This window comes from Schistocerca piceifrons, chromosome 4, assembly GCF_021461385.2.
Source record: "Schistocerca piceifrons isolate TAMUIC-IGC-003096 chromosome 4, iqSchPice1.1, whole genome shotgun sequence".
Lineage (NCBI taxonomy): Eukaryota > Metazoa > Arthropoda > Insecta > Orthoptera > Acrididae > Schistocerca > Schistocerca piceifrons.
The window spans coordinates 665,999,398-666,143,576 of record NC_060141.1 but is presented as its reverse complement, the minus strand read 5'-3'; positions in this window follow the sequence as shown (position 1 = coordinate 666,143,576).

The window sequence follows — 144,179 nt, the reverse complement described above, 5'->3', positions numbered from 1 at the left end:
GTGAGAAAACCGGTACGGAGGAGAATCGAAGCATCTAAGCTGTGGTAGTCCAGATGAATGCCGAAAATTTGCTAGACTTATAAGATAAGGAATGAACAGTTCTCCGCAGAATCGGAGAGGAAAACACAAACAAGAGGAAGGAGCAGCATGATAGGACACCTGTTCAGACGTCAGGAATCACTTTCATGGTACTAAAGGGAGCTGTAGAGGGTAAAAACTGTAGAGGAAGACAGAGATTGGAATAAATCCAACAAAAAATTGACATAGATTGCAAGAGCTAATCTGAGATGATGAGATTTGGACAGGAGAGGAATTCGTGATGGGCAGCGTCAAACTAGTCAGAAGACTGACGACTTAAAAAAATTATTCAAATTTAAAAAGAAAGCATCACAATAGTAAAGTTAAACTGAGCCTCCCTGAAACGGTGAGCTCTTTAGCTTTCAGATCCCGCCCAGTTCTTGGGCAGAAGTTCCAAAATTACAACTACCCACACTTTATAAACAAACGGTAATTTCCGTTGAAAGTGTCATGCGGAAATGGACTGAGAACGCGGCCAGAACCAAGCCAAATCAGAAAACCGTTACGCCGACATGCTATAGGAGAACCCACTGTATTGCCGGCTGGGCAACTTTAAGAGCAACAACAAATCCTGAGAACCGGAGAATAACTTCCAAAACACAAAGCGTGTCACCAACAAAGACAGCAACCAGCAGCGCAGCTGACACGGACTCAGTACTGCAAGCAGTTCCGTGAGACGGTCCTCGGTACCCAGGCGAAAAAACTTCTGCCATATGACGCACTGCTCCTGTGAAGCGTTCCGGCAACAACCAGCAGCTCCAAAGTCACCACCCCCGCCAGTCCGCCCGCCTTGACCGCACGTCCCGCCAATGCACTCAGCTGATTCTCGCACGCGACTGTTCCGCTTGAAAGCGGCACTGCCCTCCATGTCGCTTGCTAACACCCGCTGTTCGCCAGCTCCCTTTCCCGACTATCCCTACAATTCAGCGAAGTCCCCATAACACCCCACTACACCAGACAGCCCCCTGACAGGTATATGACAGAGAGGTAGATCATCTTGTCAGTCAAACGAGAACTTCATGCTCGGAATGCACGTATCGGACACCTGGGACAAACACGCACCCTCGGCTGAAGTCACTTCTTACCATTACGCCGGATCAACATTTGGTAATTTGAAAGTGAAATACCAGGATTGGTGCTTCCTTGATTCTAAGCATCAGGAAACTATCAACTGGCATTCAAACTCCTGTATAGCTACCTACAGACAGCTAAGTAAAGCAAAGGCAATTGTTCACTACACATTCCATAATTGCATTGCCACATACTAGGAGAAACTTTGTACATTATACATTAGTGTGTCGACGCCTGAAACATCGGCGAAGTATATTCGAATAACAAAATTGTCACTGGGATGACTCCTAAAAAGATCACCTAACTTAAGGAGATCAATGGAACAGTCATTACAAATTATCTTTACGATTGCAACAATGTGTGGAACGCTACTCCAAACTCTACTCACATCCCGTCAACATCATTCCAAAAGAAATAGGGTAAATATCTTAGTTGCCAACTTACCACGAATGGGAGGCCATGCCTACTGAGGTGGAGCTTCAGAGAGCTGTTTTGCAGCTTAAATGTAGTAAATGCATTGGTAAAGACAACATTCACACAGGACTTATGGGAATGACTCAGCTTCTCCCAGTGGTGCAAAACGTTTGATTCAAATGTTTGGCTAGGGGTACTGTGCCATAGGATATGAGCAAAGCCATCGTCATTCGGTGCATTGTATATATATGTATATATACTGAGGGATCGTAGGAAAATCGTTTACTCGTGTGTTACAGGGCAGACTGGAAAAACAGGGCAGTCGTACATAATTCTTGAAGATGAACAGGACTTTCCACGAAAATATGGAGGGTGTGGTGATGTTTGGAGTAAGCACACCAGATCCTTTTCTTGTTTGGTATATACTTCTCGTCACTCCTCATTGTTGCTTTCGTTGGCACAGACCTTAGCATCCATCTACATGACAGGGCGGACGGAAACTTTACATCACGTTATCGTGATCCAAACGCTGTCTTCAGGAATTATTGATAAATAACGTTTTATTCCCTGACGACGCAACACCCGAGACGACTTCAGAAAGACTTATGGACAAATTTGCTATTGAATGCAAGCTCTTCTTCGTGTCTGTTAACGTGAACAAGACAGCACTTTTGGCACAAGGATACACAGTTAGATCTGACTTAATATTAGATGGCTCCTTGTTGAATGTAGTCGACAAATCCTGCTATCTTGGTTGGCTGGAGTCAGAACCTCTTTCTCTAGACGTCGAAACAAACTTGAGAATTGGCACAGCAGCGAACACTTCCGGGTAGCTCCACACCAGAATACGGGACAGAAGACACTTTACAGTGACCACAAAAATGCTCGTGTACGAAGCGTGCGTGCTGAGCACCCGCTTGTATGCAGATGAGTCCTGGACATCACGTGCCAAACATGAACAGCTTTCATGGGCGGTGCTTATGGAACATTCTAGACATAACTTGACGAGCCCATGTTACAAATCATAAGTTTCTGAATGCTGCGAATCTACCGAGTAACGTCGCCTGCAGAGGCTGAAACACATCGTATGGACCTCTCCCGTGTACACCAACACACACTACTTAGTAAGATGACACGTGCCAAGAGACCTCCCTGGAAGACCTGATTTGCAATTTAGAGATTGCATCAGGAGCGCAATATTACCGCGTTTAATATCGCCTGTGACAAAGGGAGCGAACTCGCGGAAGACAAAAGCTGATGCAGGGAACTTGTCAAGTAGGGCAGAAAGTTCAGCGTCGGCGTCTTGCGCAGTAACTTAACAGCTGAAGGAGCGTGTAGACAAGCGCCTCCGACGAACCACTCTCTTTGTTGTGGTATATCCTTGCCCCACCTGTGGACACCAAGAGCCTTCTCGCATTGGAATCCTCAGCACCAAAAAAATAAATAAATAAATAAAAAATAAATAAATTGCCTGCGTAATGATACTTGAATCTTCCTCTCGGAAGTATAGCCCATTGATTGATGTTCGTAACATTGCTTGTATCCCTGTAACAGGGAAACGTAGACTGTGTGAAATCCAGACCAATGTTTTTATCGTTGTGAGGCCGCCTAGGCTTGTCAAACTTGCAATGGTGACGATCCACAACTGTTGGAATAACTGATAATTCCTTGGCGTGAACTGTGTTAGATATAAACATATAAGTGACATACAGAAACATAGAGTGATACATAAGAATGTGGACAGTGTGGTACATCGACCCTCTGGAATGACAGGACTCCAACTGACAAAATAGAAGAGACATAGCTGTTCTTCTTTACTGTTTCTGTTGTGTTCATAATAAATAATAACGGATGGAAATAATGATTGGGCAGCTGAATTATAAGAAGATTTCGGCAGATCATTCAATCCGGAAAATGCGTTTGCTGAAAGTATTGCTTGTTGCTCGACTGAATCACAAAGATGAGCGCTTGAAGCAGCAGTCTGTTCCTGTGCTTTTCTCTGACCTGCAGAATTGATCTCCAAGAGCGGAAGTTAATACATTTGTTTTTAGAAGAGAAAATTAAATTTATGTAGTATAACAGCTCATTATTCAGGCAGTAGAACTGTGTATTGTGCTTTGCGGGCAGAAGCATTGTCTGACAAATCCGGGAAGACTCACTCTAGACAAGGTAAAGGTGAACATGGTTTTACCGAGTTGTTAACATGGAGCGATTACTCTCAATCGCATTCTTTTATTTCGCTATTTTAAATTTCCCCAATGAAAATCCTCATGTGAATAAAATTAAAGTGTTTTAGTTAGTGCTTAGACATTAATGCACTCAGGAGGTTGATAATTCAGACAGTGCCATTGAAAAAGCTACGGTAAAAAAAAATTCTTCTGCCCTGTTGGATTCTTAAGATTATTAAGATTACCCATAAAGTCCTCTTCAACCGATGTAGCTCTGTAATTCAAATTTTTATGACTTACAATAGATACAAAAGGATTTTAATTTTCAGTTTATCTCATTTTCCCAAGTGACATAATTGAAATTTGACTCAAAACATGGCACATATTTCATACCAAACATCATTCACTCAAAACGCTGCAGGAAGCCACAAAATGAAATCTAGCCCAGGAGCGACATGTTCAAAGGGCACAACTGTCACTTGTGAAGATAATGAATGTGCAGAAATGAATGGACAGTTAATTCACCAAAAAAATTGAATAACATTAAACCATTATTACAGAAGGTAAGAAGAAAGATATCAGTGACATATTCTGAAGATAATGAATGTACTGAATTTAATCAACAGTTAATTAAACCAAAACGGTGAATAGTGTTAAATCATTACCAACAGAAGATAAGGAGAGAGATGTCAATGACATCCTTGTCCTGTTCCGGTAAACTGAGCGACATTCATTAAACTCATCAGAGGATAAGAACAAAGGTCCATGACTGGAGAAAAATCTATTAGTGGTACTTCAAGATAGTATTCCTAGATAATGCGAGCATTCTCGTTTGTTTTGCTGTAAGTGTTATTTTACAGAGTACACTTGTTTTCCCTACTTTACTTCCACCATTAAAGAAAAGTCACCAACGTCTGAAGAGTTTCCTCTATGTACTATGGATTAATACCCCTTCTCAAAGCTGCCAAAGTAGTGTTTGAATATTTAAGCGATTTATATTCATCTGTGTACTGCGACTTGTATTTCCCGCTTTACTCAGCATGTAATTGCTAGAAAGTAATATCGTTTTCGAGTAGCATGTTTATTTCCTTCTGATCGGCAGTGGCTTTGAGCAAACGCAACGTCGTAATCGATTTAGAGATGATGGATTGCTAAATAATATTATTTGCAGTAGGTGGCGTAATAAGCAATACAAAATTCACGGTTCAGTGACAACGTAACTCAGTTAATATGCGAAACTGTGTGACAGAGGAAACACATTTACTCTGTTCGTTACTGATAATTACTACTCGCAGGAAATTGTTTGGAAATATACAGTACATAGTGAATTAGAAGTACAAATTGACATATTCCTCACAACTGTATCTGCTTGGCAGTGAATGATGTTTGCATCTTTTCTTTTTCCTCCATCACATTGAACACGGTGTTTCAACGAAATCGCAACTTTGGTGACTAATAGGAAACAAATCACATCACCAGTAGAAATTTCATTTCCTAATACCATGAACGATTTCCTTCACCAAGGCCGTTTTCAAGTGTATACAAACGTAGCGTAGTTGGAGTGCACAGATACGCGTGATAAATCCAGAAATGAACTTTACGAGAGAGGGCCAATGTCGAAAATAGCTATGAAGTATTATAAATGTGCACGTACTAAAGGAGACTTATATTTGCTCCGATGAAACCCAAAAATGAAGAAAGTAACAGCAGCTTACATCAGTACTACTTGAACAGTAATTCGGACGTATTCTGTAAAAGAAAGCACTTTAACTGATAACAAAAAAAAAGAAAAATATTTTTCCGTAACGTACATAAACTACCGTTGTCAGTGTTTGTTTGTTGTCAATTCTGATGAAAACAGTCCTACGACTGAACTGTTTACAGTAGATCACTCCCTGTCAAACTTTAGTACTGATGGCGAATCCGACTCCGGTTATTACATTTGCTGCTGCTGTTGATATTATCGTATATTCGACTTGCCAGAAATCCTTATTTTCTTTTCATTTCACTTCACTGACCCCCAAAAATGTGTATAGTGATCCTATCTTTCCTGCCATGTTCAAACTTATGAGACTCCATATGCCGGCTCATAATATGTTATCTTTTCGTCGGTTGTGTATCTCTCAAGCCACCCGGTTTAGTAAAAATATGGAGAAATGAGAATATCTTACCGTAACGAACATTTTTCCGCTACTGTACGTATATTCATCTTATAATTAGACCTATTGATCTCACAATACTCTCTCAAGAGCGTAAAAAATCTCCCCAGTGACTATGAAGGTTGCAAATGTAAAGGTATTTTTTTTCTTTTTTTAAGTGTTTCTTTTTGGGAAGGGGCGGGGGGGAGGCAGTGGCGTCGTTGTTGTACTACTGTAGAATCACGTGGCGGATTGGGTTGTCAATGGTCTAGATCTGTTATTAAATTAAAACTGCATTCGCTCGAATCCTTTATCAAACTGGTGAGTTTATAAGGAACCATTGAAAGGAACGGCGCACAGCGATAGCAGTTACCGAATCATAAGTTGATTTGAGTTTCCATCATATTTCTGGCAAAGTACTGGGATGTAATAATTGGCTAGAAACAAAGATTTGAAGTCTTGCTTAATTGTTTACTCAAAAGAAATGGCAAGGCGTGTACAGTTAAAATGTACTGAACGGATAAATTTATGAAAGTTTTGAACTAGGTTTTTGTTTTCTTGATAAATAGATAATACAGAACTAAGTGAAACAAAATTACGTTTTCCGATATATCAGCGACGAATTTGAAAGAGGTGAGCATTCTCACACACATTATACCTCTGACCAACAAGTTGGTAGATCTATGTTGTCTCAGTTAATGTGGTAAAATAAAAATGGCAGTCACAGATTTTGAACTGTCAGACAGATATAAGGAAGATGACTTCGAAGAAAGATGATTTGTATCTTTTCTTTTTCCTCCATCGCGTTGAACACGGTGTTTCAACGAAATCGCAACTTTGGTGACCAACAGGAAACAAATCACATCACCAGTAACAATTTCATTTACTAATACCACGAGCGAAGCGAATGGTATCAGATGATCTACGAAAGGAGGATGTGCAAAAATTTTCAGTGAAAGAAGGGAATACTGTTATAAAATCACTTAAGAATTAAATAATTATAATGTGCAGGTTTAAATGCCTGCAGAAAAAATACGAAAGGATCAAAAAGCTATGATGGTCGGGAGGACTAAGTCAGCGTACAGAAAAGTGAAAATTTAAAGCAAAGGTGGTAACATTAAAAAGCAACCGGAATTCCACTGTTAAGAGTCGAAGAAATACCAGATGGATGGGAAGAGAAAAAATGGTTCAAATGGCTCTGAGCACTATGGGACTTAACTTCTGAGGTCATCTGGCCCCTAGAACTTAAAACTACTTAAACCTAACTAACCTAAGGACATCACACACATCCATGCCCGAGGCAGGATTCGAACCTGCGACCGTAGCGGTAGCGCGGTTCCTGACTGTAGCGCCTAGAACCGCTCGGCCAGCCCGGCCGGCAATGGGAAGAGAACACAGGAAGCCTCCGTTACGGGGACGACTTGTGTGTTGACTTTACAGAAGAGGCATCTGGATAGGACATCCTGAGTTAGAGTTGGAATTTAAAAGGGCTCAGAAAGACTTGGGATAAAATGAGGCAGAGGGGATAGATAACATTTCATCGGAATCTCTAACACTACTGTTCAACTTTGTGTGTAGAATTTGTGAGAGTGGCTACGTAGCACCAGATTTTCGGAATGAAATCATCCACACAGTTCCGAAAATAGCAAGGACATACAAGTGCGAGATTTACGGCACAGTCAGTTTAATATCTTAGGTACCAAGAACTTAGAAGAACACTGGGCTTTGGAAACCATTGATTCTGTTATTTAAGGCCTTACCAGCACATAGGTAATTGGTGTATCTTTAAGAGTAATACGTACCAAGAAATAACAGGCGTCAAGCTTTATTTTCTTATTTATTTTAGGTCTTAGAGAGTTTAAAATTTTTAAAATAATGATGAAAGGAAGAATAATTATCCTTCCAAAAATTACTAGATGAGTTATTCAGCCATTTCTTCCTCCTGAGTTTCCAAAATTTCTTACTCACTTAACAAACATGGCGTATTTGCAGTAGAATTACAGCATACAATGAAATATAACGGGTACGCGCTCTAAGTTACGTCAGTGCGATAATATTGGCTTAGCAATTCGCGGCAGCAGCTGTTACGTTTGCTACTGTTTCTTTTGAAATAATTCTAAAAGTTCATAACAGAAGGTACCACAACAGAAGATAGCATCTGTCAAGGGACAGAGGGCGAGACGTCTGTGCATTGTTCTCATACGAAATGAGCCTAGTCTTCGAGCGACAAGCGGCACGCGCGTCGACAAAAACGCGGTCCAGCCTACACTCGTCCGTGGCCTTTTTAACACAAAGTCCGCCGCCGGTTGCTGAGTGGTCAGTGCGACAGAATGTCTATCGTACGGTCCCGGGTTCGATTCCAGGCTGGGCCGGAGATTTTCTCCGCTCAGGGACTGGGTGTATTGTTGTACTAGTCATCATTTCATCCCCATCGACGCACGAGTCGCCGAAGTGGCGTCAAATCGAAAGACTTGCACCCGGCGAACGGTCTACCGGACGGAGGGAGGCCCTGGTCACACGACATTTACATTTTTTTGTAACACAAAGTTGGATCCCGATCTATGCATGGCACTGGCCTCAAACGTATTAACACCTCATGTATCCTAGCTATTGACAAGTATGATTTACAGAAGAACGGAACAGGAAATTGAAGATCTGTCAGAAGAGGATCAGTTTTGCAGTAGGTACGGTGTAGGTAACAGAAAGGTAGTTCAGACTTAGCGCTCCTGAGTGGAAGCGTGGCTGAACAAAATTAAGATACGGTCACAGGATACGTCGATCTAGACTAAGCGTTCGACAATGGCGCAAAAGTACAATGTTTTACACATTGACAATGCTGTCACTGGCCGAAAAGAATTTTATTGACTGTGACAATGGCCACGAAGCCTTCGCATACCAGGTGCAAGCTCTTTGAAATTCTCAGGAAAATAGGAATGCGCTACAGGAAGAGACGGTATGGAAGAGAATCGTACAATTAGAGATACAGAACAATGGTTAAATCAAGTGAACTGATAAAATAAGGAATAAGGAGGATTTCCGCAGAGTCAGTGAAATAAGGAAAATATGGAAATGGTCAAGATGAAGGGATAGGATGGTAGGACATATGTTAAGGCATCAGGGAATAACGTCCGTGGTTTAAAGGTAATTGTAGAGGGTGATAATGTAGAGGAAAACAGCGGTTGGAATGCATAAAGCAAAAGAGGTTGGCGTTGGTGAGGATTTCGTGATGGGCCACATCAAACTGTCTGAAGGCAGCAGAATCAAAACGAAACAGAAGGTAGATTGCTTATCTCACGTATACGAAAACTGCGTACAGTTAAGACCAAAAACCTTACTAAAATGTGCCGACATATAACACGGACCAGTAGAGAGGAGCGGAAGTGGGGTCGTTTATGACCTTTTACTGCTACGACGGCAGCGATGACTGACACTTATTTGTATCATCGGCCACTTGGAATGCCAAATGTGAAATTTGATGTTTATTGTGGAGTCCAAGGTAACGTAGTCATGTAGCATTCATTTCAGTTAACTAAGATGGGCAGTAGTTGGCAGTCAAATGTATCTCACTTCGATTTTGATGGGTAATTACTTGTAATATCTTTAACAAAAATAATGTAATTATTTTTACACATCACATGATTTATTCCTGTTAAAATATTCGTGTTCTTCATAAAATTATATTCCTGATATAGAATTCGAAAATATTTTTCTAAAACTCAATAGATGTAAGGAAGTCCGACGAACAGAAAATGAAAAATTACGAGGTACCATGTCATCTAAAGTCACTTGAGTAGATGCTGCTTTCTTGTGTACAAAAATATATCGACAGTGATTTTGAGGTCTGCTTTCAAATCAAGAAAATTTCTATTCAGTGCAACAAATGTAAGGGCCATAGTGAAATTTTGCAGCGATGAAATACGAAACACTTTAAGATTAAATTTTGCTAAGTACATTAGGATTTCCAAACGTAGCACATGAGTTGGGAGTCACGTATAAGAATACCTTTCACTGAGGTATGTATGTCCTGGGTTATTATATCTGTAGCGCACCTACTCACGGTCGTCCAATGTGGGCAATAATTATCCTATGGATGCAAAACTTGGTAAATATGCTAATACGTTATTGCGGAAGCGATTTACACGAAAAAAAATATAGTTTCAATTTTGCCCACCAAGAGCAAATATGGCGTTGCAAGGCATCTCGTCCTCGTCTTCGGTTTTCATACTGAAAAAAACTGAAAGAACCAGTTAATCATAAAATCAATATTATGTCTTCTTCATTTGTCTGACCTATTCTGCCCACGTCCTGTTCCTAATCCATTACATACGGAAAAATTTCTAAACGTCTTCTTCAATTGAGAGCGTCAGATATGCACCTGGTAGCCAATATTGGAAATAATTTTCTTACAGTGCAAATTGATTCTGTATTAGCATACTATAATAGCATCCAAGTTTCGCTGTCATACGATGATAACAATCCGCACTGGAACTCTGTGAGTAGTGCACATTAGTTATAACCACGCAGTACATGCATGTATTTATCAGCCAATGGTGATCATGTACATGGCTCCCAACACAAGGGTATACATAACACTGATCGTACAGTAAAATCTCTTTGTCCCAGGTTCAGCCTAGCGTCACTGGAAACTGTCACTAAACATTCCGTCTATAGCAAAAGTTGTACCTCATTTTGTGATCTGCAGCCCTAGACATTTGTAGCTAAAATATTTTACCGTCACACCATTCTACATATACAAGGTGCTCCATTGATAATGACCGGGCCAAATATCTCACAAAATAAGCGCGAAACGATAAAACTGTAAAGAACAAAACTCGTCTTGCTTTTAGGGGAAAACCAGTTGGCTTAATGGTTGGCCCGCTAGATGGAGCTTCAATAGGTCAAACGGATATCAACTGCGTTTTTTTAAAAAAAGGAGCCCAATTTTTTTATTACATATTAGTGTCGTACGTAAAGAAATATGAATGTTTTAGTTGGACCACTTTTTTCGCTTTGTGATAGATGACGCTGTAATAGTCACAAACGTGTAAGTACGTGGTATCACGTAACGTTCCGCCGGTGCGGACGGTATTATCATCGTGATACATTACCCGTGTTAAAATGGACCGTTTAGTAGTTGCGGAAAAGGTCGATATCGGGTTGATGTTTTGCTATTGTGATCAAAATGCCCAACGGGCGTGTGCTATGTATGCTGCTCGGTATCCTGGACGACATCATCCAAGTGTCTGGACCGTTCGCCGGATAGTTACGTTATTTAAGGAAACAGGAAGTGTTCAGCCACATGTGAAACGTCAACCACGACCTGCAACAAAGGATGCTGCCCAAGTTGGTGTTTTAGCTGGTATGGCGGATAATCCGCACATCAATAGCAGACAAGTTGGGCGAGAATCGGGAATCTCAAAAACGTCGGTTTTGAGAAAGCTATATCAACATCGATTGCACCCGTACCATATTTCTATGCACCAGGAATTGCATGGCCACTGGGGACAAGAGAAATTACAGGACGATGACAGATCTTTTTCACGCGTTCTATTTAGCGACGAAGCGTCATTCACCAACAGCGGTAACGTAAACCGGCATAATATGCGCTATTTGGCAACGGGAAATCCACGATGGCAGTGATAAATGGAACATCAGCGACCTTGGCGGGTTAATGTATGGTGCGGAAATATGGGAGGAAGGATAATTGGCCCCCATTTTGTCGAAGGCACTCTAAATGGCGTAATGAATGCTGATTTTAAACGTAATGTCCTACCGATGTTACTACATTATGTTTCACTGCATGACAGAATGGCGAAGTACTTCCAACATGTTGGATGTCCGGCATGTAGCACGCGTTCGGTTGAAGCGGTATTGAATAGCATATTTTATGACAGGTGGATTGGTAGGATATTTGCTGTCGAGATCCACCGACAACGCCTGACAACATGCGTCAGCGCATTGTCAATGCATGTGCCAACATTACGGAATGCGAACTACTCGCTGTTGAGAGGAATGTCGTTACACGTATTGCGAAATGTATTGAGGTTGACGGACATCATTTTGAGCATTTATTGCATTAATGTGTTATTTACAGGTAACCACGCTGTAACAGCATGCGTTCTCTGAAATGGTAAGTTCACAAAGGTACATGTATCACACTGGAACAACCGAAATAAAATGTTCAAACGTACTAAGTTCTGTATTTTAATTTAAAAAACCTACCTGTTACCAACTGTTCATCTAAAATTGTGAGCCATATGTTTGTGACTATTACACCGCCATCTATCACAAAGCGATAAAAGTGGTCCAATTAAAACACACATATTTCTTTAAGTAATACACGAATATGTAATAAAAATGGGGGTTCCCATTTAAAAAAGAAACGCAGTTACTATCCGTTTGACCTCTGGCAGCGCCATCTAGTGGGCCAACCATAGCGCCATCTGGTTTCCCCCTTCAAGCTAGACAAGTTTCGTTATTTGTAGCTTTTTCGTTTGACGCTTATTTCGCGAGATATTTGGCCCGGTCACGATCAATGGACCACCCTGTATATGATGTTTCATAGCCTTTGTAACAAATGTGTGTAGATGTTGGACGACATTTACACGCGGAGCCTAAGAAACTGGTACACCTGCCTAATATCGTGTAGGGCCCACCGAGCTGGTAGAAGTGCCGCAACACGACGCGGCATGGGCTAAACTAAAGTCTGCAGTAGTGCTTGAAGTAACTGACACCATGAATCCTGCAGGGCTGTCCATAAATCATTAAGAGTGCGGGGGTTGGTGATCTCATTGTACCGCTGAGAGGTAGCAAGGCTGAGGCACTCTGCCCAATTCATATGCAATGGGTGTTGTCTTCCATCCAGTCTAGTGAATGAATGTTGATGGACATGGAAAAGTGAATTTCCTGATTTACTTTTAAAGCAGCATTTTCCGTTTGTAGACACTCAGTCTTATGTTTTACTTGCTGAAAAACAACCTATTGATCTACAAAGGTAGGTAGACAGGTAGGCAGACTGCCACACACCTCTTTAGCAGACGCTGCTTGTTCAGTAAAATCTTGCCCCGTCAGGTCCAGCGAATACTAAAGGATGTCTAGTGTCACTGTAATACGTTACCGAAAAGTCTTTCTTGTAAAAAATCGTTAATAATCTGTTTCTTTTTTTTTTTTTTTGTGAAACTGAAATTTATTCGAATAGGCCATTAACAATTCCCATATTTCATGTAAAATAATGAATTCTTGTCTTAAACCAGAAAAATTTATTAAATGAATACTAAGAGCCAATGGAATAGTGAATTATATGCAAACTAGCATGGGGTTTTATTCAAAGAGTTTCTAATTAAAGGCCCTTTTGTTTCATAACTACTATATAAACACAATGCACTTATTGTTAACGTCTTCCGCGTCTGTTAATCTCTAGCGTTTCTGAGTCTTTAGCATCTTCGAGTCTTTCTGTTGGAGATTATTGTGTCCGAGCTTTTAGCGTTGTAGTTCTGAATATTCTCGACTCTTAAGGCGATGCGCGACTGCAGTGCATTAGTTAATCTTACTAGAAGCCGGCATAATTAAAAGTAAATTTATTTGACTTTCAATTGTGAACATTTATTATCAGGCTCAAGGATGAATTCCCTTCATAGCAAATCATGTGAAACGAACTGTATTAAATGAGTCGTATGACTTTCGAAGGAATTAATTCGGTGTACATGTGCTGCGCAAGATCAAAGATATCATCTCATTTTGAAACACGAATCGTCCGGCTAGTAACTGTTGATAATGAATACCCTTCGTAGCAGATCATATGAAATAGACTGTTTTAATTGAATCCTGTGACGTTTGATGGAATTAATTTGGTTTACATATGCTGCGCCAGATCAAAGTTATCAATTCATTTTGAAACTCGAATCGGACGCCTAGTAACTGTTAATAAGATTCATTGGCGGCAACCGCTAAGCAACGAGGCCAGCTGATGGCAATAATTTGGGCCAACTGAAGAACGGGATACAATACGTCGGCTTCGACCAATGACGTCATAGTTTATTCGTAGATATTAATACCTTTATTTTAGAGGCGTAGACCATAAATCGGTTATCTACTGTCTCGAGGCGTCAGCGTTGTAAATTGAAATGAGTGAATGTGTTTTTAAAGGACAGTGCTTGACAATAAAGTGTCGAAATTTTCATTACGTCTGTATTTTCGCCTTCGATGGTACTACTATCGAGTGAAAGTCCCTTGTATTAATTTAAATCATTTCTTCATTCTAATTCGTTCGTTATTTATTTTAATTCTTAATGAGGCTGAGAAATTTTGGAACATGTGTTTTTCGTTATGGACAATTTTTACTTTTCGATTTTCGTTTGTAGGTATGGATTTATCTATTCCTATGAACATGTAAGACTAGAAGCCGGATTCGTCAACAATACGGAATACAAACTGTTCAGTTGCAGCTTTTCTCTCCTTCACCAGCGGTAGTATTGCTATAATATGTTTCACTCGATACTAGAATCATCTAAGGCGAAAAAACCGACGCATGAAAATTTTGCATCACATACTTCTGTTCACATATAGGTCAACTGAAATACCGGATACTAGTACTATCAAAGACGAAAAAATCGACATACTGTACGTAACATTGGCATCCTGCACCTCAGTTGAAATACGAAGGTTATATCGTGTTCTTCAGTTGACATAAATAGGTGAACTGAAGCACGGGATACAAATCATATGTATGTTGCTGTTATTCACCTGCGCTATTACTAGTATCCTATTCTTCAGTTGACCAATATAGTTCAATTGAAATTCAGGATAAAAAATTATACGCATGTCGAGTTTCTCGCCTTCGTTAACACTAGTATCCTGTTGTTCAGCTGACCTACATAGGTCAACCCAAGTTTGGGATACAGATTTTACTGTTGTAGTTTCTTCACTATCCCTAGTGGTTACTACGATAACTTTCTGTCGATATAACTAGTATCTAAGACGAAAAAAATTGTGTCCCATCTTCGCTGACATTATTAGTATCCTATTCTTCTTCTGACCTATATAGGTCATCTAAAGAATGCGCTACAAAATGAAATTTTCGCTCTGCACCGGAGTGTGCGCTGTTATGAAACTTCCTGGCAGATTAAAACGGTGTTCCGGACCGAGAGTCGAGCTCAGGACCTTTGCAGTCCGCTGGCATGTGCTCTACCAACTGAGCTTTCTGCAGCTTTCCCATATTCAACAGAAGAGATACGACTTACGCACCGTTTTTATGGGATACAAGTTTTACGTATACCGTTCTTTTCACCTTCGCTAGTACTAGTATCGGTTGAAGAATAGGATACTAGTACTAGCGGAAGCGAGAAAAGAAACACCTGTAATATTTGTATCGTGTACTTCAGTTGACTTACATTGGTCAACTAAAGAGTAAGATACTAGTGCTGGCGAAGGCGAAAATGTCGACATACGCTCAATTTGTATCCCTTTTCCAGTTAACCTATGATCAACTGATGTGCCGGTTACAACTCATACATATCAACTGCGGTATTCAGTGCTAACTTCTATCCCTGTTTTTCGTTTTTTGCACTAGTATCCCATTCTTCACTTGAGCTATACAGGTCAACTGAAGAATAGCATGTTGTTGTTGTTGTGGTCTTCAGTCCTGAGACTGGTTTGATGCAGCTTTCCATGCTATTCTATCCTGTGCAAGCTTCTTCAACTCCCAGTACCTACTGCAGCCTACATCCTTCTGAATCTGCTAAGTATATTCATCTCTTGGTCTCCTTCTACGATTTTTTCGCTCCACGCTGCCCTCCAATACTAAATGGGTGATCCCTCGATGCCTCAGAACATGTCCTACCAACCGATCCCTTCTTCTAGTCAAGTTCTGCCACAAGCTCCTCTTCTCCCCAATTCTTTTCAATACCTCCTCATTAGTTATGTGATCTACCCATCCAATCTTCAGCATTCTTCTGTAGCACCACATTTCGAAAGCTTCTGTTCTCTTCTTGTCTAAACTACTTATCATCCACGTTTCACTTCCATGCATGGCTACACTCCATACAAATAATTTAAGAAACGACTTCCGGACATTTAAATCTATACTCGATGTTAACAAACTTTTCTTCTTCAGAAACGCTTTCCTTGCCATTGCCAGTCTACATTTTATATCCTCTCTACTTCGACAATCATCAGTTATTTTGCTCCACAAATAGCAAAATTCCTTTACAACTTTAAGTGTCTCACTTCCTAAACAAATTCTCTCAGCATCACCCGATTTAATTCGACTACATTCCATTATCCTCGTTTTGTTTTTGTTGATGATCATCTTATACCCTCCTTTCAAGACATAGTCCATTCCGTTCAACTGCTCTTCCAAGTCCCTTGCTGTCTCTGACGGAATTACAATGTCATCAACGAACTTCACAGTTTTTATTTCTTCTCCATGGATTTGAATACCTACTCCGAACTTTTCTTTTGTTTCCTTTATTGATTGCTCAATATACAGATTGAATAGCATTGGGTAGAGGCTACCACCCTGCCTCACTCCATTCCCAACCACTGCTTCCCTTTGATGTCCTTCGACTCTTATAACTGCCATCTGCTTTCTGTACAAATTGTAAATAGCCTTTCGCTCCCTGTATTTTACCCCTGAGACCTTCAGAATTTGAAAGAGAGTATTCCAATCAACATTGTCAAAAGCTTTCTCTAAGTCTACACATGCTAGAAACGTAGGTTTGCCTTTCCTGAATCTTTCTTCTAAGATAAGTCGTAGGGTCAGTATTGCCTCACGTGTTCCAACATTTCTATGCAATCCAAACTGATCTTCCCTGAGGTCGGTTTCTACCAGTTTTTCCATTCGTTTGCAAAGAATTCGCGTCAGCATTTTGCAGCTGTGACTTATTAAACTGATAGTTCGGTAATTTCCACATCTGTCAACACCTGCTTTCTTTGGGATTGGAATTATTATATTCTTCTTGAAGTCTGAGGGTATTTCGCCTGTCTCGTACATCTTGCTCACCAGATGGTAGAGTTTTGTCAGGACTGGCTCTCCCAAGGCTGTCAGTAGTTCTAATGGAATGTTGTCTTCTCGGGGGGCCTTGTTTCGTCTGAGGTCTTTCAGTGCTCTGTCAAACTTTTCACGCAGTATAGTATCTCCCATTTCATCTTCATCTACATCCTCTTCCATTTCCATAATATTGTCCTCAAGTACACCGCCTTTGTATAGACCCTCTATATACTCCTTCCACCTTTCTGCTTTCCCTTCTTTGCTTAGAACTGGGTTTCCATATGAGCCCTTGATATTCATACAAGTGGTTCTCTTTTCTCCAAAGATCTCTTTAATTTTCCTGTAGGCAGTATTATCTTACCCCTAGCCATCCCTGCTTAGCCATTTTGGACTTCTTGTCTATCTCATTTTTGAGATGTTTGTATTCCTTTTTGTCTGCTTCATATACTGCATTTTTATATTTTCTCCTTTCGTCAGTTCAATATTTCTTCTGTAACCCAAGGGTTTCTACTAGCCCTCCTCTTTTTATCTATTTGATCCTCTGCTGCCTTCACTATTTCATCCCTCAAAGCTACCTATTCTTCTTCTACTGTATTTCTTTCCCCTATTCCTGTAAATTGTTCCCTTATGGTCTCCCTGAAACTCTGTACAACCTTTGGTTCTTGCAGTTTATCCAGGTCCCATCTCCTTAAATTCCCACCTTTTTGCAGTTTCTTCAGTTTTAATCTACAGTTCATAACCAATAGATTGTGGTCAGAGTCCACATATGTACCTGGATATGTCTTACAATTTAAAACCTGGTTCCTAAATCTCTGTCTTACCATTATATAATCTACTTGATACTTTTTAGTTTCTCCAGGGTTCTTCCATGTATACAACCATCTTTCACGATTCTTGAACCAAGTGTTAGCTATGATTTCACGTTTCTCGTAGAGCTGTAGAATACTGGCTAGGCATATAAAAAGGACATTACATCTCCGCTGATCGTGGAAGCGGCAGTAGGCATCAATAGGAAACGTCACAGCCAGTAACAAATGTCATTCCTCACGGTATGATCTGGCACCTCTAGAGACATCTGTATTCAAACACACAAACACACATACCCACCCACGCTCACACACACACACCAAACAGACATAGAGTATGAACCCCGAATTCGGTTGCCGAGCTGGCCGTTGTGGCCGAGCGGTTCTAGGCGCGTAAGTCCGGAACCGCGCTGCTGCTACGGTCGCAGGTTCGAATCGTGCCTCGGGCAAGGATGTGTGCGATGTCCTTAGGTTTAAATAATTCTAAGTCTAGGGGACTGATGAACTCAGTCCCGTAGTGCTTAGAGCCATTCGAACATCTTTTTTCGGTTTACGTAATTACACTTCTGTTGTTTGAAACTGATAAACAATATTTTGTTCAAAATGATCTCCATTTCTATTTACACATATCTTCCACCTCTCCGGCAGGTTATGAATGCCACGCCAAAAAATCGGTTATTCTTTTCAAGCGAATTAGTCAGCGAGCCATTTTCGTACGAATTGAAGCGTTGTTCAGCGAGAACGTTTCCAAGTGATGCAAATAGATGACAATCAGATGGTGGCAAGTCCGTAGAATAAGCCGCATGCCCTAGTATTCACCAACTGAACATCTCTAGCATTTCCCTTACCCGTTTTGGTGTGTGTGATGGGGCGTTATCATGAAGCAATATGACTTTGTGCTGTCTTTTTCCATATTCCAGACGTTTTTCATGTAATGCTTGATTTAAATCGATCATTTGCTGTTGGTAGCGATCAGTGTTAACGGTTTCACCAGGTTTCAGCAGCTCATAATAGTTGACACCCTTATGATCCTACCAGAGACAGCGCATTGTCTTGTTTCAGAAAGCAAATTGGTCTTGCAGTGGATGTCGATGGTTTGCTTGGATTCACCCATGACTCACGACGCTTAGGATCCATTTTCCATCACTTGTCACTATTAGATGGAGAAAAGATTTTCTTTTGTATATGGCGGGCACCATTTCACAAGTGGTCTTTCGATCTGCTTGCTGTCTTTCATTTGGTTCATACGGAACCCATTTTCCCGGTTTCTGTAGCTTTCCCATAGCTTTCAACCTAAGAGATAAGGCTTTCTGCGTAAAATTCAGTTGTTCCGCGAGTGCCTGTTGAGTGTGAGTATCATCTTCATGCAATAAGGCATTCTATTCGTTATCTTCAAACTTATCGGTCGTTTCCTGCACTCGTCGTTTCTCACGTCAGAATTACAACTTTTAAATATTTTGAACCACTCGAAACACTGTGTTTTCTCAAGAGCGTGTTCGCCGGAAGCTTCGACAATTCGGCAGCAGTTTTTTTCAGATGATAGAAGAAAAACAATGCCGTCCGCAAATCGTAGTGCGTGGGCATAGAACTCAATATGCTTACGGGTTTGAAACAGATACCGACGTATGGAACTTGGGTTACTGTGTGTTGGCATTCGTCGTCAGCCGTTACAGGAAAGGGATGGCGCTGCAGTCGCGGTCTCACTGGCCCTACACTACCGGCAAGCACCATCTATAGGGAAATTCCGGTTATGTGTGTGTGTGTGTGTGTGTGTGTGTGTGTGTGTGTGTTTTGCGTTTAAAAGCCGTATGACGAATGCCTCCGACTTTTGTTAGAGATTTTATTGAAATAGCAGGACCTATTCGAGAAGTATGTGGCATACTACCTACCCCAGTAAATTGATAGATCTATTTTCAACAAGAAAAACGTAAAAATGACTGTCCGAAAATGGTGAAAACTATTTTAGAAGTAAAGCAAGAATTTCACTTTTGCCAAGTCTACCAAAATTCATGCAGTAGAGATGAGATGATTGTAGGCAACAAACGTTACCTAGGAGTGTTGCAGAGTGCCTGTGCCCTGCTACCTCACGGGCATAATCAGTTTTAAATGATCTCCTGTATGTGTAGAAGCCATGTTTTAACATTTTGTTTGTAATATACATATGTATAAAGCAAACCGTGAGCGGCACCGAGACTCGAACTCGGGACCCTTGCCTTCCACGAACAAGTGCTCTATCAATTTTTTTTTTTTTATAATCTCATTTTGTTCGTTTTCGTTCGCTTCATCTGCTCGGTGCGGACGTCGCAAGACGCCCGTTTCAGTTCGTTTTTGATCCATTAACTCAGTTTTTTTTTATTACAGAAGGCAGTTAACACTCTGACCGAACACGCTGAGATACCGTGCCGGCAATCAACTGAGCTACCAGAACACGACTCAGGTCCCGCTCTCACAGCTTCATTTCTACCAGTACCTCGTCTTTTACCTACCAAACTGCACGGATGTTCTTCTATGAAATTTGGAAGGTAGGAGACGGGTTACTGGAAGAATTGAAGCTGTGAGGTCAGGTGGTGAGTCGTGCGTGGGTAGCTCAGTTCCCTTTCAGCCGCGCTAGCGAGTGGACGTTTTTACTGCTGCGCTGCACTTCCATGTTTACACACTATACTTGTGCTTCGCCGAGTGCTGTCCATCCGTTCATCTCCGTGTTCGTTCATATTCCTTTTGATCTGATCACTCCTTCTGGTCGTTCTGCGGTTCATTGTAATTTCGGTTTTTTTAACCGAAATTTCGTCGCTGGAATAAACCATGGCTACAAACCTCAGGAAGAATACTCTGGTATTTGCTTTTGACAAGGAATCCCGTCCTCTTCAGCCGACATCCCTGGAAATAGATGACTGGATTACACATGTAACTGGTCTCAATTCTGAAACCGTCCATACCTGGCAACTGGATCAGGAAAAATACTGTGTTTTTGTCAAGTTATTCAGTGCTGCGACTGTTGATAAAGTGATACGAAAGTGGGGCTATGAAGTCGATTTTGTACATAGAAATGGTTATAAAAGTAAGATTTCCATCTATAGAGCTGACACTGATTACAAAACCGTTCCTGTCTTGAATTTTAACATTGAAATTGAAAGAGATATGATTAAGGAAGCTCTTTCAAACTACGAGGACGTTAAATCAATTGCAAATGAAACTTCAGTTACCAAAGAATAGTCTGGATCAACTGCTTGAGGATGTTAAAGCAGCGGGCCAAGCTGACGTCCCTCTTCACGATAACAGTCACTTTCCCCCGTTAATAAGAAAGGGAACCCCTGTTACCACTACTCGTGAAACTGAAATGCAACCGAAAGAACGACCTCTTGAGACAACTGATAGTCGTTCAGAGGACGAGCTGTCCAGCACAACTCCGTCAGTTCACAAGCAAAAACAGTGCGATGAGGAGCCAGAGGAACCGCTAGGCAGAATGCGAATGGGAACTAATGAACAGAAAGATAATTACCATACGGTACCAGAAAATGAAGGGGTTGTGGTCAGTATTAATTTGCAAGAAACGACAGGTGAAGTAGCTGATTGCAATGATCAGCAACTATTTGTTAGTAAACAAATTCAAGGAGATGGTGCAAAACTGACTTCTCCATTTGTTTCCCTCGGTCAGGAAGTGAAATGTCCAACTTAACCCGCAGGACAGAACAGATAGAATAATGTGTGGAAAGGGGCCAAAACAAGGGGCAGTCAGTTACACTCGAACATACAACTTTATTATCTGATCAAACAGTACAAGAGCCCAAAACACTTTTTAAACACACAGTTTTAAGCTTTGGGATTTAATTACCGGCTGAAAGCCACTTTCATTTACAAACGGCTGAAGGCCAATAAATTAAAACGCAAGCATAATCAGAAATTTAAAAGGCAAGCCTGATCTTAAAACAGTTCTTTAATTAGGCTGAAGCAAACAAGTTAAATTCAAATCAGCTGAAGGCCGAACACTTAAAACTCCAAAACTTTATTATTTTTTTAAGCACTGAAGTCAGTGCTTGGAACAGTTCTTTAATTTAGGCTGAATGCCTTAAGAACAAACAACTGAAGCTCAAACTGGCTGAAGGCCTAAGACTTAAAAATTCAATAGGTTGAAGTAAATAAGTTAAATTCAAATCGGCTGAAGGCTGGAGACTTAAAGTTTTCAATTTTTTTAAAAAAAATGCCATAGTGTTACGTGAAACAGTACTTTAAACAAGGCTGAAGGCCTTAAGAATAAAACAACTGTAATTTAAAACATAAAACTGGCTAGAAATCATACAAGTACCAACAACAAGAACAAATTAAAAAAGTACACAGAATGGAGCCCAGATGTTCGAGGGTTAGCCTGTAATTCTAACACTAATGCTCACTTAGGTGAGACAGGCAGTCGGGCCAACCATTCACGATTCGACGACAACCCAAGCGACAATAATCAGTGGACCCATCGGCAAGATAACTTCCACTTCACCCGACCAGGGCACAACAAGGAGTTCAACGGAAGAACGTAGAAGATATTGGCGCCAACAACCAATCATACACGGAGCTGTCAAACTACACACGGTGCTGGACCCCAAAAACACGATGAGGAAACTGCACTGCCTGAAATTTACGTCAACGGCCAGGGCAGGTAACCGGAACGTTAACGGCCACAAGGCAGAAGATTACGCTGGTGCACTTCAATTCAAATAACCAAATACAGTGAAACTCCACCGGAGGGTGGGTACAATTTTCCAACTTGAAAACCACGTTGTTGCTCGCGGGAATCTCCTAACATCCGACAATGAACTCGAAACTACACGATGTGAACAGTCTTGACTTGCTGGTAGGTTAAATTAAAACTCAGCTTTCGTGCCCAGGATCAGTGAGCCACGGACCTCGTTGCAATGGGAACACGCCACACTCTCCGACACCTTATCGAGATCGCCAGCGAGCCCCGGCCAAACTACGCCTCGCCGAGAATTTCTCACTGCACCACGCCAACCATCCGACTCCTAAGAGGCAGTACGCCGACAACATTTAAAAAACTTGTCAATCAAAATTACATAAACTACACACAGTTTCACAAACACTTGCACGAAGAACCACACAACGCTAACGACAGTGACTGTACAATAACAGGGACGAATCACAAGTCAGCGCACACAGCCAACCCATAAGCGATCGCCGTTCAAATACACGTCGTCCGGCAAGACGATCGATTGGCGACCAACCAAAGTCGTCCCCACTCCCATCATGTGTGCCGGCAACTTTCGGGCGTGTCATAGCGGTCCGGACCTCACTGCTGCGGCGCCCCGACTGAATTTGTGCCGCATGCCAACTCAAGCACTGTCAGGTCCGAACTAACTACTGGCTTGTTCCAACTGACTCCTCGACACACGACGACCGGGAAGTAATAGCAGTCCAGCAAAGATAATACGGCAGGGCTTATATCGATAAGCGCTGCTCGTGCCCCTTACGGGTAGGCAAAGCAGCAACTCAGTGACACAAGTACTCGAAATTAACATAACGAGATGGCAATATGGCAAAAACAGGATGTTAAATAAGAGATGGCACAAGAGGAGTTACTCACGGCTCAGGAAGTAAGCGATACTAATAAAGAACAAGGAAGTAGAGGCCAAAATGAAATTGCGCTCAACACCGCAGGACAGGTGCCGGCAACAGAAATTGCGTAAGCGTCTGCTGCTGCTCCAGATGAGCCACGAAGTAAACCAAAAACGCAACCAAATGTGAATGTAGCCCGTAACCAAGGGAAGGGAAAATCCGGAAAGGGTGACTCGGGCCCAAAAAAAGATTTTTCAGCTTGAACAATGGGTATTTTATGTCATTGCCGATACGCTGATGACATTTTGAATATTTACAAAGGCTCTGAGTCTGGTATTGACCATCTGTTTAATATCTTTAATAAACTGCACGAAAAGATTACATTCACATATGAGCGCGAAAATGAACATCGTCAGTTAGCCTACTTGGTTTTAACATTAACGTTAACTGACGACAGTAAAGCCTTTAACATTTTTCGCAAAGAAACATACACTGACCAGATTATATAAGCCTCTTCAATGCATCCTGAATCCCACAAAAAAGCCATTTTTCACTCAGCTATCCATAGAGCTGTTTCCACAACACTGTCGGCCGAAAATCTAGCAACTGAGATAAATCAGTTGAAAACCATTGCAGTTAATAACGAATATAAACCGACTATAGCAGATAAAATTTTCAGAAATAAGACCAAAGCCAGAATTACAACTCTCAGCACTTCTCTTAATAATGACGTTGACGAGAAGAAAAAAATATTTTTCCATTCCGTATCTAGGGCCAGGACCTTATAGGATTCAGCGATTACTCAGGAACAAATATAACTGCAGTGTAGCCTTTTCTACTAACAACAGCTTACATAGTAACCTTATATGTAATTTAAAATCAGAACGGTCTCCCCTCCAGAATTTAGGAATTTATAAAATCAGTTGTGACACATTTAAAGCCTATTACAGAGGCCAAACAGGTCGCGATTTCTCTCCCAGATACTAGGAGCATTTTTTTAGGGAAAAATGGTTCTAACATTCATAACTCAACCTTTGCCAACCACCTGTTGATAACAGGCCACAAACCTATGGAAATTCATGACATCGGAATTTTGCACTGCGAATGAAAAGGTCTTAGACTAAATACTTTGGAAGAGTTACAGATCTTCAACCATTTTTCTCTGAAGGATGACCTTATATTAAATGAACAAATTCAGTCACGTAATTTTTTTTTCAGTTGCTTAAAGCAGCTAGTAAAAGATGTTTGACAGCTAAAGTTGCTCATCCGTTTCCCTGTAAACCCTTAAATACTGTTTTCCTCTCCCTTGCTTGTAAATTCACATCTTATTAATCTGTTAACCATTATTATATCAATCTCGTGTAGATGTTTTCAGCTTTTATAAATTCTGCTACCTGATGGCGCGATCTGTATCATGTGCACGTCGTTATTTGGCACGGCGTGCTCGCAGAGTTGCTGTTGTTTACTCGTGGCCTACAACACTGTAGTGCCCTTCGAGGCATTTCTAATTGTTTTAAAATTTTGAATATATATGTTATGAATCCAGATGAAAAATGTTTTAGTTGTGGTTTTAACGTCTTGACTAGAGCGATGTCGCTCGTATTTTCTGTTTAACCACATATGAGTATTTTTATGCAATTTAACGTGTAAAAATTAAGTGTTTGTTCTATGCCTACCTGCTATTAATGTGCCTTCCTGTGATATTGTTAGGTAAGGTAACAGTTTCTTGTGAAGAAGGTGCCTCTACTTGGCATTGAAAACTAGTTAAAGAATTTTAAATTCTGTTTGCAACCAGTTGGCTGGAAGTTTATAACATTGTAATTAATTACGGTCGCTGAGCACAGCCATGTTCAAAACATTAATCTTTATCGATTGGTTAAAAGGATAAGAATTAATCTGATATAACGTAGCATTTAATGGCTGGAAAATTGCCCTGTTCATATTGGCTCTGTGATGTGTAAGCCAGCTTTCCAGTGAAAGATCTGTTATATAGGTCTGATCGCTTGAGATAATTAACATTCCATTCATGTCCAGAAAGTGTAGTTGTAAGACTAGTCAACTCTATAACATCTCTATTCTGCCATTCTCAGTTATTTAAGAGACTGTCTGATTATAAAATAGTTTTTATGTGCGATGGGCACAACTCTTCCATATTCTATATAAGTTTTAGTGACTTCCACACAACTGTGTGAAAGTCTCATAGCTAGTCTGAATGACCTGAGAAGGTTAAAGATCGGTTTCTTTCCTTAACCTGTCTCTCACGGAGACGATTTACTTGTGTACATTAATATATTAAAAATTATCCCAAAAACTTTCTGATATCCTTCATAAAGTGCTATTTATGCTTCTGTAAAGTTGGGAGCACATGTAATTCAAAGTGTGTTTTTTATTTATTCATGTTTGAAGAAGTTTGAATGTCTTTAAAAAACTTTTCTTGATTTTCAAATTAATTCTTTCTGGTAATTAACTAAGTAACACAATCTTCTGTCGTATTTCAATAACATCAACATTATTGCAATGATCAAACTGTTTTCGTTTAAATCATTTCATGTATAACATGTGTGCATGGTTAGAACACGTACTTAGAATGAATTTAGAATGTGTAACATTCTTCCTTAAATAAAAGTTTTAAAAAAAGTTGGTACATCACTTGCCCGTGAAAGGCAAAGGTCTGGGGTTCATGTATCAGTCCGGCACACAGTTTCAATCTGTCATGAGGTTTCATATCAGCGCACACACCGCAGCGGAGTGAAAATTTCATTTTGTATAAAGCAGTTTGCGTGTAGTAAACTACAGCATCTCCTCCAAAAACCATGGATCGTTTTCAGGTAGATTTGGTATACACTAAACCAATCTTCACTAGTATTAGTGCTGGTTGGAACCTCCTAGCTTCCGTAAGAGCAGATATACAGGCATAAGCTTGTTTTTTCTGTACATGACTTCCACGCTGCCTTGTGTGACAGGTGTGTTGTTTGGGAATAGTGTTTACCTGCCTTATTCAAACACTTATCGAGGCTGCCTACATGTCAGAGACACAAAACTATATTCTGGGCCAGACATGTAAGCTACCATGCACGACCGGAGCGTTATTTATTACTATTATTGACATGCTTTAGCGACAGCCTACATGTTAGGGGCAAGCAATAGATTTCAATCCCCTAATGTGTAAGCCTCCCTTTAATAATATGTTTAGTGGAAGTAGGCCTCCTTCGTCATCCATTTTTCAAGGGCTGCAATTGTGTATAGACATGGCTGGGAGGAGATTGTGATGTGTAGATGAGAGATGAGAGTGGGTGCAGAGAGCGTTAGACAGGACGGAATTTAGGGCAGGAGAGGACTGGCAATGAGATGAGTGTGGAGTGGATGAAGGGGAAGTGTGGAAGGGGGAGATGAATGGAAATGGTCGCAGGAAGAAATGGATTGCGAGATGTGGCAGGTGCAGATGGACAATGATCCTGGGAAGGAGGCGATAGAAAGAGGTCAGGGGAAGGAAGAGATGGGTAGGGAGAACCAAAAAGTGTTGGAGGAACAGGAGATGAAGACTGAAGATGGACACAGGTAAGGAGGAGGAGGGGAAGGTGCGGGAGGCAAATGGAAAATGGAGTAGGATAGTAGTCAGGTGAAGAAGGGAGATGATGAGGAAATGCAAGTGGAAGAGATCGAGGGTCTGGCTGCTGTGGCCGAGCGGTTCTAGGCGCTTTAGTCCGGAACCGCGCTGCTGCTACGGTCGCAGGTTCGAATCCTGCCCCGTGCGTGGATGTGTGTGATGTCCTTAGGTTAGTTAGGTTTAAGTATATCTAAGTCTGGGGGACTGATGCCCTCAAATGTTAAGTCCCATAGTGCTCAGAGTTATTTGAACCATTTGAATAGATCGAAGGTTGTGGTGGGAGACAAAGAGTGCTTGGACAGCAGAAGGAGATGAACAGAGAGTGAGGGGAGGATGAGACTGAGAGAGAGGCGGTTGAGAGGAAATGTGCAGAGAGGCTATGGGCTGGAATAGGGGAGGAAGTGTTGGGCAGAGAGGCAAGTGAGGAGGAAAAGGGCAAGGGAGCTAGGGATGGTACTGTTTGTATTTGAGCTAACTCGTCCATAAATTCTGTACAGAATACGAGAGGAATTACATCGGGCCCTAGAACACTGTTTAATTTTATCAATTTTAGCCACTTGCTAACGTTACTGGCATTAAAGTCTACATCATAAAATACAGAGATGTCTCTGTTCCCTCCTTAGCAAGGTAAGGTTTGAAAACGGAATACAGAGTTTATATTTTACTTCCTTTGTCATACATGAGTTTCTGGACACTTAGTTTAATAATTTCGTCAATTTATTTGATACCTGTGAGAGAGAATTCGCAAATATTTGCGTACGGCAGTCACTGAAAGCTTCATGCATTGCCATTGCCCTGCAGACAGCCAAATGCGTTTCATTCAGCATTTCTCAGTCAGCAGCCCTACGAGCTATTTACGACTACTATGCTCGATGCTGTTCAGTTAGCCACATACCTATCCACTGTGTGGCCAACTATTCTTTAAAACGTCGCCTACAGTTCTCCTACGGACTTGTGTAGGGATGAAAATGTCTTTAGTTCCTCTTTGAGATGTGATTCGACTGCCCCTTTTGATTAAATCTGTAGATATTTTTGTGCTTTCGTAACCACAATTGCTACAACTGCCTTATTGCTAATGAAACCAATTTCAAAACTGACAGCCTTAGACAGTTGAGATTGCAGAGTTTAAATTACTAGCGTTCACTGCCTCGAACTCTTCTCTGCATTTAAGAGAAAATTCCAACTCCAGTAGATTACTTCTAAGAAAATCGTTTAATACGACAAAATTTTAAGCACTATGATTTTATCTCTTTTCTACCTCAGTTTCTACAATCAGTCACATTTGTGTCTGCAGTAATCTGTGTAGCTTCACAAACTGTGTTACTCTTCTTTCACATCACTAGACGGGGAGAGATACTGTACATGGAACAATCCCACACTGTGTGCCTCTACACATTCAGAGGTTGCTCCCCTGACCTACTTTTAGCGTATTACTGAAAATTCTCGTGGTATCCCAGATATCTAACCGTCTGTGGGTAGATGGTCGGATGACGTTACATGGTAGTTCCCAAATTACTGATACGTCTACCAGTTTTAAACATGGCTGCCAGCGGCAACGGTAAATAAATTTTCAATATATAAAGTCAATCGGTTGCATAAGTTTAATGAAAAATTCTTCACCAGGTTTTGATACGCTAAAGGTATCTTCTTCAGAATGAAATCACCTACAACGCTAGAGACCTGTGAAAGTAAGCTCATTATTATAATAGTCTTCTTTCAGAAGTCAGACTTATAAGCATAACAGATCAGAAAATCACTTTGAAGAATGTATTCAGTGAGCGTAGATGTAAAACTAGAAATTAGTAACATTAGGCGGCCAATTGCCGCCCTTCTCTGTATTCTGTGTTTGTTGGTAATTTATGCAGCAGTAGTCAGTTATGTTTCGTTAATCACCCGCATTCAGTTATCAAGTGCATGGCAACTCATTACGTACTGTGAGATAGCTCGTACAGCGCAAATTGTTTCAAATTACATTTTGTAACCCATCAGACACGGTCAGTGTTTCCCAGAGTTTAACTGCCGACTGAAGAGCAACTGTGAAAACATAACGCTGGAAGGTAATCAAGAGAATGTGGATAACGTAGTGTAAAATGTAGAACAAACTGAATAATGTTCACAAAACTATTTTTTTACGCGATATGGGCCTCCTAGAAACGTCGTAAATAATGATTTCTGATGGAACTTACCGTTTTACCAATGATTTTTTATTCTATCACTTTTTTCCAGATTTCTTCTTTGGTTTTCCCTGCGTGTGTGTACCTAAAACTATCTCTCGAAATGTATCTCTGTTCAGAATTCTATGTTCTTCAATCTCTTTCGTGTCACTTCTCATTTCTAGGAGATACTTACACCGAATAGATTTCTTCTGGCTGACACGTGCAGTAATTCTGTTCCGGTTTTCGTTTTGATTCATCCGAACCAGATGGCCCTAAAATACCGTTCTGTTTCCTCGTAGTTACATTCAGTTGTTCAATTTTCTGGTACAGATCTCCATTGCTCCTATTTCTTTATTTACCGTTGTGTTATATTAGTTCCAATACTTTCTTAGGATTTTAATCTCTTTCTTTACTATTTTCTCTTTCTTCCGTCTCAGACAAGAAGTGGATATGGGCTGCATATAAACATTCTGGTCCTTGCCCTGAGTTTATTGGCCTCCCATTCATGGTCACCAAATGCACAGTTCCTTTCCTTTCGCTGTCAGCTCCTCCTTTTCAACGACAGCATTGGACGAAGTGGGGGATAGATCATGACCTTGTGTAAGACCTATCCGCATCTAGAAAGCTTAGGATACCTCTCCTTAAAATTTAACTTTAGGTGTTGTGATCACCAATATGCGCCGAATTATGTTTTTTTTTTTGTTTTATCATTCACACTAATCTCTTCCAATATCGAAAACAGAGAAGTTTTATCAGCGGATTACTATGCCTTTCTGAAGTCCACTTACCCCTTGATACTGCAAGATCTTGTCTATTTGCCTTTCTGGCGTAAGGAGTACCGTTTGTGGAAGCATTTTGTACATAATTGTAAGATGATATTCTTCGATAATTGTTAGCATTCGCTTTAGATCCTTTCTGGATAAGGAATGAATTAATAGGGGGTCCAATCTCATTCGTTGACCATATGTTGCCTAATATTCGTTTTAACGTTTACATTAGATTTCCATCAGTCAATTTCCACACTTCTCTGACGATTCCATCTTCAATTGTTCCTTTGTTGTTTTCATGTCTTCAATGACTTCAAGGGCTCTGTCTCATCCAGTGTTAGAATTTTTTTTCTTATTCCTATTCTGTGGAAGATATAACACTTTAAACACAACTTTTCCTGCTTGCACAGTCACAACTTTACACACTGGTAGTTTTACTACATATATATCTCCTATGCTACCCAATGGAAAAATACTCACTAAGTTATAACATTTCTCGCCGAAACTCTCGATACATTCCAAAGATGTAGGTGTACATACCAATAAAATACGATATATCACAAAAATTGACATAAGCCAATAAACAATACTGATGCTAATAATCACGGTGAATCCCTAAACCATCAAGTACATACCAGAATAAGTAAATTGGGTCAGTATTATTAACATAGCAAAACATAGAAGTCATTTACTAACATGATATAAGTATATGGTCTACATATCTGTGTGCATCACTGCTGTTTTTTGTCTCTCACACTAATCTGCCCGTTTTTTTACATTGTCTTAAGTAATATGTCCATGTAAAGCAAAGATTTTTCTCTAAGCTACCACAACACGTGGTCATTTACTAACATAAAATAAAGATAAGGTCTACATATCTGTGTACATCACCTTTGTTTCTTATCTCCCTCACTAATTTGCCCGTTTTTTACACTGTCTTAACTAATGTGTCCATGTACAGCAAACACTTTTCTCTAAGCTAGCAAACGTGTGCAGAGGAAACGACTGGGTTCATGTTCAGTTCCCTGACACAGTGAGACTAAGTAAATAAAATGTAATTTACATTTCCAGTCGCTGATTCGGATTGTCCATGAAATAATGAATCGATTGACACAGGACACTGGTTGATCCGATTACTATTTCGAAAGTCGGTTGAATTTATTTTGAAGTAAATGCTATCAAGGTAGTTTTTCGTCGCAGTTACACATCATCGCAGGCTTGTCTAACTAGGACACTGTCGTATCGTGGGGTCGAAGAAATTTTACGTATAGCGGATTGATTGTTCTCGATATTTTGCAAGATGACGAAGATTCGCAAAGGCTGGACGAACAGTTAGTTTGAAATTCATAGCACGGCTACTTCGTGGCAGAGAGACATAATACCCAGTCCATCGGAGAATTTCCACCATCCCAGAATCCCAAAACCTCTGAGCTAGAAGGTATGACACCGCTGGCCGAAGTAAATCGTAATGGCCCACCTGCGTTGGTTCGCCGCGGGGTCCCCTTGCTGCTGGTGGATGCTTACTGTACTGCGGCGTCCCCTAGAACTTAGAACTACTTAAACCTAACTAACCTAAGGACATCACACACATCCACGCCCGAGACAAGATTCGAACCTGCGACAGTAGTGGTCGCGTGGTTCCAGACTGAAGAGCCTAGACCCCTCGTCCACAGCAGCCGGCTCGAGGTAGGTAATCCTAGCTTAATCGCAGATCTTGTGGAGCAGTTTGGTACCTTATTAACACGAATGTTGCCGCAATTTTTATTTCTGTAAGTACGCCTCCTGTCTCGGTAGTAGCCATGGATCACGCAGCTCGTGTTTGAGCAGCTTAGATCAGAAGTATCGCCTCATGTACCTCAGTTTGGACGCCATAGTGATGCAAACGTTAGTATCCTGATTGGTAGGAGTAATAAGGCAATAAAGCTGAACATGCTTTCAGTGCAGGTAATTTATGCTGTCCCTGCTTAGACTTTACTCATCTCATTTCTCTTGTCATTTTAACGTGACTGTTAGAGTACTCTCTCTCTAAGCAGGTTCTGGACGCGTTATTCATAGACTCCTTTATGTTTCAGTTACTTGTTTTATCTGTCTGAGCTACAGCAAGTAAGTTTCATGTAAGTTAATTTAATTATGGGTAGAGTAATCGTTCTTGTATTGTAACAGTGTACCAACGTTTTCGTTGTATTTGTGGAACAACATATTTAATTTTTGCAAATTTTTCTGTCTTCTGTTATGTAGAATTCAATTTAGGCATCAGCCATGGTCAAAATAACAGCATATTAAAATAAGACACCATATGTTCCAGTTATCATGGGCAGGCAGCTTCAACGGTTCTTCATTCTCATTGCCATGCTCAGCTAACGAACCAGCAGCATCTACATTGTGCGGCGACACTTTCATCACATTCCCATAACTGTACACAATCCATACAATCGTACTGTCCCAGTTTACAGCGAATCCCTCTCTTAAATGAAACGTCACATAAAAATTGCATAATTTTTACGGACGTAATTTACATTCTAGCTTAATGTAACTGACAGGTCGAAATTGAGAATTCTCTTATCTGAATCAAACATTTTAAACACCCAGCGACATTTACTACCTTACAACTATATCCTTTACAGTTAAACTGAAACAGTTTTACATTATTTTTTTATCCCAGTGTTGAAACCCAATTTGTGTTTAACAACTTAGATGCAACTGTTTCACTTACCTCTGAGATACAATGATATTTAAAAATAGTAAAGTTTATTATCCGTCCAACAGCATCATCTGGTCCACTCAGAACACTAGCGTATTCTACAAATTAACTGAATCACCTACATCGTCATCAATCCAACTACATCAGCCACACCAAGATCTTTACAATTATCAGTATTTACTTTCGATTTTTGTAACACTTTGATTTACAGCTTTTGGATTTGCTTCATCAATGATTATATGTTATACAGATAATTTACTGTGAAAGTTATTCCACACACACTTCACGCACTGTCAAAATTTGATTTCTCAGTTGGTTTTAAATTAGTTTCTTTCCGCACTAACTTTCCGTTTATTTTATCTATTTATCTCTCCAGTTAACACTGAAGTTCGTTTTCTGATTCTCCAAGCTTGAAATTTGTTTTTTCCGCCTTTTCATTTGTTTCAGATGACAACGGAGTTCAAATTACGTCTATATTTGGGTATATAGTTCATATTTTGGCCCTGACCTTTTTTTTCTTATTTTCCATTGTTTGACAAGTCAGTTCATATTTTAGTCTTTTGACAGGTCTAAGTTCTTTACCTTCCACAGCACAGTTTCAAGAAAATAATGCCTACCCAAAAATGAATTTCTGTCACATTGATCTATGCCTGATTCATCACCCATGACTGTTTCCTAGCCTATTTTTTATTTCTGTATTCCGTCTTACGTATTTTCGGTGTCAAGGATAAAACAACTACGCAGTAATTCCTCAAAATCAAAAATTTACTCAGAACAAAGCAAAAAATATGTAGTACTTATTAATACTTATATTTTCAGCTTCGTGTGTACTGGAATACGGTGCAGTCCCCTACACCGAGCTCAATCAGTAGTATGTCGTGGATGTTGTTGTTAAAATATTTCTGTGAATAGGTTATTTATTAATTTAAGTGAACGCTTAAAAATTGGACGCAATTACAGGAAATATATATGAGGTCCCAGTACAGCTACACTAATTGTAACACTCCTATCATTATTGTCGACGACTGACTTCGTTAAGGTGGAGCTGTAGTTCCAGTTTACTGGCAAATTACGAGTTAATTGCAATCTATTTCAAATAATTCAAGAGCAGGAAGTGAAAATTAACTAAGTATCCGGAGGAGCAGATAGAGGTTCAGGGCACTCTATTGTCCTAGGGGTGGGAAATTGCTCCTAAAGGCGGAAGAATCTGTAATGAACAACGACATGAGGATGCAGAAGGCAATGGAAACCACTGCATTAAAGACACGTAACGTGTATCCCCAGGACATGTGGCCTGTAATTGAAGAAGTGTCATGATGATCTCTCCATTGGCAAAAGATTCCGGAATAGTCCCCCATTCGGATCTCCGGGAGGGAACTGCCAAGGGGGAGGTTACCATGAGAAAAAGATTGAATAATCAACGAAAGGATAACGTTCTACGAGATGGGGCGTGGAATGTCAGAAGCTTGAACGTAGTAGGTAAACTAGAAAATGTGAAAAGGGAAACGCAAAGCCTCAATCTAGATATACACTCCTGGAAATTGAAATAAGAACACCGTGAATTCATTGTCCCAGGAAGGGGAAACTTTATTGACACATTCCTGGGGTCAGATACATCACATGATCACACTGACAGAACCACAGGCACATAGACACAGGCAACAGAGCATGCACAATGTCGGCACTAGTACAGTGTATATCCACCTTTCGCAGCAATGCAGGCTGCTATTCTCTCATGGAGACGATCGTAGAGATGCTGGATGTAGTCCTGTGGAACGGCTTGCCATGCCATTTCCACCTGGCGCCTCAGTTGGACCAGCGTTCGTGCTGGACGTGCAGACCGCGTGAGACGACGCTTCATCCAGTCCCAAACATGCTCAATGGGGGACAGATCCGGAGATCTTGCTGGCCAGGGTAGTTGACTTACTCCTTCTAGAGCACGTTGGGTGGCACGGGATACATGCGGACGTGCATTTTCCTGTTGGAACAGCAAGTTCCCTTGCCGGTATAGGAATGGTAGAACGATGGGTTCGATGACGGTTTGGATGTACCGTGCACTATTCAGTGTCCCCTCGACGATCACCAGTGGTGTATGGCCAGTGTAGGAGATCGCTCCCCACACCATGATGCCGGGTGTTGGCCCTGTGTGCCTCGGTCGTATGCAGTCCTGATTGTGGCGCTCACCTGCACGGCGCCAAACACGCATACGACCATCATTGGCACCAAGGCAGAAGCGACTCTCATCGCTGAAGACGACACGTCTCCATTCGTCCCTCCATTCACGCCTGTCGCGACACCACTGGAGGCGGGCTGCACGATGTTGGGGCGTGAGCGGAAGACGGCCTAACGGTGTGCGGGACCGTAGCCCAGCTTCATGGAGACGGTTGCGAATGGTCCTCGCCGATACCCCAGGAGCAACAGTGTCCCTAATTTGCTGGGAAGTGGCGGTGCGGTCCCCTACGGCACTGCGTAGGATCCTACGGTCTTGGCGTGCATCCGTGCGTCGCTGCGGTCCGGTCCCAGGTCGACGGGCACGTGCACCTTCCGCCGACCACTGGCGACAACATCGATGTACTGTGGAGACCTCACGCCCCACGTGTTGAGCAATTCGGCGGTACGTCCATCCGGCCTCCCGCATGCCCACTATACGCCCTCGCTCAAAGTCCGTCAACTGCACATACGGTTCACGTTCACGCTGTCGCGGCATGCTACCAGTGTTAAAGACTGCGATGGAGCTCCGTATGCCACGGCAAACTGGCTGACACTGACGGCGGCGGTGCACAAATGCTGCGCAGCTAGCGCCATTCGACTGCCATCACCGCGGTTCCTGGTGTGTCCGCTGTGCCGTGCGTGTGATCATTGCTTGTACAGCCCTCTCGCAGTGTCCGGAGCAAGTATGGTGGGTCTGACACACCGGTGTCAATGTGTTCTTTTTTCCATTTCCAGGAGTGTAGTAGGGGTCAGTGAAGTGAAGTGGAAGGAAGACAAGGATTTCTGGCTAATGGTTCAAATGGCTCTGAGCACTATGGGACTCAACATCTGTGGTCATCAGTCCCCTAGAACTTAGAACTACTTAAACCTAACTAACCTAAGGACATCACACACATCCATGCCCGAGGCAGAATTCGAACCTGCGACCGTAGCAGCCGCGCGGTTCCGGACTGCGCGCCTAGAACCGCTATACAACCGCGGCCGGCAAGGATTTCTGGTCAGATGAGTATCGGGTAATATCAACAGCAGCAAAAAATGGTATAATAAGTGTAGGATTCGTTGTGAATAGGAAGGTAGGGCAGAGGGTGTGTTACTGTGAACAGTTCAGTGACCGGGTTGTTCTAATCAGAATCGACAGCAGACCAACAGCGACAACGATAGTTCAGGTATACATGCCGACGTCGCAAGCTGAAGATGAACAGATAGAGAAAGAGTATGAGGATATTGAAAGGGTAATGCAGTATGTAAAGGGGGACGAAAATCTAATAGTCATGGGCGACTGGAATGCAGTTGTAGGGGAAGGAGTAGAAGAAAAGGTTACAGGAGAATATGGGCTTGGGACAAGGAATGAAAGAGGAGAAAGACTAATTGAGTTCTGTAACAAGTTTCAGCTAGTAATAGCGAATACCCTGTTCAAGAATCACAAGAGGAGGAGGTATACTTGGAAAAGGCCGGGAGATACGGGAAGATTTCAATTAGATTACATCATGGTCAGACAGAGATTCCGTAATCAGATACTGGATTGTAAGGCGTACCCAGGAGCAGATATAGACTCAGATCACAATATAGTAGTGATGAAGAGTAGGCTGAAGTTCAAGACATTAGTCAGGAAGAATCAATACGCAAAGAAGTCGGATACGGAAGTACTAAGGAATTTCGAGATACGATTGAAGTTCTCTAACGTTATAGATACAGCAAAAAGGAATAGCGCAGTTGGCAGTACAGTTGAAGAGGAATGGACATCTCTAAAAAGGGCCATCACAGAAGTTGGGAAGGAAAACATAGGTACAAAGAAGGTAGCTGCGAAGAAACCATGGGTAACAGAAGAAATACTTCAGTTGATTGATGAATGAAGGAACTACAAACATGTTCCGGGAAAATCAGGAATACAGAAATACAAGTCGCTGAGGAATGAAATAAATAGGAAGTGCAGGGAAGCTAAGACGAAATGGCTGCAGGAAAAATGTGAAGACATCGAAAAAGATATGATTGTCGGAAGGACAGACTCAGCATACAGGAAAGTCAAAACAACCTTTAGTGACATTAAAAGCAACGGTGGTAACATTAAGAGTGCAACGGGAATTCCACTGTTAAATGCAGAGGAGAGAGCAGATAGGTGGAAAGAATACATTGAAAGCCTCTATGAGGGTGAAGATTTGGCGGATGTGACAGAAGAAGAAACAGGAGTCGATTTAGAAGAGTTAGGGGATCCAGTATTAGAATCGGAATTTAAAAGAGCTTTGGAGGACTTACGGTCAAATAAGACAGAAGGGATAGATAACATTCCATCAGATTTTCTAAAATCATTGGGGGAAAGTCAAAACAACCTTTAGTGACATTAAAAGCAACGGTGGTAACATCATTGGGGGAAAGTCAAAACAACCTTTAGTGACATTAAAAGCAACGGTGGTAACATTAAGAGTGCAACGGGAATTCCACTGTTAAATGCAGAGGAGAGAGCAGATAGGTGGAAAGAATACATTGAAAGCCTCTAGGAGGGTGAAGATTTGGCGGATGTGATAGAAGAAGAAACAGGAGTCGATTTAGAAGAGTTACTGGATCCAGTATTAGAATCGGAATTTAAAAGAGCTTAGGAGGACTTACGGTCAAATAAGACAGAAGGGATGGATAACATTCCATCAGATTTTCTAAAATCATTGGGGGAAGTGGCAACAAAACGACTATTCACGTTGGTGTGTAGAATATATGAGTCGGCGACATACCATCTGACTTTCGGAAAAGCATCATCCACAAAATTCCGAAGACGGCAAGAGCTGACAAGTGCGAGAATTATCGCACTATCAGCTTAACAGCTCATGCATCGAAGCTGCTTACAAGTATAATATACAGAAGAATGGAAAAGAAAATTGAGAATGCGCTAGGTGACGATCAGTTTGGCTTTAGGAAAAGTAAAGGGACGAGAGAGGCAATTCTGGCATTACGGCCAATAATGGAAGCAAGGCTAAAGAAAAATCATGACACTTTCATAGGATATGTCGACCTGGAAAAAGCGTTCGGCAATATAAAATGGTGCAAGCTGTTCGAGATTCTGAAAAAAGTAGGGGTAAGCTATAGGGAGAGACGGGTCATATGCAATATGTACAACAACCAAGAGGGAATAATAAGAGTGGACGATCAAGAACGAAGTGCTCGTAATAAGAAGGGTGTAAGACAAGGCTGTAGCCTTTCGCCCCTACTATTCGATCTGTACATCGAGGAAGCAATGATGGAAATAAAAGAAAGGTTCAGGAGTGGAATTAAAATACAAGGCGAAAGGATATCAGTGATACGATTCGCTGATGACATTGCTATCCTGAGTGAAAGTGAAGAAGAATTAAATGAGCTGCTGAACGGAATGAACAGTCTAATGAGTGCACAGTATGACTTGAGAGTAAATCGGAGAAAGACGAAGGTAATAAGAAGTAGTAGAAATGAGAACAGCGAGAAAGTTAACATCAGGATTGATGGTCACGAAGTCAATGAAGTTAAGGAATTCTGCTACCTAGGCAGTACAATAACCAATGACGGACGGAGCAAGGAGACATCAAAAGCAGACTCGCTATGCCAAAATAGGCATTTCTGGCCAAGAGCAGTCTACTAATATCAAATACCAGCCTCAATTTGAGGAAGAAATTTCAGAGGATGTACGTCTGGAGTACAGCATTGTATGGTAGTGAAACATGGACTGTGGGAAAACCGGAACAGATGAGAATCGAAGCATTTGAGATGTGGTGCTATAGACGAATGTTGAAAATTAGGTGGACTGATAAGGTAAGGAATGAGGAGGTTCTACGCAGAATCGGAGAGGAAAGGAATATGTGGAAAACACCGATAAGGAGAAGGTACAGGATCATAGGACATCTGCTAAGACATGAGGGAATGACTTCCATGGTACTAGAGGGAGCTGTAGAGGGCAAAAACTGTAGAGGAAGACAGAGATTGGAATACTCAAGCAAATAATTGAGGATGTAGGTTGCATGCGCTACTCTGAGATGAAGATGTTAGCACAGGAAAGAAATTTGTGGCGGGCTGCATCAAACTAGTCAGTAGACTGATGACCAAAAAAAACTTATTACAAAGCCTAATTTTAATTACATTCCTGCATTATATTATTATTTTCAAGTATTTTAATTTTCATTGAACCTTTTCGCACCGTATGTAAGATATGTCCTGGACTGGTAGTGACTGATCCTAAGTAATCACACCAAAAGAGACGTTAGTCACCCTACAATTGCAACTTGGTCGACTGGGCACTGAAGGGTCACGTGACCCTACTCCACTCATATAATTGATGACATTTAGTGGTGTGCAACTGCAAGTCGGTTGTATGGAATCTCAACTTTAAGATCAGTCTACGTAGGTGCATGGAAATGGTAGCAAGGATATAACGTGTTTGCACATGCACATGAAAGAACCAGGAATGGAGTTGCCCAATAAGTATGAACCATCCATCGTGCCTGCCAGTAATAGCGTGCCATTCGAAGTCATGTAGAATGCCTTACGAAACGTGGCCACGTTAAGATCGTAATTAAGAGAGTCAGCAGTCATGATTTGTCACTAACAGTCCGTTTGGAGCGCGATAGGAATTTCTTATGTCTGCGAATAGAAGTCTATCGCAAACAATTTCTGCGGGAACTTATCGAAGAAAACTGCATGAAATGCATAGTTGCGGTCGGGTATCATCCAAAGCGCCGTAGCTCACTGCAGCATATAGATTTGCACGTCAGTGGACCAGGCAATTCGGACTTGTGTAAGTGGAAGAAAATAACTTGTGGAAAGTCCAATTGTGGAGCTGCTAGCAAACCGTTAAACATATTCTTGAAGATTGGCAGCTTACACTGATAATTCACTCTCAGTTCCTGCACACTACCGAAAAAGCGATAGAGTATTTCGACAGTTTTTTGTATTTGGTGGGGCATATAGCTTTTATTTTCTATATCATTTGTTTTCGATATCTATTATTTTCTTTTCGTATGGTCTATATGTTTTATATGCTTATTGAATATTCGTATCTCGTAGACTTTTCGTATTTTATTAATTATTTTGCTGTATAATGGAGACGAAAAAGTCTCTATGTGAGGGCGTTGCTGCAGCATTTATGCAGTGTAGGATGACTACGATGCTGGTATATAAGCACCGACATGTTATCTAGGGATAAGTTTGGCGTCCGTGGCTTTCCGACATGCATACAGTCAATGAGGAAACGTGAATTGGCTCTGAGCACTATGGAACTTAACTTCGGAGGTCATCAGTCCCCTAGAACTTAGAAATTCTTAAATCTAACTAATCTAAGGACACCACACACATCCATACCCGAGGCAGGATTCGAACCTGTGACCGTAGCGGTCGGCGGTTCCACACTGAAGCACCTAGAACCGCTCGGCCATATCGGCCGGCAAACGTGAATTAAATTGATGCTTACACCACATACGTCTGAACAGGACCAAAGTATTGTTATTCTTTCCTTGGTTGCTGAACGGGTAGACGTCAATCGGAGAATGAATGAGGTCTACGGGGCAGAAAGTCTATCGAAAATCAACCTTGTGGAATGGTGCGCCAAGTTTTGTGCTATTACCGATTCGAAACAAGACGTCGGTAGATTACGGAGGCCAGCCTCGTCCATATGGAAGACAACAAGTGGGCTGTTAATGATACGATTAGGGCCCACGGGCACACAACCATTCGCGTGCTAGCAAAGGGGCTCGACTTAAGTTTCGGTATCGTTCTACATATTTCCGTCAGGAAATAGGCTACCGTAAGGTGTGCAGTCCGTGGATATACCGGGTGTTGAATGCCGAACGAAGAGCAAAACGGATGGATGTTTGAAGTACCTGATGCATTTCAATGATGAAGGCTACACGTTGCTTGAGCGAACTGTTGCAGGCGAAGAAGGCTGGTGCCGCCATTACGAACTGGAATCAGAAGCACCGACGATACAGTAGCGCCATACATCGTCCCTTAGTCTCAAGAAGTTCAAAAACCAGGCATCTGCTAGAGGGTGATGCTCGCTCTGTTCGTTGATTAATGAGGGCAATTGCACATTGATTTCAAAGGAGATGGCGTATCTGTCGGTGGTGTGTGGTACTGTGCATCGCTGGAAATTACTGTGAATATTTAAGGTGAAACATGGGAAATATATTAAAATTGTACTTTGAAAAAGTTTTAATAATGGTCTGCTTTTTGGGAAACTTTTTAAAATCAAAATGGTCGTAAGTACCTCTGTAATATAACTAAAAACGTAAAACGATGTGCTTCATGCACGTGCACTATGAAAACTGAGTGTTAGAATTTCATGGCTCTGGGACAATTCGTTCAAGAAAGTTATACATTGGGTTAGAAAAAGAAACAAAATTTTCGCGAAATTGAGATTGATGTTTTATGGCATATATAGTGTCTTCAATACTTCCTGCTCTGCTCTCATAATTTAAATTCACATCTTCCTACACTGCTTGTGTCATAAATAACTCTGTACTGGTTTTCAAGTACAATTCAGTAAAAAAATTACGTTTCTCAACTTTTGTATAAGATCTTGGTGCGTTCGTAAGGACAGATGAGGTTTTTCCCACTATTAAACCATTTCCAATAGTACGCATGCTGTAAACAAACCTAATATTGTTTTCATTACGTTCGCAGTTTTATTTCATCCTGGTTCTAGAGACTTTAGTTTGACGAGTTTGGAGGTCAGTCTGGGTACTTCTTTGCGTTTACGTTATTACTATAGAAAAATGCTGACTGCAAGGCAACAGACTGTTTACCCAATAGCTGAAAACTCAGCCGGCCGCGGTGGTCTCGCGGTTCTAGGCGCGCAGTCCGGAACTGCGCGACTGCTACGGTCGCAGGTTCGAATCCTGCCTCGGGCATGGGTGTGTGATCTCCTCAGGTTAGTTAGATTTAAGTAGTTCTAAGTTCTAGGGGACTTATGACCTAAGATGTTGAGTCCCATAGAGCTCAGAGCCATTTGAACCATTTGAAGCTGAAAACTCAAATCAACAGAAAAAATGAATTCAAAGAAGAGAAGTCCAGAGTGACAGGTGGGCATGTCTAACACTGGAATCTGCTATTTAAACTGACATTTCGAACATTTAAATAAGGATTTGGTCCAAAATACTTTTACATTAGGATGAAGCATGCTCCAAACCAACATAATTACAAATAAAAAGAACTTTAATATTTTCTTCCTTTTTAAGGTACCTTCTGATTGATATAATTTAAACAATGCTAATACTTAAGTACACCTGATTAACGTTGGTATCTGCGCTCGTCTCACTCAGGCTGATTATTTAAGCGCACACTGTAACCAACTAAAATAACCGTAAGTGTGTAGGCAGTATGAGAGAACATTCTTACTTCGTAAGAGCCGCATAAATTGTAGCCTCAGTATTCACTACGTGGCATGACAAAGACTACGTGCTGAACGCAACCATGTAGAATATAAACACTCGAATATACCTCGCCTTTCGTTGTTACAAATTACTGAACAGTTACAAAATATACGGCAATGAAGCTACCACAGAAAGAGCATGTGAATTCGCAGCAAGGAATATGGCAATAAAAACCATGTCTTGATAATTTACGAAAGACTATATGCACAAAACCAATAATAAAACAGCGTAAACCAATGCGTCTACGTAACGGATGAACAATGTAGCATTAAAACTGAGGAGCTGTGTGAGGATCACATTGGCTCTGTAGAAGACCCCTGAAGTCTAAATTTTATTTATCAGCTTCATGAACGACATTCCGAAATATAACTGAAATAATTAAACATGGACGACACAAGTAAACCATAGCACTCCAGTAAAAATGGCGGAAAGGTTTACCGCAGGCTGAATCACCACCATATCTATTTCAACGACTGTGTTATTTTTTTTTTTTTACTGTGAGTGCGAGCGGACCTTCGTTCACGCGTTTCGACGATGTCGTTAACCTGAAAAGGTAATGCCTCAGTGCAGCAGCCATTTACTTTACTGAATCACAGTTACGGTGATACCTTTGATCAACACGAAAGCCATACCACGTGCGAGAACTGTTTACGCTTCACAGAGAGCTTGTTACTGCTCGCAGGTGCCTCATACATGTGCGACTTGTATTAAAATAGATGCGAATTCTAAATTATCACATATAAATCTAATTATACAGCGTAACTGAGTCAGCCTAACGAAACAGGAGTCTTGTTGATGTTACTGGAGTCTATGGCTTTAGCATTCTTAATGATTTTTCTTTCATGGACTTTAGGCCATGGTCCAAGGCATATTTCTCTACTTAACGTTTCGTACTGGACACATCATCGAAGATTATAAAGACATAGACAGAAGTACAAACTTAAATAAGCTCTGCAAATCTAGCAGATCAAGTACCCACGCAGCAGTGGTTTTTGACCTCACCAGACAATTCTCCAAAATCTCAGAGTCACGTTAACATGTGTTACGGAGCTTGCAGTGGATAACAGTTGACACTGTTTGCTTCATTTAGCACTATTCCACAAATTGTCTAATAACAGTCCTCCTTCTTTCCTGTTGAAGATGTTTTTGTGCTTTTGATTTTCTATGGCTTCCCTCCATATCCTAACGTAGTAGTGACTATAGTACCTGACAAAATAGTTTTATAATTCCCAATAAACGTTCCGCTATTGCCGAGTTATTCGTGTATTTACGAATGGGAGGGAATCTTTACCACTACTTGGTTTTTTCAGCAGAAACTCCAGATCTTCTGCGATGTAGTCTCTGATTCATTTCTCTGTCAGTCTAGCCGTTTCTTCTGAAAACAGTTCTTAAATGATCGACCTCATATTAAAATTTATTCCACTCCACTGTAGCGCCGTAGTGCCGAAGCCTTATGTTGTGATTAACAATAAAAAACAGTCCAAGGTTGCACAATCTTCTTCATTGGTTCAAATACGACGCATTTTACCCTGGTAAGGTATCATCATTTTTTCTCGTGCAATTTATCTATAAGTCACAGCTGTATAGAATAACATCATGCTGATAAATTGTAAAGGTGACACCATCGCTCTGGGGACAAGTTTATTGTTTATCAGTGCTATCTTATTCTACTCCAAAATAACTGATGACACACATTGCAGGAGATAATATAAAGATGCCCTACCCGGGTGATAGGTGATATTTTCGAATCGGTAAAGAACATTATGCAATCTAGAACTGTTTTTAATATTAATCGCATCATAAAAGTGTTATTGTTCACGAATTCTATTATTTTTTTCCAGCAATGTCTTGATGACTTCTCTTTTGTGCTTGGAGTCTGCCTCCTTAGCTGAATGGTCAGCTGCGAAGCAGTGGGATTGGGTTCAATTACTGGCTGCTCGGGAATATTCTGCACTTTTGGACTGGGTGTAATGTTGTGCTCATGATCGTTTCATCATCATCAATACGCAAGTCGCTCACTGTATCGTTAACTGAGAAGGCTTGTGACTTTTTCTTTATTTTGTATCTGTTCGGTGCGGACTTCGAAAGACACTCGTTTCAGTTCGTCGTTGATCCATTAATTCAGTTTTTTTCATTACAGACGGCAGCTAATCCTCCGACCGAACACGCTCAGTTACCGTGCCGGCTGCGACTCGGAGGTCGAACTTCTCCAAGTGGGGACACCCAGCCATCAATTCAATACGATTATTTCATTCTCCTTGGGGTGGTGATTATAAATACTATGGAGGTATGTAACTGTCTGTGAATGGGCTTAGTACGGATGATGTGTCCTAAATTTTTGCTGTTTTTCAAATGCCCGTAAGTTGAAAACAGAAATTTTGTATTCTTTCTCTCTACCTTTTCCCATAGTAAACCTCATCTGAGAATCATTCAGAAAATTTAAAATTCGGGGAGTTCTCTTTTCTATGTGGCAATACAACAAAAGTATCAATAACATACCGAACCGTACACGAGGGTTTTTTCTTCATCATCTGCATTTGCAGTTTGCTCCATACAGAACTTTGTTCCATGGAATTTTTTGCTGAGCTGAAGGTACGTTGATGTGAGACAATTTTTCAAGAGAGTTCGAATATCGGTCGCAAAATTGCTATGGAACTGTAACATCGCCTCACGAGAAACCAAAGTAACGTACAATAAAACATCAAATCTGACAAAAATATTTATGTGAAAAACCTTGAAGTAATTTAATGTTCGATAAAATGACAAGACTCTTTAATGTAAGTACCATTTTTTCGCTATAAATGCCTGTAGGAGAGCGTTTAAGGTTAGACGTTGGATAGCGCTGACAGAAGATGTTTGATCTCCCTCGCTGTATCTTCGGAAGCCTGCGTTGTTTGATGGTACTGACTCACGCAGGTGTTACAAAAAGGTACCGTCAAACTTTCAGGAAACATTCCTCACATACAAATAAAGAAAAGATGTTATGTGGACATGTGTCCGGAAACGCTTAATTTCCATGTTAGAACTCATTTTAGTTTCGCCAGTATGTACTGTACTTCCTCCATTCACCACCAGATGGCCCAATTGAAGGAAGGTAATGTTGACTTCGGTGCTTGTGTTGACATGCGACTCATTGCTCTACAGTACTAGCATCAAGCACATCAGTACGTAGCATCAACAGGTTAGTGTTCATCACGAACGTGGTTTGCAGTCAGTGCAATGTTTACAAATGCGGAGTTGGCAGATGCCCATTTGATGTATGGATTAGCACGGGGCAATAGCCGTGGCGCGGTACGTTTGTATCGAGACAAGATTTTCAGAGCGAAGGTGTCCCGACAGGAAGACGTTCGAAGCTATTGATCGGCGTCTTAGCGAGCACGGAACCTTCCAGCCTATGACTTGCAACTGGGGAAGACCTAGAACGACGAGGACACCTGCAATGGACGGGGCAATTCCTCGTGCAGGTGACGATAACCCTAATGTCAGCGTCAGAGAAGTTGCTGCTGTACAAGGTAACGTTGACCACGTCACAGTATGGACAGTGCTACGGGAGAACCAGATGTTTCCGTACCATGTACAGTGTGTGCAGACACTATCAGCATCTGATTGGCCTCCACGGATACACTTCTGCGAATGGTTCATCCAACAATGTGTCAATCCTCATTTCAGTGCAAATGTTCTCTTTACGGATGAGGCTTCATTCCAACGTGATCAGATTGTAAATTTTCACAATCAACATGTGTGGGCTGACGAGAATCCACACGCAATTGTGCAATCACGTCATCAACACAGATTTTCTGTGAACGTTTGGGCAGGCTATGTTGGTGATGTCTTGATTGGGCCCCATGTTCTTCCACCTACGCTCTATGGAGGACGTTATCATGATTTCATACGGGATACTCTACCTGTGCTGCTAGAACATGTGCCTTTACAAGTACGACACAACATGTGGTTCATGCACGATGGAGCTACTGCACATTTCAGTGGAAGTGTTGGTACGCTTCTCAACAACAGAATCGGTAACCGATGGATTGATTGGTAGAGGCGGACCAATTCCATGGCCTCCACGATCTCCTGACCTCAACCCTCTTGACTTTTATTTATGGGGGCATTTGAAAGCTCTTGTCTACGCAACACTGGTACCAAATGTAGAGTCTCTTCGTGCACGTGTTGTTGACGGCTGTGATACAATACGCCATTCTCCAGGGCTGCGTCAGCGCATCAGGGATTCCATGCGCGTCCGCAGCTCGTGGTCGTGCGGTAGTGTTTTCGTTTCCCACGCCCGGGTTCCCGGTTCGATTCCTGGCGGGGTCAGGGATTTTCTCAGCCTCGTGATGACAGGGTGTTGTGTGATGTCCTTAGGTTAGTTAGGTTTAAATAGCTCTAAGTTCTAGGGGCTAATGACCACAGATGTTAAGTCCCATAGTGCTCAGAGCCATTTGAACCATTTGATTCCATGCGACGGAGGGTGGATGCGTGTATCCTCGCTATCAGAGGACATTTTGAACATTTCCTGTAACAAAGTGTTTTAATTCACGCTGGTACGTTCTGTTGTTGTGTGTTTCCATTCCATGATTAATATGATTTGAAGAGAAGTAATAAAATGAGCACTAACATGGAAAGTAAGTGTTTCCGGACACACGTCCACATAACGTATTTTCTTTCTTCGTGTGTGAGGAATGTTTCCTGAAAGTTTGGCCGTACCTTTTAGTAACACCGTGTAGACATACTCGTAATGGTTCAAATAAGGTATGGATTGTAGGTGTTTGACGTGTATTTCGCTAACCTGTATGTATTTAGTTCAGTGCCTATCGGAACTGTAGTATCTCCAGCCTGCTTTCAGCCCTGGCGGCCACGACTGTTGTGCTGGCACGCTCCGCCCATCTCTGCGCTATGCTCTGCTGAGGGCAGCCGACCGGAGACGGCCGTCTAACGAGATTAGGCCGCTGGCGCTGCTGCCGGACGCTTTGAGGCCCCATCCAGGCCGCCCAGGCGCGCTTTACATATAAAGAGACTGCTTAGCGGGAGCCCTGCCCTGCCCCGCCTTGCCCGCGTGAAAGCAAAGTGTTTTCTAAGTAGCATTCCTCCTCCTCTGCAGCGGCAGCTATTTGCGATCATTCTTGGCCTCGTCGCTGCCCCGCTATATCCGCTGCACGGTGATAATGTTCCGTAATGAAAAGTCAGGGACATTTCAACTCGTCTAAAAGGCCAGTTAAATGTTGTTAACCCCTTAGAACAGCCTATTTTATAGCAGTGGCACTACCGAATGTAAACAGCGCTGAATGCTCTGGTGACGAGGGTAAAACCAACACCGACTCAAAGGAAGGCCTCGGCGCTTGTTCGTGACGTCACCTCAGCTAGGCACGGCGAACGCCAGGTGTGCTGCAGGCATAGTCATAATGGTGGTGTCTCCCTCTCTGACATAGGAAAATGTGAAACTATTGGCGGTAGTTGACCAACACACATTGTCCTGAGAGATTTCTGCAATCAATTAATTGTACAGTTCATTATACTTCTTAACAAATAGCTTACCTCTGAACTTAAATTTCCACCTGTTTTAAGAATTGACATACAGAAACAAATTCATGGTCCAGCAGCAACAGAATTCGTGCTTCTTTACCTTATTTGTAAATCTGAGGAAGTTACGTTTGTACTGGGTTACTTTTACAAGGAACTGTGACCATATTGGTGCTCTTCTTTAGGTATCTTGGTTGACTATGGGGTGAGGAGCACTGAATGTTAATGAAATATCTTCCGATGGTACAAGTTGGCGGAGGGGGTGGGGGACAGACGAAGAGGCAAAAGAGAGATACTTTTTTCATAAAATAAATCTTTTTATCTTGTAAAGTTTCTCCTTTCAGTTGCAAGAGGGGACTATTTATCTTTTCTAATGTGCATGTTTAAAAAAGTTTAAGCTCAGCAGTATTTTCGATGTATGAAGCTATGTTGTGTCCTGTTTAGAATTCCTTCCGTTGAAAACGACTGTAATCTAATGACTGGCAACAGTTGGACGTTTACACATGTAAATTAATTCACATTTCCAGTAACGACGTCAAATGATAATAAATAAATAAATAAAAGAAACAAGTTAATTGTAAGGAGGTTGGGGTAACAAAATGGATCAAGTAAATATAGTTACTGGAATGTAAAATTTCCGAAGCTTGCAATGGGGCAAAGCATCTTCTCATGTTGATCTACGTTTGTTTCGACAGGATTCAATAATACAGAACTATGATCTTCATTTGTAGCTTTACGATAGTAAGAAAATCTTTCATCTAAATAAAACTGTAGAATCCAAAACAGTGCCAAACATTCTGTCCAAAAATAAGAGATTTATAGTGATAAGCACGCCCAGGCATTTCTGCCTGCAATAGACCTGGCGTTCGCCGTGCCTAGCTGACGTGACGTCACCAACAAGCGCCGTCGCCTTCCTTTGACTCGGTGTTGGTAAAACGCAGCTCCTGTTTTCATTTGGTGCGCCGGACCTTACCGCCTTGCGCAACCTAAATGAAAATGAGGGACCACTGCATCTTGACAGGGGGAAAAAATTCTTAAAAACTGCGTCTTTTGAGATATGTGATGGTTGTGAGAAAGGTTGAAGATGTAACACAGATGTGGCACAACAGTTAAAGCATAAAACAATAATTGTGGAGCAGTAATGAAATTTCGGGTATACATGTGTCAAGCCTCATATTTAAGTGATAAAAATTGCAAGATCATAGGTTAATGAAAGCTCCGAGACAAGCCACTGCAACTGTGAAATCCTCGTACATTAATAACCAGTGTAACCGACAGTCTTGAATGCAAGGGTGCGAACCTGCAAGCACTATGCCTTACAGGTGCCGGATGTCAGTTTGTGCGATATTTCCATGACTGTTGCACTTGGTCGGTCGGTTCAGGGACGGTTAATGTTGTTCGTGGACGACGCTGGAATTGTCTTCCGATGATGTCTCATATGTGCTCGACGGTAGACAGATCTGGCGATTCAGCAGGATAAGGCAGGATGTCGACACACTGTAGAGCATGCTTGATTACAGTAGCGGTCTGTGGTCGAATGTCAGCGTTTTGGAAGAGAAGCCGTTGAATACTACTCATAAATGATGCAGGGTCATTACAGTTTTCTGGCTCCTCCATTCGGGCTATGTGAGGACGGGAAACCTAGGAAAACTGCGCCGGAGCCATGGTGATCTCGCTTGGTTTGCAGTAAAACGCAGTATGATTGTTCATCATATAAGGTTGGCATTTATCAAATGATCATAGATAAAGTGCCACACACGAAATTTATTTATGACAAAATGTTAAAATTTTAGTCTCCATGTTGAAAACGTACCTTCTACACTCTTCCACATCCTTAGTAGTGATTGAGTTTATGTTCAGTGTAACATATAAAGTCAATCATTAAATAGTTTTACAGTCGTATAATTACTTGTCTTTACAATTATTCACTATAGCCGGCCGGGGTGGCAGAGCGGTTCTAGGCGCTACAGTCTGGAACCGCGCGACCACTACGGTCACAGGTACGAATCCTGCCTCGGGCAGGGATGTGTGTGATGTCCTTAGGTTAGTTAGGTTTGTGTAGTTCTAAGTTCTAGGGGACTAATGAACTCAGAAGGTAAGTGCCATAGTGCTCAGAGCCATTTGCACCATTTATTATTCACTACAAATGTCCTACCATGGTGTGCCGTTCATGTCAGTTTCCTTCGCGAATGTGAGGAAAACATATAATATATATCATCTAACAAATTAATATTTTGATTTTATACTCAGTAAACTAAAGAAAAAACGTTTGTCACGTATTTCCGTGTGCAATAAATGATTTTCATGTCAGTACATTAACAGCGTAGTTAGTAATGATCGGTTGAATGTCGACAATGTCGTACGGAGCTGGCGGTGCGAAGCAATTGTTGCGTGGCGTCGTCTGGAACGCGGCATGACAACAACCGCTGGGGTCGACGTCCTGCTCGCCGTAACAGGGTCGGCGTGTTGGGGTGGCGCCCACGCAGTCGCGAACTGCGTCGAACCATTCACCAATGTCGGCGTGCTACAGTTGTTTCCCGCGACCGGCTGGCGGGCGGCACGTCACCCGTCTCTACTTCTCCGCATGGCTTCCCGTCAAAATGCATGAAACAAATATTGCACAATGGTGTACTGTCTTTAAGGGTACAGGTTATTAGCTGTGGAAGAAAATGCAACTTGGTTAAAGGAGTTTGTTGTTCAGTAAGCCGTCGTTTCGCTGGTCTGCACAGAATGTTTTGGCGTGATAATGGGTTTCTTGCGGTTTCACAGTGGAATCGCACTGTGACACTGATATTTAGGGTTCGTCACACGCACGTTGTACTACACACTTTCATTTGTTCTCACGGTCGATGCGCTGCCAGAGCGTCTCTCAACACGCGAAAATGTTTCGGATCGCACACACTTAATGTTTCCGTCGAGCGACGTTTCTTTTAATCGACTCGGAGCGGATCATTATCCACCATTTTTACACTCAGTAAATTTACTATTCGTTGAACACTGCACTCTCACAGTCGCTCAACACTTGACTTTTCCCGACTTATATATTGGTGCAGATGCAATAGCCATTTTCTGTCCCTACTACAGAGGTAGGCTCATCCCATTCATTTGCCACTGCGGAATATCCTCACTGAGTATTCGTTTGATGGGTTGCACGTCGTTCTGTACTTGACTATTTTCTACGGTACTCAACAATTCGGAATCTGTATCTGACATGGGTGCTTGTACCTTAGAATCAATATTTTTTGTCGATCTCGCACTTCTTCGCTTCTAGCCATAAGTTGAATTCGGCTTCAATTTTAGTTGCTTGTTCATTCAACTTCTGCTCTGTAGGCTGTGTGGAATCTATTTCTAGCTTTTCTAATCGGTTAGCCAAAACACCCATCTCGTCTACAATGTTTGTGTTTGCTACTTGCAGGTTGTTAACCAGTACAGTCAACTCCTGCACGGCCTTAGGTATAGACTCATAATTCTGTTTCATAGAGGCAATCTCTCTTTTCATAATTTCTAACGATTCCATAAGTTGCTGGTCAGGCTCAGTTTGCTGTAGATCTCGATCAGCTTGCTACGCAAGGAAATTTTCCGCTAGCTGGCGATCTCGCTCAGCTTGCTGTGCGAGAAAGCTCTCAATTCATTCGTCCTTTTCAGCTTGTTGTTGCGCAAATTGTAATCCAGCACGCGCTCTAATACTGGCTGAAGGGAACACCCACCAGGCGGATTACCACTCTCTGGTTCCTGCTTTTCTGGGGGTGGTACAATTTCTTTATCTACATCTCCTTGAGCACTGGTGTGCGGTGGCACCACTTTCTGTTCTCCCGCCCCCACATTTTCACATGGTATATCCTCAAAGAGTGTACTTGTACTGCTTAATGCACCCGTTTCTACATATCCTGCACTAACTAATGGCTGTCCCTCAGTATCACAACGAATGCAGGGCGAATGGGAAACGGCAAACGCTTTAAATTGAAGAGCATTTTTAAATCGCCAGGTGACAACGTAATGCCAGTAATGAAGGCGTCTTCCCATTTTGAAGATCGTGGTCGCTATTACGTTAGGCAACTGGTTCTTCGCCACCATCCTCGTTCCAGTGCATAACTAACAACGACAATTAACCCGTAAATAAGAGTTTTCAGTCACATTTCTGTTAATTTATAAGGCTTTCGCTCGTCCCATGTTCTAGTGACTCTGATGGTACTATCTCCAAGACAGGTACTGCCGCCAAGATTCATTCGCGTAATAGGAATTACAGTTAGTTTCTTAAGATATATTTCATCTGTTAGGAATTTAATTTGTCATTAATCTTCTTCATTGTTTCATCTGAATATAGAAATTAAATCAGGCAAAATTTGGGGATCTTTGGTAACAAACTTGTCTGTGACCACCCAAATTTTGAGAAGGCGATCGTGAGGAAATTTGAAGTTAATCGGGAAAGAACTCTTAGAGATGTTTGGTAACAATTCCCCTTTGTAAGTTACATACATATGTGTTTCAAGTCAGATTAAGAAGTCATGTGTATCTCGTGTTGAAGGTAAAGTGTGGAAATTTTCATCAAGTCCGGGATAATACTGTAGATTTGTGTGAATCACAAACAATCTACAAGCTGTATCAGTTGAGTGTCTGTAATGTGAGAAAGCGCTTTCTTATAGTATGCCTAAATGTGTATACAGGAGGAGAACACCTTCCGTTAACCGCCTAGTAACGCAATCAACATAATATCATCGAAATATACACTTGAAAATGTATACGCGCTGCCTGAAGTACTGTAAAAACACTGGCAGCCGGAATAAAATAATAATTGCACCTTTTTACCGACCTTTCAATTCCGATGACAGAGTTGCTGAAAGGTTAAAAAAAAATTGAGTTTGATTTCAAACCCATACCCGACTCATGCGATTATAGTTGCTGGTGACTTTAATTTACCCTCGAAATGTTGGCGATAAACATGTTTAATTCCGGAGGTGTGCGTAAAACATTATCCGAAGTTGTGTTAAACGCATTCTCTGAAAATTATTTCGAGCAGTTAGTTCATGAGCCCACGCGAATAGTAAACGGTTGTAAAAATACACTTGACCTCTTGGCAACAAATAATGCAGAGTTAATAACGAGCATCAAAACGGATACAGGGATTAGTGAACACACGGTTACCTTAGCGAGACTGAATATTGTACTCCATAAATCCTACAAAAATAAACGAAAAGCAGATAAATATTCACCTGACGCCTTACTGAGACTCAATCTCCACTCCTTCCAAATTAATGATATAAGTGCAGTCCAGATGTGACTTGAATTTAGCCGGCCGAAGTGGCCGTGCGTTTCTAGGCGCTGCAGTCTGGAACCGCGAGATGGCTATGGTCGCAGGTCCGAATCCTGCCTCGGGCATGGATGTGTCCTTAGGTTAGTTAGGTTTAACTAGTTCCATGTTCTAGGGGACTAATGACCTCAGAAGTTGAGTCCCATAGTGCTCAGAGCCATTTGAACCATTTTGAACTTGAATTTAGGGAAATAGTATTGACATCAATTGAGAGATTTATACCAAATTAATTAACAAACGACGGAGCTGATCCTCCTTTGTACACAAAACGCGTCAGAACATTGTTGCAGATACAACGAAACAAACATGCCATATTTAAACAGACGCAAAATCCCCAACATTGGCCATCTTTTCCAGAAACTCGAAATTTAGCGCGGACTTCAAATGCGAGATGCTTGTAACAGTTTCTACAACGAAACTTTGTCTCGAAGCCTGGCAGAATATCCAAAGTGATTCTGTTTGTATGTGAAGTATGTTAGCGGCAAGGAATAATCAATACCTTCTCTGCCCGATAGCAATGGAGATACTATCGTATACAGTGCTGCCAAAGCAGAGTTACTAAACACAGCCTTCCGAAATGCTTTCACAAAAGAAGACAAAGTAAATATTCCAGAATTCGAATCAAGAACAGCTGCCTGCATGAGTAACGTGGAAGAAAATATCCTCGTAGTTGTGAAACAACTTAAATCACTCAATATAAGCAAGTTTTCTTGCCCAGCCTGTATACCAATTAAGTTCCGTTCAGAATGTGCTGATGCATTAGCTCTATACTTCACAATCATATACAATCGCTCACTAGATGAAAGATCCGTACCCAAAGACTGGAAAGTTGCACAGGTCACACTTATATTCAAGAAATGTAGTAGGAGTAATCCACTACATTACAGGCCCATATCATTAACGTCGATATGCAGCAGGATTATGGAACATATATTGTGTTCAAACATTATGAATTACCTCGAAGAAAACGGTCTGTTGACAGACAGTCAAATGGTTCAAATGGCTCTCAGCACTATGGGACTTAACTTCTGAGGTCATCAGTCCCCTAGAACTTAGAACTACTTAAACCTAACTAACCTAAAAACATCACACACATCCATATCCGAGGCAGCTTTGGACCTGCGACCGTAGCGGTAGTGCGGTTCCAGACTGAAGCGCCTAGAGCCGCTCGGCCACACCGGCCGGCAGTGCTATAGGCCCTTAGCCGTTCCTTATCTATATAAACGATTTAGGAGGCATGAGGGCAGCTGTCTTAGGTTGTTTGTAGATGATGCTGTCGTCTGTCGACTAATGACGTCATCAGAAGATCAAAACAAATTGCAAAACTAGTTAGAGAGTATATCTGAATGGTGCGAAAATTGGCAGTAGACCCTAAATGACGATACGTTTGAGGTCAACCACATGAGTGATAAAAGGAGTCCGTTAAACTTCGCTTACACGATAAATCACTCAAGTACAAAGGCCGTAAATTCAAATAAATACCCAGGATTTACAATTACGAACAACTGAAATTGGAAGGAACACATAGAAAAATGTGGTGGGAAAGTATAACCAAAGACTGCGTTTTATTGGCAGAACACTTAGAAAATGTAACAGATGTACTAAGGAGACTGCCTACCCTACCCCGGCCGAAGTGGCCGTGCTGTTAAAGGCGCGGCAGTCTGGAACCGCAAGACCGCTACGGTCGCAGGTTCGAATCCTGCCTCGGGCATGGATGTTTGTGATGTCCTTAGGTTAGTTAGGTTTAACTAGTTCTAAGTTCTAGGGGACTAATGACCTCAGCAGTTGAGTCCCATAGTGCTCAGAGCCATTTGAACCATTTTTTTGCCTACCCTACGCATGTCCGTCCTCTTTTGGAATACTGCTGCGCGGTGTGGTTTCCCTACGAGATGGTACTGACGGAGGACATCGAAAGAATTCAAAGGAGGGCAGCACGTTTTGTATTATCGTGAAATATGGGATAGAGTGTAACTGAAATGATACATCGTTTGGGATGCACATCATTACAAGTAAAGGCGTTTTTCGTTGCGATGGAATCTTCTCACGAAATTCCAATAATCAACTTTCTCCTCCGAATTCGAAAATATTTTGTTGACACCAACCTACATAGGAAGAAACGATCACCACCATAAAATATGGCAAATCAGAGCTCTTACGGAAAGATATAGGTGTTCGTTCTTTCAGCACTAGACGGAATTAGAATGTGAATGTGGTTCGATGAACCATCTGCCAGACACTTAAATGTGATTTGCAGTGTATCCATGTAGATGTAGATGTAGATCTGGATAACGTCGCAAAAGTGGACATTGTCAGTACAACGATATCTGGAAACCGGGAAAACTTGTGTAAGAGGGGCTGTTTAGGTTTTTGTGTTGGTAACGCCACGTAGTGCTCTGTATGAAAATCACTGACAGAGCTTTGTGCAGTCTGCGGCTGATGGGACTCATTATTGGAATATTCGCTTGTGTAGTGTTGGGCAGTTGGATGTGAACAGCGCGTAGCGTTCTGTAACTGGTGAGCCTCCAGCACTGGTGGACGTGGAGAGAGAGAGATGCCACAGTTTTGAGCGGACGGTATGGACGTATCTCCGTAAGAAAAAGGAAATTTGTTTCATTGGATGTCACAAAATTATATACAGGGTATTACAAAAAGGTACGGCCAAACTTTCAGGAAACATTCCTCACACACAAAGAAAGAAAATACGTTATGTGGACATATGTCCGGAAGCGCTTACTTTCCATGTTAGAGCGTGTGAACACTTCGACTGAAATGTGCAGGAGCTCCATCGAGCATGAAACACATGTTGTGTCGTACTTGTAAAGGCACATGTTCTAGCAGCACAGGTAGAGTATCCCGTATGAAATCATGATAACGTGCTCCATTGCGTAGGTGGAAGAACATGGGGCCCAATTAAGACATCACCAACAATGCCTGCCCAAACGTTCACAGAAAATCTGTGTTGATGACGTGGTGGCACAACTGCGTGCGGATTCTCGTCAATCCACACATGTTGATTGTCAAAATTTACAATTTGATCACGTTGGAATGAAGCCTCATCCGTAAAGATAACATTTGCACTGAATTGAGGTTTGACACATTGTTGGATGAACCATTCGCAGAAGTGTACCCGTAGAGGCCAATCAGATGCTGATAGTGTCTGCACACACTGTACATGGTACGGAAACAACTGGTTCTCCAGTAGCACTCTCCATACAGTGACGTGGTCAACGTTACCTTGTACAGCAGCAACTTCTCTGACGCTGACATTATGGTTATCGTCAACTGCACGAAGAATTGCCTCGTCCATTGCAGGTGTTCTCGTCGCTCTAGGTCTTCCCTAGTCGCGAGTCATAGGCTAGAATGTTGCTTGCTCCCTAAGACGCCAATCAATGGCTGCGAACGTCTTCCTGTCGGGACACCTTCGTTCTGGAAATCTTTCTCGATACAAATGTTCCGCGCCACGGCTATTGCCCCGTGCTAATCCTTACATCACGCTTGATGCTAGTACTGTAGAGCAATGAGTCGCATGTCAACACAAACACCGAAGTCAACATTACCTTCCTTCAATTGGTCCACCTGGCGGTGAATGGAGGAAGTACAGCACATATTGACTAAACTAAAATGAGCTCTAACATGGAAATTAAGCGTTTCCGGACACATGTCCACATAACATCTTTTCTTTTTACTATTGAACGCTATTAAGGTGAATACATTGTTTGTTCTCTATCAAAATGTTTCATTTCCTAACTATGCCTACCAGTAGTTATTGCCTTCAGTAGTTAGAATCTTTTGTTTAGCTTGCAGTATTGGCGCTCGTTGTATTGCAGTAGTTCGAGTAACGAAGATTTTTGTGAAGTAAGTGATTTGTGAAAGGGATAGAGTATCGTTAGTCAGGACCACTCTTATGTGGGGACTACTGAAAGTCAGATTACGTTACGCTAAAAAAAAAAATATTGTGTGTCAGTTTAGTTATGATCAGAATAAGTACGTTCAGTTTTATTCTGCTGTCTTTGTATCAAATGACGTATAAGTTTACCAGCACAGTAATCTTAAATATTTCTGAGGGGACGTTTCACTTGTTACATTGCGTACTATGTCTGATTTGGTAATAGAGAGGGGATTGAAGTATTAGTGTTTTTGAAAGAGATTAAGGATTGAATACATCAAGGAAGTAAAAATGGATTTCGGCTGCAGTACTAATTCACAATCATAGTGACTTGTACATTATCGACATGTGTGGTCAGATGAATAAAAACTGACTGAAGACTAAAATTTCTTAACCATGAAATGTGAACTTCCACGTATCCTTGAGCATTAACTCCCTCCGACTCGAGTCTTTGCTTCTACATATGCAATAAAAAACTAGAAGTCATTTACATTAAGTAAAAATAAGAGCGAAAAAGTATATAATCATTGATCTCAGCCTTCAAACAATAAGTAAATTTGCTCAGGAAAGAAATTCACGCGAAGAGACGCCAAAAAGGTCTAATAGGTACTTCCATAAAGCCTCCCAGTCCACTTGCCGTTGTCAACAGCCCACAAACTAATTCATTTTGGTCACACATTCATATCTTCCTTGGCCACCTATTGTCACACATACGTTGTAACTGACCGCACCGTAGTAACATCTTCCTGCCAATAATTTCCTTGATGTTCCCTTCCCCTAAAATGTACCCAAGACGTCAGGATACAGTTTTCCAAAATATGTAATTGATCTAGGAAATTACACAAATCCAGTTTAGAGCACAAATGAAAGTTTATAATATGTGCGTGACGGTAACTTTTATTTCTTAATTTTTTTCGATAAGAACGCAGGTTCGTATATGTTAAAAATATAAGGAGTTTATCCGTAGCCTCGAGTTATCCCATTAAACATTCCTTCTCAGTTCTGTGCAAAATTATTATTCCTAATGTAGCAAGATGACGACCATTCGCAGAAGACTTACTGCTTTCGTTGCCGTTAAGGTGCTCCCTCAATATTATACTGAAGTTTCACCGCGAATGTCATGTGTGAAATTTTCCAATAGCGTTACAGTCAATTTTGTAATCTCCGGCTTGTGTTAACAGTTGGATATTATGCATAGTATGTCGTTCCTTCTGTTCTACAATCTTACAGCCACGGATGGGAAGCGACTGATATGAAACGTTTTGCTTTGTGATTAAAAGTTTTGGGAAGCCGCAGTGAACCGACGAAACGAAAGGAAACACCACTGAAGAGAGAATTCTAGTTATGTTTATATTTTTGGATATAGTCACATGAGCATTACATAATGTCATTACCGGTATCGATGAGCCAATGCAAATCTTCAGACAGCCGATAGATGAAAAGAGGATACAAAGAATCATTGTGTAATACACTGAAGCGCCAAAGAAAGTGACACAGGCATGCTGATTGTGTTGTGGTTGGCAAAGAGGGCCAACACCGTTTTACTAAAATGCACGCATTTTAGCTCACGCAGGCTGGCGTGAGGTCTGGAACATGACAAGGAAATTAGAATTTAGAAACGTAGCTGGTGGAATACTTAACTTTTATCCATTCATGATGAACGTCGGTCTTGACGGTACATGATTCACAATATGAACAGTAACTGATAATGGCGCCTTGCTAGGTCGTAGCAAATGACGTAGCTGAAAGCTATGCTAAACTATCGTCTCGGCAAATGAGAACATAAGTAGGCAGTGAACCATCGCTAGCAAAGTCGACTGTACAACTGGGGCGAGTGCCTAGATCTGACGTGTGGCGTCGCTCGGTCTGCAATAACTGATAGTGGCGACACGCGAGTCCGACATATACTAACGGACCGTGGACGATTTAAAGGCTACCACCTAGCAAGTGTGGTGTCTGGCGGTGACACCACATTCCTCCCCCGCAAATCGGGGTACGGTTGTGGCATAAAGCTTCCGCTCGCCATGGGGAGGACCCCATGTTGACGTATGCGACGAGGTGGGGAGCCTAACAACAGGCGAGGCTGTGCCACCCGCACCCTGCCATTCGGACCGCGGGGAGCTAGGAAACGCCTGAAACCTGCTCCATGGTGCACGCCAACATGCGGTGTATGCGCCCGCAGAGGAACAGAAGGGGCCGAAGGGTTGACCTCCATCGGGCCGGGGCATGTGACGGGCGAAGACGACATATGGTCCGGAGCGGGCAAGAGTTCCATGTCGGAGGACAACTGGTCACGGGAAGCGATCGGCGGCGCGAGACCCAGGGAGGCGCCCGGCGGTTGCAGCGACGCGTCCACTTCGGGCGTCACCGGCGGGAGAACAGGCGGCGGCGGCGGCGGCGGCGGCGGCGTGTCGCCATGGGGCAAAATGGAAGGCAGCGTCGGTAACACCTGGGGCTGAGGCGAGCCAGTAGATGGGGCCCCAGGGCGCTGAACGGACGGCACCGTCGCTGAAAGCAGACGGGGAGCGGCAGATCCCGTGCGACGACAGAGGCGCAGCTGATTGAGATGCCGACGCACCTCACCAGAGGCCCCCAAACCAGATACATAGCGCGTCCGAGGCAGCGAAGAATGCGCCCTTCGAGCCAACGCCGTGAACCTCGGTAGTGCCGGTAGTAGGCAACGTCGGCTGGGGCAAAAGCAGGTGTCTGCCGCTGCAGAGGTACCTGATGCGGCGGATGTAGCAAAGATATCAAGGATCGATGAGGGCGACCGTGGAGCAACTCAGCCGGCGAGCGACCACCTCGGGGTTGAGAGCAATACGAGGACAAAAAGAGCAATAACGCGTCCTCCCGAGAATGCGACTCTTTTAACTTCAACAAGTGTGTCTTGAAAGTCCTGACCAATCGTTCAGCGGCACCGTCTGACTGTGGCGAAAACGGCGCGGACATCAGATGTTGAATACCATTGGCCTTGCAGAATGACTGAAATTCTGCGGACGTGAATTGTGGGCCAATGTCTGAAACAATAGTCTGTGGAAGACCTTCAATGCAAAAGATAGCAGTTAACGCTTAGATGGTGGCAGATGACGTCGTGGAAGACATCCGGCCAACAAAAGGAAAATTACTGAATGAATCTACCACAACCAACCATCGAGCATACCAGAATGGACCAGCAAAATCGATGTGTAATCGTTGCCAATGGGAAGTGGCTTTTGGCCATGAAAAGAATTTCCATGGTGGTGCTGACTGTTTTTCGGCACACGCCATGCAAGAAGATCACATATTCGTAATCGCGGCATCGATTCCGAACCAAGTACAGTGCTGACGGGCAAGTTGTTTCGGTCTCACTATACCCCAATGTCCTTGGTGGAGAGGTCGTATAACAGAGGACTGTAATGAACGTGGGACCACGACCCTGGACTGATCATTATCAGAACGCAACAGCAAAACACCACGTCGTACAAAAAGTCTCTCCTTGTGAGCAAAAAATCGGCGAACCAACGGGTCCCCGATCCGTGACTTTGACAAGGGCCATTGCGTTGCAACAAAACGCAGAACGGTAGCAAGGACAGGGTCGGGAGCTGTGGCTGTAGCTACACGACGAAAATCAATCGGAAACGAGTCGACCACGTCATCGGTTTCCGCATCAATGAACATGCAAGCAAGTTCGGAGGACTAGAATGCCCTATCCTCAGCAGCAGGCAAGCGGGACAACGCATCGACGTTTCCGTGCTTAACAGTGGACCGATACAAGATATCGCAGCGGTACTGCGAGAGGAAAATAGACCAGCGAATGAATTTCTGCGCTGTACGTGGAGGTACAGGCTTGGTCTGTTGAAAAAGCGATGTCAAAGGTTTGTGGTCTGTGATTATGGAAAAGTGACGACCATATAAGAAATCATGAAACTTTGTAACACCAAATACGAGAGCCAATGCATCTTTCTCGATCTGTGAATAATTTCTTTGCGCAGACGAGGGCAATTTGGACGCAAAGGCAATAGGGCGATTGTGCGATCCATCTTTGTGTGCAAGCACAGCACCGATCCCGAAAGCCGATGCATCCACCATCAACAAAAGGGGTTCTGGAGATCGAATAGCGTAAGGCAAGTATTGGAAAGCAACGCCGATTTCAACTGGCGAAAGGCGCGTTCGCATTCCGTCGTCCAGACGAACGGAACACCTTTACGGCGTAGGCGATGAAGCGGAGCTGAAATGGAAGAGGCATGTGGCACATATCTGTTAAAGTAATTTATTTTTCCCAGCACACTCTGTAGCTGCTCCAAATTCTGCGGCGAAGGCAAGTCTTGTATGGCACGAAGGTGCGTGGTACTGGGATGTATGCCTTGGTCATTGAGTACATGTCCCAGGTATGGCAAATCACGAGCAAAAAACACACATTTGTCCTTCCGCAAGCGAAGACCATTTTGTCGCAAGACCTGAAACAATGTTCTGAGATTGGCTAAATGTTCTTCTTCCGTCTTTCCGGAGATCACAATATCGTCCAGATAATTTGCTGCAGTAGGGACCGACGCACAAACAGTTTGTAGATATTGCTGAAACAACACAGGGGCGGATGCACACCCGAATGGCAGTCGTTTGAATTGATACAACCCAAGATGCGTGTTAACCACCAAAACGCGCTGGGATTCTACGTCCACCGGTATTTGCAAGTACGCATCTGCGATGTTAAACTTCGAAAAATATTTACCCGGGCACAGTTTGTCAAAAAGATCTTGCGGGCGGGGTAACGGAAAAGTTGCAATCACTAGTTGTGGATTCACTGTTGCCTTGAAGTCCACACAAAGTCTCAATTTTCCGGAAGGTTTTGGCAAAATGACTAAGGGTGATGCCCAGAGAGAAGCCTGCACCCGTTCAATTACACCTTGTGATTCCAAATCGTGTAATGTTTTTGCGACCTCATCACGCAATGCGTGGGGAACATTGCGCGCTCTGAAAAATTTCGGTTGCGCGTTTACTTTCAGTTCCAAATGTGCTTTATAGTTCTTAGCGCAACCAAGGCCCGGTGCAAAAATGTCTGCAAATTCTTCACATAGACGAGAAACACTGTCGGAAGGCACAGTCTGGTTCACTGATAGGACCTGATTTACTACAGACAAGCTAAACAACTGAAATAAATCGAAACCAAAAAATTTCACTGCAGAAGAAGAATGAAGGACGTAAAATGACACTAGTTTTGTTTGTCCTTTGTATGCTGCAAGAAGGCTGCACTGTCCTAACAAAGGGATCCGTTGACCTGAATAGGTAGTTAACATTTGCGGCACGCAACGAAGGTGTGCCCAGCAGTTTGTGACTTGATTGATCTGTGAAACTGCCGCCCCGGTATCGAGCTGGAATAGTATCACTTTGCCGTTTATGTCCAAGCTGCCATTGCCCGGAATATAAAATAGTTTGCTTCTATTGCCTTGTCAACAACACTGAAGGCCTATAGGTAAATTTCGAGGTTTTATAGGCGGAGCAAAATCTTCCATTTGTCTCCATTCGGAGAAGAAATATCTACTTCGCCAGATGGCGTCGTTACACTCATTATCCCAGTATCGTACAATTCCTTAAAAACTGTTAAAGACAAAAAAAATTGAAAGCATTGGTTGAATTTCAACGAAGTTATGTAAATAAATAGAAAAGTAATTGGTTGCGTTTTTGTACATGATCCCTTTCAGACCCCAATTTTTTCTGAAGGAAGGAATATTTATATTTATACCCAACTGCTCGGAGGTGATTTTTTAAAATGGTTTCAGGCGTAAGATTTGTACACACATTTGTATATGTTTGCAAAACATGCTTTGTACACTTGGCTCCTTTTTTATGGACTAAAGTAATTGATTTTGAAATATTCAGTGACGTAATAAATAAACTGATGGTTTAATAATTACCATTCAAATTAACACTAATAATATTCATTTATACAGTGGAATATAACTTCGGTGTGTTCTGTCGACCACAAGCTTCTACATACGACTTCATTCATTTGTTGATATTTTTATAGTTATGCCCAACAGGCGGCAGCACTTGTGTCCATGGTAAAAAGGGTGAACAATCACAAATGTGTATATGATGTGTCAATTGAGGAAAAATATTTCTGTAGCAGCTGATACACCGCAAACGGTAATGTACACAACTGTAGCCAAAGGGTTTGACACAATGAGTAGAAATTAATCTGACGTGTACACCTACGCCTAGTTGGAGGTCCGTTAGGTCATCATTTCTTAGCAGCATCTCGGGTTGCTGAGAATGGTCCACAGTAGTCAGATATTACAACTGAGAACTAGGCACTATAGAGGAGAATTTAAAGATAATGTCACATTTTGCTATGCCAGATGGTATTGATAAAAACTAGATAAAAACACCCTACAATAATAAGTCTGGAAAACAATATCTGATAAGACAGGGGCCAATCTGTCCTTTCATCCACTGCAGAAGTAGGAGCATGTGGTTACCACGTATCCTGACACAACCTTCAGCCCTCCTTCGCAGAGAATCATGCACTCTTTCGTATACGCCTGCCGCCATTTGTACTGCGTCACACGCATTCGCCACACGTTCCGGGAACTTCTGCATGTTGTGGATGGGCTGGTATGGTCATTGTGTCCAAAAATTTTAAAATAGGGAACTCACCTCGGAGACACGTTCTTTCGCAAGCAAGGAGAGTTTCCACTCTAGGTTCCCAGGAGGAACAGGAGGAGATGAAGGAGGAGGAGGAGGAGGACAACCTTGACTTTATAAACACTGTTCTAGGTCGCTGCGTCCTTTAGACAGGTGTAGATCGATAAGGGGCGACGTTGGCAGCAGCGGGTTGTACCTGACCGTGCGTGAGTGTGTGTGCGTGTGTGTGTGTGTGTGTGTGCGTGTAGTGTGTCAGTGCATGCACGTGAATCAGTGTCTGCACAGGCGCCAGGCGAAAGACGTGTCCACACTGCCCAAGGTCCTGGCCATTGGCGGCCGCCTGCGGTTTGTCTCAGTGGTTATCTTCGTCCACATGCACCAACAACCATCATGCAGTTGCCTCCCTCAGTGGCGGAGGAATGGAAAACCCAGCCACAAAAACTCCTTACCAACATTATAGCCTGTATGGGAGCACGTTTCAGAACATGGGTTACCGTCATTGCTGATCACACATTTTATTGAACTCCCTCCTTTTTTAAATATATATTCAGATAGCCATCATGAACTGTGGTGTCTTTCATGTAATTATGTTGGTTGAAGAAATGTGTCAGTTCTGTTCGTTTCGTTGCGTATCTCCTTCGGTTACCTTCTCTACTACTCTGTAGGAGCCTTTTCTATATATGGTCTTTACTTTCGTCTTTAAGTTTGAAATGCCTGCGTATAACAGAGTTTTTCTTTGTACGAGGCAGTAAATTGCGCTCTTGATGTACTTGGTTGAGAAGCTCAATTTAAATAACGTGTTATGGACAGTATAAATTTAAAAAATACCTCAAATATTTTCTTTCAGACTTCATAGTATTTTATTTTGATAAACTTCGAATATAAACGTGGACATTGGGTTTTACTTTATTGCATTGCTGTCTTCTTCTTGAAGTGACAAACACGTGCTTAGGGTGATAACGTGTGAAAAAGAGCCTTAATCAGCTGCTCAACTAAAGTGGATTAGTGTTCTGCGAACTAAATAAAATAATTACCAAGGTATTAAAATGATAACTGACTTACAACGATACAGACCAGATACGGTAGCATTAAACCTGTTCAGATCAAGACACGGAGGAAAATGAATTTTAATTTAGGGAAACCATGTGGAACTCAGTCCCATTACCATTTTGTAAAAACGTCGGTGGCACATCAGAAACCAGTGTACTAGCGGATAATAAAGGTAAACCAGGTATGTTAAATCATTGCTATCGCCACTAATAGTAGACAGTGGAGTTGTTGATACTACGGTAACATCGTAGTATGTGTCGGCAAGTATCAGTAAATAATTCTGTTTCAAAGTCACGTCGTTGGAGATCATCTTAGCATTACAGCACAAAGCTGTTGCTCTCTCTCCTTCGCCGAACACGTATATCTCGTGATCAGACAGCTAACGCCAATGTGTACATTTCCCGCAAATGAAGCCGCACAGAAAATGTTGGATAAATACGTGTAGTTCACCGAATGACCTACAATTAAATTTTGAATGAACTTGCTGCCCTGACTGTGGTACGTCTAGTTGATAGTTTGGTGAGTAGGTACGCCACAGAATTGCTGATCAGTGAAATTGAATCCAATGTGTATCACCTGTGTACGTATCCCTCGCTGTAAATAGCAGATCAGCGAGAAATCTGTTTAGGCCTTCTTTCTAGTACTTGGCAACTCATTTTGAAAAGTACTGCTCTACATATTCGATAAGACGTGGATCCCTTTCTTTTTTCTTGAAACGTCTCGCTCATCTGTTTTATGTACCATTTAAATGATTTATACCTCCAGGCATTCCTGATATAAGGGTTCTTCAAAGAAAGGACGGGGAATAAATGTTTGTAAAACTCGATCTTTCACTTCTAATAGTTCATATCTAATTCTAGTGGGGAGTCAATATTTCAGTGCGACAGGAGTCCATTTACGAAGATTTACAGTATGACATTAAAAATATGCTACTTCGTAAATATACTAAGACTTACCATCTACAAAACATTACTGGAGACTTTCTTACTCTGACTGAAAACTACATGTAACGTTAAAACAAAATTCTTTGGAAATATAACACGATTTTCTAATTTTGGAAACGTTGTTATTAAAATAGATTGTGCAACTAATAGCGGATTTGAAAACTGATGGTCATTAAATGATACTGATGGTCTTTTAACACAACCATGTTCAGTACCATCTGTACCAAATTCACTCGCGAACGAGCAATGGTATAGCATAAGCAAACCAGGTTATTAATCGATTTCCATGAAGGTTAATTTGCAGTCTGTTTCTTCAATAGGTCGTAGTGAAAGCTGATGCTATTCATTTTCAAAGTGTGGTACCGTAATTAAATCTCTCTGCGTTTAACCGAACTGGGCTATACCTGAATGAGAATGACGACGTGAATGACGACTAGCTGTCACACGGCAGAGACAATAGCAACAAGTTATCTCAATCAGCACTTGGCAGTGCCTGCTGTTGTGTTCATAGTCACCACGTGGTTTTCCTTCCTCCGCTGTCAGCTACAAAATAAGATGACAGCAACTTTCATTTACATTTTTGTAGTAGCTGTGATTCGCTTTCGTTGCGTACTTTGTTCTTATGTTCAGAGTGTTTATTTTACATAAAGAAAATGAAGAAGTTACCACCGATGGTGTTACGATCCTGCAAAGTTAATCGTCTACTGAAAGGGGAAGTGGAAACTGTCAATGAATGGAGTACGGATTCGCACAGCTGTATATGACGCCTCTTTAAGGGACATGTTCTCAAACGCTAACCGACAGCTTTACCCCTTGCGTTAAGCACTTTGTTTTAGGAATAGTGGTTTGACGTTAACGATCATGACGTTGATTGAATTGTAATGCTGGCCGCGTTTCCATTCCAATGAAATAATGTGTGGTGCACTGTCAGACACACTCAGTTAACGTCTGGTTCCTGAAGTCTTACTTATATATTTTCTGTGATGCAGCATTCATCTTTATTGTTATTATTCATGTAACTGAGCCAATTCTAAATTTTTGATTGATTTAACTGTGTGAATGTACACCGACGAAAAGACATCGCAATACCAAAAAATAGTTGAAGTACAACAATGAAATTTCGGAAATATATTATGAAACGTCACCATTTGAAAATTATAAATTACTGTGCTGGAAAACCTCTTACGTTATTTGATTTTCAAACAGCTGAGCAAAACTGAACGTGGTCAAACATTTCTCTCTTTACTTATCCTGATCATCGATAAACTGTCACACAATATTTTTAGCGCAACACAGTCTGACTTTCGATAATACCTACAGAAGAATGGCCCTGACTAACAATAACCTATACCTTTCATGAATCACTTACCACAAAAAAATCTTCGTTACTCGAACTACTGTAATACAGCGAACGCCAATACTGCCAGTTAAATAAAAGATTCTAACTACTTAAGGCACTAACTACTGATAGGCACAGTCAGCAAATGAAAGATTTTGATGAATTTCGTTTTTCTGACGGACACACGTCCAGATCGTCCGCTCTCAAAACTCCGCCATCTCACTCCCCACACCCACCACAGCTGGCGGCTCGCCTCCAACTGCCAACGCTACGCGCTGTTAACAGCCAACTGCCCAACACTACAATAGCAAATATTCCAACAATGGAAACCAGCCACAGACTGATCACGGCAGATTCAGTGATTTTCATACAGAGCGCTACGTGGCGTTACCAACATAAAAACCTAAACAGTCTACTTACAATATTAGTTCACGAGTCATAATTAAGCGATTAAGATTACAACATCACAGGTTCATGTAAGAGTGTGATAAGTCATTGTAAATGTGAACCACTGGTACAGTAATAACCATTGCATCCTCTACAATGTTGTCTGCAAGCACGTAAACATGCATTCATTGTGTTGCACAGGTGCCAGATGACAGTTTGTAGGATGGAATTACATGACTACTGCACTCGGTCGGTCAATATACGGACGGTTAATGCTGTTTGTAGGTGACGTTGGAGTTTTCGTCCGATGATGTCCCAAATGTGATCTATTCGAAAGAGTTCTGGTGATCGAGCAAACCAAATCGGTATGTTGGCGAGCGTTATCCTGTTGGAAAACACAACCTGCACCGATGTTGGACTGGCAGTATAACGGGCCGAATTACCACACTGACGTACAAGTTGGCAGTTAGGGTGCGTGAGACAACCAAGAGAGTGCTCCTGCTGTCGTACGAAATCGCAAGCCAGACCATAACTCCAGGTGTAGGTCCAGTGCGTCCAGCAAGCAGACAGGTGGTTTTCAGGCTCTTAACTGGTCCCCCTGTAGCCAACACACGGCCAACAACAAACCTCCACCCTGCTCTCCAACGAATTCTCACTTGACACCACACCACTGAAGTCGCAGACTATGATGGTTTTGAGTCAGTGAAACACTCGCTGCTCGGCGTCTGGCCCGGAGCCGCCCTTGAAGTAACAGAGTAACAGATTTGTAACAGTGTCTCTGTACAGTATGTAACAGTGTCTCTGTACTGCCAACTGGTGAAATTGCTGTTATAGATGCAGTACGACGCGGCAGAGCCGCACGCCGAATACGATAATCGTCTCTGTCGGTAGTGCCCCGTGGTCGTCCGGAATCCGGTCTTCTTGCGATCGTACATTCTCGTGACCACCGCTGTCAGCAAACATGTACTGTGGCTACTTTCCTGCCAAGTCTTTCCGCCTATCTCAGAAGGACCGTCCAGCTTCACGTAGCCGTATTACATGACATCTTAGAAACTCTGTGAGGTGTTGATAATGGTGTCTTCCTTAAGGGGGGATGTAATGGATTGTCGTCCAAAAAATCGATTTTTCAAAAATATTATTTTCTTCCCCCCATGAACCATGGACCTTGCCGTTGGTGGGGAGGCTTGCGTGCCTCAGCGATACAGATAGCCGTACCGTAGGTGCAACCACAACGAAGGGGTATCTGTTGAGAGGCCAGACAAACGTGTGGTTCCTGAAGAGAGGCAGCAGCCTTTTCAGTAGTTGCAAGGGCAACAGTCTTGATGATTGACTGATCTGGCCTTGTAACAATAACCAAAACGGCCTTGCTGTGCTGGTACTGTGAACGGCTGAAAGCAAGGGGAAACTACAGCCGTAACTTTTCCCCAGGGCATGCAGTTTTACTGTATGATTAAATGATAATGGCGTCCTCTTGGGTAAAATATTCCGGAGGTAAAATAGTCCCCCATTCGGATCTCCGGGCGGGGACTACTCAAGAGGATGTCGTTATCAGGAGAAAGAAAACTGGCGTTCTACGGATCGGAGCGTGGAATGTCAGATCCCTTAACCGGGCAGGTAGGTTAGAAAATTTAAAAAGGGAAATGGATAGGTTGAAGTTAGATATAGTGGGAATTAGTGAAGTTCGGTGGCAGGAGGGACAAGACTTCTGGTCAGGTGACTACAGGGTTATAAATACAAAATCAAATAGGGGTAATACAGGAGTAGGTTTAATAATGGTTCAAATGGCTCTGAGCACTATGGGACTCAACTGCTGAGGTCATTAGTCCCCTAGAACTTAGAACTAGTTAAACCTAACTAAGGACATCACAAACACCCATGCCCGAGGCAGTATTCGAACCTGCAAACGTAGCGGCCTCGCGGTTCCAGACTGCAGCGCCTTTAACCGCACGGCCACTTCGGCCGGCTTGTTTAATAATGAATAGGAAAATAGGAATGCGGGTAAGCTACTACAAACAGCATAGGGAACGCATTATTGTGGCCAAGATAGATACGAAGCCCACACCTAGTACATTAGTACAAGTTTATATGCCACCTAGCTCTGCAGATGACGAAGAAATTGAAGAAATGTATGATGAAATAAAAGAAATTATTCAGATTGTGAAGGGAGACGAAAATTTAATAGTCATGGGTGACTGGAATTCGAGTGTAGGAAAAGGGAGAGAAGGAAACATAGTAGGTGAATATGGATTGGGGCTAAGAAATGAAAGAGGAAGCCGCCTGGCAGAATTTTGCACAGAGCACAACATAATCATAGCTAACACTTGGTTTAAGAATCATGAAATAAGGTTGTATACATGGAAGAACCCTGGAGATACTAAAAGGTATCAGATAGATTATGTAATGGTAAGACAGAGATTTAGGAACCAGGTTTTAAATTGTAGGACATTTCCTGAGGCAAATGTGGACTCTGACCACAATCTATTGGTTATGACCTGTAGATTAAAACTGAAGAAACTGCAAAAAGGTGGGAATTTAAGGAGATGGGACCTGGATAAACTGAAAGAACCAGAGGTTGTACAGAGTTTCAGGGAGAGCATAAGGGAACACCTGACAGGAATGGGGGAAAGAAATACAGTAGAAGAAGAATGAGTAGCTTTGAGGGATGAAGTAGTGAAGGCAGCAGAGGATCAAGTAGGTAAAAAGACGAGGGCTAGTAGAAATCCTTGGGTAACAGAAGAAATATTGAATTTAATTGATGAAAGGAGAAAATATAAAAATGCAGTAAATGAAGCAGGCAAAAAGGAATACAAACGTCTCAAAAATGAGATCGACAGTAAGTGCAAAATGGCTAAGCAGGGATGGCTAGAGGACAAATGTAAGGATGTAGAGGCCTATCTCACTAGGGGTAAGATAGATACTGCCTACAGGAAAATTAGAGAGACCTTTGGAGATAAGAAACGACTAGTATGAATATCAAGAGCTCAGATGGAAACCCAGTTCTAAGCAAAGAAGGGAAAGCAGAAAGGTGGAAGGAGTATATAGAGGGTCTATACACGGGCGATGTACTTGAAGACAATATTATGGAAATGGAAGAGGATGTAGATGAAGATGAAATGGGAGATATGATACTGCGTGAAGAGTTTGACAGAGCACTGAAAGACCTGACTCGAAACAAGGCCCCGGAGTAGACAACATTCCATTGGAACTACTGACGGTCTTAGGAGAGCCAGTCCTGACAAATCTCTACCATCTGGTGAGCAAGATGTATGAAACAGACGAAATGCCCTCAGACTTCAAGAAGAATATAATAATTCCAATCCCAAAGAAAGCAGGTGTTGACAGATGTGAAAATTACCGAACTATCGGTTTAATAAGTCACAGCTGCAAAATACTAACACGAATTCTTTACAGACGAATGGAAAAACTAGTAGAAGCCGACCTCGGGGAAGATCAGTTTGGTTTCCGTTGAAATGTTGGAACACGTGAGGCAATACTAACCTTACGACTTATCTTAGAAGAAAGATTAAGAAAAGGCAAACCTACGTTTCTAGCATTTGTAGACTTAGAGAAAGCTTTTGACAATGTTAACTGGAATACTCTCTTTCAAATTCTGAAGGTGGCAGGTATAAAATACAGGGAGCGAAAGGCTATTTACAATTTGTACAGAAATCAGATGGCAGTTATAAGAGTCTAGGGGCATGAAAGGGAAGCAGTGGTTGCGAAGGGAGTAAGACAGGGTTGTAGCCTCTCCCCGATGTTGTTCAATCTGTATATTGAGCAAGCAGTAAAGGAAACAAAAAAAACATTTGGAGTAGGTATTAAAATTCATGGAGAAGAAATAAAAACTTTGAGGTTCGCCGATGACATTGTAATTCTGCCAGAGACAGCAAAGGACTTGGAAGAGCAGTTGAATGGAATGGACAGTGTCTTGAAAGGAGGATATAAGATGAACATCAACAAAAGCAAAACAAGGATAATGGAATGTAATCTAATTAAGTCGGGTGATGCTGAGGGAATTAGATTAGGAAATGAGACACTTAAAGTCGTAAAGGAGTTTTGCTATTTGGGGAGCAAAATAACTGATGATGGTCGAAGTAGAGAGGATATAAAATGTAGACTGGCAATGGCAAGGAAAGCGTTTCTGAAGAAGAGAAATTTGTTAACATCGAGTATTGATTTAAGTGTCAGGAAGTCGTTTCTGAAAGTATTTGTATGGAGTGTAGCCATGTATGGAAGTGAAACATGGACGATAAATAGTTTGGACAAGAAGAGAATAGAAGCTTTCGAAATGTGGTGCTACAGAAGAATGCTGAAGATTAGATGGGTAGATCACATAACTAATGAGGAAGTATTGAATAGGATTGGGGAGAAGAGAAGTTTGTGGCACGACTTGGCCAGAAGGAGGGATCGGTTGGCAGGACATGTTCTGAGGCATCGAGGGATCACCAATTTAGTATTGGAGGGCAGCGTGGAGAGTAAAAATCGTAGAGGGAGACCAAGAGATGAATACACTAAGCAGATTCAGAAGGATGTAGGTTGCAGTAGGTCCTGCGAAATGAAAAAGCGTGCACAGGTTAGAGTAGCATGGAGAGCTGCATCAAACCAGTCTCAGGACTGAAGACCACAACAACAACAACAACAACAACACATTATTTTCTTAATCTACACAGTTTAATCTATGTTTTGTGTGAATTTTATCGTGATACCAGCTTTAGAAATGACTTTGAATAGTTAAACTGATTAACTATGCACTGGCGGCCACTCCCACCTTTGCCGACATTTGGGAAACTGCTTCCTTGAGCGGAATCTTTATCAGTGTGAAGGCTAATTTCTTTCGATATCTTTGGCTGCCATCTATGTCTCTGGCTGCTATCTATATCTTTGCCTGAAAACTTTGATGCATGTGGTTTATTTATGTTTTGACAATACTAACACAAATTAGTGGGTGGAAGGTTGAATTCGCAAACCCTTACATGGAAGTCAAGATTTATGCGTAATGGGTGGTAAAAAAACTATGTTTAGGAAACGAAGGTTTCCTGGAAATTTATTTACCAAGAAAAAAGGGGAAGCAGCTCTAAATGAAGAACATTATCTCTCAGCTTCTGCATCGAAACCTGGGACAGGAGAATTGTACGCGTGCGTGAATGATTTTGATATGGATTCTACTCGATTCATACTTATTGATTTAGAGTTTCTCTGTCAGGTTATAAAGTTCTCATGTTAATGTGTTAGCTTTAAAAATACGGAATGCTTGATTGTTGTTGAAGAAAGAAGAGTGGGAATAGTTTGGGATTTTAAATTAATTTGTAATTCGTGTGCCCGTGAATTTTCATTTTGATTCTCTTCAGTTATTTCATGGCAGAGCTACGACGCAACCCACACATAGGCCTAATTTAAAAGGTATGAGGTATGTGGGAAATTTTTTTCACAAACCATCCACTGACCAAACGCCCACGCACAGTCTGTGTCCGAAAGACGATTGGTGTAAGTTCAACAACAGAAATCAGACGTATTCACATAAACAGTCATTACGAGAACCTGTTGCTAATGAACTTAAGCCTACATCCAGGTTTCTTGTAAACCCTGAATTAATGAGGAAGTATCTTCACGGAAAGACACAAAATGCAAATGAAAGCCTCTATAATTTAATTTGGATTAAATGCTCAAAGAGGATATTCTGTGGATTTGAAGTACTCGTATTCAAAGTAGGTGTTTATGAAGCTGTTTTATGTTACAATAACAGAAATAATGGCAGAACTGAACTACTGAAGAGAGTTGGTATAGATCATCGTGTGTTTACAACAAAGTATTTCACACCATCGACGAGAACAGAGTCAAGAAAGCTAACAGATCAGTGTCTTGCCTGTATATACAGGCCAGGCAGATGCGTAAGGGAGAGAAGAGAAACCTGGAGGATTAGGAGTATCAGTATGGAGGATTTTAAAATAGAGGTAATCTTATTACATGTAGAAGTATGAGATAAAAATCTTTGAACCTCATTTTCTCTGTTTTACATTTTTTACGTTATTAGTAGCCTTTTCTCAAAAGGTATATGCGCTAATGCTATAAAATATTCAGGAACTGTTCGCAACGTGCGTTTCCCTGGAACTAAAACATAGGAGGTCCTGCAATGACATTCGGATTTTTAAATGATTGTATCTAGAAAAAAGTTAGTTTTGGATGCGCAAAATTAAAAACTCTGGTAATAACAATTTGGGCCATAAATAGATAACTGTAGTTCAGTGGTCTTACTACCTTCTCAGGACACTACTATAAAATTTTCATATTAATTGCATGATTAGATTTAAGATACGACTTTTTATAAAAGAAAGACAATAAGAATTTAAAAATTCAAATTTCTGGCAAAATCCTGCGTATTTTATTATATTTTTTCCGTTAAAACTCAGATCTTTTGCTTTAAAACACGCAAAATTTTAGATTTGTATATTTGTAAATATGGCTGTAATAATTTTTTAAGTAAATGTTTATATTTTCCGTTACATCCCTCCTTAAAGGCATTTCTAGCTAACATCAACTTATCACGTCCAATCTCAAAGGTAACTATTGCTCACAACCCTTACCGCGTATATTTGAGGCAAAGCACATTTGCTTCCTCATAGTGGTGCTACTAACGTCGCTCCTAAGCGACTGGCGTGAAATTTGAATAGGCATCATTTTTCAGACGCAGAAATTCTCGTACTAACTTTCTTTTATATCGCACAACTCCTTCATGGTGTTTCGATTTTTTTCCGTCTATGTGTTATTTCATCTTCGTACACTAGGAACAGTACGTTGAACTACTCCTTGTAGATGAAGAACTTACGTGAACCTCTTTTTTCCACTTTCTCGCAATTCTTTGGAGTTTGGATTAGCGTAACAAGTGCCGAATTTGCACAAAAGGCGGTCATAAAGTTTAGTTATAGTACGTACCAACTAAAATTTCATCAAGCTGTACTAAAGAGTTTCAACACAATTAGTTTGCGTCATGCTTAAAACGACCTAAAGATAATATTTTAGATGATAATTGTTTTGTAGACACTAGTGTCAGTCCGAAAGTTAAATATGACAGATATTTATGAACCTGAAGTATTGGGACTTTACGCCGGTGAGAAAAGAGGGCTACAAACAGTTCTTGTGAGAATACTCAGAAAAATGTGAAGTAACAATATAATTGAGTACAAGGTTTTACGGAAATACAGTAGATGTCTTAAAACGCAAAATCGAAGTCATTTCATAAATTCACATTTAAAATATAACCAGTAGAGAAGGAACTGCTTTGTGTAATTTATATGGTACCACCTAGATTACGACTACAGTACAAACGTAGAGTGTATTTAATAGCACCATTTCATAGCGTTTATTTGCGGCTTTAAGGTGATACTGTATCTATACTGATTGTAAGGGTTCTTCTTGTCGATAGCTGAAAACACACTTGTTTCAAATAGCGAAAAGTTTAATGCTTTCACATTTCATCTGCTAGCAATTTCAAACAATGTACAAAAAAATGGTTCAAATGGCTCTGAGCAGTATGGGACTTAACATCTGAGGTCATCACTCCCCTAGAACTTAGAACTACTTAAACCTAAGTAACCTAAGGACATCACACACATCCATGCCCGAGGCAGGATTCGAACCTGCGACCGTAGCGGTCACGCGGTTCCAGACTGAAACGACTAGAACCGCACGGGCCACCCCGGCCGGCAAACAATGTACAAATTTATCTATTTGCTGTTTAATAATGATAATGAGTTGTACGGTTGAAAACTGTTCTCACACATACAAGTTTTATATTTTAGTTTCTCCAATTTTTGATCACACGCTTTGTCCCACGTTTAATTACCAAAACCTGACGACGCTGATTCTTACTTGGTCTGATTAACTTTTATAACTCATATTCTATTTGTCTGATGTTCCACAGTGGCCTCACACATTTAGATATTGTGTATTGGGGAAATGAATTCCATACAACTCCTATTTGACTTCACCTTAGATGTTGGGTACTCCATTATTCTCGCCACACATATGGATATGAAACAGTGCTTTTATTGACGGTTCTTCTGTATACACTCACTAAGATACCCTTTATTAAGTTACTGAGTTGTAACACTACATCCGTTGTAACACTATATCCCTTGTACGTTTTCTTATATCCATGCTGATATGGCTTCTCAGTAATATAGTGTGGGCCATAATCTTAATTATTTCTTCCTGTGTGCATGTCTGTTGGGACATGTGATACATTGAATTATAAATTGTATTTAGAGTTTGGATATCTTGTTTTACTTATATTTTAACTCTTTTTGCCACAGGTTACATTACTGATACGTAATGCTTATTAAACAGACAGATAAAAGACTGATTTTGTTAATGGGTGCTTCTGATTTTTGTACATTTTTTACTGACGACCGTACTATATTTGTTGCAATTATGGTTGTCTTTTATCTTAAGATTATCTTTGTGCGTTATTATTCATATTGATTTAACATCTTCTTGGTGTCGTCTTTGAGATCACAAGTGCTTTCGTTACTCATGTATTATTCTGTGTGATGACGCCCAGTCACCTGTTCTGTGTGCGTGAGGAAGATTGATGATGTGTGAATATTGTACGGTTCAACAGGATTGACATGTGACTTAAACCAACCAATCTTCCACAAGTTAAGTTTTTGTATTTCGTATCGTTAAAGGTTTTGTACATTGAGGTTGTCATTTCCTCTTGTATACTTTCATTCAGGTTGCCAAGATGATAATCGTTGGCCGAAACCGGTAGCAAATTAATAAATTGTTCTAATGGAGCTAGATGTCATGAAATTCCTGAAATACGTATCAGCTGCTGACAGTTGCCTGAAGAAAACATTTGACTTTAAAAAGATTTTCAACATCGATTTAGTTCAAATAACATTTTAACGTCACACCGCTCCGTTGTAAGTGGCCTTTTTTTTTTTTTTTTAGTTGGAACAGTGCGTCAAGCATCATACAGTAGCAGTCATTTCATATTGCATTATTACTTCCATGATTTTAATAACGTCGCACGGATTCTGTCACTTAGATCGATCCATGGCTCCGGGAAACGAAGCGCTATATTAGAGTATTACCTGTGCGAAATGAGGGCCACATTCTGTTCGACGTTTTTCATATCACGTCTCCCGTCTTTCCCTCTGCTGACTGCGTCCTCTGTGGGGCCGGATCGCCGCCCACCCATCGCTAGGCTGATCCCCGGAGACGTCAGCGGCTGTCAGTTCGCTTCGCTGCATTACCTGCCGCGACCCTCGTGCGGTCGATGACCCGTGGACAGGACTGGGGTCCCGCCGAGTCTTCGCTCTCTCCGGGCTTCAGCAACATTTATTTAATCGCCTCTAAGAATGGGCAATTCGTGGAGTAATTTAATGCTTTAGTATTATTTCTCGATAACTATAACAATGATAAGACTAAAAAAGGGAGGTAGCGTTGCTCACGTCCGTAGGTTTAACCTTAAAATACCCTACACGTGCCTCCTGGGTGGTGCTAATTGAGCAACAGTGATTACAGGCAGCCAGACTATCCATAGGATCTCCTGGCAATGACATATCAACTAAATAGCAGAAACAGTTCTTTTCAGAGCTCATTAACAAGAAACATTGGACCAACTATCAGACTCCTTCAACTGAATATCGAAAGCATTAGCAGGGCAAAGTGTGACTACCTGTCAAAATTTTTGCTGGACAACAATATCGATGTCGTCGCCATTCAAGAAACTCGTGTTTCCAGCGAAGAAATATTCCGAAGCCGAGGTCGAATTCCTGGATATTCTGCACTTGGTGTAACTTACCACGAGGTGTATGGAATTGCTACGTATGTCCGTAACAACATAAACGAAGCTTCGCTGATTTCTGTAAGTGTGGAGGCAGATATACATACAGTTGTCATACAATTGCACGGCATTACTATTACAAATGTTTACAAACCACCCAAAACAACATGGCCCGATTTTGTCCTACACACAGCAGAACATCCTGCAATTTACATAGGAGACTTCAATAGTCACCATGAACTTTGGAAGTACTCTCAAAATGATGAAAATGGGAGCATGCTTGCAGAATGGATCGAAGAGAATAATCTTCATCTAGTGTTTGATGCCAAAGATCAAGGCACTTTCAGGTCAGCTGCTTGGGACAAGGATTCAAATCCTGACTTATGCTTTGTTAGCTGCAACGAAACTGGCTTTCCCATCAACACCACAAGGAAAGTGATAGATGCCTTTCCTCACAGCCAACACAGACCTGTAATAATACAAATTGGCTGCACTGTTCCTGTCATACGATCAACTCTGCATGCTCGATGGAATTTCCAGAAAGCCGACTGGATGAAGTTTTCAACGGAACTGGATAAGACCATTCGATGGATACCTCCATCACATAATAACTATCAACGCTTCATTGGTGCAGTAACAGCAACAGCTAAAAAGTGTATGCCAAGAGGATACCGAAAAGAATATGTTCCAGGATGGAATGAGGAAAGTGAAAAACTGTACCAATACTTTCAGCAAAGTGGTGACCCAGAGATAGCTACGGAACTATTGTCCAGCTTGGACATGTCTCGGAGGCAGAAATGAGCAGAAACAGTCAAAACTATGGACTTTACCCACTCGAGCAGGAAAGCATGGAGTCTTCTGAGAAAACTGGGAGGAAGTGCACCAGCATGCAGAAAAAATTCCGAAGTAACACCAGACCAAATTGCTTCCCACATCATTACCACCTCAAGAGTACCTCCTGACAAGAAACATACAAGACATATCAGACGACAGCTTCGTGACCTTAAAAAGAAGGCATCTCCCTCATCTGAGTATACCCATCCCTTCACAGTTTCAGACATTGACTCTGGACTGAAGGACCTCAAACCTCTTAAGGCACCTGGATTCGATGGTATCCACCCAGAATTCCTGATCCATATGGGAGGAAAAGCTAAGAAATGGCTGGCAGAATTCTTCACTGACATCCTGCTGACTGGTCAACTTCCATCTGAGTTTAAAAAGGTGAAGATAATATCTGTTCTGAAACCTGGCAAACCCAGCAACAGGGTAGAAAACTATCGCCCCATTTCCCTACTCAGCTGCTGCTACAAGCTTTTTGAAAGGCTAATATATAACAGAATAAGTAGCGCTATCTTAGAGAACGTTCCAGTTGATCAGGCAGGCTTCAGACCAGGGCGTAGCTGCTGCGACCAAGTATTGTCTCTCACATCCTTCATAGAGTCAGGATACCAAATGAAGCAGAAAACATCTGTGGCATTTGTTGATCTAACTGCCGCCTTCGACACTGTGTGGAGGGAAGGCCTTATCTACAAATTTCTCCGCATCATACCCTGCAGAACAATGGCTCGACTGATTAACAGCATGCTAAGTGATCGGAAGTTCCAGGTAATCACTGGAAGCAACATAAGTAAGGAGAGGAAGCTGAACAACGGATTGCCTCAAGGATCAGTTCTCTCACCCTTACTGTTCAACCTATATCTATCTGATCTACCTTACACTTCGTCCAGAAAATACTGCTATGCCGATGATCTGGCTCTAGCCGTCAAACACCAGGAAATGAAGACAACAGAAGAGATTTTAGCCAATGACCTGTCTGCATTAGACAATTACTTCAAAATCTGGAGACTCCAACCCAGTGTGAGTAAAACAGAAGTGTGTTGCTTCCATCTAAATAACCAGTTGGCGAACGTAAAACTGGAGGTAAGTTTCAGAGGCAGAATTCTTCATCACAACTGGAACCCAAAATATCTTGGTGTCACCCTGGATCGTACACTATGCTTCAAACAACACCTTCTTAACTTAGCTCAAAAGCTGAGGACTCGAAACAACATCCTCCATAAGCTATGCGGAACTACCTGGGGATCTTCAGCAACCACCCTGCGAACTTCAGCTCTGGGCTTGGTATACTCAAGTGCTGAGTATTGTGCACCTGTTTGGATGAATAGTCATCATACAAGGCTTGTTGATACCCAGCTGAATACGACAATGCGCATAATATCTGGCACAATCAGATCTATTCCAGTTTATTGGCTTCCACTGTTAACTGGTATAATGCCTCCTGATCTACGCAGATGTACTGCCCTTATGAGAGAATTCCACAAGATCTCCAGGAATTCTAACCTACCCGTGCATAGCGACCTGCCACTTTTAAATCGCAAGAGACTGAAATCACGTCATCCAACTCTGTGCGATGCTGCTGACATGGTGGCTAAGAACTTCAAACCTCTTGAAGAATGGAAAGGTCGGTGGGAAGCAGTGACAGATGTGCACCTGCATAACATCTTCTCAGGTGCTAAACTTCCAAGTGGATTCGACTTACCACGCAAGACGTGGTCTACTCTCAACAGAATCCGTACCAGCCATGGGCGATGCAGGGATGCTCTCTTTAAGTGGAACAAGCTGCCTGATCCAGCTTGTGACTGCGGGGCTCCATACCAGAATGTTCACCACATCGTCAGTGAATGCAGGATTCGAGCCTATCACGGCGCCAAAGAGGACTTCCTGCTAGCAACTCCAGATGCAGTGCGCTGGATTGAAGGACTGGATATTCAGTTGTAAAAACAAACTTAAGTTTCTTGTGTGCCAATATGTACATATATATATATGTAATTTCATGATATGTCTGTATTAGCCATACGCTAAATAAAAAATAAAAGACTAAAAAAATTTAATTATGCATTTATTTTTGTTTGCTCTACTTATGCAACTAAATGAAAGTCAGTTTCTTCTGCGACGCACGCTTTCCGCCTATTATTATTTGTGAACAACCTTGAGTGGACTCTAATGCATGTTTGAGTTATACGTATGATAAATGTGTTACATAACTTTTCCGCACATGTTATTAGATCACAGTTATTGTTATTTTCTTGTTGTCATGTAAGAAACAACTTTTCAGGGCGCACGTTTCGTGAGACAAATTTGTTACTTGGTTCTACTTTCGATTCTGTGATCTCTTTATTTTTATGTGTGGTATTGGAACTCTACTTTGCCTGCCTGTGTACATATATTTCACCTGGACCTTTCCCGTTCCCGTCGTTGACAGTGTGTGCAGCCAAGTGTCACTGTTTGTTTTTCGTTCGTCTTTTTTCTGGGCTGTTGAGATTAGTTAGCCACTAAAACAATAATAGAAATGTAAAACTTAACCAGGCTAAATAATGATTTACTGTCCCACCACAAGTACTTAAAACAATTTATTGGGGACTGCCTCCACCCACGATTCCTCTCTCCCGCAATGCAGGTTCCACCATTTGCAACAACGCACGCATAGAGATAACAAACAGACGAATATAAAACTACATACAGACATCACACCAAAAAAAATCGACATACCGAAAATACACAGCAGCGGTTCTTGACAGTACTCTATACACAGTAAACACACGAAACCAACGCACAGTGAAGGTTAACTGTCCTCGAAGATCCTGGTATAAGCAGGCCAACTAAGTACAGAAAAGTAAGATTACAATCTTGGGAACCGTTACGTCCTCCTACGCTGGGCAGAAGCTATCTTATGAAACGGTTCGGTGTCCACAATTGCATAATCAGCAACTGCGGTCGTTGGACAAAGCTGATACCACCGGATGAATTCAGAAGGCATCACGGCTGATGGAACTGCATTGCTGCGCCATCTATAGACGCCAATCGAGCGCCAGAGGATATCTCGCTACGTGGACAGCGAATGAGCAAGCAGCCTGACATCACCATCTGCTCTAGCCTACCACGCAGATCGAATGTACCAATAAGCGTGATAATACGCTAACGGAAAAAAGTTAGTAACTGGAAAGACGAATTCACTTTACATTCGCTGACGGCGTATGCCACATGGGGATAGTAGATGTAATAATGGTTTCAGTGTCGTCCGATAACAAATAGCGTAGTGGCATAGCTACCATATCGCCATCTGTGTCCACTTGTTAACGGAAAAGACTCAGTGTGAAGTAAATGTTTGAAGTGTAACTGGTGGACCTCTTTTGATGCTAATTAATTGTCACGATGAGTATTACTGCAAGGGAATTTGATTCTGAAAGCACTATGTCAGGGTGAAAAACACTAAATACATTGCTTTTTCTCTCTTAACAACATGTGGGCAGGGTGGGTTCGGCCTTGGCTCGGGAATGAGGTAGAATGAAACAACATTTTTACATCACTTTTATTGAAAGTTTTGTACAACGGTTTCCTTACGGGATTGTTCTGGCTGGGAGAGCGGCAGCTGTGTTGTTTGCGAAGCCTTCTGCTTGCGTGAGCGGCGGCGTCTGATTACGCGTGGTGGTGTGTATCTCGTGTCGCCGTCTCGCCCAGTTGACTGGAGACGCGCCTCGTGAGGTGGCCCGTTTAATTATTCAGAACGAAGTCGTGAATCGGATAGTGATACCTTGGATGTGGCGTCCCAGTGTTTCTCTCTCTATGCGGCCGCATGTGACAGTGTTGTGCTTCGGCCAGCAGGGCGGCGCGGCGGGGGAAGGCGAGTGTCCCGGACTCGAACAACGGACTCCAGCTTGCCAGTCTTCGGCTGTCAGATCTTCATCCCAGCTCACAGGTGACTGCTGATGTGAGGTCGTCTCCTTGCCCTCCTCACGAGTCACCCGGGTACGTAAAAATCAGTCTTCAAATACCTTCTAGCTTCTGTCCTCTGGCGGCGAGGTTGCTGCTTGCTATTTCATTACAGCGGCGGACTTAGTGCTTCTGTGTACGATGTAGTCTCTTCCTGCATGACGTTCTTCAGCACCGACTGAACTGTGCTGGAACTGAAAACTACTCCTGTCGGGCCCACTGCGTCTTGCGTATATATTCACTTCAGTTCACTGGAGGTGAACGACTTCACGGTCATTATCTCTACTGTCAAGTTGAAAAGCTTCTCGAAGATTCATCTTAACGTCGGTCATTGGCTCTTGGAATGTAGGCGAGGGTCTTTGATCACATGTGACAACTGAGAAACACGTGAGCCGGTCGAGCGATGCCCTGACGGCTGAATCGACAGCGTCCGCTTATGTGGGGAGGGCGATGGCTTCTCCTGAACGTGCTGCCTTCATGGTCATTGCGTCTTCTGCTCTGTCCGCTGTTCGCCAGTGTGTAATTCTTCTAAACTAAACAAGTATTTCATTTATTTTCTAATTTCTACTTCGCTTCCCATTGATTTCATTAATTTATTTGCCTATCTTAAGTACCACTCAACAAAAGCAAGCAGGCAACAGTCTCACCAGAGACTCACTCGTGCTTTACACAGTCAAGTGAGTGAGGTTGAAAATGGTCAGAGAACGCCCTTTCTACTGGCGGGCTGCTCATTTGAGAGAACTGCCACAGAAGCTGGACGTGATGCATCAGTTCTGCAATGATGCTGGTATCAGTGGTCACATGAATATACTCAAAACCGTAGGCGAGGTTCTCAGCATCCATCAGCAGAGATGCCTGCCAGAATCATCGTATTGTAGGAGCACTAGGCCGATCGTAGAGCCCAGACATTGAAACATGGACTGATACGAACCGGTTATTGACAGTGAGACTACGGGAACGCACACCTCTTGTCAGTCTACCACTGACACACCAGTATCGACGTGCACGGCTCGATTGAGGATCAATAGGAAGATGGAATGACGCCCCATTGTCTTCAGCGATGAAAGCACATTCTGCCTGCACGCAAGTGATGAGCATTTGCACATACGACGTAGATCTGGCGAGTGCTGTAGAGTCTAGTCGTTCAAGACACATTGGCCGGACCCAGGCCTTATAGTGGAAGATGCCTCTATTTGTGAGTCTTTGCTCCGACCGCAGGCAAGTTCGCGGAAGTCGACTACTGGAACAGTATACAATGCAATCGTTGTTGACTTTGTCGTTGTCAGTGAAGCACTCCGTCTTCAGGCCACGAGTGGCCTAGCGGGACCATCCGACCGCCGTGTCATTCTCAGAGGAGGATGCCGATACGAAGGGCGTGGGGTCAGCACACCACTCTCCCGGTCGTTATGACGGTATTCTTGACCGAAGCCGCTACTATTCGGTCGAGTAGCTTGTCAATTGTCATCACGATCCTGAGTAAACCCCGAAATTGAGTCAGTATGATAACATTTAAAGGTCAACTACAGCGCAGCTTAGCCGTATGCTCCGAAATACTGGTATCTACAGCAACAGTTAAATCAGGAATGATAATCTGCCACAGTGAGCCGCAGCCTGTCCTGATGTACAGGGAGCTAAATCAGTCGACCTTCACTTCCTACCACGTGGTGTGGACGCCCAACATATTTTCACAAACACATGGTCTCACTGATCTACGAACACTTTCAATAGATGCTCACGACACAAGCATGCAAACAGTCGGTCAGCTATTCTCTTTCCGTGATGCCTGTTTCCTGCTGCCAGTACATAACAATCCGTCCTTTGTCAAAATGCTCAAGTGTTAGCGGATTTCCCCATTTGCGGCCTGTATCGTCACTGGAATTATTCTCCATCCGTCCGTGCTCCGGGGATATTAATGTATCCAAAAGGTACTGGAAGCTGAAAAACTTGTGCCTTATGACCATTACTAACGAGCGCAACTGGTGGTAAAGGTTTTTAGTACTTAAGTACTCCAATTTTGGCATTTACTGAACATTCGTATAGGTAATTAATAAATCTAATAAATTCCTGAGTTAGCAGACACTATGATATTTTTTTACGATGTTTAATAATCCATCTACGTAGACCCCCCATTCAAGAAATCCTTTTGCAGAAATGCATTCTAGGATACATCGCCTGAGACTCATTGAGTCATAACAATGAAAACTATACTGCAGTCGAATGAGAACAATTCTGTCGAGGGAGTGGCGTAGTATAACGGGAAAACAGTTTATCCCCCTCCTTCGCTTCCGCCTCGTAGTTGCCATGTGTCTGTCTTTTTAAGTGACACAAAAATATTACCTTACTGCTAGACGTCATTGTCAGCCTTGTTGTGTTTCGTTGCTCACCGTTTTTGATCTCCCATTGTCTTTCTAAACCATGTATTGTGACGGAAAACAACACCTCACTAGCTGCATACATAATGTCAGCGACAAAGAAATTACACTGCTTTGCAGCACGTAATGACGAGATGTGTCAAGTAACATAACACATTAACTACTCTGTGGAAACGAATCAAGTTCTGGAACATTTTGGAAGAGGTTGGTCGTGCACAGAATGTTGGACGTCACATGATATGAGGACAGCGTGACTACAGAGACAAATGGGAGTGGTCCGCGTAACGAGGCAGCTGAAGGAACGGAAATAGACAGTGTGAGTCGATCAGCGAGCAGTTACGGTGCACTGTGGTGTGTTTCTTCAGTACAACACTGCCCGTAGACAACACTGGATGCCTTCACACGGCGAAGAGTTATCGGAAAACTGCAAGAAGATCGAATTTGAGACCAGATGCGCAATTAAGACTTGATAGATTAGGCGGCTCCCTAGGTGGCTGATTTTAAGAGGCTGCTTACAAACCGCGCCCACATTGGCCGACCTTGCTGCGGCGCGCCTAGCAAAACCAGGATATGAACTGCGGCGCAGCGTGGTGTGGCGCCTGACGACGTCAAAGCGCGCCGCTTTCCGCAACATCGAACAAGGTCCGCGCCGTACGGTACATCAAAAGGAAATAGCTGGTTCGTGTGCAGCTCCGGACGGCGTTTCTCGTTTCCCGTTTTTACTGATGGGTGTGCGGACACACTGGAGTATTGTTGAGCATCTGCGAACACTCGGCTCCATTTTATGTAGCTCTGCACTCCTCCGCGACGTACTGCGCTGCTTTGCGCTGCGCGGAGCGGTGTGGACGTGGCTTAAGGTGTCACTGTTTTGTAAAGCATTTTGTTCACAGCTCTTCGAAAGAGAATGGTAACTTGTCTCACGATGAAACGGATATGAATGACGGTGGTAACCATCACCCCAAATTTCGTCAACGGTATTGTATTAGTAATGACGTTACGTCGTGACAGTGTGACAACTATTCACTATATTCAGTATCGCGCCATCTCATTTGATATACGATAGGAACCCAAGTCTTGATGCTCACAATGAAGTTTGTGATGGGAGACCCCGTAACACTGCCATCGGAGTACCCAATTTCATCACCCAACAATTCCCCTTAAAAAATCAAAGGTATTCCGCCAGTTATTCGAGTAGAAGGCCGCTTGCCGTGTAGTTCAGTTTAATTTGAAACTGTAAAGAGTGCAAAAAATAGTTGAAATGGCTCTGAGCACTATAGGAATCTGAGGTCATCAGCTCCCCTAGAACTTAGAACTATTTAAACCTAACTAACCTAAGGACATCACACAGAGCCATGCCACGGGCAGGATTCGAACCTGTGACCGTAGCGGTCGCGCGGTTCCAGACTTAAGCAACTAGAACCGCTCGGCCACACCGGCCGGCTAAAGAGTGCTGTCCTTCAGTGGTTAGACTGTGATTTATATTTCAGTATTAATTAAAATGAGGCACAGTTGAAAATGATTAAGTGGATCTCAATAACGGAAGACCAATTACATGATATGTTGAATGGAATGAGTACAGAATACTGATTGAGAGTAAATCGAAGAAAGACGAAAGAAATGACAAGTAGCATAAATGAGATCAGCGAGGAAATGAATATCAGAATCATAAAGTAGGCAAAGTTAAGGAAATCTCCTACCTTGGCAGCATAATGACCAATTACGGACGGAGCAAGGATGATATAAAAAGCAGATTAGCACTTGCAAGAAGAGCATTCCTGAACCAGAGAAGTCTAGTAGTAACAAACATAGGTCTTAATTTGAGGAAGAAATTTCAGAAAACGTACGTTTGGAGCCCAGCATTGTCTACTGATGAAACATGGAGTTAATGAAAACCGAAACGGAAGAGAATTGAAGCATTTGAGGTTTGGTGCTACAGGAGAATGTTGAATATTAGGTGGACTGATAAGGTAACGAATGAGCCGATTCTGCGCAGAATCGGCAAGGAAAGGAAAAAAATGAAAAACAGTGACCAGAAAAAGGGACACGATGATAGAATATCTGTCAAGACTTCCGGGAATAACTTCCATGGTAGTAGAAGGAGCAATACAGTGCAAAAAGGTTTGAGGTAGAAAAGATTGGAATTCATGCAGCAAATAATTCAGGAAATAGGTTCCAATTGCTACTCTGATATGAAAAGTTACAAACAGGAGAGGAATTCGTCGCCAACCGCATCATACCAGTCAGAAGACTGATGGCTAAAAAAAAAAAAAAAAAAAAAAAAAAAAAAAAAACTACGGGGAACTCACGTAAGATAAGGCAAGAGGAAATGGTTTGTATGAGTCGAAAAATCGATGTGCTGTTTAAAAATCAAATACAGCGAGATAGTTTCATCTCGAGCTCGAGTCTAGAAACATGTAAGTGTAAAATGTGATGTACAGTATCGAAAACAGTGCTTCGCATGGTGTATCTGATTCAAGCGTTTCCAAGATTAAGATGAACAATAACGACACGGAAATAATAATTGCAGCGGACGCAAATTAGGCATATAAGTTGACCGATGATGGTGATTCAATTTCTAACGATCCTGCGGACTGGAAATTAAATAAATTCCTTCGGGATCATACTGCTACGCAGCATAAACTGCTGACATCTTTAGAATACAGAGCAAATTTCCTATCACTGCAGCCGAATAACATCATCAGCACCAGCCAAGTAGCGTTATCACTGGCACATCTGAACTACACGTCTATTCTTTTCTGTTCATGTATCTCCAGCATGTTTGGGCTGAGCAGGTCTGTTACTTTTCTATAACTGCAGTAACTGCTAAAGGAACTGTCTTAAATTGCGTAGGAAGTCTTATTCATCTGATGACAAGTTTCAGATAGCTCATCCATTTTCAAATCATCCAGAAGAATAAACTACAGGTGATGTTACAATACACACCAATAAAGCAATAACAAAATTCCAATACTGTCCGCCGGTAGGTAACAGACCATGTTCATAGGACTTGCATTACAACTGGACATACATTACAGGCCACAAAAAATGTAAACCTGGCACTATACAACGTATCATCGTACATGTGTATCACTGAATGCTAAGAGGCAAACTTTACATTTGTTTCTATCAGGAACAGCATGTTTCATGACTGCATTAGTGAGATTCCCGATAAGAAGAAGGGCAGTATCAGGTGTAAATTATTAATCATTTCTTGAAGATCTATTTCAGCTGCTATGTCGATACCTTCAGTGCTACTTGAATACATGAACATAATGGGAATACGGCATTAAAATGCAATTGAATACGTATCAGCTTGTAAAATGTAAATGTGTGTACCTTATATACAAGCCATAATGACTTATAGTAAATGTAATAGCACGTGGTACCACTTCACGTTACAGACAACGAACATCAGTTATACTGGGCTTGCTGACGACATATCTATGCTGCCACACGCCATAATGAGTCATAATAATTAGCGCCCTCTCTATTGCTGTTATTTGTGCTCTACACTTTTTATAAAGTTTCTTAGGACGTTAAGTCTAATGAAAATACATGAAATTACAATATTATTCTTAAATACAAAATTACATTCAGTAACACATCAGAAGAAGGACTTATAACACCTCGTAAGTACGCCACTACGTACTTAGTTCCAGTGGCTCACTAAGCGAAAACGAAGATCACAGCTCATGAACCGAGCCGCGTTTCCAGCCGCAGACAACATGTGTCTGTATTATTTTTGATGCCAAACTAAGTTATATACGTTTCTATAAAAAACAGCGATAGTATTGTACAATTCATGTGTATGTTGTATTTGAGGTAATTATGCACGCAGGGTGCGACATATATTCATTAAGTGTAAATTGTTTTTTAGTATTGTTATTAGCTATATTTTTTAAAAAAATATTTTTATTTTAATTTGCACCATTTATATGTTCATTCTTCCTTCTTTTTATAACAGAATTACTGATACTGAATGTAATTTAGTATTTAAGAATACCATTGTAACTTTAAGTATTTTTATTACAATTCAAGTTTTCAATTATTTTGTATGAAAGTCACATATGATAGAATAGAAGAGGACGGTAGTTATTATCGACGGCAAATGCCAAGGTTAGCTGCATTTAACTGTAAGCACTGTGCTCAGTTCAAGTGATGTTTGTTATCTGTGATTTCCAGTCATCTGTAATTATATTTAGGATGAGTCATTACCACTTGGACATAATGCTATGTAAATTTTCGTTTTGCAAGTTGGTATATTGGTGATACGGTTTTGATTGGCATTTTAATGCCTGATTCTCATTATTTCCTCGTATTTATGTAGCACTCAAAATAGTTACATACTAGCTAAATCGGATCTGCAATAAAAAGATTAAAAATATACAACCTATGCTGCCCTTCCTCCTACTGCGAAAACATAAACTGATACTGAAGGGTATCTGAGTGTATCCTGTGACCATACGAGCCAGCCCCAGAAGCCATCAGTGGCGACGTGTGTAAAAGGATTGGGGCTGTTTATTTTAATACAAAATCAGTTTATTAAATCATTATTAAAACAGAATCTTAACAAGTTACACACAGTCTAGACTGATGGTACATTATATAAAAGTAGATGCTTTAAAATTATCTTCCAGGGGGAAAATGAAAAGCTATATAGCAGATTATCTACAATTCAAATTGATTAACAAAACATAGCTTGATATAATGTGTCTGTAAAGTGTGGACATGATGTCCCATGTTATACAAAAGGGCATACTGTAGTTGTAGTTATGTTCTTCTTCTACATTACGTGCAAGTGAACCAACAAACCATTCTAAATCAGAAGTAGATACACCAAATGACAAAACTGAAGGCTTATGGTAACCCTTGTACAACTGTGTCTGTTCGTTTGCAAGTTTTCAAAGACTACAAGTCACCTTGGTGGAAGTGTTGTGCTAACACTACAAAGCATAGAGACATAAAATTGCCGAACTACTGTTGTAGCAAAACTGCAAAAATTAGTGGGAGTTGCAAAGGAATATAACTCCAGACTATGACATTCTCATATTTTATAAAATTCTACATAATAGAATGGTATATGTTACATAGTGTAAAACTTCTGTGTGTCCACTCATATGTAGAGAGTTAATATCATGCTGGAAGGGACGTAATGACGATATTCATTAACAACACATACTGATGAAAGAAAGTGACACACAGTCAGAAAATGGAGCTGCAAATGTGTAACCATAGCAATATCTCGGTTTCGAGCTATTACAACATTTCAGGTAACAATCCGTGTACATACCCATGGAGTATAATTATTGACAGATACACATTATATCAAGGAAATAGCGGAGGAAATAAAGAATGGAGAGTCTCAATGTTATTTTTGGAAGTACACCAGATCACTAACCATGTGACATTCATGCCTACAACACATTATGTCTGTAAAATATTAGGTAAAGTCTAAATATTCAATACACTAGATGGGTTAGGGAAGGGGTAGAGAGGGATAATGTTCAGGTTAGGTTCGGGTTAGGGGAAGAATGTGAGGCGAGGTGGCAAGTGAAAGGGGGTGGGGGAGAAAAGGGCATATGAGAGATATTTATGTCTAGAATCTGAGGCGAGGTGGCAAGTGAAAGGGGGGGGGGGAGAAGAGGGCACATGAGAGATACTTATGTCTAGATTCCTCAATGCTACGAAGTGGTCTAAAGATGTGAATAGTTCCATGCCGTACACAACCTGTCTAGCGCAAAAGAATGTGAGGTTTTCATACCAAGTTATGAGTAGTGTAAAATATTCACGAACATTATAGAGACATAACAAGAGAGTGGGTAATTTTTATCGGAGAAACGAGATAATGTGGATCTGTTATCAAAAAAATTGGGGTGAGAGGGGAGGGAGGGAAACGGTAATCGGGGAGATGGGAAGAGAATAGGTAAACTCTTTACAGCGGAACATGAACGTAGAGGTAACTAAGGAGACTCTCTACACCTAAACCTATACGTGTTATATAAACTTCCCATATGTGCAAAATCTGTAAGTCATGCAGTTCCGGATATCCTACAGTACAGTGGATTTTATGGATTATAGTACTTGCCTGAACAAAGAAAATACCTTAATAAATCTGAAATCAAATTGTTCTTTAAGTATTTTGTCGGGCCCTTTATCTTTCATTTTTAAAATATTTAGTTCTTCGAAGATAATGAACAGTAGTTCCTTTGATGCAACATGTAGTACATCCAATATATCATTTAAGTTACCCACTAAATGTCCCTACCGATGCACATGTTGGCTGGAAGCTGTTTTATTTGCCAGGCTTATATTTTCCTTGCACTGGGTGAGAAATGACCTGTCCGTTTGTCCTGTATACTATTTGTCACATGATCGGCATCGCAGTTGTATAAACATGAGGTGTCAAACTTTTTTGGCTCTTGCACTATGTCCCCATTCTCAGCCTTTGCCTAAATTAGTACTTAAAATAGCCTCCTGTACAGAAGTTCGTGCTGAATCATTTCGGAAAGCTTGTCACTAAGTTTCTTCCCATGCAACCATGATGTTGCAAAGTTAAGAATTTTCTGTCATTATCAGTTCGTGTGCGTCTACCCTGTCTATGTTTTTGGTATATTTGTGAGACCAGACCACTCTCGTAGCCACTTGCTACCGCACTCCAAATATATCTAATTCCCTACCAATTTCCACTTTAACGAAGGGGAGTTTATTAATCTCTGTAACCATAGGGTTCCTATGTTGTACAGGGTGACTGGAGTCGTTGCTGATAATAACATGTGTATGTGTTGGTTTGTAAAAGAATGAAAACTTCAGCCTATTGCCTTTACATGTCAACAGTAATAGCTTGATCTCCGTTCCTCCTAAAATTAGAGAGTATACTTAAGGTTCGAGTGTTGTCGGATAAATAAACAATATGCTCGTACATCATTTATCTGTTCAACTTTTAATTTGACCAATTAAAGAGCATGGTATACATAGCGCTTATAAAAGACAATCTCATCCAGGAATTCTGGGCTATTGTTGAAGATCATAGATTGCAAATCATTAATTAAAATGTGAGCTAGTTGCTTCATACTCAGTTTCCCATTGACAACCACTTCGGCTGCTGGGGCAATTCTCTTCGAATTGAAAATAAGTCTAGCGAACACTGAGCTGTAACAAGTCAAGAAGTTCCATAAGCTGACCTTTATCTGTTCGTTGCTGTTAATGAGTTTCTTTTTTATGATTTGGAGCCTATTCTCAATCGAGATGCTTGTGTAAGGCCGATGTGAAAGATGCCATCGCCATACTGCCAGCGAGCTGCTTTTCTTTGACCTCATTCGTGAATATGACGCTCTTTGCTACACAATAATCTGTGATGTGGCTGAAGTGTCCTCTCCAATGGACGCAACCGGAGCTGGTGCGTTGAGACAATTTCCGACTGGCGCCATGGGCGACGCTTTGATGCTCGGCACTAACCACAAGCGCGGCCCAATGAGATGGACTTCCGCGCTGTGATAAGCGGCCGCCACAGACAGCAACGGACAGTTCATGTTGGGCATTGGTGTGCGACAGTTCTAGTATGGATTTCCAGAATTGCTGTTTGTAGCTACACATCGTAGTGCAAGTCAGCATGTGAGACATAGTCTACAAGTGGGATCGCCTACGGCCTTCGCATAGGGGTAAGTGTTTACTACAGCGCTTGACAGTGTAATGCCCATTACAGACATAGTCTTGTTGACATGCTGTTCAGTAACGTACTCCATGATAGGCCAGTGCTTACTTGTTTCTGTCCGCAAGCACATCCAACGGGTTGTTGTGCAATTGAAGTAAAATATCGCAGCACAATAAAGTGTATTTTTATGTGACACTAATTTGTTCGCACTGTCACACTTCACCCATCCACCTCGAAGCACGTAAACCAAAGACGAACTGTGTGAGCCATTCTACCCATATGACCTGTACACATCATTGGCAGTACTTTGCACCTTACAATAATTCGATCTCCACACCTTGTCATAAAAGATCAGTCTGAAATTAGGAAATATTCGATAGTTTCTGTGTAGTTATGAGGACATTTGAATGTGTCTGACATCGCCAGGTACACATTCTCCACTAATTCTTAGTGTTCATTGCCTGATGGATGTTTGATTTTTGTTACCAAAGGCTATAAGTTCAGTGTAATAAGAGACAGAAACGGGATGTAGGTCTCTAGGTGTGTGTGCGGGCAGCCCACAGGGGACAGGGGGGGAGGGGGCTCAGGGACCTTGGGTCAGCGACCTCACAGATTGTATCGCGAAATCGCGGACATAGTGTGTTCTCGAAGTCGGTTGGCGTCTTGCAGTCGCACCCGGAAATCTTGTAGAACAGGAGAGAGGATATTTGTAATGTGCTAAGCAACACGGCGGTGCCAGCAGCCATTTGATCGGCAGTCACATAAGCCAGGCTGTATCCCGCAAATTATCACTGAGTCGTCTCCAATAGCTGAAACTTTGTTTAGACAGCAAAATAGTGATAAATTCTAGAAGTTTCGATGCCAAAAACGAGAAATTTAATTTGGTGGCTGGTCGTTGTTCAGAAGAAAGAGCAGAGAAGGAGAATGTGCTGGGAATTGTGTGATTGCGATTGAGAGGTTTGCGGGAGAGAGAGAGAGAGTGACTGAGAGAAGGTCTTTCATCTCGCCACCCGTGAGGAACCGATGTATATCGTGTCATTTCTTGTTGACAGGGGTGGGATTTATTTTTTGTTCACAGGTGATACTACATTTTAGCAAACGATTAGGTCATTGTAGTTATTGTAAAATTAGACGATTCTGAAAACCGTTTTTATTGCTGGTTGTTCTCGTCTATTACGCAGCATATGGAGACTCTGAGAGGACTTCTTTTGTTGGACTCTGAAGTCGAGATGTTTCTGAATTTCGCAGGTCAGGTTGGAAGTTCATGTCTCTCGTCTGTTGAGTGCAGAGGAGCTTAAATACCGTATTTATTTTTTGAACATCAGTGACAAAAATACTGCAATCAACATAGTAAAGACAAGGGCTAAATGTTGGAAAGACATAAAACTGAAGTTACGTAGAACAGAATTTCACAATTTTATAATATACCTCCTCAATGTAGTTCAGTTGAGAATAATAATGATTGACTAATAAAAGGTAACGTTACAGTCTATGAATATTGGCTACTTGCAACATGCAGAATAAAATGATTTGCTTTTAAGTACAGACATGATTTTCAGAAGCAAAAGTATTATCATCACATACCAATATCACATGGATGTTCAGCCCCATGATATTCACTGCCAGAATACATACTCTATTCTATGGAACAAGTGAGTGGTGGTTATTTGCGAATTATGTCAAATGTGCGAGTTTAGCACTAGATGCAACGGCAGTAAACAAAATTTTTTCCATGTGAATTAGACCAGATAATTTAGATACACAGTTGCAGAAGTTTGATGGAATTAAATACCTTACCATCAACGGTTTGAGATATTCCTATTGTCAGAAAAGCCTGTCAAAATAATCCGGAAAATATACTTCCATCTTTGGAGGAAGGAGTTACCAATTTCATCTATTACCATTTCGATTAAATGTAAGTTCATATGTATTTATTACCGCTGTCGACACAGAGTTAGAGCCTGATTTAATTTATGATCTATTAACCCGTGCTCCCCAATGGGAAGAGCGTTTAGATTTATTAGAAAGAATATTAAACCAATTTTCAGGAACAAGGTATACAGCTAATCTATGGAACTCTAAACATAAAATTTGTAGGCTGTATCATTACTTCCACAAAGTTAACACCAGACCCAGAAAAAATCAATGATATAAATAAGTTTCCTTAGCCAAGTGGGAATTAACACATTTTTTGTGTTAATTTCATTTTTAAAACGATTTATACGTAATAAAATTTGAATAGTGTAGCTTTGTTGAACATGTTGAATAAAAATACGGACACGCGACCTCTACAAACATTTTCATTGAACAATGCATCCTTCAATTAACTCTGATCTTTTACATTATACAAATATGTCCACAGATGTTTGTGTTGTTACTGATGGCTCATTCGCTGCTTTTGGAGCATGTTTATTTCAAAAATGAAGAAGATGGTAATCATGATGTTCGTGTTAAAAGTGTCGCTAGGTGTCAACTGAAGGAATGTGAGTAGGCTCATTCTGCTAATGTTTGGGACCTCTAGCTGTATTTTACGCTTAAAAAGTTCTGTTACTTTGTTTTTTGCAAAAAATACCAGTGATTCATCAGGCACTGATCCTCAGACATTAAGCTTTCTTATGGCATGCAAATTACTCCACACACACTTGGTGCACTGGCAACAATTTTTACAGAAGTATAGTTTTGAACCCAGGCATATTTCTGGAAAAGATAATATAGTGGCATATGACTTGTGTTGTCTACCACAAAGTTTACCTGAGCACACCAAAATTATAGAACAAACCACTGATTACCATGCACAGTTACCGAAGGACAGTAATTACAGGCAAGGTGTTCAAGGCATTTGTAAAAATATGGCAGATACGCAAAATTATGGTGAGCACTGGTGTAACGTTAAAACTCTACTTTCACAAGATCTTATCAAAAAAGTAAAACAATATTACAAAATATCTAATGATGGTCTAATCTGTAGAAATGATGTATGATCTGACACATGGTGTGTTTGCATTCTAGCTGCATGTTAGGACGCCTTAATTTGGTGCACACACCATACACGGGAGAACTGTGATGCAACAAAACCTAGAAGAAAGGTTAATTCGTTCTGCTATTTTGATAATATGAAGGGACCAATACAACATCTCTTATTTGAGAAAACAAAGCCTGTGAACAAAAGTTTGCATAAGGAATTACATCCCACGGAGCCAACTAATCCGCTAGAAACCTTTTCAATTGATATTTCAGAACTTTTGCAGTCAGCAAGAGGCAGAGTTAAATATGTAGGTGTGGTTTATGATGCTCTAAAGGCGACTTCCGCCACCGAATGTATCAGAATGACCAAATGTATCGGGAAGACACAAAATATAGTGGGTGGGTGCCAGGAGGTGCCATATTAAAACTCGGCAAGAACTTTCCAAGTGATCTGTTGTTTTTCAGCTACAGTGCCCCTTTCACCTTGGTCCAGGACACAGGGTCCTGCAATACTGAGGTCACTGCCGCAGCGACACAGTGCAACATGCTGCTGTGTTGAGCCGGCCTTCTACAGCCCGCTGAGTTCGAATGATGTCAGGAGCGCTGTGCCAGCAGCCGACTCAGTGGCCACCGTTCTTGATGTCTCCACACTTCTCCGCCAGGAGCCGTCACAGGGCCAGCTAATAACTGCAAGATGCCTGTGCCATATGCCCATCCCAGTGTGGGCTGAGTCGCGGCGCCAACAAGTGCCCGTGATCCAGCGTCCAAACCTGTGGCCCTCGCCTCAGGATGTCTCCAGCGTGTGTCTGGAGCCGAGACAACTGCCCTCAGTAGTGAGCCAAAGAGTGTCCCACAGCTGGCTGGCTGCAGACCCTGCATTGACCTCAGAGGGTCGAACCAAAGACTCGTCGAGGACTGGGATGCTGGCTCCCCATTAGTTGCTGCTTGTAGCCCGATGGTGTCATACGCACCGCCGTCCAGAAGAGCTGTCACACTTTAATGAATCTCGTTAGAAAACAGCACTTATTTATATGTGGCTGTGCACCCCTGATTTGCTAACGCACTGCTCCATGTCACGTACTCACCACATCCTGGTTGCGCCAGTGAGCCCCTTCTGCCTTTGTATTGTGCTATGCGAACTGCTGCATTTATGCTTTTCAGTGGTTTGACGGTTCTGTGGCCTCCATTCTACTTCGCAAAACTATGAGGTTAACCACACAAGGTCCAGTTACTACAATAATTTTGGTTGATTATATACCTACAACTGACAAACCTGCTATAGCCTTGCTCTCTGACAACACACCAGTCTTCACTAGCAAAGCATAGAAAACGTTTCTGCTTTATCACCGAATTGAAACTAATACTAATACCACCCAGAAAGTAATCTCATGATGAGAATTTTCCATGAATTCAGTGTGTTCATAGATACATGAATACTAGATCAGTGAACACAGTGGACAGAATAACTAGATTTATTCGAACAAATCGTAAATTACTTCCCAGTGTATACAACACCATACACTCTGGCTGAACTAGTATGCAAGACAAGGGAGAAGAATAAATGAAAAGATCCTATTCCATGTCTCCAGAGGGGTGAATGTTCCCAGAAGGAAAAGATAAGGACAACATTATTTTGACCAACAGAACAGGACACTTCAGGAAGGTATATTACGACAAGAAATGTGGATGGAAGCTGAACTGCTCGAATTGCTAAAATCTCATCCGAAATGTTCCGCTCTAGTTCTTCAAGACTATGAAGGTTGTTGTGGTACACGTCAGACTTAAGGGTTCCCCACTCAGAGTAGTCGCACAGTGACAGATCAGGTGAACTAAGTGGCCAGCTAGGGCCGGAACCAGATTGACCTCTATTAACAACATTTTCAGGAGAGAAGATTGTGTAAATAAGCTTCAAGATTTGGCCGGCTGTATGGGCAGTTGCTCCTTCTGTTGAAAGTACCTGTCGTCAGGGCCACTAATAAGAGTGGCCTGCACGAATGGATGCGATTGGAAGTGAATTTGTTGCATCATTAATGCCCTAACCTGTGTAATATTTAAGATTAGTATGATTGTGTACTATGAAAAAAGGGGAAGCAACTGTAAAGACGTGTAAGTACAGACTCTTCACTGTCTGAATGTTTTATTATATCGTTTGAAAACTATGCATTCAACAGTAAGGAAGATTTATTTCAATATTTCTTCAATATTATTGGACCAAATAATATGAAACACTAGTACACGAAATACATGCCCTCATTATCAACTGTTTGCAATTAAACAACACGTCGCTTTACTATATTTTAAGAATGGAACGTTGATTTAGTATTAATATAGCTCAAAACCATGTAAATAATATTACTTGCAGTATAAACCGGCTTTGAATGATTAGATTTGCTCTTGAACCTCGCAAGTTCTAAATGAATGTTCTACTGAGATTTGAGTGTGTTTTTTGTTCATTCTCTTTGTTTTGCCAATAAATTGCGTGTGAGTTTGACTTGATCCACATACTAAAAACATAATTCTGTCCCACCAATAGACGATGTAGCCCTGGGCGACATGAATTTTAAGACGCTGAGACTCTCAATGTTTTGAAATCAGGTCAGGGTCAAAAAACCAAAACAGTTTTATTGACTATTATCTCATTTCTGTAATGGCGTATGGATGTAATTCCTACAGAAAAGTGTGCATCATTTCCTATACAAGCATTTTACCTGTGTTTTGCTTTACTAAAAATTTTGAGATCCTTGGGGGTGACACAAAAGCAGGTACTGTAAATAATATTTACTGATGTACTCTGATGTAATTAACTCACTTTCTAAAACGTCATTGCGTTAGCGAGTACGCTACGAAAGTATAGAACGCTTATGGACACGTATGGTGTGAAGTTAAGGCAAAGACATGCTTACACTGTGTTGGGATGGGTTAAACTGGACAACAAAAACTGAAGCGTCGATGTAGCTTTATGATGAATTTGCCTGAGATGAAATCAGGAATCAGCTATTCGCTTCTGGGGTAGTGCAAGATGATGTTTACTTTGTGCGGTGTGGGTCAACTTTATCGGCACTTTCACACCCGTTAAGGAAGTCAGGTGTTCGAAGCACAACCAGGATAGCGAATCGTTGGCATGACTAACTGTTCTGCATACATGCACTTCTCGATGTGAAATGTTGTGTGTGCCATTAAATTGCATATTAAAAATAGTGATAAACTGCGCTGCAGAGACACTTACAACAGAATGTTATGGACATTAATTACAAAATTGATTTCGACATTATGAACTCGTTCATTACACACTTTAGAGGTTTACGGAATCGTGTACTGGACAGTGTGCGATGCTCTATAACTGAAAAAATAAATCCTGCCACACTAGAACAGATCCATTGGATGTATTTAGTTTATTCTTAGATATTCGTATCTGCGTAACAATTTTACTTGTAAGTTAACACAGTACTTTATTTCAGTAGAATCTATTTAGTTAATAGCTTACGTAGTAGTTATTCTGTCGTAAAACTGTTTCACGTAACCTGATAACGATGGACTATCTGATGGCATCAAGAGGTAATGCCTCAGATATGACCGTATTTTACTCTTGGTGTTGTCAGCCTGGGGGCGATATGCGATTTGTGATAACTGAAGAAAACTTCAAAGGCCAAGCATTTTATTGGATGACTTGCCATAAGAATAAGAGCCGATGATGTGGATGTGAATGTGTGTATGTGTGTTATGTCCGGGTGTATGTTAATCAACTGAAAGTTTATTCTGACGATTCTGATTTGTCTGAGCAGAGGTTGTAGAATGCATACTAATCGACAATGTTTCTTAACATTACATTCCGATAAAATGTTTTATCAGGAAGCTTTCTTAACTAAATCAGCATCCGTAATTCCTTTAAGTTATTCTTTCATGAAATCTTATCTGTAACTTCGCAATGTGTCTGCGATTGAAGGACCCGTCACAGTTTTTTCATGCTTTCTGTTGACTACGTCTAAATTGTGGGGGGGGGGGGGGGGGCGAGGGGGCGGAGGGGCAGGAATATTTATTCACATAATTCACATTTAGTGCAAACTTTTGAGGAATTTGTTATGATGAAACGTCTTACCTGAATGTCAAGACAAAGAGATAAATCAGACGCTTGTTTATCTAAGGAACTTCATAGTTCATCAACTATTACTATGTAATTTCTACTAGCATATCTCAATGATGAGCGTTGAGTGCATCAAGATTGAACCTCGGTCCCAAAATCTGTGACTGACACTGTCTCCACCGTTCTAGGGGGCAATATAATGAACTGCTAGATTTCGTTAAAACAGCTATAAAACTTTGTACTTCAAAGTGAGCTTGTATCTATGTAACAAACTAGAATATTTTGAACCTTTTGCTTGTAGTTTTTCAAAAAATGTGAGCGACGAGTTGTTGTCTCCTTCACATTTCTAGCCGCAACCGCTGGTCGATCAGGACATATAATTAGTGAATTCTTTACTGAAAAATTATTAATTCTGACTTACTTGCATTTCATTCGAATGTGCAACATATATAATCCTACGATTCTCTAAATGTTAAAATCTCTCGTGTAATTTTTCAGAATAATAAACTATTTGGAAGAGATACACTACTGGCCATTAAAATTGCTACACCACGTAGATGACGTGCTACAGATACGAAATTTAACCAACAGGAAGAAGATGCTGTGATATGCAAATGATTAGCTTTTCAGAGCATTCACACAAGGTTGGCGCCGGTGGCGACAACTACAACGTGCTGACGCGAGGAAAGTTTCCAACCGATTTCTCATACACAAACAGCAGTTGGCCGGCGTTGCCTGGTGAAACATTGTTGTGATGCCTTGTGTAAAGAGGAGAAACGCGTACCATCACGTTTCCGGCTTTGATAAAGGTCGGATTGTAGCCTACTGCGATTGCGGTTTATCGTATCGCGACATTGCTGCTCGCATTGGTCGAGATCCAATGACTGTTACCAGAATATGGAATCGGTGGGTTCAGGAGGGTAATACGGAACGCCGTGCTGGATCCCAATGGCCTCGTATCACTAGTATTCGAGATGACAGGCATCTTATCCGCATGGCTGTAACGGATCGTGCAGCCACGTCTCGATCCCTGAGTCAACAGATGGGGACGTTTGTAAGACAACAACCATCTGCACGAACAGTTCGACGACGTTTGCAGCAGCATGGACTATCAGCTCGGAGACAAGGCTGCAGTTACCCTTGACGCTGCATCACAGACAGGAGCGCCTGCGATGGTGTACTCAACGACGAACCTGGCTGATCGAATGGCATAACGTTATTTTTTCGGATGAATCCAGGTTCTGTTTACAGCATCATGATGGTCGCATCCGTGTTTGGCGACAGCGCGGAGAACGCACAATGGAAGCGTGTATTCGTTATCGCCATACTGGTGTATAACCGGACATGATAGTATGGGGCGCCATTGGTTACACGTCTTGGTCACCTCTTGTTCGCATTGACGGCACTTTGAACAGCGGACGTTACATTTCAGATGTGTTACGACGCATGGCCCTACCCTTCATTAGATCCCAGCGAAACCCTACATTTCAGCATGATAATGCACGACCGCATGTTGCAGGTCCTGTACGAGCCTTTCCGGATACTGAAAATGTTGGACTGCTGTCTGGCCAGCATATTCTCCAGATCTCTCACCAATTGCAAGCGTCTGGTCAATGGTGGCTGAGCAACTACCACGTCACAATATGCCAGTCACTACTCTTGATGAACTGAGGTATCGTGTTGAAGCTGTATAGGCAGCTGTAACTGTACACGCCATCCAAGCTCTGTTTGACTCAATGCCCTTGTGTATCAAGGCCGTTAGTATACGGCCCGAGGTGGTTGTTCTGGGTACTGATTTCTCAGGATGTATGCACCCAAATTGCGCGAAAATGAAATCACATGTCAGTTCTGGTATATTATATTTGTCCAATGAAAACCCAGTAGTGTAGTTTGGCAAAGCAACGATTGTGCTACATATCATACGTCACCTCCAGCGATCGCAGGCCCTGCTTGTTACGCACTGCTTCCACAAACTGCTTCTGTTTCTTTTTCTGTTTTGTGCTCGATTCCTTCACGTGTGTACAATCCCCATGGCTGCCAGGTCCTTCGCCAGGTCGTCCATCCATCGCTGTCTTGGTCGTCTTATGAAGGGGGTCTACGGTTTACTTCCTCTAAAGAGCTTTTTTGCCTGTCTTTCTTTTCGTATACGGTTTAAATGACCCGCCCACTCGATTATTTTGCTCTTTAGGTTTAGTACGACTTTTTGTTGTTACATCAAGTGTTACATTTCCTCGTTCTTCCTCCTGTTCTATTCACCTTTATCTATCTTAGCTCCCCATATCTTCCTCATTACTTTCCTTTCAAACGTTAAGAGCTCTTCCTTATTTTCTGTAGTCATCATCCAGGTTTCTGAACATTACGTGACTGATGGGTATTACAACTTTTCATCTTAGTATTTGATGATCTTGATTTTACACTGAGGGATCCCTGAGAGAATAGACGCATTTCATTCCCACTGCATTTCCTGGTGATCCAGCCGTAAACAAAGACCGTAAGCATTTGAACCGGTGAACTTATATGAACCTCATGCGATCTGTCTCAACAAATTCCTCCTCCCCTTATCTTCTTCCTAACTGCATGAACTCCACTGTGTCTTGTTTCAACTTTAGCCCAAGCTTCTGCGCATGGCTAGCCATTTTCTGATACATTTTATTGAACTTAAATCATTGTTGTTGTTTATATGCAAAGCTGACTTTGTACATTAATGGTAGCAATTAACGGTCAGGCGTTACGAACCTTATTATTTGCCAGCTACAACCCATGGCAAATAGAGAAAGCTGGCCGGTGTGGCCGTGCGGTTCTAGGCGCTTCAGTCTGGAACCGCGTGACTGCTACGGTCGCAGGTTCGAATCCTGCCTCGGGCATGGATGTGTGTGATGTCCTTAGGTTAGTTAGGTTTAAGTAGTTCTAAGTTCTAGGGGACTGATGACCTAAGATGTTAAGTCCCATTGTGCTCAGAGCCATTTGAACCATTTGAGGTTTAACATGATTTCACACATATTAAGACAACACATACGTGAGGTGCATGAAAATAGTAGTTCTAAATTCTAGGGGACGGATGACCACAGATGTTAATTCCCATAGTGCTCAGAGCCATTTGAACCATTTGAAGTAAAGATATCTCAACGTTCTTACGAGAAAAGGTCTGATAACACCACAGATAAACTTCTGCCACATCAATAAATTTATTGTTCTTTTCTCGTGTGTTTCCTAAAAGTACACTTCTCTTTTTCACATCTTTTTACCAAATCCGTAGTGTTACACCTACTACCCAAGGGTTACACACAGTGTCTGGGAGAGGCTCATTCGCCTCGGCCCATAGCTGTACCTGTGAGCAGCTACCGGAATCTTCGACCTTCTTACCGGCAGCCCTGAGCATACTTACATCTACATCTACATCTACATCTACATCTACATCTACATTGATACTCCGCAAGCCACCCAACGGTGTGTGGCGGAGGGCACTTTACGTGCCACTGTCATTACCTCCCTTTCCTGTTCCAGTCGCGTATGGTTCGCGGGAAGAACGACTGCCTGAAAGCCTCCGTGCGCGCTCTAATCTCTCTAATTTTACATTCGTGATCTCCTCGGGAAGTATAAGTAGGGGGAAGCAATATATTCGATACCTCATCCAGAAACGCACCCTCTCGAAACCTGGCGAGCAAGCTACACCGCGATGCAGAGCGCCTGTCTTGCAGAGTCTGCCACTTGAGTTTATTAAACATCTCCGTAACGCTATCACGGTTACCAAATAACCCGGTGACGAAACGCGCCGCTCTTCTTTGGATCTTCTCTATCTCCTCCGTCAACCCGACCTGGTACGGATCCCACACTGATGAGCAATACTCAAGTATAGGTCGAACGAGTGTTTTGTAAGCCACCTCCTTTGTTGATGGACTACATTTTCTAAGCACTCTCCCAATGAATCTCAACCTGGTACCCGCCTCACCAACAATTAATTTTATATGATCATTCCACTTCAAATCGTTCCGTACGCATACTCCCAGATATTTTACAGAAGTAACTGCTACCAGTGTTTGTTCCGCTATCATATAATCATACAATAAAGGATCCTTCTTTCTATGTATTCGCAATACATTACATTTGTCTATGTTAAGGGTCAGTTGCCACTCCCTGCACCAAGTGCCTATCCGCTGCAGATCTTCCTGTATTTCGCTACAATTTTCTAATGCAGCAACTTCTCTGTATACTACAGCATCATCCGCGAAAAGCCGCATGGAACTTCCGACACTATCTACTAAGTCATTTATATATATTGTGAAAAGCAATGGTCCCATAACACTCCCCTGTGGCACGCCAGAGGTTACTTTAACGTCTGTAGACGTCTCTCCGTTGATAACAACATGCTGTGTTCTGTTTGCTAAAAACTCTTCAATCCAGCCACACAGCTGGTCTGATATTCCGTAGGCTCTTACTTTGTTTATCAGGCGACAGTGCGGAACTGTATCGAACGCCTTCCGGAAGTCAAGAAAAATAGCATCTACCTGGGAGCCTGTATCTAATATTTTCTGGGTGTCATGAACAAATAAGGCGAGTTGGGTCTCACACGATCGCTGTTTCCGGAATCCATGTTGATTCCTACATAGTAGATTCTGGGTTTCCAGAAATGACATGATACGCGAGCAAAAAACATGTTCTAAAATTCTACAAGAGATCGACGTAAGAGATATAGGTCTATAGTTTTGCGCATCTGCTCGACGAACCTTCTTGAAGACTGGGACTATCTGTGCTCTTTTCCAATCATTTGGAACCCTCCGTTCCTCTAGAGACTTGCGGTACACGGCTGTTAGAAGGGGGGCAAGTTCTTTCGCGTACTCTGTGTAGAATCGAATTGGTATCCCGTCAGGTCCAGTGGACTTTCCTTTATTGATTGATTCCAGTTGCTTTTCTATTCCTTGGACACTTATTTCGATGTCAGCCATTTTTTCGTTTGTGCGAGGATTTAGAGAAGGAACTGCAGTGCGGTCTTCCTCTGTGAAACAGCTTTGGAAAAAGGTGTTTAGTATTTCAGCTTTACGCGTGTCATCCTCTGTTTCAATGCCATCATCATCCCGTAGTGTCTGGATATGCTGTTTCGAGCCATTTACTGATTTAACGTAAGACCAGAACTTCCTAGGATTTTCTGTCAAGTCGGTACATAGAATTTTACTTTCGAATTCAATGAACGCTTCACGCATAGCCCTCCTTACGCTAACTTTGACATCGTTTAGCTTCTGTTTGTCTGAGAGGTTTTGGCTGCGTTTAAACTTGGAGTGGAGCTCTCTTTGCTTTCGCAGTAGTTTCCTAACTTTGTTGTTGTACCACGGTGGGTTTTTCCTGCCCCTCACAGTTTTACTCGGCACGTACCTGTCTAAAACGCATTTTACGATTGCCTTGAACTTTTTCCATAAACACTCAACATTGTCAGTGTCGGAACAGAAATTTTCGTTTTGATCTGTTAGGTAGTCTGAAATCTGCCTTCTATTACTCTTGCTAAACAGATAAACCTTCCTCCCTTTTTTTATATTCCTATTAACTTCCATATTCAGGGATGCTGCAACGGCCTTATGATCACTGATTCCCTGTTCTGTACATACAGAGTCGAAAAGTTCGGGTCTGTTTGTTATCAGTAGGTCCAATATGTTATCTCCACGAGTCGGTTCTCTGTTTAATAGCTCGAGGTAATTTTCGGATAGTGCACTCAGTATAATGTCACTCGATGCTCTGTCCCTACCACCCGTCCTAAACATCTGAGTGTCCCAGTCTATATCTGGTAAATTGAAATCTCCACCTAAGACTATAACATGCTGAGAAAATTTATGTGCAATGTATTCCAAATTTTCTCTCAGTTGTTCTGCCACTAATGCTGCTGAGTCGGGAGGTCGGTAAAAGGAGCCAATTATTAACCTAGTTCGGTTGTTTAGTGTAACCTCCACCCATAATAATTCACAGGAACTATCCACTTCTACTTCACTACAGGATAAACTACTACTAACAGCGATGAACACTCCACCACCGGTTGCATGCAATCTATCCTTTCTAAACACCGTCTGTACCTTTGTAAAAATTTCGGCAGAATTTATCTCTGGCTTAAGCCAGCTTTCTGTACCTATAACGATTTCAGCTTCGGTGCTTTCTATCAGCGCTTGAAGTTCCGGTACTTTACCAACGCAGCTTCGACAGTTGACAATTACAATACCGATTGCTGCTTGGTCCCCGCATGTCCTGACTTTGCCCCGCACCCGTTGAGGCTGTTGCCCTTTCTGTACTTGCCCAAGGCCATCTAACCTAAAAAACCGCCCAGCCCACGCCACACAACCCCTGCTACCCGTGTAGCCGCTTGTTGCGTGTAGTGGACTCCTGACCTATCCAGCGGAACCCGAAACCCCACCACCCTATGGCGCAAGTCGAGGAATCTGCAGCCCACACGGTCGCAGAACCGTCTCAGCCTCTGATTCAGACCCTCCACTCGGCTCTGTACCAAAGGTCCGCAGTCAGTCCTGTCGACGATGCTGCAGATGGTGAGCTCTGCTTTCATCCCGCTAGCGAGACTGGCAGTCTTCACCAAATCAGATAGCCGTCGGAAGCCAGAGAGGATTTCCTCCGATCCATAGCGGCACACATCATTGGTGCCGACATGAGCGACCACCCGCAGATGGGTGCACCCTGTACCCTTCATGGCATCCGGAAGGACCCTTTCCACATCTGGAATGACTCCCCCCGGTATGCACACGGAGTGCACATTGGTTTTCTTCCCCTCTCTTGCTGCCATTTCCCTAAGGGGCCCCATTACGCGCCTGACGTTGGAGCTCCCAACTACCAGTAAGCCCACCCTCTGCGACTGCCCGGATCTTGCAGACTGAGGGGCAACCTCTGGAACAGGACAAGCAGCCATGTCAGGCCGAAGATCAGTATCAGCCTGAGACAGAGCCTGAAACCGGTTCGTCAGACAAACTGGAGAGGCTTTCCGTTCAGCCCTCCGGAATGTCTTTCGCCCCCTGCCACACCTTGAAACGACCTCCCACTCTACCACAGGTGAGGGATCAGCCTCAATGCGGGCAGTATCCCGGGCAACCACAGTCTTAGTCCGATCAGGGGATGCGTGGGACGAGCTGGCCGTCCCCGACAAACCCCCATCCGGACCCCCACAGTGATGCCCATTGGCAACAGCCTCAAGCTGTGTGACCGAAGCCAACACTGCCTGAAGCTGGGAGCGAAGGGATGCCAACTCAGCCTGCCTCCGAACACAGCAGTTGCAGTCCCTATCCATGCTAAAAACTGTTTTGCAAAGAACGTCTGAACTAATCTACAGAGAGCGCAAACAAATCGACAAAATTTAAACGGTTATTAAAATACAAGATTGCCTAGTAAATGCAGTAATGCTGCTACTTGCGCACTGCTGACACTGCTCAGCGGCGGAAGGAGACTAAGCGAAATTACACTATTCAGGTACTAAAACACGATGCTACACTCTCAAATACTATAATACGCCCGAAATTTATGAATTAAACAATGCAAGTACCAAAAACACGCAAAGAAATTAAGAATTAAACTATGTAACAAACGAGTGAGCTAGGAGTATACGACTTGCTGCTCAGCTGCTTATCCAACGGCGGCAGGGCTCCTATCATTGTATGAAGAGCTGTTGTCCGCTGACCTGGGAGCGAACTCCGATGTTTTCGAGAGTACTTTGGTAAGGCAGCGCGTCACGCTGCCGGCGTCCCGGCTGGGCGAACAACGTGTGCAAACCTCCGGTTCCGCATCCTGCACGACGCCACCGCTGCTGGAGGTGCAGATTTCAAACAATGTTCCAATGCGTGTGAAATCTTATTGGACTTAACTGCTAAGGTCATCAGTCCCTAAGCTTACACACTACTTAACCTAAATTATCCTAAGGACAAACACACACACCCATTCCCGAGGGAAGACTCGAACCTCCACCAGGACCAGCCGCACAGTCCATGACTGCAGCGCCTTAGACCTCTTGGCTAATCCCGCGCGGCGGTACAGATTTCGACCTCCGGCATGCAACTCAGATGCCGCTGTCCTGAACGGTTAAGAAACCCCTGACTGCATGCTCCACTCCGCCGCCTTCTGTCAACGCCACGACGTATAATTCCTGAAAATAAATGTATTTAGAGCCCGCACTGTATCACCGACACTCTCTAGATTTTACTGGACCGCATTTCTGTATTCCGAGCTCTCTGAGTCGCCACAGTACACACAGAAGGCAACACGACACAATATACTTCGGGGCACATTGCTCAAACTTCTAACCAGACATTATTTTGATATAACCTCATACGCGCGTATGTTTCTAGAGCGGCGCATACTGTTCTGCTCTACAGCATGTCGTAAAGCATACTCAGCTTGCTGCCGTATTCCTGCTGCAAGCCTTCTTCTCATCTGTGGCACCTGTAACAACATTATTAGTGGTAATTAAGCATATTTCCTATGTATTTCTAGATAATTACAGATTTTAAAAGGGAATTGTATCTGATTCCGTAATCGCAAATTTTCAGTAGAAAATGTGGCAAAACTCAGTGCCTACATAATGTCAAGAAGCACCAGATACCATCTACAGTACCCTAAGGAGGCCAACCAAGATTTTAGACCCTTTCCGGCCGCGGTGACCAAGCGGTTCTAGGCGCGTCAGTCCGGAACCCCGCGACTGTTACGGTCGCAGGTTCGAATCCTGCGTCGAGCATGGATGTGTGTGATGTCGTTAGGTTGGTTAGGTTTAAGTAGTTCTAAGTTCTAGGGGACTGATGACCTCAGATGTTAAGTCCGATAGTGCTCAGAGCCATTTAAACCATTTGTATGCCCTTGTCTCCGACAAGTCTTCAGCGTGAGAACGCTCTGCAAGGCAATTAAGAAGAAGGGACGATTTGTACACCAAAATCGATCCACAAAATCATCAAGCAGGCAGCACGTAACTCCTGTAGTAAATGGGAATGAACTGCTAATGGCAACTTAAGACATTTCTGACTGACCTATGAAAGTGGGGAACTGATTCTTCAATCGATATGAAAAAGGATTCAAAGACATGCAAGGTAACGGGGCAGGAGGATGAGAGGAGGGGGTAGGGGTAGCCGATTTGTGACAGGAGAGCGCTCCTTTGCGGAATCGTATCCAGGCAGGGAAGCGCATTATATCCAAGAGCATATTCGAGAAAGAGACTTGCTTCTCTAACGTGGACGCAACAAAGATGATACTAACAAACTGGTAGCCCTTATTTGTAACAGAGTACCGCGGAGGGGAATTTAAGCACGGTAACAACCCATGCATTCACTTCAGTGTCAAATGGTTAAAATGGCTCTGAGCACTATGCGACTTAACTTCTGAGGTCATCAGTCGCCTAGAACTTAGAACTAATTAAACCTAACTAACCTAAGAAGATCACACACTTCAGTGTCAATTGCCTTAGTTAGTTATAGCTATTTCTCACGCTTCCTTCACCAGGTAATATTAAAGAAAACGTGTCGTCCTCACTCAAGTTCAAAACTGGTGCCAGTACGTTTCCTTCACAGAACCAGTAACAATTTACGATGCTCAGGGCGTTGGCTGTAGCAACTCGTGTATTTAATTCACGTTTTGCCTTTATTTAACACGTGTATAGTAACGCATTTGTGCAATTTTCAGCTGATTCAATCCTACTGTGTAGCGATTCGTTGCGAACAGTGGCCTCACAGTTCTGCAGAAGATTAATACACCGAAATATTACTGGTGTCCAACGTGTTGCATATAATTAGTGTCATATTATTAATCGCCGGCCGGTGTGGCCGAGCGGTTCTAGGCGCTTCAGCTGGATCCACGCTACCGCTACTGTCGCAGGTTCGAATCCTGCCTCGGGCGTGGATGTGTGTGATGTCCGTAGGTTAGTTAGGTTTAAGTAGTTCTAAGTTCTAGGGGACTGATGACCTCAGATGTTAGGTCCCATAGTGCTCAGAGCCATTTGAACCATATTGTTAATCGCACATAATAGAGAGATTACTCGCATATACTTGCTCCACAATAATAATTAATACTGCAGATTTAAAGTTTTCTCCTGCTCTCTTAGAAACGCATTGTAATTCTGGAACCACGTCCAAATAAGGAAAACATATTGCTGCCGTTTTCCTAAAAAATACTACACATATGCTACTCGTGACTCAAAGAGATAATTTATCAAGAACCAACTTCAGTAATAAGTGTAAATAAGGTTATATTTAGACATATTTAGACATCATATAATTACGGAACGGAAACGACTAGAAAGACTTATTTTTCTGTTTAAACTGTGATCAACGTCACTGGCGATGTAGAAGAAATATTAGCTGTAGGCGTGGAGCAGCGCTGTGTACGAAATCGCTCGCAAACGGAAATGTTTACTGTATTCGCTGCTCAGAGCAATTAATAAAAATTATGTACTCTGCCCGTAAAATTGTTTACAATCGTCGAAAGTGTAGCCACACGTTGCGACCTCGTTTGCTAAAATTTGACAAATTAGCTGGATCTGCCAAATAGGCAGATGAAATGATGTATCACGTTATTGCTAAATAAATGACGCTGAGTACTGTTGGTTTTACTGCCGCATTTACTCGTATTTAAACAGGCTCAATAATTTCGTGTTAATATAAATGTGAATCACCATCAGGCAAGGTATACGAAGAGATGGGATTACACGTAACAGCACTGTAAGAGATACAGGAGAGAAAAAGATGGTCAGCAGCTCATAGAAAAATTACGGAGAATCTCAGCAACACAGCAGGAAATTACTGTCAGTAATATTTAAGTGCTACAGAATCTTTTCGTTTTGCCCTAAGTGTTTTTTCCTAAAAGCTGCGTGCATACTGTGTCATAATAAAGGATGAGAAGCTACTCGCAATTGCAATGAACTATAATAGTGACGTCTTAGTACGGGACTGTATGTCAACATCGAATCTCAAGATTGAACAAACCATCCGCGTCAGTAGCAGTGCATAAGCAAACTAGTGCGGATGTGATCAGACGCTCAGTAAGTGGAAGCATGGATGAGCTCCATCTGAGGCAAGAATGAATGCAGATGCGTGGAAATGGAAGCTGTCTCGACTGTCAAACTTATTTGGCAAGTACAAATATTGTGAAGATTCCCTCTAGTTTCTGTTGCCTCAATTATCATATGCAAAGAAATTTTGATAATTGTTAAAACTGTGCATACCTTGAAAGTTATTTCAAAACGCAAATTATACAGGATTTACGGGAATTCCCGCCACAAACTGGTAGGACTTGTAGAGGAAAGTGAGCTTATAATTTTTTGAATAGCAATCCACGTCCCCAAACGTACCGTTATACTACGGTGTCAGTTCAGGTGCATAGCTCATCCATTTCTGCTTGAGGAGCTGAATTACAGGTGACGCAGTAGAGTTGTGAGAGGACAATTCGAAAGGAATCCAAACGTACATCGATTTATTACTTGAGCACATTTGTTTGTAGAAACACTTAAATGTTACATGTTTACATTGATCGGAAAAGAACTCCGCATACTGTCCGTACAGAGAAGTACTAATACATTACAATAGCGACCCCATGTGACGACCACCAACGAGATTGTATTTGAAGGCTGTAGTCAGTGAGAAAGAATGCTAAATATGGTCTATACACTGAGCTGAGGCCTTACTTCTGGAATGTTAATGGAGAGAAAATATGGTTACGCGAGATTCTGGATGGAAAGGGGTTTGGATGGATGAGTTGTTTTGTTAAGAGACGCCTTAGAGCAATTTTGTAATTGTCAACGTACTCTCCGAACTGTGGACGAGATTGAATATTAATGTTAGAATTTGTAGTAAGAAAAAGTGTTTTAGACCTATGACAATAAAATTCACATGTGTTAAAAGATAATTTCAACGTGTTATTCTTGTGTATTCATGATTCTGTATTCAGCCACATCATCGGCGGTTTGTGGATAGAAAGAAACGGTGGACAGTGAACTCGTGGAACGAACCTGCACTTCGGAACTAGCATTTTTGGAGATACTTTCAGATTGACGTTGACGTACGATACGAGAGCTACGATCTGTTAGCTACTGAGATTGCTAGTCTTCATAACATGTGGATATCCTTCCGTCCATCAATTTTTAAAGAGCCATCAAAGTAACATGTACTTAGCTAAAGAAGTGACTTTAACTACGAAATGTTGTTACAGCTTGGAAGGAATCCACCTTTGTCTGATAGCATTCCGAGAGAACACGTTAGATAACATTTATAATGCTTAGCACGTTTAATCATATTCAAGCCGTATTAGCAACGAGCAATAAACTCCATTAAACAGAATTCCTAACTAAATAATATTGCCTTTGATGTTTAATCAAATTCCAATACTAATTCAACAGTACTCAGTTCTCTCTGATTTGTCTATTCAGTGATTTTAAAACTGTAAAGGTAAAATAATTACCCACTAGTCTCTGATGTGTCCATCATGGAGTTTACTAGTGTTTGCGGTTCGCGACCTGGTTCAAATGGCTCTGAGCGCTGTGGGACTTAACATCTGATGTCATCAATCCCCTAGATCTTATAACTACTTAAACCTAACTAACCTAAGGACATCACACACATCCACGCCCGAGGCAGGATTCGAACCTGCGACCGTAGCGGTCGTGCGGTTCCAGACTGGAGCGCCTAGAACCGCTCGTCCACAGCGGCCTACCTCATGACCTGGATGATTTAGTATTACTCGCAAAAGAGGAATTGCGGACTTGCGTTTGACGTACAGTGCTGTAGGTTTTAGTGCCCGGAAAGTCTAACGAATGAACATTGACAAGAAATTAATTGTGTTGGATGTACACTAACTAGCCATAGATCTCAACAGAAAGACTGTTGGCAAAACAGGATTTGAGGCGATGAGACACGATCCTGTGGGAGATGGTTTATCATCAAGCACCTGTCAATTTATCCGCGAAGTGTGTAACACGAAAATACTGTGTCATTTTAATGGTGGGCAGCAATTACATCCCTATCATAGATAATTCACTGGGCACAAAACTCTGAACTCGGTGTTTTCAAAATGAATTATGTGCTAGTGCTTGCAATATTGTTTGTAGGCAGCTGCTTGGAAAGTCTACATAGGTTAAATTGTTGCTCTAAGGAGCAAATTATTCGTCCCAGTAACTCACTAAACATTTAGTTAATACGACGGGTACTGGATCTCAAGGCAACCGGGCAACAGTGAAATTGTAAGTAGTATGAAACTATGTAATCCTTATCAGCTCCATTTTGCTGGAAATGAAATCACAAATAAAAATGAAACATAGCCCCAGTTTTTGCTTTACTAAGATTTTCACCCATACACGAAAATAGCAGAATTTTTTTTCCAATGTGGGTATAATAGTTACATATGATAAGAATGAAATAATGTAATTTATGTTGCATTCACGGTTCAGATCGTAGCCATTCAGTACCTTGATTAAGTTTGTGTAGTAGGTGGCAATGTTTGTAACTTGTCATTACGATTGAATCGAAAGGGATTTTTATATAACTCATGATAAGACTTGTGAAGAAAATATCCCTGAAATACATTTCCTTCATGCCTGTGTGAATTTGCACCCTGGAAATTTTGGGTCAGCTTTTGAGGAACTAGGCGAGAGATTTAATTAAAATATGGCAGCCATAGAAAAGAGGTACGCAGGGAAGTCGTCTTTCAATTTGGCTGACTACTGCTGCACTATTGATACGGATGGTTGAGATGTAGGGTATGTTCATGTGATCAGCACCTATGTTCAATGTCAACGTGCAGAAGCCCCTGACAGACAAAAGGTGGTAGCAGTAGCAGAGAAGGACATGTAAGGTGGAAACAGTGCAGCCGTTGTCGTAATGTGGTAACGGCGCGATTTATGTGCGACCAAAAGGGAAAAGTATTGGCTGTCGGGCCAAGGGTGGACAGATTTCCGAGAGGGCAGTGTCTGTAGGCGGTTTGCGTTGTGAAGGTACGTCACATAAATGGACATTTGGAGAAAGGGAAAGGAAGTTTTTGTTATGAAACGTGTGAATTATAAATTATGTCAATATTGTGTACGTGTGCACGATGTATAAAAAATAGTAAAGAACGTAATTTATTATTATCAAAACACAAATATCGATGTAATCAACAAAACACAGTTTTTTTGGTATAATCTCTGTGTAACACAGGCCATGAAGATCAGAGACAATGTTTTCATTGAACGAGCTATCCTGATTTGTTTCGTCTAGCAGTAGGCCGCCATTGTAGTGCTGTCTTATAATTAACGTATGTTTTATCTGTAGTAGAAACTGTCATTAGAAAGTGTGTATAATTGACTTAGTTGTCACCTCTCATGATTGCAACCATTAGTTACTATTAACAAAATTTTTACAGAACTTCGTAGTTCATCTCCCCTAGCAGGATTTAGTCGGCCATTACGCTGACTGTACTATTTAATTAAAATATCATGTCACAATATTAAAAGTAAATGCGAGAGACTTCTCAATTTCGATCTTTCATTAATTTCAAAGTTAAAAAGAGTCAAAATAGATTTGGTTTATCAATATTTAGAATACTGAGTCAGTTCAATACGTTTCATTTTGGCCGCCTAACGGCAGAACCTCTCCAGTTTTGCCTTGCAAATAAATGAACAAAAATATTGAAAATCATTACATTCCGCAATATCTCAGTTAATCTTTGTGTAAATTGGTACATGAATAACCAGTAGCCCTGAGACCCATATTAATAATTACAGTTTGCGTATGAACACGCATTTTTTTTTTCTAAATACCAGCGCTCACGCAAACTATTTATTAGAAGGCGGTGAGTAGCGCGCTGTATTTAAAAAATATTATATCGTGCGTACTTCGGGGCAGTCGATGTCCGTACGAGTGTTATCGCGGTGTAACTTAATTAAAAGTCTCATGCTAGCCCACAATATTTAAAGCCACCCTAACCAAAATCATAAAATATATAATTACAAAAATAAAAATATATACCCTTATACCGTGATAGCTTGCCGCCGCGGTTAAAGTATACGGCGCATGGCAACATGGTGCTATCCAAGACTGGCACTGACCAAGCTATTGTGCACCACGAACCGTAGATGAAAGGGTGAGCGACGGATGCGAATACGCGTAGGAGCGAATAGAGGTGCAACTGTTGAGCAACTGACCATCCAAATGAACCAAGGGGCTACCACCAGTGTCCCCTCAACGTACGTTCAGTGAACGTTGCCTCGAATGGTCCTCCGCAACAGGCGCCTGTTTTATGCACCCATGGTAGCTGCTGTTCATCGGCGACAAAGGCTTGAATTTATACGCCCGCAACTCGACGTGGTGCGACAGATGGTATTTTTAGGTGAGTCATGTTTTTCGCTCAATCGGGCAGGTGGCAGCTGGCATGTACTGCGTGAAGCTTCTGAAGGCAAACATCCTGGAAGAATCATCGGAAGTGTGCAAGCTGAAAGAGGAAGCGTTTTGGTCTGGGCTTTCCCTAGGTGATCTCGTTATTCTTAAAGCCACAATCGATCAGCACAAGCATGCATTTACCTTGGGGACCACGTGCACTCTTACATGCAATTTTGTTCTTCCTTTGCACGATGATTTGTGTTGATCTTGTAATCAAACTATAGCGTGTCTTCTCGTCCACCTATGAGGAGTAGGTTGCATTTGCTTATCAAGAAGTTCATTTGACATTCCCTTCCTACAAGCATTTAGTTTTACGTGAAATTGATTCATTGAATCTGAGATTCGTCAAGAGCCTGCAATATTGTTTTACATTTTCGAATTCCCCTGTGAACCGCTCTAATTTGGAAAAGAAAGCCCGTCCTTAGGGTTCCGTACCATAATCGGGAAAAAAAAGAAACCTATAGTATCACTTAGTTGTCCATCTGTCTGTATAGCTATCTGTCTGTCCGACAGTTCAAAACCGTTTCCTGAAGAACAGGCAGACGTCTCAATACTTGTGGTATAAGGACCGATCAAAAAGTTCCCGTTCCAAAGCCGTTCAGTCCGAATCGGTATCCAAATCAGGCATCCTCGCTGTGAGCATTGAGGAGATCATCCCATCGCACAGGTTAAAGAAAGCCATTTGGGAATACATCTTGTCTGCTGCGTGAAGCCTGCAATTGCCTGATTCACCTCCTCATCCGAACGACCCTTTTTAAAGGACCGAAGGCGTAATAATCCCATGGGGAGATACTAGGACTACAGATTGGGTTTGGACTATCGCCCACAAGGCGCACCATTCACAACGGTTATCGACAAACGTGATGCCCCATACACATTCATTAATCTCAGGTGGATGTCTGCCGGTTTTCGTCGTTCGGCATCCAATAAAACAACAAGATGTTGGTCATGTTTAGTCTCATGCCGTAATAACGTCGCCATAGTTCACATTTCCTTATTTAGAGCATACTCGTAGATAATACACGAATTGTAAACTAATATCTTGCCTAAATATCGGTACTTATACACCCACAGAAGAGTCCGCTAAGTTGCATATCAGCTGCAGCAGCGCTTTAAAAATGAAACTTTTTGACCGGCCCATATATACACACATCAAAAGAAGTTTTGCATCACCCAGGTTTCCTGAACTCCTGAAGACAGACGCTGACTGTGAATAATGTATCACAGATGCAGTAACTTTCACTGTTCAGGGGTGTCTCTAAACCCGCCCAAAGATGTAAACAACCACGCATGAGCAGCTCCTATTAGACGGATGGGGTCCGACAGCCGATCAGTTCCAGTCCTTCCACTAGGATGGAGGTACACGGCTTGTGTTGTCTGTAGTTCAACCATGCCTAGATGGTCAGTAACGCGGTTCGATCGCGTCCGCATTGTTACTCGAAATGGCTCTAAGCACTATGGGACTAAACATCTGAGGGCATGAGTCCTCTGTGCATTGTTACTTTGTGTTAGAAAGGGCTCTCAACAAGGGAAGTGTCCAGGCGTCTCGGAGTGAACCAAAGCGATGTTGTTCGGACATGGAGGAGATACAGAGAGAAAGGAATTCTCGACAACATGTCTCACTTAGGCAGCCTAAGGGCTACTACTGCAGTGAATGATCAATACCTATACTGATTATGGCTCGATGGAACCCTGACAGCAACACCATCATATTGAATAATGCTTTTCGTGCAGCCACAGTTCGTCGTGTTACGACTCAAACTGTGCGCGATATGCTGCATGATGGGCACATTCACACCCGACGTCGATGGCGAGGTCCATCTTTGCAATCACGGCCCCATGCAGCGCGCTACAGATTGTGACGGTAATTTATGCATTTGTAGTTTTAGCTTGACGATGTCCACTATGGACAAACGGTAGGTACTGTTATTCTGGAGAAAGTTGCGTTATCCCGAATGAAACCTAGGTAATTTCTAGGTAAACGGTGAAACTGAGGCTGCTCATTATTAAAATTAAAATTAATATTTATACAGTTGCTGACAGGACCGCGAAATGTTGATAATATTTAAGTTTAAGGTTCCCTGCTGTGGGGTGGCATTATGTGGGGCTTACGTACGCCGGTGTTGGTCATGGTAAGCGCCGCAACGGCTGTACGATACGTGAATGCCAACATCCGACTGATAGTGCAACCATATCGGCAGCGTATAGGGGACGCATTCGTCTTCATGGACGACAATTTGCAACCCAATTTGGCACATTTTGTGAATGACTTCCTTCAGGATAACGACATCGCTCGACAAGAATGGCCAGCATATTCTCCAACATGAACCCTATGGAACATGCCTGCGATTGATTGAAAAGGGCTGTTTAAAGACGACGTGACCCACCAACCATTCTGAGGGATCCACGCCGAATCGGAGTTGAGGAGTGGACAATCTGGACCAACAGTTCCTTAATGAACTTGTGGATAGTATGCCACGACGATTGCAGGTATGCGTCAGTGCAAGAGGACGTGCTACTGGATATTAGTGTACCGGCGTGTACAGCAATCTGGACCACCAGCTCTGAAGGTCTCGCTGTATGGAAGTACAACATGCAATGTGTGGTTTTCATGAGCAATAAAAAGTGCGGAAATGATTATGTTGATTTCTATTCCAATTTTCTGTACTGCTTCCAGAGCTCTCGGAACAGAGGTGAAAATCTTTTTTGATGTGTGTATATAAACGCCGGACGGTTGGTGAAACATGCATCTAGAAGAGTGAGTTGAGTCAGAGCCTAGTAAGTAAAGACTGTCCGTAATTGTAGTGGGTGTGCCCAGGTAAGTCCTATAGCAGCCCTGCCCGCCGAATGCTGAGTATCTTAGATCTTTACTGAGAATATGTAGAATAACAGTTCCAAGCATAACTGAGCTTCAGTCGTTGTGAGACTGAATGAATTATAAAAGTGATTTTATTTACATTTCATTCAACTCATTAACTCGATTGTGAGTCAATAAGTGGATCTAAGATTACTATTGGTAGATAGATTTACCCTTGTCTATCGTCCCTAAAAGTTTCTAACATCATTATGGAATCTTCATGTATATTTCCTCTACTGCTGGACGATTGAGACTGCGTTTGTTGACGTCCTCAAACCATTCCCAGAATGCAAATAGAGGTATCATGTCGTTTGGCCTATTGTAGGACAGCGGTGCGATGCTGAATCTATAATAAATACCAACATGTAACGCTCTTTCTGCCAACAATTATACATTTCGTCGAGAGACTAGGGGCTGACTCAACGCAGTATCAGCAGTAATGGATGGTGAGCAGTTCAGCTTCATACAGCGAACTATCAACATTATTATTTCCTGAAGTATTGTGCAGCACTTACGTCTAGATTAGATACAAGTATCAATACTGGTTGGTAATATAGTTGATACTTTCCCCACCACAAACAACTTAGGGCATTTTCATCGATTAATATCAAATGCAATGACAAATGTGTATCTTTTGTATATCTTTCATTCCTTTTTAGCTTTTTTGTAGTTAATCGTCAATGAAATTTAATGTAGCATACAAATTTGTTTTGATCTTTCATGTACCTGTAATTTCATGCAATTTGTATGTAAAGAACATTCTTTGACCTGATAGGCAAAGCTTTAGTTGAAGTCGATGTGTGTGAGGAATATGTTTTGATACGGTAGGAAAGTTTTATCTGAGCTAAATTTAGTTGCCGAGGATGTGACAAGTGAAAAGAGGTAGTTGGTATGCTGACTTGGTGATGTTATTAATAGACAGACGGGAACAGAGAGGTAGTTACGAGGAAGAGGAGGTAACTGCTTTTGTCTTGGAAGTCAGAAGGTTGAATGAGCTAGGGGAAACTCTTTGCATACACACAAACGAGAGGACTGCTGCAGTTTCCAACAGACTATTATAGCAGTAATGTTGCAGTGAATGGCGAAGTTTCGAGAACGAAAATGATTTTAATACTTTCAACGAATAAGAGGAGTCGCAAAAGGGGAAGATTACCAGAAAACAGGACGCAAGAGACAAAATTGCTAGAATGCACAATATGGCAGTGTAAGGATGCAGAAGATCATAGGATTACCACATTTCGCATGTACGAGAAAAAACAGTCGTTATAAAAAAAATGGAAGAATACGTCGAATCCTCTGAGATAGTGTATTGAATACTTACCGGCTTATGTCTGGTTCACAAGAGACTGTGAACTACAGCACTAGTACTGACCGCGACTGCTGTCGATTACCCATTACGAGAAAAAGTGGACTGTCAACAGGTTTGTTATCCACGATAATGATAGAATCTGAAAAAAATGAATTAAAATTCATTGCTTCAGCTTATGTCATTATCATAGATAGAGACTCATATGTCTCAGGGAAAATTTATCTATATCAGATATGTAGACTTGCTATCGTTAAGTTATCTGAAGTGACGACCAAAAAGTGAAATATTGGTAACAAGTACTGATGTGGGCATAAAACAATGACCATATTTCAATCCCAGCACATCAATGGCCCACACTCTTTCATACAAGAATTCAGAAGGTTTACATTATTGAACTGTACACAGCGAGACGATGGGCCAAAGTGGCGGTGGTAATTTTTTTTTGTAATTTTCTAAAATATTTCATCAATGACAAGACATCCCCTCACCATCTTATCCTTCCAAGAGCACCGCAGAACGTCTTTTATACAACGATTGCAGGGATGATCAGCTACAGCTGCAGCAACCCAGGTGAGCCGATAAAAAATTACAGACACCCCTGGGGACGGATTTCGTTTTCTGAATTTCAATACATTTCTTGTAGAACACTTGTCAAATGTGCAGTGCAATACATGTAAACCTGACTACTTCAAAGAGTCATAACATTTGAACCCGAAATAGGACACATTTGCAATTGGAACATTACGTATATACACACAAAGTCCTCACAGAAGTGCCATCCACCACCATCGATACACAACTGTACTTAATTCACCGTATTCCGCGACGTTCTGTGAAGTGTATACTCGCCAATGTTGCTTATTTCGTTTGTAATGGCCGCACGAAGTTTGGCAGTTGTCCGTAGTTTATTCTTGTTCAGTCGTCTATTGAAATACGCCTACAAGAAAATATCCAGAGGCCTTTTTGAGATTATTCTGTCACCAGGGAAACTGGTTGCAAGTTACATTGAAGCGTTAGACGCGTGACGCGTTGCTCCATCTTGTTGTAACTAACCTTCTGTAAATTCCACGTGGCATTAAAATTCAAGTTGAAAGGATATAAATTATAACATTTGCTAACGATATTGCTATCCCCAGTGAAAGTGAAGGAGAGTTACAGGATGTGTTGAGCGGAACGGACACTGTAATGAGTACTGAATATGGAATGAGAATAAATCGAAAGAAGATGAAAAAACAGAGACTTAGCGTGAATGAGTACAGCGATAAACGTAAACATCAAAACTGTTTTTCACGAAGCAGATGAAATTAAGTAATTCCGCTACCTACGCAACGAAACTCCCCATGAAGGACGGAGCAGGGAGGATACAAAAAGCAGACTGGAACAGGCAAAAAGAGGAATCCAGGACAAGATATGTGTATTATTATCAAACATGGGCATTAATCTGAGGAAGAAATATCTGAAAATGTACGTATGGGGCACAGTATTCTATGGTAGTGAAACACGAACAGTGTTAAAACCGGAACAGGAGAGAATCGAAGCGTTTGAGGTGTGGAGCAACAGAAGAATGTTGAGAATGAGGTGCACTGGCAAGGTAAGGTATGAGGAGGTCCTCTGCAAAATCGGCGAGGAAAGTAATATACGGAAAACACTGAGAAGAAGAAGGTTCAATTGGTTCAAATGGCTCGAAGCACTATGGGAGTTAACACCTGAGGTCATCAGTCCCCTAGACTTAGAACTACTTAAACTTAACTAACCTAAGGACATCACACACATCCATTCCCGAGGCAGGATTTGAATCTGCGACCTTAGCAGCAGCACGGTAACCAGACTGAAGCGCCTAGAACCGCTCGGTCACAACGGCCGGCGAAGGAGAATGGATAGGATGCTTGAACGCGTGTTGAGACGTCTGGGAACGACTTTCATGATACTAGAGGGAGCTGTAGATGGTGAAAACTGTAGAGAATTTCAAACATTACAATAAGTCCAGTAAATAATTGGGGACGTAAGCTGCAAGTGCCACTGCCAGATGAAGAGTTTGGCACAGGAGAGGAATTCGTGGCGGCCCACATCAAACAAGTCAGAAGAATGATGATTAAACAAAAAATTACCGGCGGAAACTGTAGTGTCTACGGTAGTGTCATAGAAAATGGGGCCAACAATCCTGGAAGCTGATGCCGGGGACCAAGCTCCAACCTTCCCATCACGCAGTGGTGTTTCGTGGATGAGTTGTTTGTAGATGATGTTGAGTTTACACCAGCGCAGTATATACTGACGTGCTGTTTTGTGTGTTGATGTAACCTGACAAACGGAACCATACCCCATCTGTAATCCGTGGGCGAGCAGTTCTAGGCGCTTCAGTCTGGAATCACGCTACCGCTACAGTCGCTGGTTCGAATCCTGCCTCGGGCATGGATGTGTGTGATGTCCTTAGGTTAGTTATGTTTAAGTAGTTCTAAGTTCTAGGGGACTGATGACCTCAGATGTTAAGTCTCATAGTGCTCAGAGCCATCTGTAATCCAAGTTACGGACAGAATGTCTGGACGTTGAATGAGAAACCGCTGGAAATCATCGAGAGTAGCTCGTTCTTTTCTCATGATCCGGTTCTCGCAATGGTGCCATCATGTTCACGTATGATCGCTCTCCCCATTTCTTCGCAGCTCTCTAACAGACGCCATGTGAAATGTCTTTCACGTGGCTCAATCATTGCAACGTTTTCCTTGGAGAGTTGTCCATGCGTCTTCGAACATTATCTGTATACTCTGCGCTCACCTATGGTCTATGTTTACCACTGTCACTGTAAATCAGTTGTCCCCACCTTCCTCACAATCGACAAAATTTTTGCGTTTGTTCGAACACTGCGCACATTAAATTCTCTCCGGAAAGCCCGTTGTCTTGTAACCAATGAGTCTGTCTTCCAATAAGTTTTCACAATAAAAACGTGCTCTCGATGTATGCACTGCATGTTCCTGCCAGCTAAAGATTGCGAATGAATCACTGATTTGCTCGTTATTGTCGCACAGCCCGAGCTTGCAGCCACACAGACTTCACAAGCCGTAACCGACGAGCCTACCCACGAACTAACATGAGCCGAGCAAGGGTGGCAGTATACCGAAGAGAAGGGCCTAAGGCGCAGACATAGCAATTTACTTGCTAACAGAGGGCGGTACTTTTATTTCTTCCAGACCTACAAACAAATTTTCCGTTTCTACGAGTTTTCGGAGGGAAATTATGACCGGCTGAAGTGGTACGGATTTATATAGATCGCTCTGCAAATTAAGTAAAGTTAGATGAATGTAAAGGACGGTAAGGATTAAAGACAGTTATCCTAACAATAATAGTTGGCTTAACATACGGATATTACATTTTGCACTCCAACTTACATTCTCTCGCAGATAAGAATTGTTGTCAAGTTACTTCAATAAGTCGTGAAAGTACACATGTTTGACAAAAGTAGTGCATCTAACAGCAATATTTGCTTTTGTATCAGTGGATAATGTAGGCGTTTCGAAATAGCATTGTGAATGCGCCCAGTTGAAATAGTGAAGATCCAGATATTTTTACTGAACACCAGAGAGCAGAAGTCTCCTAACAGACACTAAATATTATCTTTTCCTTCCAATCTCTCTATTTTTTTACAGAAATAGGCAGTAATTCAGTAATTCATAATGATGATGATGAGCGTTTGGCGTCATTGGCCGGGAGGCCCCTTGCGGGGCAGGTCCGGCCGCCTTGGCGCAGGTCTTATTACATTCGGCGCCACATTGGGCGACCTGCACGCCGGATGGGGATGAAATGATGATGAACACAACACAACACCCAGTCCCTGAGCGGAGAAAATCTCCGACCCAGCCGGGAATCGAACCCGGGCCCAGAGGACGGCAATCCGTCACGCTGACCACTCAGCTACTGGGGCGGACATTCATAATGATGTATCCACCGGTAACTTTATTCACGATAACCCACTAATATTGATGCGCAACAAGCAGTTCGACACACAGTGCCTGTTGTATACCTCATTAAGATTGCTGCAATAGCATTCAGAGTACTCAGTAAAGGTAAATAAATCACATTGGTTTATAAACCTTAGACCCATAGTGTAAAAGATGAACTAGATGTATTGACATGCAACGATTCAGTAGAAGCCATAGAAACAACATATTTACCCGTGTAATTACACTTACATATGTTACAGTGATTTCGTATTTCCCTCCGTTTCAGTGTTAGTGTGCAAGTGTGTGTCTGACGTCGCCTCTTGTAGAGAAAAGCAGTAGGGCGACTAGCGGCTTAAAGGCTCAACAGGCACACTAGTATTAAGTTACTTAACTGTAAGTGTAGTGAGCGATTCCTTCCCCTATAAACGCATTCCAGTACCCCACGATAGATTTTCATCACCCTTTGGGTTCTGAATTACTCGTTCGATATTCTCACATCCTTTTATCTTTATGTCTATCTTCGACTTGCGACGTCGGCATGTGTATCTGTACTATTGCCGTCGGTGTCAATTTGGTGCCGATTGTGATGAGAACAGACCTATCACTGAATACTTCAGTCTCTACCATGCCTTCCTATCACAACGGATACTACTCCAGTTATACGATTTTCTGCTGCTGTTAATGTTGCCCTGTATACTTGAGGCCAGAAATCAATGTCTTCTTTCCATTTCACTTCGCTGACTCCCACTACATCTAGACTGAGCCTTAGTATTTCCCCTTTCAGATTTCAAGCTTCCCTACTAAGTTAAAACTTCTTTCATTCCACGCCCCGACTCGTAGGTCGTTGGTTATTCGAGCTTCTTCTTATTGTCACCTCACTGTTGGCATTCCCATCCCGGAGGTCCGAATGGAGGACTAATCTGAAGACTTTTGTCAATGCAAAGATAATCATGGCACTTTTTCAATTCCAGATCACATGACCTGGGGATAGACACGTTGCGTATCTTTAATACAGTGGTTGCCATTGCCTTCTGCATCCTCATGCCGCTGGTCATTGTTAACTGTTCTACCTTTTAGGAACAGTTTCTCACACCAAGGACCTCCATCGGTTCCTTCACCCTTCTGGGCAAAGTCGTTGACAGAATGAGGGTCGTCCGCAGCTCGTGGTCGTGCCGTAGCGTTCTCGCTTCCCGCGCTCGGGTTCCCGGGTTCGATTCCCGGCGGGGTCAGGGATTTTCTCTGCCTCGTGATGACTGGGTGTTGTGTGCTGTCCTTAGGTTAATTAGGTTTAAGTAGTTCTAAGTTCTAGGGCACTGATGACCATAGATGTTAAGTCCCATAGTGCTCAGAGCCATTTTTTAGAATGAGGGTCGCCTCTTATGCCGGAAGTCCTGGTGAGAAAGAAATTATATCATTCAGTTTGTCTCACATACTCTGTCACCAAGAAATAGATCTACTTTATAAACAATTTTATATTCCTGTACTTTGGTGATGAATTAATGAAGTTGCACAGTGCGTAGGCCTTTTTTTCGGAGACCTTGTACACTATTTGTCTCGATGTAAAGTGGTTACAGTATCTCCAGTGAGTAAAAATATTAAAGTGAAAATTCTTCCGTAGCTCAACCTGATCAGCCTTCCGGCAGCGTTTCACAAATTTTGTATCATAACGGAAATGTCCTGTATTTTGCTGAAGCGGTGTTGCAACGGCAGTGGAACAAGTGTCGGGTACATCCTCACGTTAGCGCAAACACATACTTTTGGGTTTGTGCCTGTTCTTCTGAGACACACTTTCCGTATGCAGTTATCAAACCAGAGTCAATAAACTAATGCTTGAAAACAAAGTGACTGCGGTCATTCACATTACTTACAGCGCAGCATGCCGAAGTGTAATGCATGCAAGAATGTTGTACTCTTATTTTCCATTTAACTATTATATTATCCGTCATCATATTTTTGGCTTGGCCACTGATGACGAAAAGAATTTGGATTTTTCACTTATGAGAACATATGTGCTGTAGCAATGCTTCATAAAACGGTATTTTACTCCAATGTTCAAATGTGTGTTAATTCCTAAGGGACCAAGGTCATCAGTCCCTAGACTTACACACTGCTTAAACTAACTTATGCTAAGAACAACACACACTCATGCCAGAGGGAGGACTCGAACCTTCGACGGGAGCGCCCGGCAATCCGTGATATGGCACCTCAAACCGCACAGCCTCTCGGCGCTGCCAGTATTTTATTCTTCCGAAAATTTTTCAAAGTTAACTGTTAATAGAACCGTTGTTACCCTTCATCCTTGCGACCCATTTAAGCTACTCGTATGTACCATTGCGGATATCTACTAGTCTGAAGAAGAATCTAGCCACAGGGATTGTCGTGATCGCTCTGGTTTTTTTCTGCTGGTCTCGACCAGATGGGTGTCTACTGTTACCATATGTTTTCCTGAGATAACAATTATTTCCAGGCTATTACACTGAAGAAGATATCAGGATGGTTACAATAACACTAAAGCTAACGGAATATGACAGTAAAACTGAAGCACTAAAATACTGGAAATGGCATGCTTATTCAAATACAGAGATATAAAACAGGCAGAATACGGCGCTGCGGTCGGCAACGCCTATATAAGACAAGAAGTGTCTGGCGCAGTTGTTAAATGGTTACTGCTGCTGCAATGATAGGTTATCAAGATTTAAGTGCGTTTGAATCTGTTGTTATAGTCGGCGCTCGAACTACCATTTCACGAGTATTCGGTGAATATAAAGAATCCGGTAAAACATCAAATGTCCGACACTGCTGCGTCCGGAAAAGGGTCTTGCAAGAACGGGACCAACGATGACTAAAGAGTATTGTTCAACGTGACTGTTCAAGTTTGTGGAGCCTTTGTAATGGCGAGGGGCGTGTGCAGATGTAGTGACCCCTCGTAAGTCTAGATACGACTCTGACAGGTGACACTTACGTAAACATCCTATCTGGTCACCTGCATCCATTCTTGTCCATTGTGCATTCCGATGGACTTGGGCAATTACAAAACTCCAGCCCGTCGCACTCTTACGGATTTATGGACAGCCCTGCAGGATTCGTGGTGTCAATTCCCTCCAGCACTACTGCAGACGTTAGTCAAGTCCATGCCACTGCGTCTTGCGGCACTTCTGCATTATCGCGGGTGCCCTTCACGATATTACACAGGTGTACCAGTTTCTTTCGCACTTCAGTGTATAATGTTTGTTGATTACATATATATCACATTTTTTGAAGCGAGTCTGACTGTGAACTTCACTAATACTATAGAAACGAGAACTACAGATTTAAAGCCCAAGAAACTTTGTAACGAACACTCTGCGTATGATATTACTATGGAACCATTAAAACAGCAATGAAGTCTTCATTCAAAACCCCTTTGTTCAAAAAGATTCATAGACTTTGGTTTTTAATGGTTCATAGAAAAGTATTTTATTCTTCCTAAAACTATTCAGAGTTCATTGTTAATGTAAGTACTTCACTTACACAAGAAGTGAACAGAGGCACAATTGGTATCACATCTGAGCTCGCTTATGGGCTTCAATTTAGTTCCTGAACCATATGAATTGCCACTACTATTCTATTGCACATTATAGAGAACTAATTGGGAAGATTAGCTATTGTAAGAATGTTATTGTATTTGTCCTGAAGTAATAATTAACATATTAATTTCGGGGTTGTCATTAATTTGTTGCTTGTAATTTATAGTCAGTTGTGTAAGTTAGACTAAATATTTTCATTGTGTGCGAAGTTTGTCTTAGCAGACGCTGTAACTTGTTCAAGAACCTGTTTGGTGTTTGTGAGCGGAACATCGCTGATAATTCGCCATAGAGGCAATAACTTAAAACTGTTAATAGAATCCACTATCTATTACTGAAGTGTATTCTGGTACATAAATCCCAATTACTAATCCGTGAGGTTGCTGTTTCTATTGTGACCGTTTTGCATTCCTTAGGTAGCGCAACATGAAGGTGGCTCAGCTACTAGCTATACGTGACTCTGCATATTGATGATCTTTAGGAATGAACATAAACTTATTTTGTTCTCAAGGCAGATAAAATGGCTTGCTCCTAAAAGTGTACTGTTCCCCCCCCCCCCCGCCCCCCTCTGCCCCTTTCTACCCTCTTCGCCGCCACGAAGAAGGTTTAATCACAGAGTCATGCTTTCGAAACAAGGTCTCCATCCAACACCAGTATTTACAGTTCCTAAACTTTGTATTATTAATAATATCGCCTACAGCACTTAATATAAATTTATTTTTGTGGCTGCAACGATGCGTTTTTGATGAAATAGTGTATACTGTATTAAGTAAAGAATATTCGAGCACTGTTTCACAGACTTTGGTATTGTTTCGCAGACTTTTGCAATAGGGGACTGACTGGGAGGTAAATATACACTGTGGTTGGAGAACAACATAGAAGTTGGAGATTAAAGAAGCCAGTCCTACGTCGGAATGTTGCATGAATGAAAATTGCAATTACGTAGGAGATAAAAAAAGTCCTACACATAGAGGGAAGAGGTGCAAAGCTCACACAGCTAAAATTTCAGAAGTTAAGAAACAGATGTGTATATATATTCATTTACTACTGCACCAACAAACCGAATTATTCACCCCTTTTAGACACAGCTGCATCCCCTACATCTCTTAGGCAATATTGCAACTCCTACATAGAAGAAGACCCTTGGTGCCTTCATTCACACAATAATAAAATTTCATTTCAGATCATAGCGTTACTCCAGTGTATGTTTGGTCATCGTTATTGCAAATGCTGTCCTAATGAATTTTTCAATACCATATGCTACCTTGTCGAAGTCGTCTGCAGAGATAACTTTTACAGTTTAAGACAGCAATAGATAGACTGAAAAGTTGACACGTTAATCTTTGGTTGATTATAGTGATCGGGGTCAGTTATGTACTAGTAAAAGGGCTTGCACAATAATAATAAAGTTTGTGAAACAGGGCTAAAGAGTGTTTCGTTTAGCGTTTTTAATTATCATGCGGTTTCGGCTACTGCCATCACATCAGTAACTAAGATAAAGATGATTAGTGTTACATGCCGGCCGAAGTGACCGAGAAGTTCTAGGCGCTACAGTCTGGAACCACGCGACCGCTACGGTCGCAGGTTCGAATCCTGCTTCGGGCATGGACGTGTGTGATGTCCTTACGTTACTTAGGTTTTAGTAGTTCTAAGTTCTAGGGGACTGATGACCTCAGCAGTTAAGTCTCATAGTGCTCAGAGCCATTTGAACCATTTGATTAGTGTTACACAAACATTGGTGATTCGCAAAAGTAAAATATCGACCACCAGAACATGGACTCGTAAAATGAAATTAGAATTTTAAATTCGTGAAACAAATTTACCTCTGCCTAAGCGGGTCATCAACTCCCAACTCACTGAAGAACAGCCGCTAGCCGTCAGGTGTTGATGCTAGTGAAAAGTACTTTGCCTTCTTATTTCGGGTCTTTAGCACCACCTTATGGCTATCAAGCACTATAACGTTAGCTACAGATATGATTATAGCGACACTCAAAGCGTCGTAATAACTGAAAGTACACTAAACGTTCCAGACATTAACATTGCTGAAGAACTCGCGCCATTTATCGTTTTATTATAGCCGTAAACTTGGTGTCTACCGTCATGTCGTTTAAACCTTGACAAATGGAATCAGTTTCTATCCCTGAGTCGTCTAGGAAGATCTACTTTCAAAGTAGAACACCGATATAGAGAAGTAACATTTTGTGCGTTTAAGTTTTAGGGCAGATGCGAACTTCTGTACATTATTTTTTCCAAGTCTACTTCATTTGGTTTTAGGGATGATAGGATTATTACTGCCAAATTTTGAAGTACATGAATCGTTTTTTCATTCAGTGCCATAATCACCAGGAAATATCTCGGGTAATGTTGTTTAGAGAAACCGCCGTTAATATATGCTGAACATTTCATTCCAACTCTGTGATTAAATAGGCAGAACATCTAAACATTTTGTACATGGTACACCGTGCAATATTAAAAAAAAACTGGTTCAAATGGATCTGAGCTCTATGGGACTTAACTGCTGAGGTCATCAGTCCCCTAGAATTTAGAACTTCTTAATCCTGACTAACCTAAGGACATCACACACATCCATGGCCGAGGTAGGATTCGAAGCTGCGACCGTAGCAGCAGCGTGGTTCCAGACTGTAGCTCCTAGAACCGCTCGGCCACACCTGTCAGCATTTCTGTTCACATGTGCCATACACCGTGACGTCCATGAACTGAATTAGGGGTATTTAAATTCGGGATTGATCAGAAGAACATTTTGTGTGTGTGACGTGCCAATTTACATGATTTAACACCAATCGATAGTTCTGTGTTTAATCCTAAACATGGTTATAAAAGTTTCTTAGTTATGGCTGTTCAGCGAAACCAGTTATCCTCAGCTAAATGTATGTATCCAGTAGTTTCAACTTTTATCGTACTACATGGTGCAGGTTATGATTACTCTACGTGTTACTCTGTAATCTTTATTGATTGCACTGCCTTTTTGATCATACCTCTGAACTGAAACATCTGTCACTGGGGGAAAATTAAAAAAAAAAAAGAAAGCTGTGTAGATTTGTGTTAAAAGTGAGTTGTTCTGTAGCGATAGTATATTTAACATAATATATTTGAGGACATTTTATAGCTAGTTCCTTGTAGCCTCCATTCGGCAAATGGAACAGGGTAAGAAGGGAACTAGAATGCGACCGAGGATAATTTGTTTGTTAAGTTGTGTGCATATTTCTGTGAATGTTATGTAATATAGTGGGAGCCATGCAAGCAGTGTCCAACGCGAACAACTTTCTGTTTTCTTCAAGCATAAAAAATATGATATACTGGACAGAAGTGACATAGATAAATAGGGCATGCTGAATAATTTCATATCTGCGATTAACATGAGCAATGAAGTTTCCATATCAGTTGGGATTTACTTCATGCCGCCCTGCTAAAAAGAATACACAAAGATTGCAAATAGTCCAACTGCAAAAGGTGTGGAAAAAGGCGATAGAAGGTTCAGATAGTTTGGTTATAAAACAGAAACTAATTGAATCAGATATGTTCCAGAAACTATTTTGGTCGTGAAGTAAGATGTAATGTACCAGGCTTTAATCTGTTCTCTATAACACTAACGCAAGACAAAATTGCATCACATTCATTGTCTGGATTCAAAACTGAATTTTTAACACCAAATAACATTAGATAAAGCTAAAGTGGATATTACTACATATTTGCGTGAACCACCGCACAAGTTGTTGTTGTTAGATATGAATCTTAGTGGTTGTGTTCGCAACGCGGCGAGACGCTTTGGAAAGCCGTCTGCTCATGAGAAACGTTCAAACACCAGACACGTTCCGGCCGAGTTTGCAAGTTAGAGTCAGGGGACAATTGATTTTCCGAGCTGCGCCGTCCTCAGGAATTTTGGAATTAGTTGGAAACTTTAAGTCCGTCAGAGGATAGCAAGAAAACTAGGACGTCTCTCATGGTGTGGGTAGACACCTAGAGCAGTTTGTCAGGGCACCCGAGGAAGCCGCTTACACGTCACCAGTTTCTGAAACCATCATATTTCACCTTCGGCGGTCTACAGTTGTTGTCCCCAAGCGCTAATCTTCGACGTTCACCTAGGTAGCATAGGAGTGTGTAAAGTTAAATTTGTGTTGATAGTAATGCATTTTGAAATATAGAAACATTTATTAGGCAAGTATTTGAGATCGGCAAATCCACAACATTCGTACATTTGCTAATTACTTTATGTTCGAAAACGTCACTTCATGACACTCTAGACACAGAAGTGGCAGTTATATAGTGCTATCTTTAGAGAACAGTGACCACAAGGAAAACTACAAACTTTCAGCCAGTTCGCCACTCAACAGAAAGCTGATTGGCTTGCGAATAGCGAATAAGACGCTGATCCGTAACTACCTTTCCATGTTATTATATAAACCTCAACGATCCCTTTAAAATCAACGAACTAAATGTGCAAACGACAAATGTACGGACGAAAGAGTCGTGTAGTGTATTAGGACACCAATTGAAGATGCCTTGTAACTAAGGCGAAACGCGTATGCAACGCCAAGTATTTAATGTTAATCTAATTCTTTTCGTACTAAATATACAAAATCGTAGATACTGTACAAAATGTGAAATGGACATAGCGAACATATAAAATTACAACAAAATAACGTGCTGGAATGAAATGTCATGTGGCGAGGGTCTGCCGACGGGTAAACCGGATCGCCTGGTGCAAGTCTTTTGAGTTGACGCTGCTTCAGCGGCCTGCGCAACGGTGAGGATGATATGAAATGTTCAGCGATACTACGTCTTGAGAACATTAAAGTAAGGGACATCGGAGTAATAAAGGTGTTCCCCTGAGGAAAGAGTAATCACGTACAACATCCCGAGAAGGAAAACATGGGGGCAGGAAGACTTTAACTACTGTGTGGGAACTTTACACTTATCGTTTATGGTTCGTGGGTTTTATGAACTACTGTTGCACAGATTACTGGTACAGGTTCGATTTGTACTATCTTGTGTAAGACGTTACCTACATCAGAAATCAAATTAGGTAAACAATGCTGAATACTCTGTGTGCATTGGTTCGTTTTGTGTTACATGCTGTTTTATAATTTTGATATGGGTGAACATACTATTCCTGCACCATTACGATGTTCGAGTACGACTTTCATCAGCCTAGGAAGGTTCGGCGATTGCTAACAGCATGAGGTCGTTCGACTGTCTCATAGGGACAGAACGTGGGTTAAGGCTACCAGCGCTGAGAGAGAAGATGGGGCCTATACCCTAGCAACATTCCTGTCCCGTTAGCAGTCCTAATCCTCATGTGTTTACTCACTCGGCCAGTTGCCGCATGAACATGTCTGCATAGATATACATTCTTGCCCCAGTTCATTGTAAATCCGACTCTTGCCTGGTAATCGGACATCGAGGTGCTCGTGAGGAATGCCATCGTGCCATCGCTTTTAAAAAGTCTGCTGGTCACAAGAAGAGGAGCAGAGCAAATTTTGTTGGCAGAGTAGACAATCGATGTATTTGTAGAATTTTAAGTCAAAGGGATGTAACGTACAGAAAATGGAACGTGATGCCCAGCAGAACTAACTTTTATTATTATTACTATTTACAATTTGAATAGATACAGAAAGAGTCACCAATATACATACGTTTAAACAATCATTAATAATGTATATTATCTCTTTCCTTCTCTCAGCAGCCGGCCGCGGAGGCTGTGCGGTTCTAGACGCTTCAGTACGCAACCGAGCGACTGCTACGGTAGCAGGTTCGAATCCTGCCTCGGGCATGGATGTGTGTGATATCCTTAGGTTAGTTAGGTTTAAGTAGTTCTAAGTTCTAGGGGACTGATGACCTAAGATGTTAAGTCCCATTGTGCTCAGAGCCATTTGAACCATTTGAGGTTTAACATGATTTCACACATATTAAGACAACACATACGTGAGGTGCATGAAAATATTTGTAACAGTCCTTACACGGATGGCAATCTACTTGAGTAGTAAGAAGAAAATAGTAATTTGTGTCAATAATTAAAACCTGGGACCGATGGCCCTTGTAGTCTGGTCAATTCAACCTCCACAAACCAACCAACCAATTAAAACTTGCCAATCAGCAAACGAATGAGGGCTACTATAGAAACTATTTAGAAATTTTCCCAATTCTCACCACACCTGAAATACAGTGAAGCTGCGAACGGCATTCACTGCATTCGTTTTTTAAATTCTAAGATTTACTCTACCACTACTTTTCAGTTCTTACATTTTTAAATTTTAAATATCTTTTGCCAGTTTTGGATGTGGTTTATGTGGAATATTTAAACATCATTAGCGCTCCCTGGTGTAGGCTCGTGCGGCTAAGAGTTAGGATGGTGCGAGTGGGTGGTGGAGGGGAAGAGGAAGCTCACGTGGTTCCAGGGAAAGACAGCTGAAAATGTTATATTTTCTTTTACTTTCACGTCCGCGCTGCTTGATAGACAGGGTCAATGGCTGGCTCGCCACTGAATTCTACTCGGCTGGTTGTGGCACACCCCATGTTGCTGACATGGTACCACTTACGCCAGCATCCTCGTTACGTTAGCCAGTTGTTGGAACTCGACGCTTCTGTGGCTGCTACTGCCCATGGCTTCATCCGGAGGCGCCACAGTGCAGTAAGTCCACCGTGCTGAGATGCCCATCCTGCAGCGGCGCATGGCGGCTGGTGTGCATGGGGAGCGACCCACTAACTTCCGGGCAGGAGTCGCTGGATTCCCACACCATGCCCTTAGGTTCAAGGGGGACTTAGTGTGCAGACCCTTTGCACTGCCATGACCTCAAATCGGTGACCAGTGCTTGCATGTACGAGTACATACGGCGTCCTTGTCTGTCATAGCCTCATCATGCTGATTGGGCTGCAAGACTAAAACAATTATAAAAATGACTGGTACTTACAGTCGGCAGCAACATGCTTGTCGTGCATATGCACCACTACCAACCATGCAACATAAAACATGGCACGCAAGTCGCGCAATGTGGCGTGGATTGAAATAAGACTTACACTCGACAGCCAAACTTCCTCGGATGGAGCCTCGGGCCGACAATGCTACACGATCATTTGATTTTTTTATCTTAAAACACTGCTGTCTCCTACCTTGTCTCATGCTGCACTGGTCAGTGCAATATCGCTAAGTTCACTGGTTCAGGAAACTAACCCGCCTATCGACATCATGTTGGATTTGATGATTACAGAGATATACATTCTGTGCGCGACTGCCATCAGCGCTGCTGCAATACACTGCTCAGGCTCTCACTGCTACGCTCATATACACTCATCAGTCGAAATATTATGACCACTGCCCACGGAGACACTGAATGACGCCAGGTGGCGTTTCAGGCACGTGACGCGGTAGCAAAAATATGTAAGCAGAGTAGGCAAGGGGATCACCATATGAAAATATTGGCTGAAATGGGGAAATACATTCCGATAAGAGAGTTTGACTAAGGGTAGATTATTACTGCGCAGAGCCTGTGAACGAATACCTCGAAAACGGCGAAGCTGGTCGCATGTTCACCTGTTACAGTGGTGAGAGTCTACAGAAAGGGGTAAGAGGGCAGTGAAACTACCACTAGGCGATAAATGGTTGGATTCTTCACAGAATGTGGGATTTAGACACTTGTCTGCTGTGTGATGTAGGATAGACGGTGATTTGTGGCATTTCTGCCGAAAGAGCAGAACGCTGATACAAGCACAGTATTTCGGAGCGCTCCGTTCATGGGACATTCTTGAACATTGACCTCCGCAGCAGACCACCCCCAAATTTTCACATGTCGACCCAGCAATATCAACAATTACGACTGCAGTGGGCATCTGACCATCTGGATTCGAACCTCGATCAATGGAAACATGTCAGCTCTTCGGGTGAATAACATTTTTGTTACACTAGTTCGCTGGTCGTCTCCACAAACTCTGACATCTAGGTTTACGGCGGTTCGAAACGTGCAGCGAACAACGGTCGCAGGCTGGTGAGACTGATATTGTACTGCGGAAGGCACTCACCTGCAGTTGCATGGGACCTATGGTAATAATGGAAGACACGCTGACAGTTGAGAACCACCTGCATCCGTTCATACTTCATGTCTTCCACGACGACGATGTCATCTTTCAGTATTTTAATTGCCCGCGTCTTGAAGCCAGAACCGTGTTGCAGTGGTATGAGTAGTATTATAGTGAACTCGTGTTGATGTCTCAGTAACCAAATTCACCTGATGTAATTCCTGTGGAACCCATCTTAGTCGCTATCTGACGCATTCACATCGTATTTACGCGACTTACATGACCGTTGGGTAGACACCTAATGCCACATACCTCCACAAACCTACCATCGACCTGACAGATCCCTGATACGCAGAATCAGTCATGTATTTCGTTACAAAGCGGACAAACAAACTGTTAAGCAGGTGGTCCCAATCTTTTGGCTCATCAATGTAAGGTCGTTAAACTACGCAGCCAATGTGTACGCGCTATAACGATTCCAAGTGTCAACTGTATAAATGAATTGTCATATTCAAATCACATGATGGAATATGTAACAGTTCAAGCAATCGGTACTCAACAGACTCATAAGTTAGATATAGAGTCTAAACATAAATACTTTTTATTTAACAGAAATACGATGTACAAGTGGTATTTCTTAGAAAACAGACATTTTCAGAAATGTGCCTGTAATACTACAACGTTTATAATCGAAACAGCAACGAGCCACATGCATGGTTTAAAACTGTTTATTTGAATCTTACAACTCCATCTCCAGATGGTTGTTACAGGTTTCCTTGTTTCCTTCCTGGGGCCTCGTGTTGCATTTGTCATCGATTTGCTGCAACAGAATAGACAGAAAATGCTCTGCTCGCTATTTGATAAAATTTACTAGGGATTTAGTTGTTTTGAGTCTATTAAAATATTTATGAAATGGTAAGAAAAGGAAAATGAAACCAGTAAGAACTATCTGAACAAGAATTTGTCAGGATGCCGAAACCGGTCATAGCTTGATTTAGCTAAACGTTTCTAAATTTTAATTGTGGCTGGTTTCTGTTTCAGTTATAATTCTTAATAAGTCCAACGTTTCAAAATTTATATGCCTACTTACGCATTTGCAAAAACATAATACAAATTTAATAACAAAAATAAAAAAATAAACACACAGTTAACGAAAAGTCGATTTGTCTCTGTTGCTCTCCCATATGTAATATCAAAACAGTCTGCCCTTTAAGTCTCTTTCTTTGCAACTCAAAATGACTTTTTCAGACATCTTGTTTCGTCACATGATTACGTTACTGGCTAATACGTGTTCTTCATTGTCATCGAACTTTCTTAAATAGGCTCATGAAACTCACGCAGGTATTTGTGCACTGGCCGTCCCTATCTGTATCCTTAAGGCTCTAGGGGTATATAGACAAGTATTATCTACATTCCTGCATGTCAGTGCCCTTGGGTTTGATGGGGAAAAGGGAGTGAAGTACCCAACAATTGAGGCAAGTTACTATGTTTAGGTTCGTGAAAAATCTTATCTAGACGCAAAACTTTGTCGACTTGTATCTTATCTGTGACGATTTTCGTGATAATGGACAGATTTTCCTCCGCATACTCCAAATAGTAATCGATTACTTCGATTAAGATATGTGTTCCATGTTAGGATTAACATTAAACACTTCGTATAAGGCGGAGGGAGCCAGTATGTTTTTATATTTCATAGCAAGAGTTGGGTAAGTTTGGGTGATACCAGAATGAGATTTTCACTCTGCAGCAGAGTGTGCGGTGATATGAAATTTCCTGTCAGATTAAAACTGTGTGCCGGACCGAGACTCGAACTCGGGACCTTTGCCTTTCGTGGGCAATTGCTCTACCATCTGAGCTACCCAAGCACGACTACTGACCCATTCTCACAGCTTCAGTTCTGCCAGTAGCTCGTCTCCTACACTCCAAACTTCACAGAAGCTCTTCTGCGCACCTTGCAGAACTGCAGGGTTCGAGGTTGGCAATGGTTCAAATGGCACTGAGCACTATGGGACTTAACTACTGTGGTCATCAGTCCCCTAGAACTTTGAACTACTTAAACCTAACTAACCTAAGGACATGACACACATCCATGCCCGAGGCAGGATTCGAACCTGCGACCATAGCAGTCGCGCGGTTCCGGACTGCGCGCCTAGAACCGCTAGACCACCGCGGCCGGCAGGGTTCGAGGAACTGCAAGGTTCGCAGAAGAGCTTCGCGAGGTACTGGCAGAATTGAAGCTGTGAGGACGGATCGTGAGTCGTGATGGGGTATCTCAGATGATAGAGCAAGTGCCCGCGAAAGGAAAAGGTCGCGAGTTCGAGTCTCGATCCGACACAGAGTTTTAATCTACCAGGAAGTTTCAAGTTCGGTTGATGACATCTAGCCACATAGCTCTAATACATGGTCCAGTCTCATTAATGTGAGCACCGCCGATGTTCGACTGTTCATCGTCAACGTGCAGTACCCATTCACAGACGGCTGCTTAACACTAGCAATGGAGACTATATAAAGCTTGATGGGTGGTGGAGGGTAGGGGAAACGGATAACGGTGGACTCGTTGTCATACCGAGGAAACGGAGTGACTTATCTGAATTCAACACCCATAATAATAATAATAATAATAATAATAATAATAATGACCATGTCATATAACATTGTAGATACAGCTGTATTACTTGAAGTTAATTAACAATTTTTCAATTTCCAAAACGATTACTTTCAAGTTAAACTTCACTTGCTAATCAATCTATGTTAGAAAACTACCTTGCGCGATTTCCTTAATTGTGGATTATCTGGCAAATTCCTTCTGTGTAGGTGTTAATAATTGTAGCCATTTCAGCCAACGAACTTTTCTTCTTACCTGCATTCCTGTAGTCCAGTAACTGTACATTTCATAACGCTGTAATTTCCTCATAAAAACTAATTAAATGCACAAATTCGTCCTGATTCCACTTCCTGGCACCTCCTTTTTGCCGACACATCACCAACATTCCTTCACAGAGCGTATCAAGCGCGAGTGTGGTCTGTACTACGCCGACAATACAGTTACTCTTTGTAAGTAGGCTGTTACTGTGTCTGTATGTTGCCAGCGCTGTGTAGCGCTCAGCATTAATAACTCTGACAGCGCTGTGCGCACTCGGTAAGAGACTCTGAGGCTGGTAGGACTAGCAGTTGGAAGTTAACAGTCAGCGGTGATGGCAGTTGGAGGTGAACAAGCAGCAGTGATGGAGGTTGGAAGTGAGTAGTCAGCAGTGATGGAGGTTAGAGGTTAATAATTAGCAGTGTTGGAGATTTGCAGTATAAGCGCGAGCGGACGGTCTGAATGTGTATCGGTCTTGGAGATTTATTACTGATGATTATATGTATATTTTTGAACTGGTTGTCCCTTGCTAACCACATGCCTGTTAGTAGTTAGAGCCTTCAGTAGTTGGAATCTCTTATTTAGCTGCAGTATTGGCGCTTGAATCGCTATAGTTCGTGTCATGAAGATTTTCTGTGAGGTAAGTGACTTATGATATGTATGGGTTATTGTTGTTAGGATTTCTTCTCATTCAGGGCCATTCCTTTGAGTTAATTTTAAAGCAGTCCGATGGCGTTATTGATGAATATTGTGGGTAGTTAAAGAATACGAGAAGTTTGAGTCCTGTTTGTTAGGGTAGATTCTGTAGGTCAGATATGTAGGTCACTTGAGTAAGGTAAAATCTGCTAAATACATTGTTTGCACTACAACAAAATCTTTCCTTTGCTAACCACATGCCTATTAGTAGTTAGAGCCTTCAGTAGTTGGAATCTCTTATTTAGCTGCAGTATTGGCGCTTGTATCGCTATAGTTCGTGTCATGAAGATTTTCTGTGAGGTAAGTGACTTATGATATGTATTGGCTATTGTAGTTAGGATTTCTTCTCATTCAGGGCCATTCCTTTGAGTTAATTTTAAAGGAGTCCGATCGCGTTATTGATGAATGTTGTGGGTAATTAAAGAATACGAGAAGTTTGAGTCCTGTTTGTCAGGGTAGATTCTGTAGGTCAGATATGTAGGTCACTTGAGTAAGGTAAAATCTGCTAAATACATTGTTTGCACTACAACAAAATCTTTCCTTTGCTAACCACATGCCTGTTAGTAGTTAGAGCCTTCAGTAGTTGGAATCTCTTATTTAGCTGCAGTATTGGCGCTTGTATCGCTGTAGTTCGTGTCATGAAGATTTTCTTTGAGGTAAGTGACTTATGATATGTATGGGTTATTGTTGTTAGGATTTCTTTTCATTCAGGTCCATTCCTTTGAGTTAATTTTAAATCAGTCCTATCGCGTTATTGTTGAATATTGTGGGTAATTAAAGAATACGAGAAGTTTGAGTCCTGTTTTTCAGGGTAGATTCTGTAGGTCAGATATGAAACGATAAAATAGCAAAGAGATAGTTTAGTCAATTTCACTCAGCAGTTTAAGAACATTGACTAAGGATTCAGCAGTTCAAGTAAAACTTTTATTAAGAAGTTTCAACTTATGTAGCACGGCTTGTTGCAGTGTTGATGTGACGTAGCGAGGTACTCTTCACCCATACTAACATGGTATCGAGTTTCTTCAGTGACAAATTTTGTTGATTTCAGTTTATTAATTCTATGTAATATGCCTATGACGTTTTCACATGTTACTTGCTGCAGAGTACTATTTAAGTGCAGAACTTTCGAAATAGGCTAACCACGTTGTATGTTTATCAGGTAAAACTGGCGATATCTTCACTCAGTTACACGCCAGGGCCACATTTTATGGCTAAAAAGTGCAGATTCATGGGTACGTTGATTTATTTTCTGCATAAGTTAAGCAAAATACATTACCAAGATGCGGTAGTGTACAAACTGTGAAATACGGCACATATCTACGACGCAATATGGCCGATAATCACTCTCAGTGTACTCTCTACTCTACCGGCAAAGCCGGGATAATTCCTCTGGTATGAGAGCTACGGCGAGCAGCTCTCGAGATGTGGAGATGGTCGCTGGAGCACGACTATCGGCGATCTCGTCCCACTCGCGGATAGTGCCGGCGAATTGACTGTCGGGGCTGTTTACACCACACGAATAACTCGTGAAAGCTCTCACGTGTGTACTAATCCTAAATTCTATTTTTATTCCTTCCTTTATAGCGTAAATGTTACCTTTTATTGTTTGTATTTCAACTGTGCTCCGCTCGGTAACTTTCCCAAACAGCCACTCGAAAATGGATACAGAACCGAAATTCGCAGTAATAGATGGAAAATAAAGTAAGCTTTACTGCGAGCAAAGAAATCCAAGTATTACTGATATTTTTAATCGGTATCAGCTGAAGCTTAGCGACGTTTCGCATTTTCAACTTAAGTATCTGTACCCGGACACACAGCAGTTGTGTCAGCAAGACTTGTACTAGCATGCCAGGAGAGAGACTGGGGACGGAGAATTACGGCGACAGCTAACGGCGCATGTGGGCCTCCGCGCTCCGGTGCGTGGCATGCGTATTGCGTTCGATACGCGGTGCGAACCGCAAAGCCGGCTAATGGCCCAACCCCAAGCGAGGGTCGGTCACTAGTGGCGGAGCCCACTCGCTGCTCCCAGGTACAACTGCAAACACGGCCACACTGGATCCGCTGCGGTCCATAGGAAACCGTGACACAAGTTCTGCCATCCGAAATCGTTGAAACGCTGGCCTCGAGTTTAGGCACGAAATTACTGAGCATGACCGATTCATAAATTCCAACTTGTTTCTACTGTTAATTAATCAACGCTTAGACACACACACACACACACACACACATACACACACACACACACACACACACAAACTTAGGCGCTCGCCAGAGGAGAGGGAAGAGGGCAAGGGGAGGGGGCATTTGTCCGTACTGTAATCTGCACCATAAACTCCTTAGTAATCATGTAAATTGACGGTGGAGGGGGGGGGGGGAGAAAGGAAAGGAGAAGGAAAGGAGGGGAATATTGATATCAATTGCATCGACATTGTGCGGAATCAACCCCTACGGGTGCAATCGTAAGCCAGACCGCGATTCGATCCTTGGATCTCGTGTTTACTACGCGGTTGCGTTAACCTCTCGCCCCACGGACACAGTATTTATCAGAAATGCCGGGACTCTTCGGAATTCTCTCTGCCGACCCACATTCCTATCTATCGCCGCCTACTCGCAGTCCCCCTTCCATGTCCTCCCCGCTCATTAAGTCGAACGTTGATATGCATCCACACAGGAGCTTGTGGATTCTTTGCCCATAGAGGCCAATCAATTACACGAATGTGTGGTGGTCGTTCTTTCGCATATGTCTGAGAGAACAGAAATCACACTGAATCGCAGCTGTGATACGTAATGCGTAAAATGGAGGCAGTGGGGGAGAAAGTGTGGGTTTGTGCTGTGCTTGGCTCCACTGCCTAGTAAACGTCTGCTTTCCGTATTTGCGCGGATCGGAAGTCTGTTTACGTCTCTGATGCGGGGCTTCACGAGCACGTAGTTATTTACTATGTGTTCGCTTTCACTAGTGCTTGCACATAGTAAGTTCAAAAATGGCTCTGAGCACTGTGGGACTTAACATCTAAGGTCATCAGTCCCCTAGAACTTAGAACTACTCAAACCTAACTAACCTAAGGACAATACACACATCCATGCCCGAGGCAGGGTTCGAACCTGCGACCGTAGCGGTCACGCGGTTCCAGACTGAAGAGCCTAGAACCGCCTGGGCACGCCGGTCGGCACGTAGGAAGTAAGATGGCTCATTCGCACCGACAGTCTACCATCGAGATCAAGTTTAATAATGAATTTGCATGACCGAAGGCATTTGAAGTCGCACGATTTATATGTGAAGAAATTAAAATTAAACCGATTCGAATCCACGTCTCTATCACAAGCACTGTGGTCTACGTCAATCTCATCAAATACACGATATTTGACAAGAGGGTACATAACCACGAAGACGGACTTAAATTTTATCAATCTAACTGCCATGTTGGGGCGGTGGTTATGGATCATGTCGGGCTTGGTTTAAGAACTGTCAGATTATTTGAGCTACCATTTGAAGTTCCGGTCGGGCTGACATTGGGGTTGCCGTGCTACAACCCACTGGTCGAGTACTTAGCCACATAGCAGAAAAGTGGAAAAACTTTCCCACGTATCCGGTCCTTAATGGTATGCTACAAATGCACACAGATTCGGACACAGAAGCGCACATGCGTAAGCAACGCTCCCCGGAACGACCTAAGGTACGACGTCTCATCGCGTCTAACGACTGCTTAAATGTACGCAGGGCGACGATCAATAAAATACCGAGGAAAACGGCCACCTTACAGAGGGTACCGAGACTTCAGATCCAAAACCCCACCGTCTTGACAGCAGCATACGAAAAGAGCGTCTTGAAAAGTTTGACAACGATCAGCTACCAGCAGTCCTCTGCCAATACCAGGTAGTCGAAGAGGCGACACAGACAGACGGGGGTGGAAAGTTCGGTATCACGCAACCTTGTCACAAAGAAACTAGGGTGATGATTGTGAAGGAAGCCCACTGACGGTCGCAACAGGAAACGTGGCGGGGCGGCGTCCCTCTAAAGCTAAGCTTATAACCAACGGCGGCTTACAGGACGGACTCACATAATGCGTCAGTACAACAAGAGACGGCATAAGCTCCCATGGCCGATGCACATGCGACGGAACGAAGACAAGCATATCGGCTTGCCTCTATCAGTATCAGTATTTTACGATTGCGAATTAAGATGTCTTTACTCAAAGATGTAAGTAGCCTGTTTGTATGTTGGCAGCGCTATAGAATGTGTTAATATCGCTGGTTGGGCGGACTAGTAGTTGGGCGGACTGCCAATTAGCGAGTGGATAGAGAAGTGTATGGAAATGTTTTTCTTAGTAGAGACTCTCTGTTGGTAGGAGCCTTCTACTACTACTACTACTACTACGTGATCAGGCCCAGTGGACCGAACGCATCTACAAGTTTCCTCCTCCACTGTATTCTGTCCATTGCTGCTATCCGCCATCCGTTCACATCTATTGACACTTGGTTTAAATCTTCATGGAGTCCTTCCCTCCAACGCTTCTTGGGTCTCCCTGGCGGTCTCTTTCCTGTAGGTATGAAATCACGGAGTTTCCGAGGCCATCTGTGATCCTCCATCCGGGACACATGGCTGGCCCACTGCATTCGTTTGGCTTTGACAGTTCCTGCTATGTTTGGCTGCTGGTATAGTTCCTCAAGCTCTTGGTTGTATCTGATCCCCCATTCTCCTGTGTCTTCTCCTGTGTCTGCATCGAGAACCGGACCGAAGATCTTCCGAAGCACTTTTCTCTCAGAAACATGGAAGACCTGTTTCCGGACACTCCATGTCTCAGAGCCATATAGAGCAACAGGCTGGATCAGGGTTTTGTACAGTCGATTCTTGAACTGTCTGGAGAGATATCTAGACCGAAGCAGTTGCGCCTGTATTCTGGCATTGATCTCTGCTTCACATGACGAGTTCTCAGTGAAAAGTGGCACTAGGTATTTGAATTCTTGCACTCTCTTGTAGGACTGGTCCCCAACGTTCAGTGATTGAAGATGATCAGCAGTCTGACAATGACCACGCGTCATAACGAGGTACTCTGTCTTGGCTTCGTTTATGTTTAGCCCAAATTTGCTGGCAGCCTCCTTTAGTGCTTTGGTCATCTGCTCAAGCTCCTTCTGGCGCTACTTAACGAAAGGTTCCATAACAATGAAAATCACACACAACAACATTAACTGAGATGACGATCGACAGCTCAGTGCGACGTGGTGCCAAGCGACCGTGAGGTTGAAGCTGGCAAACCGAATGCGGGTCAACGTATAGCCTGCCCATACACAGCGATGCCGTGAGCACCGGTGACATCACAGCCGGCAGGTTGAGTATACAGAGTGATTCCACGACAATGTTACAAACATTTAGGGATGATGGAGTAGGGTAAATCGTCAACTTGAAGTAAGGGACCCTGGTCCAGAAACAACCGAGTTGAAAGACATAAGTGAAAATCATTCCTATACCTCTAACACTGGGCTTCTCCTACTGCAGGTTCATTGCTTAGCATAGTTTGAGAGTTGGTAGTATGGACGAAAATAATCGAAAAGAGTCCAATGTGAAGTACATACCGTAAGAGCTATGAGCACTTGGTCATCTCTGTTAGTGTGAAACACATGTTGCTCATAGCTGCTAAGGTAAGCATTATAGGTCGATATTTACTACATAGTTTTTACTAGTTTTGTGCCATATTACCTCCTCCCAAATTGGAGCGCTGTGCGTGGTCGGAAGCTCGTGGAATTTCAGCCACACGAAGCTGCTGAAAGCCCAAGAACATCTTATTCGATCAAGTAAGTTCTTCGCTGGATTTTATATTGTTGGCTGTGCCTCTCGAACATATTTATCAGTGACAAAACACTACTTGATTAATTTTATTAACTGATTCTTCCGTCACTGCCTCATGGAATAACTCCTCCGTTATAAGTGAAAGCGCAAAATTGCTCACGTTCTGCTGGTGACCAGTGACATTCTTGCGAATTTCATTCCTCAAAATAACCTTGGTAAGTTTGATTTTCAGGTAGATTGTTCAACGACTGGGGACTAGTATTTGAACCTCTGCATTGCATGTGTATTTCTGCACCAATTTGTTCTTCTTTTCTATGCTTAAAACGCTTAAAAATTAATCTTTTAATAGGCATTCCTTATAACCGTATTTTGTACACATCGTAAATGATATGACATAATGAGTGGAGTAATCTAAAGAGTTTCATATCTTCAAATGAGCGGAAACACTATGATCGTGTGGAGCAGTTCCTAAACTGTATTCCTTCACAGTCACCCTTAGCTGTACACAATCTCATATACACACCGTTTACTGGCAAACTAAGCAGCACTGAAAGGAGAATTGCATCTTGGAGACGGCTGTTAATGCAGCGTTAAATGGATAGGAAGAACACACAGAATTTTAATGTAAGGCGCCGAATAGTTAGTAGTAAGTGAAACTAAATACAGCAACAGTTACCAGCACAACAACAAAAACCAAGTAATTCTCATCAGACACATGCGGTTTCAATCTGTAAGATTTATTCCCAGGTAATAAAATAATTTGTTTTACAAAAATTATCACATTTTATGGACTGCGAGGAAACGAAAGAAAGGCGATAGTAACAACCAGTTGCGGAAATGAGATTAGCGATATACTTAAAAGAACTGGGGCCCACGAAGTACAAGAAGTGAAGGGGTATTGTTACTTTGCAAGGCATTCCTCACTAAGAGAAGTCGTCCAATGTCAAACACATGTATCATTTTGAGGAAGGCTTTTACAATAATGCATGTCTTGTGAACAGCACTGGAATACAGAAATATCACAAAATAAAAGAAACGAAGCATTTGAGATGTGATATTTCA